At 39.9% G+C, this 144,179-nt stretch overlaps 7 protein-coding genes and 2 pseudogenes across 15 annotated transcripts in view; 3 read left to right on the top strand and 6 right to left on the bottom strand.

Moving 5' to 3' along the window:
- LOC108415300 (cytochrome P450 2J2-like) overlaps nt 1–3,245 on the bottom strand; it is a 16,033-nt gene extending 12,788 nt beyond the window's left edge. The window contains exons 1-3 of the mRNA XM_017688322.2: nt 2,992–3,245; nt 1,889–2,051; nt 275–424 (exon numbers count right to left, since the gene is read on the bottom strand). Of these exons, the coding sequence (XP_017543811.1) occupies nt 275–424; nt 1,889–2,051; nt 2,992–3,171 (493 nt within the window). The 5' untranslated portion in view covers nt 3,172–3,245. The remainder of the gene's footprint in view (nt 1–274; nt 425–1,888; nt 2,052–2,991) is intronic.
- Nucleotides 3,246–8,028: 4,783 nt separating this feature from the next.
- Nucleotides 8,029–16,517, bottom strand: LOC108414532 (annotated as a pseudogene).
- Nucleotides 16,518–22,766: 6,249 nt separating this feature from the next.
- LOC108415307 (cytochrome P450 2J2-like) lies at nt 22,767–36,062 on the bottom strand. 2 transcript variants are annotated; one of them, XM_017688335.2, is made up of 9 exons: nt 35,840–36,062; nt 34,884–35,046; nt 33,561–33,710; nt 26,229–26,386; nt 24,856–25,032; nt 24,605–24,746; nt 23,387–23,574; nt 23,155–23,296; nt 22,767–23,040 (listed from the first exon to the last, which is right to left on the bottom strand). In XM_017688335.2, exons 1-9 carry the CDS (start codon nt 36,017–36,019, stop codon nt 22,865–22,867), a joined length of 1,476 nt encoding a protein of 491 aa, XP_017543824.1. In that variant the 5' UTR covers nt 36,020–36,062; the 3' UTR covers nt 22,767–22,864. The 2 variants fall into 2 exon arrangements, 1 of the variants encoding a protein (XP_017543824.1); XR_001856992.2 differs by having other exon boundaries at nt 22,900–23,040; nt 23,155–23,258.
- Nucleotides 36,063–48,382: 12,320 nt separating this feature from the next.
- LOC108415276 (cytochrome P450 2J2-like) lies at nt 48,383–60,152 on the top strand. Of its 7 annotated transcripts, none has more exons than XM_037538081.1 (10): nt 48,383–48,676; nt 50,432–50,496; nt 50,775–50,937; nt 52,033–52,182; nt 55,073–55,230; nt 55,363–55,539; nt 55,687–55,828; nt 55,923–56,110; nt 58,136–58,277; nt 58,757–60,152. In XM_037538081.1, exons 3-10 carry the CDS (start codon nt 50,850–50,852, stop codon nt 58,930–58,932), a joined length of 1,221 nt encoding a protein of 406 aa, XP_037393978.1. In that variant the 5' UTR covers nt 48,383–48,676; nt 50,432–50,496; nt 50,775–50,849; the 3' UTR covers nt 58,933–60,152. The 7 variants fall into 7 exon arrangements, with proteins under 7 accessions (XP_037393978.1, XP_037393977.1, XP_037393979.1 ...); XM_037538080.1 differs by having other exon boundaries at nt 50,403–50,496; XM_037538082.1 differs by lacking the exon at nt 50,775–50,937 and having other exon boundaries at nt 50,403–50,496.
- Nucleotides 60,153–61,437: 1,285 nt separating this feature from the next.
- LOC108415347 lies at nt 61,438–71,594 on the bottom strand (annotated as a pseudogene).
- A 3,796-nt stretch (nt 71,595–75,390) lies between these two features.
- On the top strand, nt 75,391–83,025 carry LOC108415251 (cytochrome P450 2J2-like). The gene is made up of 9 exons (XM_017688268.1): nt 75,391–75,628; nt 75,849–76,011; nt 77,357–77,506; nt 78,246–78,406; nt 78,762–78,938; nt 79,074–79,215; nt 80,979–81,166; nt 82,010–82,151; nt 82,660–83,025. The coding sequence occupies exons 1-9, from the start codon at nt 75,422–75,424 to the stop codon at nt 82,857–82,859; spliced, it is 1,530 nt and encodes a 509-aa protein (XP_017543757.1). The 5' UTR covers nt 75,391–75,421; the 3' UTR covers nt 82,860–83,025.
- A 4,515-nt stretch (nt 83,026–87,540) lies between these two features.
- LOC108415355 (cytochrome P450 2J2-like) lies at nt 87,541–101,848 on the top strand. Its single transcript, XM_017688405.2, has 9 exons — nt 87,541–88,272; nt 89,702–89,864; nt 91,252–91,401; nt 92,974–93,134; nt 93,479–93,655; nt 96,500–96,641; nt 96,810–96,997; nt 98,975–99,116; nt 101,361–101,848. The coding sequence occupies exons 1-9, from the start codon at nt 88,072–88,074 to the stop codon at nt 101,534–101,536; spliced, it is 1,500 nt and encodes a 499-aa protein (XP_017543894.1). The 5' UTR covers nt 87,541–88,071; the 3' UTR covers nt 101,537–101,848.
- Nucleotides 101,849–120,748: 18,900 nt separating this feature from the next.
- LOC108415240 (tripartite motif-containing protein 16-like) lies at nt 120,749–133,941 on the bottom strand. Its single transcript, XM_017688256.2, has 6 exons — nt 133,314–133,941; nt 130,775–130,870; nt 125,404–125,637; nt 124,528–124,690; nt 124,346–124,402; nt 120,749–122,392 (listed from the first exon to the last, which is right to left on the bottom strand). Exons 1-6 carry the CDS (start codon nt 133,902–133,904, stop codon nt 121,827–121,829), a joined length of 1,707 nt encoding a protein of 568 aa, XP_017543745.1. The 5' UTR covers nt 133,905–133,941; the 3' UTR covers nt 120,749–121,826.
- A 3,325-nt stretch (nt 133,942–137,266) lies between these two features.
- On the bottom strand, nt 137,267–143,272 carry LOC108414714 (E3 ubiquitin/ISG15 ligase TRIM25-like). Of its 2 annotated transcripts, none has more exons than XM_017687613.2 (6): nt 142,638–143,272; nt 142,301–142,396; nt 141,013–141,246; nt 140,589–140,748; nt 139,263–139,322; nt 137,267–137,903 (listed from the first exon to the last, which is right to left on the bottom strand). In XM_017687613.2, the coding sequence occupies exons 1-6, from the start codon at nt 143,229–143,231 to the stop codon at nt 137,374–137,376; spliced, it is 1,674 nt and encodes a 557-aa protein (XP_017543102.1). In that variant the 5' UTR covers nt 143,232–143,272; the 3' UTR covers nt 137,267–137,373. The 2 variants fall into 2 exon arrangements, with proteins under 2 accessions (XP_017543102.1, XP_017543110.1); XM_017687621.2 differs by having other exon boundaries at nt 139,263–139,319.
- Between the last annotated feature and the right edge of the window lie 907 nt (nt 143,273–144,179).

The following is a 144,179-nucleotide window of genomic DNA, read 5'->3' as shown; positions in this document are numbered from 1 at the left end:
AACAATAATGCAGTGGGTCCACCAGACCATTGAGTAACAAAAACAAGGATACCACACAAAGGTTAAGATGAACTGAGATTATTTATTTTCTTTTGACTATTCTGCCACTTCCACGACCCTGAGGGAGAATCGGCTTAGAAAATGTGTGTGTGTGTGTGTGTGTGTGTGTATTCTGCCACTCTGCATGTACAGCCTGTAAGAAAGCTCTGACCTGTTAACATAAGCACAGAAAAGAAAAGCCACAGGTCTCATACATCTTGAACTGACCACTTGCCTTTTTCCTCTTTGAAAGCTTCACACAGAAAGACGCTCTCCTGCTGGATACTCCGCTCAAAATTCTTCTTAGCCTCACCAAAGTTACGTAAATATATATTGGTAAACTTTCTGTGCATCTTCCACAGGTACCCATTACTGAGGACAACACCTGCAGAACATTTCAAAGTGTCAGTGCATCCTCAGATGATGTGTGAGAGAAATTAGGCGAAATGCATGTGAAAAGTGAGATCCCACAGTGTAAAGCAATAATCATTAGTGTGCCAATAATACATAAAAAATCTAAAATAATAGGACAGATTGTCTAAAATATCAGTCTCCAAAGTAAGTAGTAGGTAGAGGTGGGTAGAGTAATCTACAATCATAAAACACAGCTCAGCATTTACTTTGACGATGAGAGCGAATAGTGTGGTGGAAACACATTTGATCACTCACAAACAATGATTACCTGAGTGCTTTGACCTCTGTGTGATGTGAGCCATGACGGCTCTATAACCACATTTAAATAAGGCAGTAACAATTCATGACAGAACACACTCCTACAAAAAGTAACCTGAACTGCTCTGGAGGTAAGAAGCTGATGTATATTAAATGGTTAATTTTCTAACATTTTTAAACATGTTTGGTCACCAATCCAACAATTGGCACAAACACACACTGAGCTGATTAAACAATATATTTAAAAGGTTTGAAAACACATTTTATCTTTTTGGACAGAACATCATAGTAAACCTTCTAACTGCTGTTGTAGGAGGACACACAGAGACAAAAGCTTCAGCAGGAATTAAGATCGTCAGATTTAACTGGGCCTGCACTTAAAACTGCCCTTTCTTCCTACATCAGATTCAATGTTTGGCGAATCCCCTCCTATGTGTGGAAAGTAATGTGACATGTTGAGATTCTAACTGTATGTTTGAATTCATTTTATTGCAATCAGTTTAGCTTTGAATCCTACTTATCAATTTACTATGGATTTGTTCATGTGCAGGGGTGGATGAAGTGCAATACACCAGTACTTGGGGTAAAATAGAAGTACTACATAAAAGTGCAAATATACTACCCTGTTTTCTATCTATATTTATACATGAGTAAACCATGTGGAAAGTAACTGGTAAACAGTTAAACCAGGCTGAGGTTTTTTTCAGCTACTTTTTCTTGGAGTAATTTTGCCCCTTGCATTGAAGTGGACATACAAGCAAGCACAGAGATAGTTTGTATGTTAATGCTTAATCACTGCCAAATAAAAGACGATAATTCAGTGCAGTTCATTAAAGTTGTGCTTGTAGTATACTGCTCTCTCTGATTTGGCCACAAATAATTTCATTAAGATCTGAGAGTTGTGGCCGCCTACCTTAGCCCTTTGCCTGTTATAAACAACCTATTTTGCCTGATGAATGAGAGTTGAGACTTTTTTCTTTGCTTTTACCATGTTTTTCCAGAGACATGACGTCTCTGATGTGGTAAAGTATATTAAAGTACATTTACAAGGAAGTTCTTATATACTTCCTTGTACTTTCACTCAACTAGTATTTTACCAAGAGTGCATCTACTTTTATTCAAGAATAGAACTATTGTACTTTATCCACCTCTGATCATATGTTATGCCTTTATGTACCAAGTCCTTTGAAGAATGGATGAAACAGAGGGATGATAGGACGGTCAGCAAAGCTGTCCAGCTGAGTGACGAGGGCCTCCTTCACCATTTTATACCCAGAGATAAACACCATTTTCTCACTGCCCCACCTCAGGCTGAAAATCTCCCCATACTCCTCAGCGAGCTGAAATCACAAAGTAATTCTCATTAAATAAAAATATCCACAAAAATGACCATTTTCTGTTGTACAGATGTCGAGGACAGTGAATGCAGTGAAACAACATGTATGATATACAGTGGCACACAAAAGTTTGAACACCCCTGGACAAATAACATGTTTTACTGATTTTCTAAGTGACATAAGTGAACACAACCGCTACAGAGAACAAACTGAAATATGACATTTCTGCAAGATTGAGTGCACATTTGCTATTTTTTTTATCAGTTTAACATATAAACTGCAGGAACAGGCCTCATTTTGTGTTTTATTTTATTTTATCAATATGCTATTTTCAGCAAATAAACAGTAATTTTATATTAAAATGTGCAGAAGTATGTTTTCATGTTTTAACTTATTTTCACTTAGAAAATCAAAGAAACATTGTTGACATTCACAAAACAAGCTCTTATTCCTACACATGAATTGCACAATGTAATTCCTACAAAATTTGATTCTACTTCTTAAATTAACATGTTTGAGGAAGTTTCAGCCTTTTGTTTTGCAGACTTACAAAACCAGCTGGTATTTTTCTGTCTAGCAGATTGGATACAAATAGTAATAACCAAAGTAATATTAAACATACAAGTAACCCCAAAAAGACATTTTCTTCTCTCGTTAATATGAAGGTTTTTAATGCAGTAAATGCTATGAATTATTCTGTAACTATTATAAAACTAATATGAAAGGTATGTAGTTATGGGGTTAAAGAATGAAAGTGTGGATCATATGATACATTTTTAGAGTTTAAATGTGGCCCTCACCAAGTGGGTGCACAACCCACTACTTTAATTTCAAGCACTCTAATGTAACACCCCTTAAACTTTCTAGTATATGTAGTTATGGGGTTAAAGAATGAAAGTGTGGATCATATGATGCATTTTTAGAGTTTAAAGGTTTAACCTACTTTGTCTATAGTTCTGAAGTCAAGCCCAGTGAAGATATTTCCCACAAACGGCAGAGGACGAGGTCCTGGTGGAAAATTAGATGGATTTTTATTCCTGATGATGTCGACCAGCAGCAGGAAAAGAAAAATTCCTATCAAACAGCTCATGAAATCAAGGGAAAATAAGCACTGTAAAATCATGACGGGGGTTTGGTGAAATCCTGTAAAGTCCTGTTTGTGAGTGTGTGGTGTGTTTGGTTCTACGTGAATGTTACATTCAGTTGGCCTGGCCAGAGTGAAGAGATTACGCAAACCTCTCTGGATTCTCAGAAAAAAAGGAACAGTATTTCCTCATTTACTTTTTACCTTATTTACTGTTTATTAGTCAAACTATCACAGTAGATAAGGAGCATTAATGTGCTACCTATTGCACTGTGGACTGAAAAGCTCTGGGTTTGAATAGTACATCTAGTGTGAAATTATATATTACTGACTGTGCATGTTTAGTAATACCATGTGTACTTCAGTGATACAAATGGCTCCTTTTATTTCAACTCTTCAATTGAACCCTTTAACTGCAGGTATATTATTTAGTCATTAATCTAATAGTTATTCTGTAATGACTATCAATTACTCAGTAACTACTATGACACTATGCTATGTAGGTTACATGGTTACAGTTGTGCCAAATTGAAGTGCTAGGGCACATATGAAGTTAAATCAGTATTATTATTTCATTATTTTCTTATTAAAATTTAAATGTTCAATACCATAATTCAAATTAAGGCCACTGATGATTCTCAGCTGATTCTTTGCTAAATATGAAAAAGTTATCTACCAAATTAAAACCTCTACAACATCTGTTTCAAATTTATGTCCAATTACCTTTAAAAAACACCCATGCAAATTAATCAGGTAATAAAATAACAGCAGTACTAGACATGATGAACACAAAGGCTCACAGCAAAGAGAAAACAGCAAAAAACAGTGAAAGCTGGCAATACACAGCTGTAAAATAAAGTTCAAATATCCATATATTAATTACAGGGGTCTGTTAGAGAAAATTTCCTCAAGCAAAGGTCTGGAAACACAGGGGTGCAACTACGTACTTTCTGAGGTGGATGCAAACATATTATCGGCGCCCCCGCTCCCCCAAAAAAACCCCGCCCCTCATGCTAAACCCCGCCCCCGCCGTCTATGTGTCCAGATCTCACTTATTCATGCACTTATAAAATACAAGACAAATATTGTACACTTTTATTGTGTTATTTCATCACATAGTATAGCAGATGATCATCTCAAATATCACAAACAAAAAACACACTAAAGTAAAAATATGTAACAGCAAATCTGAACAACAGCCTGGACTCTACATAAGATTTTTAACAAGAGTTTTAACTAAATCATTACCTTTCGTGCTTTTGCACTTGTCCATTTGTCAAGAATACTATCAAATGAAATAGACTGCGCCACATTGTTTTCAATTGAGATCACTGCTAACTGGGTCAAGCGATCATTGTTCATACTTGAACGAAGGTATGTTTTGATAAGCTTCAGCTTGCTAAAGGATCTCTTGGCAGATGCAACTGTCAGAGGCATGGTCAGGAATACTCTAAGGGCTACTGTCAAATTTGGAAACACCAAATCAAGATTCTCTTTTATGAGGAAATTTATCTTCTCTAGAGCATTGTAACCCTTCAGTAGACGGCTTGCTGGGTATATTTCTTGAATGATGTCTCTTGAAACATCACAGGTAGTCAGGGCATATCTGGTCACTGATTCCTCCAGCTCAGATATTAACTAGAGTGTTGACTAGCTAGGTTAGCTAGCTAAACAGGCTACTATAAAGAGCTATGGCTTGACTAATGTCACTCGTTTTGAAGTTAAACCGAGAAAATAACCAGTTCAGGGTTAATCAGGTCGTCGCTGGAGAACCAAGTTTAGCTTTACCGTTAGCTTGCTGCCTCACTGCTATCATTCATCTGGCTGGCTGGGTAATATTAATATGGCTAGCCTTAGCTAGCACAGTGACATACATCTTAAACTAAAAAGGCGATCTCTTCTGATTGTGTGAATCTATTGGGAACGCAGCAGTGAGGCAGCTTTGCTAGAACCCAGTGGTCCAACGCTACTTTCGTACCCTACAGTCTCGTTTTGGTAGACAAAGGTGACGTAGGTGAATAAAGCGTATAAACTGACCAACCTGCTGTCTTTCAACCACTTTGAGAAGCTTTTCTTCATCCCTACAACATCTTTTTCTCTCTCCCTCTTCCGTTTTCTGTTTTGTGCCCCGGAGAGCTTTTTTTTTCTGCCCCTCCATCCTGAACACCCTGCAGGTGCTTGCGCCACGACGAAAAAAAAAAAAAAAAAAAAAACCACACGCCTTGACGCGTTCCCTATGGGGCGCGTACTCAAGAGCCTGTGTTTGGGAGCAGTGGATGGGCGCCTGATTAGTGCTGTGCTGTTTTTTGATGTGTATTATCATACTTGAACAAACAGGTCTTACAGAAAATGCAGACTAGAAATAATTTTCCGGCATCGTTTTGGCGCCCCTCTAGTGCAGCGCCCATATGCGCCGCATACGCTGCATACCCCCTTTTTGCGCCACTGTGGAAACATAATAATGTCTAATTCCAAGACCAATTTCAGTGAAATTTCAACATTTATTGTCAGTTTATTCTTTTTAGATCATGCCATGTGAAATAACTTCCCTGACTCACTTTCTTCTCCGACTGCTGTCTTCTCTCGCCTCCTCATCGTAATGCACAGATCTGATTGGATGAGCAGAATCACGTGTGATGTGTACAACGTACGTGACTGGTCTGCAAGTTTCCCAGGCCCCTCACAGAGTAGGTACTATTTGGGTGGTGGATCATTCTGGTGTATCAGTCCACTCACTGGCCACTCTATTAGATAAGCCTACCTCGTTGGTCCACCTTGTAGATGTAAAGTCAGAGACAGCAGCTCATATGTGTCAAAACAGTTTATGTTGGTGATCCTCTAGTCCTTCATCAGTGGTCACAGGCCACTGCTGGCTGGATATTTTTGGTTGGTGGACTATTCTCAGTTCAGCAGTGACATTGAGGTGTTTAAAAACTCCAGCAGCACTGCTGTGTCTGATCCACTCAGACCAGCACAACACACACTAAAACACCACGTCAGTGTTACTGCAGTTGTTACTGCAGTGCTGAGAATGATCCATTACTCAAATAGTACCTTCTCTGTGAGAGCCCATGTGGGGTCCTGACCACAAAAGAACAGGGTAAAAGGAGGCGAACAAAATATCAGAGAAACAGATAGACTACAGTCTGTAACTGTAGAATTACAAAGTGCACCTGTATTGTAAGTGGAGGTGATAAAATGGAAAAGGAGCATAAAAACAAGGAGGTGGTCATAATGTTATGTCTGATCTGTGTATATAGTAACACGGTAGCTTAATTACTGTAAATAAATAGTAAATATTGCTTTATTGACTATCACCAATATGCATATAAACATGAAACAAAATGCTGTGTGTCTCAAAATAGCAAGAGACAAATGGTAAATCATGCTGAGAGTAAATAGTGCATTAAAAGTAACCAATGAAAAGTGGCTTCTCACAGCTACATGATACAGTGCATGTTGTAAGACATGGCTGGCTGAAGTAGCCGAGGTTTTCCCCTGGTGAACAGAAAGACGGTTCTCAGGACAGCAAAAGGTGAGTCATCTACAGTCCATAATATCTTCAAAAGATTCAGAGAATCTAGAGAAATCTCTGCAAGTAAGCGGCAAGGCAGAAAACCATTGAATTGGTTTTCTGCAAAGTGGAAGTGTCCTGTGGTCTGACGAGTCCACATTTCAAATTGATTTTGGAAATCATGGACGTCGTGTCCTCCAGGCCAAAGAGGAAAAGGACTGTCCGGATTGTTATCAGCGCAAAGCTCAAAAGCCAGCATCTCTGATGGTGTGGGGGTGTGTTAGTGCCCATGGCATGGGTAACTTGCACATCTGTGAAGGCACCATTAATGCTGAAAGGTACATACAGGTTTTGGAGCAACACATGCTGCCATCCAAGCAACGTCTTTTTCAGGGACATCTCTGCTTATTTCAGCAAGACAATGCCAAGCAACATTCTGCATGTGTTATAACAGCGTGGCTTCGTAGTAAAAGAATGCGGTTACTAGACTGGCCTGCCTGCAGTCCAGACCTGTCTCCCATTGAAAATGTGTGGTGCATTATGAAGCGCAAAATACAACAACAGAGACCCCAGACTGTTGAGCAACTGAAGTTATATATCAAGCAAGAATGGGAAAGAATTCCACCTACAAAGCTTCAACAATTAGTGTCCTTAGTTCCCAAACGCTTATTGAGTGTTGTTAAAAGGAAAGGTGATGTAACACAGTGGTAAACATGCCCCTGTCCCAACTTCTTTGGAACATGTTGCAGGCATCAAATTCAAAATGAATGAATATTTCCAAAAAACAATGAACTTTATCTGTTTGAACATTAAATATCTTGTCTTTTTAGTGTATTCAATTGAATATACGTTGAAAAGGATTTCCAAATCATTGTATTCTGTTTTTATTTGTTTTAGACAACGTCCCAACTTCATTGGAATTGGGGTTGTAACATGTTGAAGACTTTTCAAGAAAAAACAAAGCAAAACGACATTCTGTGAGAGAGAGAGATTCCACAGCTTGCTGTTAGACAGGCTTGACATCAAACAGAACACAGTCTTACTATGTTTATTTTGTATGGGATGATAGCAGCACAGAATACATATAAATTTAGTAATGTACACAGAATTGATCAAATAGATGATTTACACAGGCAGCTTACAAGACAGGTGAACAATGAGAAGATACTAAGAAAGAATTGCATATGCATCGTGGAAGGCATAAGCAAATAAACTACTATCATATATATATATTAAATATATTAAATAACCTTAAATGTATCCCTTTTGTCAGCATATCTTTATGTTTATTACCACTGCCTTCATGTTTATTATATCTGCCTAGCATTCAGGCAGCATTCTCTGAAATCTCGGGAATATCTCTTGTTTATATGTGTGAGAGTTCAGCGTGGAATCACACACATGAGGTAAGAGCTGGGGGCGTACGTGAAACCCATCTGGCCCTCTAGGCTCAGCTTCTCTCCTGGGCTTGGGGCGAATGTAAAGCATTGTAGAAGTGAGGTGAAGAACAAGAAGAGCTCCATACGTGCCAGCGGTTCCCCTACACACACACTCCTACCTGTAGAACAGTAGAACCAAAAGCAGATGGTGTAGCTGTTATCTAAAATGTCATTACTTTCTTTGCATTACACATTAGTATATTAGCAAATACAGAGCTGCATATTTGTTTCACCTGCTGAAAAGGGTAGAAAGGCCCCTCTCTTGCGGAATTGGCCTTGATCATCAAGGAAGTGTCCTGGGTTAAATGTGTTCGGTGTTTCCCACTCAGTCTTGTCGCTAAGCACAGATGACAGGTTTATTAGTGAGTGAAAGACATGAATCAGCATTGATGTATTTGTGTAGCATCTCATATAATGTTTGGGTTTTTACTACTTAATGTCAAACCTTTGGTATGAAGTATCCTCCCAGTGTTACATCTTTACTGGCACTTTTAGGGAAACCCAGAGGCACAGTGTTGCCTGCTCTTTGTATCTCATGGACGACCGCGTCAGTGTAGGGTTGTCAGCCATGCTGGGTTGACGTGACTGCCCAATCACTCTGCTTATCTCCTCTTGTACCTTCTCTTCTTATCTTATTAGGCATGTGCTATAACCTCCTTGGTAAACAGTCCTTGCTCTACATTTTCCTACATCACTAATGTGATTAAACTGTAAGTCGCTTTAGGTGGCCGTGTCTGCCAAATGCCAAAAATGTAAACATGAACAGCCTCATGTAAATGTAAACTATTGTTCTCATTATACTCCCTACTTGTGAGACTGAGAGTGGCACAGTAATTGAAGTGATTTCTGAAGTCATGCACAGATTTTATTATACACCTTACAGATGTCACAAAATCGGTCTGATTCCCAAATACAGCTGTCAGTTCTGTTCAGGGTATATACACGTTTCTACATACAGTGTTGAGGAAAAGTCTTTGCCCAATTTTGTATTTTGTCATTAAAAAGTTTCAGATCATCAAGCTAAAGTTAATATAAGATAAAGACAAACAAAGTAAACACAAAATGCAGCTTTTAAATGATGATTTCTTGAAGATAAAGATTTATTTAAAACACAAACTCATGTGAAAAAGTACATTCGGCAGCAACAATTGCAATCAGTTTTTTTGCGATAACTTGCAGTAAGTCTTTTTCACTGTGGAGGAGTTTTGTTACACTGTTCTTTGCAGAATTGGGGGTGGGGGTGCATGAAACTTTAGCAGGGCGGTGAATTTTCTTTAATTATTTTCACTCATAGTTCACTTAAAATGTTTTTAAACTTTCAGTTGCTTCCTCTATTTTGGTTCCTTTTATGTTACTAACAATTATAAACAAATAATCCTGTAATGTAAAATAAATCATTTTTACCATAGTTTATACTGTGGATGTACCCACTCTGTATTTCTGGGTATTTCATCATGAAGAAAAGACCCCACAGCATCATTGTGGATCATTCTGATCCTCCTTCAAACATGTCTTGTATAGCCACTACTAATGTCTCAATGTTAAAGCCAGCTTCGGGGTCACTGTTTTTCTACCAGATTTAAACAGAGAGGTGTTGTTTGTTGTGTATGACAGTAATAACATTATCTGTATATACATAAAAATATGGATTTTGCTAATATGACCCATCTTAAACAGACCTTCTCCATTTCTACCAGGTAAGCATCTATGAAGTCCTGTGGGTCTGAGGGACCAAAGTGTAGCCCTGGGCTAAAACACTGCTCTTATTTTGATATTTTCAAATATTTTTCTCTTCCAATTCAATGTGAATACGTGTAGTCTGTCTGAATTGGTGGAAATTAATGTGCACGCATGCGTAGATGAACGGCTATCTCATATAATATGCCGCGTTTGAGTGGAACGTACTGGAATTCCATGTGCTTGCACAACCTAGTAGGCAGAGCTCAGTAACGTTTATGTTTAAAACCTTCAGTTTTATCCTCATTTAGCGACAGTGAACTGTAACCCACCAAGTCTGCAGCATCATGTAAAGTCACCAGTTACAGTGCAGAATTACGTGAGTGATGTTTTGTGTGAATTACCACTGCTCAGAAGTGGGAGAATTAGCGTTAGCCGCTAGCTACTATGGTATGCTGCAGTGCTCGTATCCTGGACTGAGCCCGTTAGCTTTAGCCGCTAGCTTAAGCACTTTTACTGGTTCAGAGAGGAGTTTTGTGTGTACTGGACTGCGCAGTGGTGAAGACTTTATACGAGGAACATTTACGCTGCCCGATAGCACCTCGAGCTACAGGAGACGCTCAAGGTTCCACAGGTTAGCCATGGCTGGGAGCACCTGCCTGCATCACGAGATAGAGAGAGGAGAGCGAGAGAGAGAGACCTGTGGACGGCTGTGAGCACGGTTTGGTGACGTTGGTGAGAGTGGACACAGGACATTAAAACTGGAACTGTAAGCCGACTTTTCCCTTAAAAATACGGATCCACTTTATTATTTTGTTCTTTTGAGTTTGCTGGCTTGTGTAAGGGTATTATTATTATTATAATGAGTGACGTGTCATCTCAGTAATTGTGTTAAGTGGTTTAAAAAGAAAGTAATTGATCTGGCTCCATTCACTGGGTATATTGTTGCTGCTTATTACCCCAAGTTAGAGTTGGGTGGTTAAGTTTCCTTGGCCATACACTGAACTTAACAGGTGAGAACCATACCCACGAACTTGGAGTAAGTAATTATCAGCCCCCTCTACAGCAAAAGAGGGCTACAAAAGTCCTCATTGTGCTTTCTGATTTCATCAGTTAGGAAATCTATAATTTTATCATAGTTAGCAAAAATCTTCTGGTGAGGGCCAGGAACACATTCAAAGAGATTTGGGAAGGTGTTGTACAGCTACAGAGAAAGACATGACAAGATGAAGAAGTGATGAATCTTGGTTATGATTAACCCCTAGCTACCAACCAAAGTTTTATTACACACGTTCAGAACCTAAGATTAGTTCAATTAGTTTGCATTGAAGTCCCTGTAGTTACTGAATAATAATCCTTTGTATGAAATAAACCTGGATTGTTAAGGGGTTAATAGACTAACTTTCCATCAGAAACCAGATGCTTGCAGATAAAAAGGGCAAAAGGTGTTTTAACGGGGCTAGGCAGATGCATGGTCAAAAGGCAGGCGTGGGTCAATTCCAAAAGACAAACTGTTACGTGCCAGCATTGCATGCATGTTATTTTTTCTTTTTTTCTCTCTCTCCTTCCTTATACATATATGCATACACTGTAGTAGCTGGATTGTTTAGACACATTAGTTAAGGGGCGAGTGCCACCCGCTGTAATTTGGACAGGATTAGATTTATGGCTAGGCAGGTTAGATTTGTTTCCTTGGTTTATTTCTTTGGCACTGTCCATCGTCCACCCTTGTGGCTGGTTAGGCTTCATTAGTTAATGTTTTGTATATTGAACAGTCATTCTTTTTCTTTTCTTTTGATTTATATTTAGTTCTTGCTCACCGTATTGAATCGCCTCTCTACTTATAAATAACGCTCTTGTATCATACACTATTGCAAGTGGGAAGCAAAGTAAAAGACTTGAATGCAAACGCCGCTATTGTGTACTTGTGTCTTTCCCTTCCATTTCCCATTACATGCCATGTTATTTCCCCTCTCCCCCTAGCTACATCTGAGGGGAACGTATCACAAACCAAAAACAAAATGGTGATCATGTGACCAAGCAGACAAAGCCAAAAAGGGACAAGGCAAAAATGAAGTCAAAAACAGGCAAGGTTCCAAAACAACAAAAGGCAAAGTAAGAAACGAAACAAAGTAGCTCCCGAGTGGCGCAACCATCTAAGCTTTGGCCCTATCATCAGGAGATCGAGAGTTAGATTCCTGGTGATGCTACAGCCATCCATAGCCGGAAGTCCAAGAGAGCGCAATTGGCCTTGCTCTCTCTGGGTGGGTGGGATGTCTCCCTTCTCCTCCCATCACTCAACGCAATGCTAGTCAGCGCAGACATCTGTTAGCTGATGTAACAGATCTGGCGGTTGGCGCTTTCCTCTGAGTGCGTTCAGCTGTTCCATGATGTTATGTGAATGCCAGTTTGAAAAGAAGCTGTGGTTGGTTTCACAGGTCTCAGAGGAAGCCTGTGCTAGCCTTTACCCTCCTAGCGTTGGTAGCATCGTGTGATTGGGGGAGTCCTAACTAGCGGGTGGATTTGGAGATGACTAAATTGGAGATAAAATCTGGTAAAAAAAAAAAAAAATTTAAAAACCCAAACCTTGGTCAATAAACAAACAGCCAACAATGCTCAGTATGTTCAAGAAGAAGCAATACTTCGCAAGGATCTAAACTAAAGCCTGGGCTTATAAACTATCATTATCTGAGTCATATGACTACACATGTAAACACTTAGTACTTAGGAGAATGTGATCTCTGATAGGAGCGTGTGATCTCCTCAGAGGTCATGTGATTCCCCATAATGTTGAAGTCAGTTGGGATATCCGAGGGAAGTTGGAGTCGCAGGGAAGTTGCGTCATCACGTGATCTTCCTGATGATTCTGGGAAATAAGTCTTGTGACATGGATTGATGTAGTTTTTTGCAACTTCCCTCTGTGCGGCGGAAATCCCTTGTGGTCAGCCAGACTCGGTCACCTGGTTGGAATGTTGGGGTAGGACCTCTGTGGTGATCCGCTTGTTCCTTGTGGTGCTGGAGAATGTTTTCTATGCGTTGGTGGGTCTCCTCCCATATTTTTTGCTTCTACTCATCCAGTTGTCCACTGCAGGTACGTCCATGTCGGATCCTGTCCATGATGCTAATGGTGGTTGGTATCCTAGGACACACTGGAGTCAAACCTGTAGTAGAGCTATAGTAGAGCTAGAGCTGCGATTTCTGCCCATACTAAACATTTTGCCCAATCAGAGGGGTTGTCGTGACAATATATTTTCCTAAATCCTGGTTAACGTGTTCACATAGTATGTTGGTCTGTGGATGATGTAGAGATGACGGACTAATCGAAACACCAATGTTCTCAAAGAACGTAGCCCACACTTGAGACATAAACTGAGATAGATAGAATGATAGAGAGCCCGAATGGCATCACCAAGTATTCATAGTGCCCCCTGGTGGTCAAAAATGCTGTCTTCCACTCATCTCCTTCCCTCACCCGAACCAAGTTATAAGCACTACGCAAAAACGTAGCCCCTTTAAGTTGTTCTAGAGCCACGGGTACTAATGGCAGAGGATATGGATAGGCTTTAGAAATATGGTTAAGGGCCTGGTAGTCAATACATGGATGTAGTCCTCCATCTTTTTTTCTTTATGAAAAAAAAGCTAGATGCAATGGGTTACATCGAAGGCCAGATAAATCCTTGTTCTAAGGCTTATTGGATGTAAACATCTAAGGCCTTTTGTTCTTCCTGTGTAAGTGGGTATATTCTAGACTTGGGAAATATGGGGTTTTCTACTAAATCTATCGCACGATCATAGGGCTGAAGGGGTGGTAACTTGGTAGCATTTTTCTTACTGAAAACCTCTTTGAGGTCATTATATTCTATGGGTATATTCACAATGTTTGTGTCCATTTGAGGGCTTTCTACCGAGGTAGAAAATATGGACAGAACAGGAGGGGAAATGCAGGTCTTTACACAAAAATCAGACCATTTGGTAATGGTATGTTCAGGCCAGGAGATTGATTACAGGGTTGTGTTTCTCTGACCAAGGTAGTCGTAAACAGAGTTTCTTTGTGGAGTGCACTGGCCTGTAGCTCCACAGGTGTTGTGATCTTGGAGATATTCCCTAAACCAACCGGTCCCCCATCCAGAGCAGTGACTTTCAATGTGGTCTCAAGAGGTTCCACTGGGATTTGCAGGTGTTCCACCAGTCTTGCATGTATGAAGTTTTCTTCTGCTCCCATCTCGATCAATGCTGAAAGGACAAGAGAATGGGGGTGACGGTATAGAGTTACAGGTAACAACGCAGACATAGATGAAGCTTCATTCTGTGTTGTCTTTCTTCCTGAGGTAACCGTGAGGAGTCACACGGACTCGTGAACGGAGAAGCAGTAAATGATCTAATTTGATTGCTAAAATAATAAGCTGGTCAAGGGTTAAATCATCATCTTTACTGGCCAGTTCATTTAAAATTTCAGGATTGAGCCCTTGGCGAAACGAAAAGTGCAGCCTCATTCCAGCCACTACTGACAGCGAGTGTCCGAAACTCTAGTGAGTATTCCACCACTGAACGGGTTCCCTGCTGTAGTTTGCACAAGAGTTCACTGCTAACTCTCCCTGCATAGAGATGGTTGAACACCGTCTTGAATTGTTTGATAAACTGAGCATAATTCAGATGACTAATATCAGTCCAGCTGGCAGTAGCCCATTCAAGTGCTGCACCAGATAAGTGAGATACAACAAACGAGATACTTGCTTGATCAGAACTATGGGGGAGAATTCTCAAAAAAACACAAAGCATTGTAGCAAAAAACCCCAACATTTATCTTGATCCCCTTCGTATTTATTGGTTTTACTAACTAATTGGTTTTACTGAGTTTTCCACATTAACTAGAAGGAACTAGGCTTAGCGCAGTGTCAGTGAGTGTCATATTTTGTAGTTGTCCTGTCAGACTCTTTACACTGGCGACCAACTGAGCCAGTTGATCCTGTTGTTCAGCCTGCTGTTGAGCGAGTGAGTCCAAGGAAGGCACCAGCTAGAACTTGACGACCCAGAAGTTGTCCTTGTTCAGTGAGAGCCTTATGAAGAGCTTCTTAATCCACCCTCTGCATGATTGGCGAAGTATTCTGTAACATTCCGTCAGAAACCAGATGCTTGTGGATTAAAAGGGCAAAAGGACTTTAATAGGACTAGGCAGATGCATGGTCAAAAGGCAGGCGTGGGTCAATTCCGAAAGACAAACCAAAAACAAAGCGGTGATCAAGTCGCCGAGCAGACAAAGCCAAAAAGGGGCAAGACAAAAACGAAGTCAAAAACAGTCGCGGTTCTAAAACTAAAACTGATCAGACAACACAGGCAACGGTACAACAAGGGAAAAGGCAAAAGGCAAAGTAAAAAAATGAAACAAAGGTCAATAAGCAAACAGCCAACAACACTCAGAAAAAAATGCTCAGTATGTTCCAGAAGAAGCAATACTTATACTATCATATGACTGAAAAGACACGCAAATATACTACTCAGGAGAACATGATCTCTAAGAGCGCATGATCTCCTCAGAGGTCATGTGATTCCCCATAGTATTGTGGGTAATGAAGTCCTTTGGGTTATCCGTGTCAGAGGGAAGTTGCATCATCACGTGATCTTCCTGAGGATTGTGGGAAATGAAGTCTTGTGACATGGATCGATGCATGACAGACACTGATTGTCAGCACCGAGTTTTATATTACTTTTATAGTATACATTTATAGTATTTTATATACTATTTTTTTATAACTATTATTTCACTCTGCTATAATTGTTGAATTTTTACATTTAAATATTGATATTTAATTCACTTGATAAAATATTGAATGCATTTTTGGTTTTCATATGCTACTGCTTCGGACATGTGTTTAACTGAGCTATAGCTGAATAACATAATCAGCAAGGAAAATGATGATCATCTGATTATATGATAATGTAATAAAAAATTTGTGCACTGTGTTTTTCCCTTCATTGTAAATGCTGCAGCCGTAGTGTGGCATCCACAGCTACAGCTATCACATTTGTGCTTCTCTTGCCTTTTTGAAATAATTTCTTGAAGAATTCCATGTATTTATCTAATCCAGGGATGCTGTATAGTTGTAGATACATTCACTATACTGTAATTGTATAATTTGTTTTGATATTTAAATACCAATTACACACATCACATTCACTGATGAATTATTTTACAAAGGTTTAATTGTTTAACATACATGTAAATATTATCAACAGATACTATTATATGTAATGCCTCTATATATGTGCATATACTTTAGTATATAGACATATGCCTATATGTGAATATATTTAAATATTCATACCAGTTCAAAACGCTAACACACCACCACCATGTCAGTGTCACTACAGGGCTGACAATGATCACCACCCAAATAATACTTGCTCTGTGGTGGTCCTGTGGAGGTTCTGACCACTGAAGAACAGGGTTCATATGTACTATGTACTATTTTTCTTCCATTTGGGTTCTACACTGTGACGAGAACCCTTTAGTATAAAGATTACATTCCAAACTCTGAACAAAAATGGGCTGTAAGAACCAACAACACACTGTACCTACTGACCTGAGCCCGTGCAGAACCTGCCAATAGGATGGCTTCAGCATCCTGTCGCAAGACAGTAAGGAAACGCTCATCATGATATTCAAAGCGATGGCCAAATACTAGAGCAGAGATGATGTTTGAGACGGCGTTGTTCACGTAGAACTGAGGGTCAAAAGGATCTGTAAGAGGAAAAAGTTATAGAAATACAGTGGATATAAAAAGTCTGACACTCATTTGAAACCACTTTATTGTAACGCAAAGCCAGAATTTAAGGTGAATTGGGCAAAACACATCTTTTAGAGTTCAATTCAAGATGTAATTTATGTCATTTTGGATGTTTTATTGTATGTTTTAGAAAACTTTAGATGGACTTTTTTGATAGCCTTTTTTATGAATAATATCTTCAAATGTTCTGCAAATTTGTGCCAGAAATTCCAGCAGCTTTTTAATCTTGCTGTAGGCCTCTTGATGACCTCCCTCATACATTTTAATTTTGTTCTGTTATCAGATCCTGAGCTTGGCAAAGTCCCTGAGGTGCCACATTTTTACACCTACTGATGACAGTCTTCATAGTGCTCTAAAGCACAGCAAATGCTTTTCACACTCTTAATCTTGATCTGTGCCTAACAGTAAGACTGTAGATGTTTTGCCAGATCTGTATGGACCATAACTATCCCAGAATACTATAATACTGAAAATGTTAGGAACAGCTCATTTTGTTTGAGTTTAATCAGAATTACCTTCATTCATGGCAGATGGACATCATTTTGAACACAGTCTATTTATAAATCTTTGCTCGTTCCTGCAACCAGTGTGTAAGCCCCATCCACTAGGCCCACCAAACACTCCCTTAAATGGTCCCAAAATAGTTAAACATGAGCTACAACACCACCTAGAGGTTGTAGATAGTTAATCAATCCCATTAGTTCCCACTCAGGTTTGGTAAGAGAATTTGGTAGATTACCAGAGGTGAATTACAAAAATGATGACTATTGCACACAATGTTATTAGAAAAATCTCAAAACTCATAAAATTTACAACACACAGTAGAAGCAGGCCAAAACCAGAATTGACTGTTACAGCATGACACCTTTAAGGATCAATAGCCACATAACTGGAAAATATGGAAAATCAGCAGTACAACCATAGGGTTGTACAACAAAGGGTTAAGGGCAGGGGCGGCATGGTGGCGCAGTGGGTAGCACTGTTGCCTCACAGCAAGAAGGGCCTGGGTTCGATTCCCCGGCCAGGTGACCGGGGTCCTCTCTGTGTGGAGTTTGCATGTTCTCCCCGTGTCAGTGTGGGTTTCTTCTGGGTTCTCCGGTTTCCTCCCACAGTCCAAAGGTTCAGGTTGATTGGACATGCTAAATTGCCCCTAGGTGTGACTCTCTGTGTCTGTCTGTCTGTCTGTCTGTCTGTCTGTCTGCCTGCCCTGCGATGGACTGGCGACCTGTTCAGGGTGTATCCTGCCTTCCGCCGGATGACTGCTAGAATAGGCTCCAGCGCGACCCTGATGGAGAAGCGGCTTAGAAAATGGATGGATGGATGGATGGATGGATGGGTTAAGGGCTCAAATCAAACAAAACACTCTGAAACAAAGTACAAATAAAATAAATAAATCAGTACATAAATAAACACTACACTTCAAAAGAGAACCCTCAAAGCTTGTTCCTCAGCTGAATTTAATTACTATGGTAACAATAAACTACTGCTTTCCTAGTAGGCCTCCCAGGGTCAGAACTACTAATTAACAAAGAAATATAACACTAAAGGTTGGCACTCGACTCATTCAATTCTTAATAAAATCTTTAATAAATCTTACTTCTAAAAGAGACTAAAAGAAACAAATAAATAAATTAATGAAAAGGGAAGGAAAGAACAGTGATCAATTCTCACTGCCCAAGGATACCAATCCTGTATCCTCTAAAAAGTTCTGACACATCTGCCTTAACAAGGGCTCCACTCCCCCCTCGTTACTAAGGCTGCTGTCCACTACTGGATACTGCAACCCACTGTAATCAAGAAATGCATGCTTTCAAAACCAGGTAAGCAGGAATCCCGTTCAGTCCAGTTTTGCCACTGAAGAGATATGGTAGGCTCAGACTTCTTCTCCTCTCTATTTAAGTATTTATGAGTTTTGCTGTTGTACTTTCAGGCAATAATCAGTACGTTTAAGTAACATAGTGTGTACGTTTTAGTTTGGTATTGCTTCGTTTGTGTCATTAAAAAGGTTGCTAAGTACGAGCTGTAACTATTTTTCAACCACAGCTAGCTATGTTCGCTCTGTGCCCCATGTGGTCTGAATGCTATATTGAACTGATGTGATTTCTTTGGTGTCTTATAGCTGTTAGAGTGGAGAAGCACAATACTGACTGTATTTCCTCTGATTATACTCAAACAGGCTCCAGCAGATGTGATTCCATTAAAAGCTCAGAACCAATTTATTGTTGCACTTACCTTATTGAGAGACCAGAATAGTGGGGTTACACACAAACAAGTCCATCTATACTTTACTTTGTTTTGCTGAATATAATAATTAAGTTTAAACATTATTATGGTGATTTTTTTGGTGAAAGAGGTTGTACAGAGACCATATTGCCCTACCACATACACCACCACCTAGATTTAGCTTCAGTGCACAGTCTTAGCAGCGCAGCTCAGTTTCTCAGTGTTCTCAGTGTTTGCTCGGTACTCTGTGTGCAGCATGATAAAAATGTGGAAAAAGTGATGAAACTACACAGTGAGCAATGACAGGTTCTCAGCTCACCTCAGAACAGCTGTGGTTTGGCCCTAGACTTAACTGCCCGCTCTGTTCATCTCTGTATGAAACGTTACACAGCCCTGAGTGACAGGCTCACTTTGGCTTCTTGAGATGTTCAGATATGCAGTACATATGCTGTAAGGCTAATATATAGCATCGCTATGGTAAAATGTGTTTATTTGCATAATTTACATACCATGCTTGGAAAGTGCATTTATTTAATTGGAGCGCTCACAACGTTAATAGCTAATACAGCATGCTTTAGGCTAGATCCAGTCACTGCTCAGTTTAGGTTACAGGCTCCGTATGTTGCTAAATTAGTCATTTGATGAGAATTAAACCTGTATTTTATGTATTTACAACATACTACAACTGGCATTTGTTCACTGTTGACTAGATATGGATAGTATCATGTAGCAAATGGGTAGCATTTGGCTGTATCTTATCTCATTAGCTGTACAAATGACTACCTTTCTCAGTAGCTGGGGTTTAGCACAAACAGCCTTTTATAATGTACGTTTAATGTGAGCTTTTATAGTAATCAGAGATGAGAGAGAGATAAATGAAATAAAATCAATTTGAACCAACTGATTTAGTACGTTTCAACATTTATTTCCAGCTGAAAATAAACATATAACCACATTACAATTATTAGTCTAACACTTTGCAGACCAGTGGTTAATCAATGTAAATCAGTTAAATAATCAGTTAAAAATCAGTTAAAAAACCCAAATCTGTTCCCTCTGTTAAATACAGCTTGAAGACAATTAATATTACAGAATAATTCTAGAAGCAGATAATTCTGAACAGTATTTGTTTGGATAAAATATGTAGCCAAAATATGTATGCCTCTAGATTTTGTCCATAATTTAACATTGATCTACTTAGTTTCATAGTAACTGCGAGTACATCATATGATTATTATGAGTATATGTTTCATCCTCATGTAAAGTGTCTATTACTGAGCTTCTCTTAGAATGTGTTTCACAGGAGAAACATATCTACATATTTCTAATGAGAAAAAAATATTTCCCCTAAAAACTGTATTAACCACAGATCCAGTAATAGTGTGTTGGTGATAGTCAATAAAGCAATATTTACTATAAATGTAGTCATTTTATTTACAGTAATTAAGCTACCGTGTTACTATATACACAAATCAGGCATAACATTATGACCACCTCCTTGTTCTTATGCTCATTATCCATTTTATCAGCTCTGCTTACTGTATAGGTGCACTTTGTAGTTCTACAGTTACAGACTGTAGTCCATCTGTTTTTCTCCATACTTTTTTAGTCCCCTTTTAGCCTGTTCTTCAGTGGTCAGGACCCCCATGGACCCTCACAGAGCAGGTACTATTTGGGTGGTGGATCATTCTCAGCACTGCAGAAAAACTGATGTGGTGGTGGTGGTGTGTTAGTGTGTGTTGTGCTGGTGCGAGTGGATCAGACACAGCAGTGCTCCTGGGGATTTTAAACACTGTGTCCACTCACTGTCCACTCTATTAGATAACCCTACCTTGTTGGCCCACCTTATAGATGTAAAGTCAGACACAGCAGCTCATGTGTGTCAGCATAGTTTATGTTGGTCATCCTCTAGTCCTTCATCAGTGGTCACAGGCCACTGCTGGCTGGATATTTTTGGTTGGTGGACTATTCTCAGTCCAGCAGTGACATTGAGGTGTTCACAGACTCCAGCAGCACTGCTGTGTCTAATCAACACACACTAACAAATCGCCACCACGTCAGTGTTACTGCAGTGCTGAGAATGATCCACCACCCAAATAGTACCTGCTTTGTGAGGGTCCATGGTGGTCCTGACCACTGAAGAACATGGTAAAAGGGGACTAACAAATTATCAGAGAAACAGATGGACTTGTTCATAATGTTATGCCAAATCAGTGTATATATGCATAGAAACATGAAACAAAATGCTGTGTGTCTCAAAATAGCAAGAGACAAATGGTAAATCATGAGAGTAAATAGTGCATTAAAAGTAACCAATGAAAAGTGGCTTCTCACAGCTGCATGATACAGTACATGTTGTAAGACATGGCTGGCTGAAGTAGCCGAGGTTTTCCCCTGGTGAACAGAAAGACGGTTCTCAGGACAGCAAAAGGTGAATGTGTTATGTAATAGTGTTACATAACATGTTGAACACTTTTCAAGAAAAAACTAAGCAAAACGACATTCTGTGAGAGAGAGAGAGCTTCCACAGCTTGCTGTTAGACAGGCTTGACATCAAACAGAACATAGTCTTCTATCCAAACTACTATACTTATATAGGTGTATATATATATATATATATATATATATATATATATATATATATGAATCACATTCCTCAGCCTCACTGATAAGGTCTATGCAGGGGTACTGGAGAAGCTCAGATTCAGGAGGAGCAGTGCGGGTTCCACCTTGGTCGTAGAACACTGGACCAACTCTTTACCCTCTCCAGGATCCTGGAGGGTTCATGGGAGTTTGCCCAACCAGTCCACATGTGCTTTGTGGATTTGGAGAAGGCATTCGACTGTGTTCCCTGGGGTATTCTGTGGGAGGTCCTTCGGGAGTACGGGGTACATGGCTCTTTGCTACGAGCCATTCAGGCCCTGTACAAACAAAGCAGGAGTTTGGTTCGCATGGCCGGCAGTAAGTCAGACTTGTTCCCAGTGAGAGTTGGATTCCGTCAGGGCTGCCCTTTGTCACCGATTCTGTTCATAATTTTTATGGATAGAATTTCTAGGTGCAGTCAGGGGATGGAGGATGTCCGGTTTGGTGACCTCAGGGTCACATCACTGCTGTTTGCAGATGATGTGGTCCTATTGGGGACATCAGGTCGTGAACTTCAGCTTTCGCTGGATCGTTTGCAGCCGAGTGTGAAGTGGCTGGGATGAGGATCAGTACCTCCAAATCCGAGACCATGGTTCTCAGGCGGGAAAGGGTGGAGAGCCCTCTCTGAGTCGGGGATGAGCTCTTGCCTCAAGTGGAGGAGTTTAAGTATCTCGGGGTCTTGTTCATGAGTGATGGTACAAGGGAGCGGGAGATTGACAGGCGGATTGGTGCTGGGTCAGCAGTGATGCGGGCTCTTTACCAGTGTGTTGTGGTAAAGAAAGAGCTGAGCCATAAGGCAAGGCTCTCGATTTACTGGTCGATCTACGTTCCCACCCTCACCTATGGTCATGAGCTTTGGGTAATGACCGAAATAACGAGATTGCGAATACAAGCGGCCGAAATGAGTTTCCTCTGCAGGGTGTCCGGACTCTCCCTTAGAGATAGGGTGAGAAGTTCGGTCATACAGGAGGGACTCGGAGTAGAGCCGCTGTTTCTCCACGTCAAGAGGAGCCAGCTGAGGTGGTTCGGGCATCTGGTTAGGATGCCTCCTGGACACCTGCCTTGGCTGGTGTCACAGGCAAGTCCACCCGGGGAAGACCCAGGACACGCTGGCGTGACTATATCGCCCAGCAGGCCTGGGAACGCCTTGGAACCCCCCCCCCAGGGAGCTAGTGGAAGTGGCTGGGGAAAGGGAGGTCTGGGCCTCCTTGCTTAGGATGCTGCGCACTCGACCCGAACCCCGGAGAAGCGGAAGATGATGGATGGATGGATGGATGGATGGATGGATGGATATATATATCCATCCATCCATCCATCCATCCATCCATCCATCCATCCATCCATCCATCCATCATCTTCCGCTTCTCCGGGGTGTGTATATATATATATATATATATATAAACCTTAAATTTATCCTTTTTGTCAGTATATCTTTTTTTGTGTATGGGAGTTCAGCGTGGAATCACACACATGAGGTAAGGGCTGGGGGCGTATGTGAAACCCAGCAGGCCCTCCAGGCTCAGCTTCTCTCCTGGGCCTGGGGTGAATGTAAAGCGTTGTAGAAGTGAGGTGAAGAACAAGAAGAGCTCCATATGCGCCAGCGGTTCCCCTACACACACCCTCCTACCTGTAGAACAGTAGAACCAAAAGCAGATGGTGTAGTTGTTATCTAAAATGTCATTACTTTCTTTGCATTACACATTAGTATATTAGCAAATACAGAACTGCATATTTGTTTCACCTGCTGAAAAGGGTAGAAAGGCCTCTCTCTTGCGGAATTGGCCTTGATCATCAAGAAAGTGTCCTGGGTTAAATGTGTTCGGTGTTTCCCACTCGGTCTTGTCGCTAAGCACAGATGACAGGTTTGTAGTCACTGCAGTGCCCTATTAGTGAGTGACAGACATGAATCAGCACTGATGTATTTGTGTAGCATCTCATATAATGTTTGGGTTTTTTACTACTTAATGTCAAACCTTTGGTATGAAGTATCCTCCCAGTGTTACATCTTTACTGGCACTTTTAGGGAAACCCAGAGGCACAGTGTTGCCTGCTCTTTGTATCTCATGGATGACCGCGTCAGTGTAGGGCATGTTGGGTTTGTCAGTCATGCAGGGTTGACGTGACTGCCCGATCACTCTGTTTATCTCCTCTTGTACCTTCGCTGTGTCAACAGGAACAGGAAGTACTAATTTTTATATAGCACTTTTCATACACAGCGACAATTCAAAGTGCTTCACACAAACACAGGAAAAAGGCATTAAATAGTTTTAAATAATAAATCTTATTAGGCATGTGCAATAACCTCCTTGGGAAACAGTCCTTTTTATTTTATTGCACACCTTACAGATGTCACAAAATCGTTCTGATTCCCAATTACAGCTGTCAGTTATGTTCAGGGTATATACACGTTTCTACATACAGTGTTGAGAAAAAGTCTTTGCCCAAAAAGTATTTTGTCATTTAAAAGTTTCAGATCATCAAGCTAAAGTTAATATAAGATAAAGACAAACAAAGTAAACACAAAATGCTTTTAAATGATGATTTCTTGAAGATAACGATCTATTTAAAACACATCACTCATGTGAAAAAGTACCTTTGGCAGCAACAATTGCAATCAGTTTTTTGCGATAACTTGCAGTAAGTCTTTTTCACTGTGGAGGAGTTTTGTTCCACTGTTCTTTGCATAATTGGTTTAATTCAGCTACATTGGAGGGTTTAAGGTCTTGCCTCAATATCTCGTTGGGATTCAAGCCAGGACTTCGAATTGGCCTCTCCAAAACCTTAATTTAGTTTCTTTTGAGCCATTCAGAGGTGGAGTTGCTTGTGTGCTTTGGATCTTTGTGCTCCACAAGTTTTCTTCCCAAGAAATTTTGGAAGGTAGCAAACATTTTTTACAGCACTGTATATGTTGGGAATGTGAGTCTATTTCGGACCCCTCTAATGAAAGTGTTAAATCTTAATTATATCCTAAACCCTGTGTGTTGGCTGTGGTGCATGAAACCTTTGCAGGGCGGTGAGTCCCCAGCAATGTTTTTTTTAACTATTTTCACACATATTTCACAAAATGTTTTTAAACTTTCAGTTGGTTTCTCTATATTGGTTCCTTTTACATAACTAACAATTACAAACAAATAGTCATGTAATCTAAACTAAATCATTATTATCATAATTTATATTCTGAATGTACTCACTCTGTATCTCTGGGTATTTCATCATGAAGAAGAGACCCCACCGTATCGTTGTGGCCACGGTTTCTGTCCCTGCCTCAAACATGTCCAGTGTAGCCATTACTAATGTCTCAATGTTAAAGCCAGCTTCAGGGTCACTGTTTTTCTACCAAATTTAAACAGAGAGGTGTTGTCTGTTGTGTATGACAGTAATAACATTATATGTATATGCATAAAAATATGGATTTTGCTAATATGACCCATCTTAAACAGACCTTCTCCATTTCTACCAGGTAAGCATCTATGAAGTCCCGTGGGTCTGAGGGATCAAAGTCCTCCTTGTGCTTTCTGATTTCATCAGTTAGGAAATCTATAATTTTGCCATAGTTAGCAAAAATCTTCTGGTGAGGGCCAGGAACATATTCAAAGAGACGTGGAAAGGCGTTGTACAGCTACAGAGAGATATGACAAGATGAAGAAGCGATGAATCTTGGTGATGATTAACCCCTTAACTAGCCTTAGCTACCAACCAAAGTTTTATTACACACTTCCAGAACCTAAGAATAGTTCAATTAGTTTGCATTGAAGTCCCTGTAGTCTCTGAATAATAATCCTTTGTATGAAATAAACCTGGATTGTTAAGGGGTTAATAGACATTGATTGTAATTTTGTTATTACTATTATTTCACTCTGCTATAATTGTTGAACTTTTACATTTAAATATTGATATTTAATTCACTTGATAAAATATCGAATGCATTTTTGGTTTTCATATGCTACTGCTTCTGACGTGTTTAACTGAGCTATAGCTGAATAACATGATCATCATTTTCCTTGCTGATTATCTGATTATATGATAATGTAATAGAACATTTGTGCACTGTGTTTTTCCCTTCATTGTAAATGCTGCAGCCGTACTGTGGCATCCACAGCTACAGCTATCACATTTGTGCCTCTCTTGCCTTTTTGAAGTAATTTCTTGAAGAATTCCATGTATTTATCTAATCCAGGGATGCTGTATAGTTGTAGTTACATATGGTAATTTATTCTACAATTACATTCACTACACTGTAATTATATAATTTGTTTTGATATTTAAATGCCAATTACACACATCACAGTCACTGACCTTTCAAAATTGTTTCACAAAGGAAAAATATTTCCATATATGTTTAACACATATGTAAATATTATCAACAGATACTATTATATATAATGCCTCTATATATGTGCATATACTTTAGTATATAGACATATGCCTATATGTGAATATATTTAAATATTCATACCAGTTCAACACACACTAACACACCACCACCATGTCAGTGTCACTACAGGGCTGAGAATGATCACCACCCAAATAATACCTGCTCTGTGGTGGTCCGGTAGGGTCTGACCACTGAAGAACAGGGTGTATGCAGAGAAACAGATGGACTACAGTCTGTAATTGTAGAACTACAAACTGTACCTATATGGTAAGTGAAGCTCATAAATTAATTGATGAAGTGGCTGATTGGTGCATATGTACTTATATTTTTCTTCCATTTCGGTTCTACACTGTGACGAGAACCCTCTAGTATAAAGATTACGTTCCAAACTCTGAACAAAAATGGGCTGTAAGAACCAACAACACACTGTACTTACTGACCTGAGCCCGTGCAGAACCTGCCAATAGGATGGCTTCAGCATCCTGTCGCAAGACAGTAAGGAAACGCTCATCATGATATTCAAAGCGATGGCCAAATACTAGAGCAGAGATGATGTTTGAGACGGCGTTGTTCACGTAGAACTGAGGGTCAAAAGGATCTGTAAGAGGAAAAAGTTATAGAAATACAGTGGATATAAAAAGTCTGACACTCATTTGAAACCACTTTATTGTAACGCAAAGCCAGAATTTAAGGTGAATTGGGCAAAACACATCTTTTAGAGTTCAATTCAAGATGTAATTTATGTCATTTTGGATGTTTTATTGTATGTTTTAGAAAACTTTAGATGGACTTTTTTGATAGCCTTTTTTATGAATAATATCTTCAAATGTTCTGCAAATTTGTGCCAGAAATTCCAGCAGCTTTTTAATCTTGCTGTAGGCCTCTTGATGACCTCCCTCATACATTTTAATTTTGTTCTGTAATCAGATCCTGAGCTTGGCAAAGTCCCTGTGGTGCCACATTTTTACACCTACTGATGACAGTCTTCATAGTGCTCTAAAGCACAGCAAATGCTTTTCACACTCTTAATCTTGATCTGTGCCTAACAGTAAGACTGTAGATGTTTTGCCAGATCTGTATGGACCATAACTATCCCAGAATACTATAATACTGAAAATGTTAGGAACAGCTCATTTTGTTTGGGTTTAATCAGAATTACCTTCATTCATGGCAGATGGACATCATTTTGAATACAGTCTATTTATAAATTTTTGCTTGTACATGCAACCAGTGTATTTTGTTTATTTATTTATATGGTTTTTCTAATTATGTTTAATATATTACATAATATTACATTAAAGATTTAACATGATAACATGACAAAGTCTAACATCACGTCGCTTAATTTATGGCTTTACATAAAAACTGCAATTTCAACAATTGTCACATCTGCAGAGGAAACAAACTCCCAAAATCACCAGGGAAATCACATGACCATAACACTTCCTACTTCCTCCTAAGAAACACACATGGACTCAATCTCCCAGAATACATTGGGAGATCAGCTGACTCCGGATTTTCCCACAGGATCCTATCCCCGTTCTCAGTCACCTGATTATTGAGTTGTTACACCTATCTGTTTTGATCATGTGATGTTTTAGTTAGCACATAAACCTGGGCTTTAGATGTAGTCATTGTGAGTTATTGTTTTGCATGGCAACTACTCAGTGTTCTTCTGACTGTCTTTCCGTGTATGATCTGTGCTTTGTTTCATTTCGACTCTGATTTGGATTTCCTGTTTGACTTGACTGCTCTGGATATTCTTGCCTTTGTGTTCTGACCTTCTCGCCTATGTTATGACGATGACATTGGACTGCCTCTTTGGTTGGTTTGCTTCAGCTATTTGCTTTCTCTGTATTGGCCTGTTTGCCTGTTTTTAGATTATGATTTTGGATGTGGATTTCTACATTAAAACTGGTTCTTCTTTCAATGTCCACGAGCGTCTGAGTTCTGACATTGTTACAAGAAGAGTGTTTAGACTTTTTAGTCACTGTACATCAGAGACATTATTTGGATGAGTCTAAGTAAAACCTTCCTTGTATACTATACTGTTTAAACATTTGGCGAAAACTTCCGGTGTGATGCAGCATGGTGTAGACGTGTTTTTGGAGCTCTCTGGAGTTTTATTTTAATGTTTTGAGGCTCATTTGCACTTCTTGGTTGGTTTGTCATTGTGCTTAATTTCTTTGTGAACTTTATGGACTTTGGAGGTCACTATGCCTCCAAAAGCCGCTAAAGCTACCAAGGATCCCAGTCCCTCTCAGCTGCTTATACGGCCAGCTCTCCAACACACAGCCTCGCCGTCGAGAGCTTCTACTCATCCTGCGGCTGAGCACCTCACTCCGGTTGAGACGTTAGACTCCTCCACGCTGAAATCCGAGATCGCGCAGGCTGTGGCCGAAGAGCTGAGGGCAGTGATAAAGTCCGAGCTACATGACATGAAGGTTGAAATTATACACGATTTCACTGCTCTGAAAATTGAGGTCTCAACTCTGAAATCCACGGTGTCCGATATGGAGCACTCCCTGACCATGTACTCAGGGGATGTGTTAGCACTGCAGGCTAAAGTGGAGCTTTTAACGAAGGAAGTGAGCGCACTAGATGCTAAATGTGAAGACCTGGAGCCCAGGTCTCGCTGCCAGAACATCAGGATTGTCGGAGTCCCACAGGGGGAGATGTTCTCACTGCGACAGCCCTTTGACTTGGACAAAGCTCCTGAAGTTGACCGCACTCATCGCTCTCTAGCTCCAAAAAGAGGTGACATCCCAGAGCCAGGCAACGGCGGTGGATTACTATATCCGGTATGAGGTTCATGGTTTTCCCTGATTATACTGCCAAAGTTGCGAGGGCCCGTGCAGCATTCAACGACGATCGCAAGTTGCTGCTGGATGTGGAAGGGGTCCGCTACAGCCTCTTATTTCCCCGCCCGACTTCGGATCACCTATAACGGCACGCAGCACCTTTTCACTTCTCCAGACGAAAGCCAATGGCTTCATCTCCTCGTTAGCCAAGTAAAGTGTGGACCGGGTATGTTCGTTTCACCCTTTCCATAACACGATCTGTTGATCCTTATAAGTCACCCTTTTGGGTGTTAATTTTCTTATTATGTTTCGATGTACGGAGCAATGTTTCTGATCTGTGCTTTTTATGTTGGACTATTTTTCTTAAGCAAACTTGTAAATTGCACCTGTATTCAGATTTGTATCCCGTCACCAAGCTAATTTGGACTTTTTTCCTTTCTCTTTCTTTTCCTCTGGTTTTTGGACTTTTTACTGTGCCCTCACATGACATTTTGATGAACACCTTGGTTGAGCTGCATCAATCTGAGTTCATATGCATTTTTTTGTAAATATCCCTGTCATGGTGGTTCACTTTTGTTAGGTATCCAATGACCTTTGCTATTTTTATTATAGTCAATGGTATGTTTTAAGTTCACCCTTTACTCTACTCTAAGGTATTTCCTTTACATTGTTTGACTTTATATGTACTTCTCCATACAGTAGCATATGTGGGGGCACGTCTACAGGTATGGGTGTGCAAAGGCATAATCATCTGGAAGTGGAAGTAGTTTCACATGCACTTTTATAGTCACTGTTACTGTTCATCTGCTCTTACTTATTTTTCCCTTTCCTCTCCCTCTTTCCCTTTGGTCATCTGGTACATCTCTTTACTTTCATGTTACAACTTTACTCTGTAAATAAGCACTTTGTCTAACTCTAATCAAGATAGGACTAGAATGAGATTTCTGAGCTGGAATGTGAAGGGGTTAAACAATCCGGTCAAACGCTCTAGGGTACTAACCCACTTAAAACGTTTAAATTCAGATGTAATTTTCTTACAAGAAATACATCTCAGAAATAGTGACCACACTAAGCTAAAATGCCACTGGGTCGCGGATGTTTTTCATTCAACATTCAACTCCAAGACTAGAGGTGTAGCAGTTTTGATTAGGAGAGGGGTCCAATTTATCCCTGATAAAACTATTACAGATGGGAATGGCAGATACCTGATTGTTCACGGCACCTTATGTAATACCCCTTTTTTGTTGGTAAACATTTATGCTCCTAACTTTGATGATCCAAATTTTATGCAAAAGTTATTTAGCTCTATTCTTTAAACACTCTATTTTGCTCCTTCTTTAAACACTCATCTTTTAATTATGGGCAGAGACCTCAACTGCACAATTGACCCACTCTTAGACAGATCAGGCACTCGCATTTTGTCATGTTCTTTGACTTCCCAAGCAGTATTAGATTTCATGTTCAATAATAGGTTTGTCGACCCTTGGAGATTTTATAACCTGGGTGCCAAGGTATTTTCCTTTTACTCTCATCCTCACCAAGTGTATTCCCATATTGACTATTTTATTATTGACAGTTCTCTCATTGGTAACGTTGTTTCCTCTGATTATCACCCTATAGTTATTTCAGATCATGCTCCGTTGACAGTAAATATAACATTCTCAAATTATCATTGTTTCCAAACTCCTTGGAAGCTTAACTCGCTGTTGCTGTCTGACGATGCTTTTAATAATTATATCTCGTTTTCATTTGACGAGTTTATTGCTATTAACAAGAATGACTCCGTTACTTCTTCTGTTTTATGGGAATCTCTTAAAACCTACCTATGTGGACAAATCATATCATAAACAGCATATCAGAACAGATCACAAACTTAAATTGCAAAATTTGATGACAGAAATAACTGAGGTTGATAAACTCAATTCAACAAATCCAACACCCGCATTATTGAAACGGCGCCTTGAGTTACAAACTAAATTCATCTCGATCAATTTCCCAAATTAAAGATTCACTTGGTTCGTTATGCTCTGATTCACCATCTATAAATGCTGTCTTTAAGTCCTTTTATTCTACTCTCTACCAGTCTGAATCCCTCTCTGATGATACCGAGTTGCATTTTTCGACCGTCTGGAGTTTGCCTCTGAATACTACAGCTCTACAAATTCTTGATTTGCCCTTAGACTTAGAGATTTCTCTATCGCTATCCCCCTTGTTGTTTGCCCTCGCTATCGAACCCCTGTCGATCGGATTAAAATCTCTCATCTTTTTGTGGATTTTTTTCGTTCTGGTATTGAACTGAAATTAACTTGTATGCCGATGACTTGCTGTTGTTATATGTGACTGATCAAATCATTTCTTTTCCTCCTATTATGTCACTCTTGAAGAGGTTTGGATCAATCTCAGGCTATAAAGTAAATTCATAGTGTTACCCTGTAAACTCACTGGCTTTATCACTTAATCCACTATTCCCTTTAAATACGCACCTGCTGGGTTTAGGTATTTAGGGATCCATATTTCTTGACCTTTGCCCTCTCTTTTCCATAACAGTTTCTCTCCTTTGATTGATAAATTGAGAATTAACACTGTAAAAATGAATGTTATGCCTAAGTTTCTTTTTTGTTTCAAACTGTTCTGCTACTTCTCCCTTAATCTTTTTTTAAAACTTTGGATCAGCTCATCATTTCTTTTATATGGGATGGAAAGATTCCCAAAGTGAGGAAATCTTTCTTGCAGAGATTCAAATTTGATGGGGGGCTCGCCCTTCCTAATTTTCTATTCTATTACTGGGCAGCTCATATTCAAAAAGTCTTGTGTTTGCTCCATTCCCCAAATTCGCTGTGGGTTAAAATTGAAACTCACTCCCTTTTTTCATCTTCAGTATCTGCACTTCTAGCTTCCGGCTTACAGATTTTACCATCAACCCCATAGTCCTCTCTACCCTTTGGATTTGGATTCAATTTAGGCGCCACTTCAAACTTATGCCACCTTCATCATCTTTGCCTATACTGGATAACCATTTATTCCCACCCGCCCTAAATGACACTGCTTTTATTACCTGGCACAGCAGGGGTATTGAATCCCTTCATGATCTTTATAAAGATGGTATTTTTTGTAGCTTTGCTCAGTTATCAGCTGAATTCAACCTGCCCCCTTCCCACTTGTTTAGATACTTGCAAATTAGACACTGTGTCTCTTCTCTGTTTTTGGATTACATCCACCTACCTGTTGGATATCCCTTGGATGACTTTCTGTCTTTAGATCCCTTTCAAAAATTTTGTATATCCAACATTAATTCGAAGCTTGTTCACCTGGACCCATGTTCCACGAATAAAATTAAAAGATCTTGGGAATATGAACTGGGCATTGCCCTGACAGACCAATGGTGGGATAAGGCTATCGCCAAGGTGCAGGTAAGTGTACCTTTTGCAAGATTACAATTGATTCAATTTAAAGTATTGCGCATAGTTCACCGATCTAAATCTCAGCTATCTAAATTTTATCCAAACACCACCAACGACCAATATGATAAATTTCATACCTCACCATGTAATCTGAGCCATATGTATTTTTTCGGTCACGCTTTACGCAAGTTTTGGCTTGCTTACTTTAAAACTATGTCAAAAATTCTAGCCGTGGACATCGAAATGAACTGTTCTTTAGCAATATTTGGCCTTTCTACAGATTTACCCCCGTTCACCTGTGGACAATTGGACATTTTGGCTTTTATATCCTTATAAGCAAGGCGCTGCATTTTGTTGTTATGGAAATCTCCAAAACCCCCCTTAATTTCAAGGTGGCTTTGCGATGTCATGCACTTTCTTAGACTTGATAAGATAAGGTTTACTCTGAGAGGCAATACTGCTGCGTTTTACTCAAAGTGGAACCTCTTCCTTTCTTATTTCAACTCTCTTCAGACCATGCCAGATGACTGACGCCCCCCCCTTTTAATTATTTTTTATTATGTACTTTTTTTTGTATGTATTTATTTATTTTTATTTTTATTTTTTCTCCTCTCTATCCCAATTCTCTAATCATATATTCTCATATTCATTTATTGGGTTAATTGGGCTGTTTGTTTAATAATGTAAAAATTACTTTGGGGATTGGGGTTATTAGGTGGGTGCCACTAGGGGTAAGGGTAAGGTGAAAGGGAAAACTTAATGGAGGGAGGGTAGAGAGGGAGTGGAAGGGTGTGTGGGAGAGGGGAAGAGAAAAAGGGAAAAGAAGGGGAGGAGTTAGGAAAAAGGATAACATTATAATCCAAATTGGTCCTTTTATTCATTCATTTATTTGTGTTTTTATATTTGTGACCAAACACCAGATACTGTTTAGGCCTTTTTTTTTCCTTCATTGGATTTGTCCTGTTTCTTTGTTATCATGATGTCTTGACTCATTCCCTCAATTAAAAAAAAGAAAAACATTTGGCATATTTCCATCACGAAAGACTTACATAGGGTAAATTTAAAATAGTATGAACTACATACCAGTAGGTACTTTTATATGGTTCCTCATGTTGCTTTTGACATTATTGTAAAGTTATGCCTCTGCACACATTTGACACATTTGAATCATATACATTCAAAGCAACACTGTTTTAGTGCAGTTCCTCCACATGAAGACACATGAAGCCAGCCACCACATTTTTTTCACCTTGCCCCTCACTCAAAGTCATTGGACAGCTCAGAGCACATGGAAGAAAACAGCAACTTTCCAATTGTGTTGCGTGAACAAGGAGACGCTGCTAATTGGCTAGCATTGCACAGAAAGATAGAAGGTGAAAGACACAAGCTCATCCCTATTATACTGGGCTAGCAGGGCCTATTATGCTATTATGCTTCTGCTGCTCTGCTGGAAAGCTCTAACCTGTTAACATGAGCACTGAAATGAAAAGCAAGGCTTTCTGCAGCATTCCCGCCACGCAGAGGTAGTATTCTTGAAACAAGCCTAATACATCTTGAACTGACCACTTGCCTTTTTCCTCTTTGAAAGCTTCACACAGAAAGACACTCTCCTGCTGGATACTCAGCTCAAGATTCTTCTTTGCCTCACCAAAATGCCGCAGGTGTGTGTTGGCAAACTTTCTCTGCATCTTCCACAGGTACCCGTTACTGAGGGAGATACCTGCAGAACGTTCCAAAGTATCAGTGCATCCTCCCAGAATGTACGAGAGAAATATTAGTCACTAAATATTAATCTAAGTATTTAAACAAACACACACACAAATGTTATCACAACCACTTCCCCAGTATGGGTGAACATGTGTAGGCTAGCAAAATGTAGGAAAAAGTTGACATTTGCATAGACCAAGTCCATCTATGGAGAGTTTACTTTGTTTTGCTGAATGTAATAATTAAGTTTAAACATTATTATGCTGATGTTTTTTGGTGAAAGAGGTTATACATAGAGTAGACATGCTGGGTCATGTCATGCAGCACCAGATTTACCATAATGGTAAGAGCAAATAGCGTGGTGGAAACATTTGCTCATTCATGAATTATGTTTACCAGCGTGTTTCACACACACTCAGCTGATTAACCAATGTATTTAAAAGGCAGGTTTGAAAAAAAAAAATTCATCGTAGTAAACCTTTTAACTGTTGTAACAATCCAGGAGTAAGAATTTATAGTGAGAATTTATTTCTTGCTAGTCAAAAGCACTTTTTTACTAATTGATTTTTAATACTTAGTAGTGCATTAATATTCACATGTGCAAATGAAATTCTTAATATCAAGAGTTAAATATAATTTTCATTTTCAGACATAAACTGAAGTTCTGAGATCAAGACAAAATATGACTGAAAAGCTACAACAGCTTTCCACAGTAATTAGATGTCCATTAGTAATTAGCATGTCAATTTAATTATAATTAAATATACCAAATTTTAAACTTTAAATCAGTAAAAAAAAATGTTACTGCAAATTGAATGACATTCTGATAGGTTCTTGTCTAGGACAGGAGTGAAAATACAGCCGTGTTAAAAGACACTGGTGTGCTAATCACTGCCACATTGACTTAATGAATAGCTCTTATTTACTGAGTTGCACATTTTTTTAAACATAAGTTTAATAAATAATCTGGCCTATTCGTACATAACAATACTTGATACTTCAGAGTAGTTACTTTTACTCTTTGAACACAAGGAAGTACTTTTATACTTTTACTCAAGCAGAAATAAAGATAAAATACTTGTACTTTTACTAAACTATTATTTTACCAAGAGTGCTTCTACTTATACTCAATTACAGAACTATTGTACTTTTTCCACCTCTGATCATATTTTATACCTTTACGTACCAATTCCTTTGAAGACTTTATGAAACAGAGGGATGATAGGACGGTCAGTAAAGCTGTCTAGCTGAGTGACGAGGGCCTCCTTCACCATTTTGTATCCAGAGATAAACACCATTTTCTCACTGCCCCATCTCAGGCTGAAAATCTCCCCATACTCCTCAGCGAGCTGAAATCACAAAGTAATTCTCATAAAAATCCCCAAAAATTACAACGTTTTTGTTTTACAGAGGTTGAGGGCAGTAAATGCAGCAAAGCAACATGAATGATATACAGTGATGTGCAAAATTTGGTTAAATGACGTGTTTTGTCGAATTCCAACACTGTCCTCTCTGTGACATCTACTATCCTCATTTGCACATTAAATTCTCACACTACTTTCCACTTAAGCTAGATACACAGCTGTATTCACTGACCATAAAAGGAAAAATGCAGGTATAGTCATATATAAAAGACATACACATTTATATGTATACTCCTACTCTAATGATGTTTTGTAGACTTCATAAGTGAAGTAAGAGAACAAAATGAGCAAATTTTCTCACATTTATTTTTTTGGCTGTATTTAACATATAAAACATAAAATATAAAATCTAACAAATTCAGAAAACCTTTGTTGATTCAAATTTGGATTTTTTTCCCATAAAAGCTCACTTTCCTGCACATGCACTGCATGCAAAATGTAGTTCTATTGCTTGAACTAGCGTGGTTCACTAGCAGGTTCCAGCCTTTATGTGCACACAAGCTTTATTTTTTTCCAGCAGATTCAATACAATTAATCTAATAATAAACAAATACATTTTTTAATCTCGTGTTTGTACATATGACAGTTGTTTGTGCTGAAATTGCAATGAAATTCAGCAATTATTATGAAACGAATGTAATAGACGTGTAGTTGTGAGGTTACAGAGTAAAAGTGTGGCTCATCTGATACATTTTTAGAGTTAAAAGGGTTAACCTACTTTGTCTATGTTTTTGAAGTCAAGCCCAGTGAAGATATTCCCCACAAATGGCAGAGGACGAGGTCCTGGCGGAAAATTAGATGGATTTTTATTCTTGATGATGTCGACAAGCAGCAGGAAAAGAAAAATTCCTATCAACCAGCTCATAAAATCAAGCGTAAGTAAGTACTGTAAAAACATGGCTGAAGTTTGGAGAAGTCCGGCATGTGAGTGTGTGGTGTGTTTGTGCGAACTTGCCTGTTATGTGCAGTTGGGCTGGGGCAGAGTGAAGAGATTATGTAAGAATTCCAAGAAAAAAAAGAAAAAAAGGAAAACAGACACTGTGGCCCTATTTCCTTTACCATGCATACTGTAGTTAATCAATATGGCAGATAAGGAACATGAATGTATACCTTATTGCACTCTGGACTGTAAAGGTCAGGGTTATTTCATAAATAACATATCCAGGGTGCAATTTTATATTACTGACTATGTAATTCAATTGCCTCTTTGTATTTCAGCTCTTTCAATTTAACCCTTTAACTGCAGATTATTGGGTATTTAATCTTATAGTTATTCAGTACTGATTAGCACCTGAGCTTAGCCTAACTGCTGCACCAATTAAGGTGGAATGGAAAAAATTCGAACAAGAAGCCGAGGCATCATAAAGCAACTGCTATATAGTTTAAGGTGGAAAGGAAGAATCTGAAGAAGAAGCTAGTGAGACAGCTCTCAAAAGGCATAAAGTTGGGTTGGTGGGTTACGTTAACTTATTTTTGCTGTTTCGCAGAACCAATAGGTCAGTGTTGTTTTATCCCATTTGCTAATGTTTGTGATAGCAACTGGTTAGCTTCACAGCAGCAGTTCTAGCGACAGTTGAAGACTTGTACAAGTAACCCACATCCTAGCTAGGGCTGTAGGAGTTAAGATTCAAGCATTCCTATCAGCAGTTTTTTTGGAATGCCTGTGGCATTTATAAAACACTTTAAAGCTGCAATCGATTTTTTGAAAAAGAACTCTTTGAATAAACTGCCCTTATATCCTGAATGGCTATCAATAGCTATCTAATATGTTTCACTACTGCTAACCACTAATATGCTGTAACAAGTTAGAACAAATCAGATGCTGGCAGATAAAAAACGGTTTTGAGGTTTTAATGACAAAGGGAAATCCAAACTCATAGCGATTAAACAGGTGAAGGTCAAAACTTAGAAAGCGTACAAAAGCTAAAAGAGACATCCACTAAAAGGTCAAAAAACACAAGCAGAGTCAAAAATGCACAAATTACACAAATGTAATGTGCCTAAAATCATAACACAAAAAATTTCTGATTATTCATGTCTTCAATGAGAACAACTATAAAAACCTCATAGTGCTTGTGGATAAAGTATGTGAACCCTTGAGTTTATGATCTCAAAAAAGCTAATTGGAGTCAGGTGTTAGCATACCTGGAGTCTTGTTAAGAAAATGATTTTGGAGGTGTGGACTAGAGCTACTTTGACTGATAAAAACCACTCAAACTTTTTGAGTTTGCTCTGCACAAGAAGTGTGGTTGGTTAGTGTAGTGGTTAACACCTTTGCCTTCTACGCTGTAGACTGGGGTTCAGTCCCCCACCAGGGCAAGCACCCTACACTATACCAATAAGGGTCCTTGGGCAAGACTCCTAACACCACCTTGGCCTACCTGCGTAAAATTGATCAAATTGTAAGTCGCTCTGGATAAGAGCGTCAGCCAAATGCCATAAATGTAAAAAAGAAGGGTACGTGTATGTGAGCCGTGCCTTGCCAAAAAAAAACTTTCAGAGGATCTTCGATGAAAAATTGTTGATTTACATAAAGCTGGAAAGTGTTACAAAGTGGTTTCAAAGACGTTAGAAATTCACCAGGCTACAGTAAGGCAAACAATCTACAAATGAAGACCATTTGGGACTGTGGCTATGCTGCCAAGAAGTGGGCACCCAGTCAAAATGACCCCAAGAGCACAATGGAGACTCATCAATGAGCTAAAGAAACAACCCCAAGTGACAGACAAAGATTTGAAGGCATCATTGGTATAGGCTAACATCTGTGTTCATAAAACCTTGAACTAGCATGGTGTCTATGGTACGACACTACGAAGGAAGCCACTGCTTACTAAAAAGAATATTGCTGCACATGTGAAGTTGTGAAATGATGTGAAAGAGCACGTTGACACTCTACAATGGTACTGGCAAAATGTTTTGAAGACAGATTAAACTAAGATTGAACTATTTGGAAAGAACACGCAATGCTACATCTGGATAATGTGAGAGTGTCTGTATGTCAGCTGAAACTCTGTGGGTGATGCAACAGGACAATGTCAACCAGCTATTAGTTCCAAGGGAATGTTGAATGAGTGTGTGCAATAAAGATAAAGACCTACAAGATCATTTTTTGTGTTATTATTTTAGGCACATTATATTTGTACACACTTTTTATTACAAATTAATGCAGAAAACCATAAAATTCCAAAAGGTTCCCATACTTTTTCTTGCCACTGTATAGGGCTAGACACAGGAGGAGAATGAAAAATCAGGCAAAGCTGATCTAGGATAGGCTGGTGCCTGTGAGGTCTGAGCTGTGTGATCCTCCTCTGAATTCTGGGAATTGGAGTATGGAGTTGGAACATTACTAAACCAAGATGTTTTATATAAGATGCTCTGAACCTAGGAACACCCCTATACTGACATTGGAAATGTCTACCTTCATTATAACTGGCAGTGTGGAGTTTGGATGCTACAGGACCGGACTGGAGGTCAAGTGATGCTTAAGCTGTTCAAAAACTTTCTGGGCTTCCAGACTCCACCAAAACCACCCCATGCCTTACTTTGTGACGGCAATCAAAGGAGCGGCCACTGTGCTGAAATTTCAAATGAAAAAGAGGAAGAAATTAGCAAAGTCCAGAAAGCCAAGTGAGTCAAGTGAGAGAGGGGGTGGGGTGAGGCCATTTCACAATGGGCTGGATCCATGGTCAGTTGGTCATTTGACACAATGAACCTAAGAAGGTAAATGACTGAGTGCGGAAAATGGATTTCTCCAGCTTCACATACAGATGCTTCTTGAGCAGAACTACGTGTTCATCTACTGAGCAGCTGTAAATGAAAATGTCATCAAGGTAGACAAACACATAGTGATTCAGGGCTTCCTGCACAACCTCATCAATGAAGGGCTAGTAGACAGCTGGCATGTTCATTAACCCAAAGGGCTTTATGATGTACTTGTAGTGGCCCAAGCGAGTAATGAATGATGTCGTCCATTCTTCATCCTGGTGTACCCTAATAGGATTATAGGCACTGTGCAAGTCCAACTTATGTCCAGCTTATTGAAGACAGAGGTTTTCTGCTGTGCCTCAAAGGCTGATGTTATAAGGGACAAAAGGGCAATGGTCCTTGATGGTTAATTTGTTGAGATCCCAGTAAACAATGCAGCGACAAAGCTCACCATCCTTCTTCCCCACAAATAAAAACCCAATGCCAGTTGATTTGAAAGGCTGGATAAGGCCCAGTGTTAGTGCCTCCCTGATGTATTCATCCTTGGCTGTTTGTTCATGCCTTGCATTTGTTAAATACCTCTGATAAATCATGGTAGTCAGTCAGGACTTGAGACAGACACCCCTTCGCAGACTGGATGATTGAATGTAGAGTGCATAGCAGCCATAAACAGGTCCTAGGAGGAGCATGTGGAAGGCTCATTCTCCCAGACAGGAGGGGCCCAGGCCAGGGCTTGTCCTGTGAGTAATGAGATAATGTTGTTTGAGGAAAGCACATATCACAGCAGAAACCCCCTATCATGTCCTTACTAAAATAAATCTTAAAAATTTCTTAATTTATTTGTTTTAATTTCCCTTTCAGTTAGATTTAATGAATAAGCTCAAACTTTTTTATACTTACACTGCAAGGTTAAACTTAAACTGAGGGTCAAGGACATACAGCTTGAAGGAGGACAATTCCAGGTGTTACCGGCTTGGTCGAGAGCACTCTGATGTGGCAGCATGAAGTCAAGACTGATCACACAGCTGTTTGTGAGCTCTCCTTAAGTAGGATGCTTCATAGCTGACAACAGTCAGCCCTAATCAGTTAGAGGCAGCTCTCTTCCTCCCCCTAGCAGCCAAGGGTGGCCTAGCAGGAGGCCAGGTTGTTACACACACACATGTACACTACACCAACATTAAAACTTCCGTTCGACTCCCTGGAATTAACTCGTAACACTGGTGTCATAATGCATAGCAAAGAGAGAACAGCAGCACAAAAATCTCCAAAGCAGCAGACTAGGATGACTATTGCAAAATCCTAATTTTGTGGTCATGATGAATTTTTCTGTGAACCTAAATGCATGCTTTAATGTTCTGTTGAAATATCTATAGAACAGTTTCTGCTTCAGTTTCTGATTTAGTTTGTGCTTTTTGTGGCCACAATACCCTGCACTGGTTTTACTTACTTTCAAAGCTATGGCTATGCATGACTAAACAAACACTGCATTCAGAGGTAAATATATCACAAATCAATGCTGTGTTTTTGGTGTCTATAACAAGATGAAACTGCCCATTAATTTCATACCAGATAAGAAGTAATAAAACGGCTACAAATGAGCAGCAATAATCTCCTACAAAACAGAAGTTATATCCAAATATCCAAACAAAATGATAGGACCAAAAAATGGCCACAGCTTTTCATTAAGAAGAAGATGTGTGTCTGTGAAACTATGCCAATTTAATGGTAGAGCTGACAGTAGTCCAATAATTCTTCAACTGTCTGCGATAAGAAGCAGACATACAGTCCTGCTCACCATTATTGGCACCCATGATGTTTAAGTACATAATGTGGAATATCTCCTGGAAAAAATTATCAAGTGTAACAGCTTTTTTCTATAGAGAACTTCTGTTTGATACAAAAGAGCAAATGATAAACAACATTTAAAACTAAACACAACAGGAGAGAAAAAATAGAAAAACCTAAAGCTTGCTGTGGCATTGGTATTGGCACCCTTTACAGTAAATCAGTATGGAAACACATTTTGACTCACCTGTGCTAAATCACAAATGAGAATCACCTGTGATAAATTGTCAGTGCCCATATGACATTAATTACCCAATGAATGATGACTTGAGTGTTTTAAAAAGCCAATTGTTATTCCCTATTCCTTTGTCACAATGGTTAAAACAAAAGAGCTGTCTGAGGACATCAGAAGTGCTTTTATTAGCAAACACAAGATCTCCAAAGGGTATAAGGCCATCTCCAAAGACCTTGGTATACCTGTTTCAACAGTGCGCAATGCTATTAAGAAGTTTGCCAAGCATGGAACAGTCAAGAACCTACCTGGATGTGGAGGGAAGAGGAAAATCGATGAGAGATGTCTTCGAAGGTTGGTGCGAATGGTGGAAAAAACACCACGTCAAACATCGAAAGACCTGAAGGCCAACCTGGAACAGTCTGGGGTCATGGTTTCAGCAAGTACCATATGGCGCACATTAAACCAAGCAGAGCTTTATGGGTGAAGGCCAAGAAAGACACCCTTGCTGAAGAAAAGACATAAAAAGGAACGACTCAGCTTTGCCAAAGAGTAACTGGACAAACCACAATCCTTCTGGGAAAATGTTCTGTGGACCGATGAAACAAAAATAGAGCTTTTTGGTAATGCACACCAACAGTTTGTTTACAGACGGCGCAATGAAGCGTATAAGGAAAAGAACACCCTACCTACAGTTAAGCATGGTGGAGGATCCATAATGCTGTGGGGCTGTTTTGCAGCATCTGGTACTGGGGGCCTTGTCCGTATCACAGGAATCATGAAATTGGAGAATTACCAAGAGATTTTACAACAAAATGTCCTACCCAGTGTAAGAAAACTTCATTTGAGTTGAAGATCAAAGGCCCAAAGCACACATCCAAAAGCAGACAGGAATGGTTGAAAAGGAAGAAATGGACTGTTTTAAAAAGGCCAGCAATGAGTCCTGATCTCAATCCCATTGAAAATCTGTGGGGTGAGCTGAAATCTGCCATTGGGAAAAAGAACCCTGCAAACATTCAAGAGCTTGAACAAACTGCAAAGGAAGGGTGGGAGAAAATACCAGCTGAGAAGTGCAAGAAGCTTATAGCTACAAGAAACGTTTGGAGGCTGTCGTCACTGCCAAAGGGTGTGCTACCAAATATTAAGGAGGGGTGCCTTTATTAATGTGCATGCCGTTTTTTTCTGTTTCTTCTTTAAAATGACAGCATGTAAGCTGAAAAACAATGTTCTTCATTATATTACTTTGAACCTCCAATTAAAAAATCCTGATAATATAAATTTGGTACATTTCCATTTATTTCTGAAGATATTGTACAGGTTATGCAATAAATGAAGGGGTGCCAATAATGGTGAGCAGGACTGTACATGCATATTAGAGACTGACAGGTGAGATGCTAAACAAGGAATCATGGAGACTGAAAAAAGGTAATGGGAGACATTTGATTGGCCACTTTAATAGGCAACGTCTGCCTGATTAGCTTTATGACCATATAAATATTATGGAAAAAAATGTGAAAAAACTGAGAACGCCAACTGTAATGTGACACAATGACTCAGATGCTCACAGATAAAAGGTGAATGAGAGGCTTTACTAGCGCAAACAGAATCCATAATCATAGTCAGCTCACAGGCTATGGTCAAATCCAGAAAAGACAATAAACGCAAAAATGCAAACATAACCAGGCGAAAAGTCCAAAAGGGATCAGGGAAAAGGCAGGTCAAAAAACAAGGCAAAACCGGTCAGAACAGGAATGAACAGTCAGAAATAACACTCAGTAGCTCTGTGAAAAGAAGCAATACCTGGCAATGAGACTATCTACAAGCCCAGTCTTTATATTAATCAAAGAAGAACAGGTGTTATTGGTCAATTATCTGGGGAACTGGAGCACTGATTAGAGCATCAGAGTGAGTGAGAGTGAGGCTGGAGTCATGTGATCTCCCATAGGATTCTGGGAGACTGAGTCCAAAGAGAGTTCAGAGCCGAAGGGAGTCGTGAGAAGGGAGTCCAGCAACCTATGGATAATGAACACAGGTGCTCCGTCTATCTTCTCCAGATGGGGTGGTGTGATGTCCAGCGTAGCCTCATCCAAGGGCCCTGAAATAGCACGTTTTAGTAAAGAGACATGAAAAGAACATGAGACTCTGAACCTGGGGGCAGCTCCAATTTATAAAAGTCACTTCGTTAAGCTTTAAGTATTTTGAAAGCATCAATTAATTTATGGAGCAATTTTCTATTTCCCTCAGATTCTCTGAAATCCCTGGTAGACAGCCACACTATCTCTAGGCTGATAGATGAGGGATTCACCTCTATGGTGGTCAGCTTTATCCTTATTTTTTCTTAGTACTTCCTCAATCTGCTGGTGGATTCAATCCCCAGTGCTGACAGTCCATGACTGAGGTGTCCTTGAGCAAGACACCTAACCCCCACTTGCTCCTCGGGTGCCGTGCATAGGGCTGCCCACCACTCCAGGCAAGTGTGCTCACTGCCCCCTAGTGTGTGTGTATGTGTTGTTTCACTTCATGGATGGGTTAAATGCGGAGGTGGAATTTCCCTGTTTGTGGGATTAAAAAAGTATCACTTGCTTTTGCTTCTCTGCATCCAGGCATCAACAGCTGGGGCATTGGTGATGGCACCTGTCCATGGTGCCAGTGAAGGCTGGTAACCCAGGGCACACTGAAAAGGGGGAAGATCTGTAGCAGAACTTAATGAGTTTTTGTACTATATTCACCCAAAAAAGAAAAACGACTCTGAGGATTTATTTATGCAAAAGAGTCTGAGGAATTTCCCCAGTTCCTGGTTCATTTGCACACATTGTTCATTCGACTGCAGATGATACCTAGATGCCAGACTGATTGACACTCCCTCATGCTCAAAAAATGCAGATCAGGCTTGTGATGTGAACTGGGGACCTCTCTGAAAAAATATATTCTGGGATGCCAAAAAAAAAAACGGAAAACCTGATTAAATAGAGCCTCTGCTGTTTGGAAAGCCGTGGGGATATTAGCAAATGGGATAAATCAGACACTTCTTGAAAATCGATCTATGACTGAGGATAGTGGTCCTGTGACTCAGGTAAGTCCGTCACAATCTATGGCAATGTGGGACCACGGGCGAGCTGTGACTGGTAATGGTACCAATTTGCCTGCGGGCAAAATCTTGTATTGAGAACAAATGGTGCATGAAGCAACAAATGAATGAACATCATGATTCATGGTCTCCCATCAGTACCTATTGGCTAATCATTGCTGCATACAGGTCTTTCCTGGATGACCAGATGTAAGAGAAGAGTGGGCCCAGGTTATTAACCTATCATGAAACTGTGATGATACATAAAGTTTACCGGGGGGCAATGACTAGGGACTTGGAAGTTTACTAAGGCCTTTTCTATCTCTTCATCTATTTTCCATCGAATGGCAGATACAGTCACTGTAGGAGACAAGATTGGTTCAGGATCAGAAGGTGTGGAGCTAGGTGATTCGGACTGGTGCAGACGGGATAAAGCATCTGCTTTGGTGTTCTTTGAGCCTGGACGGTATGTAATGCTGAAATTGAAGCTAGCAAAGAACAGGGACCAATGAGCTTGACGGTCATTTAGTCACTTAACGTTTTATTGTCGGTAAGTACAAGGAACGTATGCTTAGCTCCCTCTAACCAATGGTGCCACTCCTCTAATCCAACAGTTCACAATCGCCAATACCATAGTTCCGTTCAGTCGGTGTCAACTTGTGAGAGTAGAAAGCTATCATATGGAGTTTAAGAGGGTTACCGAAACTTTGTGACACTGAGGCATCCACCCCCATGACAAAAGGCTCCGAGGAGTCAGGATGTTTGAGGATAGAGGCAGTAGAAAACGATTCTTTTAGTGTTTGAAAAGCCTGCTCAGCTGGTTCAGTCCATTGAAACTTTTTGAGATTGCCTTTGAGTAGAGCAGTTGGGGTGGCTGCAATTCTACTAAAGCCTCGAATGAAATGGCGATAGAAATTAGCAAAACCTAGTAATCGTTGGAGCTTTATAACTGATAATGGTGTGGGCCAATTCAACACTGCATCAACTTTATCATCTGTCATGACCCCGTTGGGGCTAATGATATAACCCAGGAATGAAATGGATTGTATGTGGAATTTGCACTTTTCTCTTTTTATATACAATTTGTTTGAGTTTCTGAAGGACTGCCCGAACATGATTGACATGGAACTCCAGGTCTGGTGAGTACACAAGAATGTCGTCTATGTAGGCTATCGCAAATTTACCCAACATCTCTCTGAGGACATCGTTGATAAATGCTTGGAAGACAGAGGGGGCGATAGAGAGCCCAAAAGGCATCACAAGATACTCAGTGCCCCCTGGTGGTCACAAAAGCTGTCTCCTCCTTGACATGAATGAGGTTGTAAGCACTTCTCAAGTCCAGTTTAGTTTAATATTTGGCTCCCTTTAATTGTTCTAGACTAATGGAAGTGGGTAAGGATATGTCTTAGTGATTTGACTCAGACCTCTGTAATCTTTGCAGGGACAAAGACCTCCATCCTTCTTTTTAACAAAGAAGAAGGCTGAGGCTACTGGGGACGTTGATGGTCAGATAAAACCCTGATCAAGAGCTTCTTGGACATAAGTATCCATGGCCAGTTCCTTCTCTTGAGTAAGGGGATAGACAATTGACTTAGATTGACTTAGACTTACAAGATGAATAGTGCTGTCATATGGTCTGTATAGGAGTAGTTTTGTGGCATTGCCTTTGCTAAACACCTTCTTGAGGTCCATGTATTCAGGAGGAATAGTTACATTAATGTCAGTCCTGGGGCTTTCTATGGATGTGGAACTGACAAACAATGTGGGTGGAGATGCAAAGTTCAGGTGGCAGAATATGGACCATTTCTGAATTTTTCATTCTGACCAAGAGATAGTGGGGTTATGTTTTTCTAACCAAGGTACACCTAGAATAAATTCAAACTCTGATTGTTCTATGACGAAAAGGGACAGGTTTTCTGAATGTAGAGCACTCCATGATCTCCCCAGGGAGTCTGAGGGATTGAATTCAAAGAGAGTTCAGGGGGCTAACAAAGTATACAGAGAAACATACAGAGTATACAGAGTCTGTAATTGTAGAACTGCAAAGTGCACCTATATGCTGTTTCATCATCTTTAGATACCAATCCCACTAATCTGTGAATTTGTTCAAGCTGACAGAATCAGAATCTGATATGCAGTCATGGGTATACAAGATGTATAACAGCAGAAAACACACATTTTAACAATCTGCTTTCTATTAGATCGCAAATCCTGGGGAGATCATGTGACTCCAGTCTCACTCTCATGCTCCAATCAGCACTCCACTTCCCCAGAGTATTGATCAGTAACACCTGTTCTTCCTTGATTAGTTTAGTTTAAAGCCCGGGCTTGTAGATAGTCTCGTTCTGAGGCATTGTTTCTTTTTATGGAGCAACTGAGTGGTATTTCTGACTGTTTATTCCTGTTCTGCCTTGTTTTTTGACCTGCCTTTTGGACTTTTTGCCTGGTTATGTTTGTGCACAAATGATGAACTGGTTAACACCAAGTTACACATGAATGTTTATTATAAATGGCTATTCAAATTTGACTCAGCTCTTTATTATCATATACATGTCATTGTTTCCTGATGTGTTAAGTACTAGTCTGTGCATTGATTGACTGTGACAAAACCATTAGATAAGTATTACTAGATGCTCATTTGTGGACCAGTTGTAAAGTATTACCAAAAAAGGCAAGCGTTCCAGATGTCAGTGAAAAGTATTTTGTTAGTAGTTTGCTAATAGGGGCTGGTTCTAGCAACAGAAGCTGAGGTTCAACTTTGAGATGTGCACTGTAGAAGAGTTTTTTGTTGTGAGTAAGTTTCAGTCTCAGGCACTCTGCCCATAGAAGTACACACACTGTGTAATGTAAACTGCATGCTAAAATGACCTAAAATAACTCTCAGAAACTGACTTTAAACTCCGAATTTAATCTGGCTCTGGTCCATGTGCTATCTTATGGAAAACAAATGATCATTTATCAAGCTAAATGCCATTAGCAAGCATCTCCTCACCAATAAGCCTTTCTGAGCGAGATATGGGCCTCATCACTGACCCGGGAAACATTCATGATATGCCACTTTAAAAAATTATTCCTAAATTGTGTTTGAAACAGTAAGTGGCAAGGAAACAACAAAACATTGTACATTTTCTGACTCAAACTGTATTCATTGTAGATGGTCTGAGATTTGCATGTCAGTCAAATGGCCCTTTCCTATTGCAGGTCTCAAAACCTACTCGGTTTGGCTTGCGAGCCTGTTTTCCATTGCAGAATTTCAGATGTGCAGATAACTCATGCCATGGCCACTAATGCACCTCCATACATAGACATAACAGGACGACTTTCAGTTTAGTCCCCTTATGGGGTGGTCAAGGTTGTGGAAAGTCCAGGACCCCCATCACTTGCGGTTTTCACTCAGATTTCACCAGATCCCCTTGATCATTTAATGACATTATGCACTGCACAAGATGCGGAAATAAGAATGCATTTTTCTTTCTTAACCCTGTACTGCACACATTATGAGAGTTTACAGTCAATTGTCAGGGGTATTGTAACAAAGTGGAAGAGGACTCTGGAGCAGTGGAGACGTGTTCTCTGGAGTGACGCTTCTCCTTCTGGCAATCCGTTGAATGCACTTGTGTAAAACGTTGCAACTGGACACTAGAGCAATGGAGACAAATTGTGAGTGGGACATGATTATATTCATCAGGATTTGATTGGATCATGAAAAGTGGGTATTCTGGAACAAGATTCATCTGTTTTGCACAAAATCCAAAGGAAAGTAATAAATAAAAATTCCCATATTTGTCCAAAAAGTCAAGTCAGCTTTTATTGTCAATTTTACAATATGTACAGTACATACAGTGTATTGAAATTGTGTTACTCTCAGACCCCATGGTGTAGCAGTTACATTAAATAGACGGTAAGCAGGAAAATTAATTATTTAATTTAAATAGACAATAAAAAAAACATTAATCATAAAGATAAACACTAATTGTAGAATATCAATATATAAATATGTATGGCAATATATTGTGTATTTTATGTTATTTCTGAAATAAAAATTGTTGAAAGCCTGATTTTAATGAGTAATTTCTTTATTTTTAACACAGACAAGATGAAGTGCTGGTTAGCATGCTAGCTCATTAGCATCCATGTTGCTCTTGTATTTCTTGCAATTTCACTGCAAAAGCAGAAAAGTCAGGCAACATATTTATGAAAAATATTGGATCAGACTCTTTCATTTAAAAAAAAGTTAAAATTTAAAAAGTAAAATTGTTGTCAAAAAGTAATTTAAGGTACTGGACAATGATTTTCAGCTAAAATGGGCTGCATGCGCGCACACACTCACACACTCACACACACTCTGTCAGCCCTGACGCTGTCAGTCTGCCTGCCTTGGACTCTGTTACCTCCATGGACTCCAATTCCCAGCATGCTCTGCCTATGGACTACAGTGACTCTGCTGAGCATGTGACGCTCCGGCGCTCCGGCTCGCCTTGCTTCTAATCAATGAGATTTTCAACACCTGTGAACCCGTGTGTTTAAGCCCTGTTGTTTCCTGTGTTTGGTGCTGAGTATTATCTAGCCTCTAGCTCTGTTACGACGCGTTTCCCTTGCTCTTATTCTTTGTTTATTCCGCCCTTTTCCTGTACTTCGTTTTCTCCTTTTTGCCTTGCCCATTGATTGCCTTACCGTTGCCGTTTTGTTTGTACCGTTAGCCTAGCCCCTTTACCTGGTTTTTGCTCTCCTGTGTACCAACCTATCTTCAGTCCGACCACCCTCTGGTATGTCTATGTTGCTGCTGTTATTGTTGTTTCTGACCCTGCCTGTCCTTTACTATTCTCTTGTATTGCCCTATTATATTAAAATTTGTAAGATCCATCAGCGAGTGTCTCACCTGTTACTGGCAGTCGTGACACACACACACACACACACACACACATGACAAAAACTGAGGGTGCAGAACAGGTTCATAGCTCTAGATACGTATCCATGCAAAATCAACACTGTTTAAATTATGCAGTAGCTGTGGCAGGAGGACAGGCAGAGAAGGAATAGAGAGAGAGAGAGAAGAGAAAAAGACAGGAAAAGGAAGGAAGATGTTAGTACAACCAGTGGGGAAAGTATCAGGATGTAGTTGACAGAGGGCAGACACTGAATGTTCACCTTTTTAACGGCCTGCAAGAAAGTGTATGATGATGATATCAGTTATCCAAAGGCCATGGAGGCCTGGGTGCGCTGTTGTAAGCACCTATGGGAATTGTAGAGAGGATAATGGCATCTGCACAGCGACACACACACAAAGACACCACCAATGTGCAGAAACACATACCCATACAATTTTAAATGTGTTTTTTAGTGAATAAATATGAACTCTTATAATTCCAAAACAATTATACTTTTCACATTTTCTAACCAATAAATATTTAAGAGAGCCATGCTGATTTATACAGGATGTCCCAAAAAAAACTGACATCATTTCACAGTTTAATAACAGCCAATTCTCCTTCAAATGATCTTTTTTCAGGTTGAAGAATGGCGTTCACTAGAAATGAAAAGGCATTTTGCGTGTTAGAATATGCTCGAACACAGTCAAGCAAGAGTGTGCAGCATGCTTTTTTGAGAAATTTAAATAAAAATGCACCAACTGATTTGGACGTGGCACAAACGCAGAGTGTTTGGCAGGAGCTGGACTATTGACTTGATGTGTGTCGTGTCCTAGGCAGTGTGCATACCAAACAGTTGTGAAGCTGTGAAATCGGTTTCTTGTTCAAATTTTGATAAATAAATCTTTTGTTCAACATGAAATTTTGTTCAACATTTAATTTCATTTGTCTCGGACATACGCAGATATTCACATCTCTAATGATGCCAGTTATTTTGGGACACCCTTTAAGAATATCATCAGATGTCATGCACAGATTGCTTGATATTCTTATACATCTTTCACCAAAAAGTGGCCCATTTGAGCTGACTCCACCCTACAGAGACTTTCCTGTTTGATAAACACAGATCGAGTCTTAGGGTGGTTTATTTGTCTTTGGTTTTGGCTTCAGTAAACACAGCATGTTCCATCCACTGAAAGAACCAGCAGAGGAAGCCTTTGCTTTACGATGATTACTAAAGTCCATTTGCTTGTGTTCTGATTACAGACACTCAGCTGTAGATTGTATAATAGTGACTAACAGCATTTTAAAAAAATAAAATGAAAAAATGTAAAAGTTTCAACCTCAAGCAGTTAAACTACTAAACAAGTCCTTAAAGAAGAATAGGTAAAAAGGCTGTTCATGAGGCCCCTCCCCTTTTTCTCCTTTGTCACAGATTCAGAGTGGATTACGTAATCCCTCGCCTCAGCTCACCTCTGCACCAGTCCAGGCACGGACATTAATAAAAGTGCTTGCATCTTCACCTGACGCCAGCCATGATCGTCCACTACTTATTTGATTACATTAATTTCACAGGCTGCCTAGTAATTATTTTCCTTTTTCTGTTGCTCATTGATGTCATCAGGAATAAAAATCCACCCCGTTTTCCTCCAGGACCTCGTCCTTTGCCCTTTGTGGGAAACGTCTTCACTGGGCTTGACTTCAGAACCATAAACAAGGTAAATGAGTAACATTTGTTTCATTTTTGTTTGCCTGATATTGTAAGAGAACCAAAATGAAATGGCAGTGTACATTTTTATGCTCCATTGCTTGCAGTGCTGGATGGATCAAAATGTTTCTTAGGTGGTTAGCCAGTCTGTTCATGCATGTGTTTGTGTACATTTCTTAAATACATCAGTGTTCCCTGCTCTCCATATGGCAGCTCTTACAATGAAATATTATCAACAATGTCGACTGCCATTAATTTATTATTATCTGAGGACTTCACTTGTTTCAGCTCGCTGAGGAATATGGGGAGATTTTCAGCCTGAGATGGGGCAGTGACAAAGTAGTGTTTATCTCTGGATACAAAATGGTGAAGGAGGCCCTCATTACTCAGCTGGACAGTTTTGCTGACCGTCCTGCCATTCCCATGTTTCAGAAAATCTTTCAGGGACTTGGTAAGAAACATAGCATGACCAGAAACCAATTCTGAAGTTAAGCATGCAATTATTACTTATTACTAATTGTACCACTTTTTTCCAATGAAAATAAATATATCTTAACAATGAATTTATAATTTTTGTATATTGTGGTCCTTTTGGGGGCCCTTAGCAGGATTTTTGGGTGGCTGCTTAGTTGCATACATTTATCACTGTTGATTAGAGGCTCACTTGGGGTCCTAATAAGTCACAAGTTAAATTACAGAGTGGCTTCACTGTTGCACTGTTGTGCATGCTTTGCTTTCTGCATTTGTAGGTAGCTTGATTATTTTCCCACTTTGGCAACACCTCATATTTTAGAAAATTGGTTGGTTATCATGCCTTGTGCTTGAGCATAAGGATTAATCACAACCTAAGTAGCTAACTCTGAATTAGACACCTGTTGTCACTTGTCACTTATTTGGTAGAGCCAGCACTTGTTGTACGATGCATTTCAGAGGCACTTTGTTTTGTGCAATGGATGCTAACTCTCCTCCTGGAGCTCTACCTTCAACATGATTATAGATTTTCTGCCCAAATCAGACCTGAGGAAACTTACCCACACCTTTATTTCTAGCAGGATTGAACACTGTAATGGTCTCCTAACTGGACTTTCAAAAAAGATGTTCAAACAACTTCAAATGATTCAAAATGCAGCTGCTAGAGTCTCAGGGGTAAAAGAAGAGAAAATGTCAAAAAGAAAATGTGCTTTAATTTAACACTGTTAGCTCTACTGTACTTCTCACCTGCAACAGCACTTTATTATGCTAATTTAATTTGTAATTTGATTTTTAATTTCTTCTTTTTATAAACTATTGTTTTAATGTTTGAATAACATTTTTGATTTGCCTACATATTTGAATTATCTTTGTACTGTCTCCTTTGCAAAGCACTTTGAATGACTGCACTGTATGAAATATGCTATGAACATAAACTTGCCTTCCTGTTTCCAGAGTTCAGCTCCAACCTAAAACTTCTGTTGCTAATTGGAGTTTGAGACCATTAACTTAATGCATCATATATACATAAAGCTAAAAAATAAAGTCTTTATGTTTCCTTTGTCATGCTATGTAGGTCTAATTGCAAGTAATGGTTACAAGTGGAAGATGCAGAGAAAGTTTGCCAGCTCACACCTGCGCTACTCTGGTGACAGGCAGAAGCCCTTTGAGCTGAGCATCCAGCAGGAGAGTGTCTTTCTGTGTGATGCTTTCAAAGATGAACGAGGTAAGTGACCTGTCTGTCTCTTAGGGAATTTGGGTAATTCAGTTATTGATTTAAATTCCACTGATTTCAAAATTTCTTAATAACTAACTGTTTAAGATGTAAACAAAGTCATCTAGCTTAATGCCTCTGAAAGCCACTTCACAGGAACATGAAGAAGTCAAGTACATGCTGCCTGATATCTGAGACATTGTTTTATAATAGTTTTGAGAAGCTTTTGGACTAAAACACATTTGCATGGCAGAGAGGTACATGCAGGATGTTGTAAAGCAAAATAGTCCCCGAAAAAACCTACTCTTTCATATTTACTACCATTTTACAATTATCAACATCACACAAAGCCTCAGAAGACATGCATGGGTTAAATGATTTTTTAAATAGTAAATAAAATGTCTGTATTTGCTGTGTAGAGATTATGACCTTTGGTTTCTATCATCAGCACTGTATCCACAATGAACCATATCATATTAAACTAATCTAAATGACTTTGTTTACATGTAATCAATTGAATGTGGTATTATTATCCTTTAACTAAAGCCTGGATTCAGTACTCTCAGGGACTTGGCATAATGAAAATGCACAGAGATGGAATCACTAGAGATTTATGAATGGGGGTCTAAGCTTTTACTAAGTGGTTATGAGGGCATGGTCCCCAGAATGTCTGTTTGAAATGATTGAAAGACTGTTATTTGGTCAAGTTGACACACAATATATCTGTTTCTTCACAATGCATTCAGTACAATTTGAATACTGTCCATCACACAGATCACAAACAGAAAATCAATCAAAGGTATTAAAGTATTAAAGTGTTAGATAAGCTGCAGCTCCTAAAACATACATACATGCAACCCCAATTCCAATGAAGTGGGGACGTTGTGTAAAAACAATACGATGATTTGCAAATATTCAATTGAATACACTACAAAGACAAGATATTTAATGTTCAAATGGATAAACTTTATTGTTTTTTGCAAATATTCACTCATTTTGAATTTGATGCCTGCAACACATTCCAAAGAAGTTGGGACAGGGGCATGTTTACCACTGTGTTACATCACCTTTCCTTTTAACAACACTCAATAAGCGTTTGGGAACTGAGGACACTAATTGTTGAAGCTTTGTAGGTGGAATTCTTTCCCATTCTTGCTTGATGTACAACTTCAGTTGCTCAACAGTCTGGGGTCTCCGTTGTCGTATTTTGCGCTTCATAATGCACCACACATTTTCAATGGGAGGCCGGTCTGGACTGCAGGCAGGCCAGTCTAGTACCCGCACTCTTTTACTATGAAGCCATGCTGTTGTAACACATGCAGAATGTGGCTTGGCATTGTCTTGCTGAAATAAGCAGGGACATCCCTGAAAAAGACGCTGCTTGGATGGCAGCATATGTTGCTCCAAAACCTGTATGTACCTTTCAGCATTAATGGTGCCTTCACAGACGTGTAAGTTACCCATGCCATGGGCACTAACACACCCCCACACCATCAGAGATGCTGGCTTTTGAACTTTGTGCTGATAACAATCCAGACAATCCTTTTCCTCTTTGGCCCGGAGGACACGACGTCCATGATTTCCAAAAACAATCTGAAATGTGGACTCCTCAGACCACAGGACACTTTCCCACGTCAGTCCATCTCAGATGAGCTCGGGCCCAGAGAAGCCGGCGGCGTTTCTGGGTGTTGTTGATATATGGCTTTCACTTTGCATGGCAGAGTTTTAACTTGCACTTGTAGATGGAGTGATGAACTGCGTTCACTGACAATGGTTTTCTGAAGTGTCCTGAGCCCATGTGGTAATATCTGTTACAGAATGATGCCGGTTTTTAATGCAGCGACACCTGAGGGATGGAAGGTCACGGGCATTCAATGTTGGTTTTCTGCCTTGCCGCTTACTTGCAGAGATTTCTCCAGATTCTCTGAATCTTTTGATGATATTATGGACTGTAGATGATGAAACCCCTAAATTCCTTGCAACTGCACATTGAGAAACATTGTTCTCAACAATGTTGTTCACAAAGTGGTGAACCTCGCCCCATCCTTGCTTCTGAACGACTAAGCCTTTCAGGGATGCTCCCTTTATACCCAATCATGACACTCACCTGTTTCCAATTAACCTGCTCACCTGTGGAATGTACCAAACAGGTGTTTTTTGAGCATTCCTCAACTTTCCCAGTCTTTTGTTGCCCCTGTCCCAACTTCTTTGAAACATGTTGCAGGCATCAAATTCAAAATGAGTGAATATTTGCAAAAAACAATAAAGTTTATCCGTTTGAACATTAAATATCTTGTCTTTGTAGTGTATTCAATTGAATATAGATTGAAAAGGATTTGTAAAGTCCCAAAAAAATCCCAAAGGTGTTCTATCGGGTTGAGGTCAGGACTCAACTGCAGGCCAGTCAAGTTCTTCTTGGTGGAGGGGGGGATTATGGTGTGGGGTTGTTTTTCATAAGTTGGGCTTGGCCCCTTAGTTCCAGTGAAAGGAACTCAGCAGTTTCAGCAGACCAAGAGATTTTAGACAATTTCATGCTCCCAACGTTGTGGGAACAGTTCAGGGATGGCCCCTTCCTGTTCCAACATGACTGGGCACCTGTAGAACATCTTTTGGGATGAATTGGAGCAGAGACTGGGAGCCAGGCCTTCTCATCCAACATCAGACCTCACAAATGCGCTTCCGGAAGAATGGTCAAAAATTCCCATAAACACACTCCTAACCCTTGTGGAAAGCCTTCCCAGAAGAGTTGAAGATATTATAGCTGCAAAGGGTGGGCTGACATATCACACCCTATGGATTAAGAATGGGATGTCACTCAAGTTCATATGCATGTGAAGGCAGCGAAAACTTTTGGTAATATAGTGTATGTGGGAAATAAACTGGCTTATTTTTTATCCTACAGGGCAGTTCGATCCCCACTTACTCCTGAGCAATGCTGTTGCAAACATCATCTCTTCTGTAGTTTTTGGGCATCGCTTTGACTACCATGATGGACACTTCCAGAACATTCTGCGCTTGGACACTGAAGCCATTGCCTTGTCAGGCTACACCCAGACTCGGGTCAATAGATATCAATCTACATGCTCTCTCACATTTTAATAGAACACTCTGACATTATAGTACTGAACTGACAATGCATTTGTATATTATTATTATTTCAATATTGTCTTGATTTTCTGCTTCTTTTTGCAGTTGTATGATGTCCTACCATGTCTTTTTGATTATATTCCTGGCCCTCACCAAAAAATGTTTGCAAACTACAAGATCATCTTAGATTTCTTAAATGATGAAATCAAAAAGCACAAGGAGAGCTTGGATCCCTCAGACCCACGGGACTACATAGACGCTTACCTAGTGGAAACAGAGAAGGTCTGTTTAAGATGGATTGTAAAGTCAATAAACTACATTAATTTTTTTTCAATGACTTATTACAGTTGATGTAGTGGGGTCTGCATATAAGACACTCAAATACAGACACACAATTGTACATAACAGATCTGTGTTTGAATACCTTAGAGAAACAGTGACCCTGAAGCTGGCTTTAACATGACAACATTAGTACTGGCTACATTGGACATGTTTGAGGCAGGGACAGAAACTACAGCTACAACAATTCGGTGGGGTCTGCTCTTCATGATGAAATACCCAGAGATACAAAGTGAGTAGTGGAAACCATGGAGATATGTTTTGTTCTTTCATGTGTATTTTGCAGCCATGTTTACTTGATAATAATGGTCTGTTTATTTACTCAGAAAAGGTGCAGGCAGAGATAGACATAGTAATTGGACAGTCACGTCAACCTCTCTTGGCTGACAGACCCAACATGCCGTACACTGATGCAGTCATCCATGAGACCCAGAGGATGGGCAATGTTGTACCTCTGGGTGCCCCTAAAAGCCCCAGTAAAGATACAACACTTGGAGGATACTTCATACCAAAGGTTTGTTATTGTTTGAAAAAAGAGTGGTCAAATTTTTATCCTATTCTGTACATAGGACATGTAGAAACTCAACTGAGTGGTTAGCTGACAAGTACACTCAATTGTTCAAGGATTCTTATGTTTAAAAAAAAAAAAAAAAAAAAAAGGCTATACACTGATGAGCCCAAACCAAATTTGACCGAATATACCTAATATGTTGTTGGTCCTTTGCATGCCATCAAAACAGCTCTGACTTTGTACATGGAATGTACAAAGACCTCTAAAAGATCTGAGGAATTTGGAGGCCACAGAAACACCTTGAACAATTCTGAACAAGGTGTCCAGTGTGGCAGGGCTGGAAAAGGCCACTGCCATTGAATTGATGAATACCTCCAGCATAAAGTGGTTTACCTGGTCCGCAACAATGTTTTAGGAAGGTGGCACATGTCAAATTGATGTCCACATATGTCTGGGCCCAGGGTTTTACAGCAGAACATTGCCCAGAGCATTACATTCCCTCCAGCAGCTCATATTCTCACAGTGCAACTTGGTGCCATCACTTCCCCAGATAAACAATGCATATGTACTCGGCCAGCTACATAACATAAAAGAAAACAGGACCCATTTTACATTGCTAGGTCCAGTTGCGATGCCTGCATGCCCACTTTGACAGTGGATAGGAATAGCATATGTGACTGCTAGTAAAGGAAAAACCCAACTACGTCACCTGGGGAGTTTCACCCCAGGAAATACCCCATCAACAAATTACTTAAGCACACAGGTAAACCTTACAGACATTCAGAGATGTGGGTTTGAGAGGAGACAAATTTATTAGTCAATAAAAACACTGGTTTATTAGTATTAATCTAAAATAAACAAGCAACCAAAGAAGGAAAAGAACAGATATACAAAATGGGAGCTCTAAAGAAGGGGAAATACTGGCTGTGAGGATCCAACTCCAAGTGGCCTAGCCTGGTCAAAAACCTAAAATCTCCACACACAAACAGAAATGCAGTGCACGTGAACACCACCACCAGTAAGGTGCCAAACCGCAGGAGCACCCCACCACCGGAAAGATACCACAAGCACTCAGGTGTCTTCTTAAAAAAAGGTAGCGATGGGTCAGCTGCTTCCAGGGCCTGCACGTTTAAATGGTCATATGCCACCTAGACCGGTCAATGGCGATACTCACATCAAACCTACATACAGGAAAGGGACAGCATTAGGGACTAGAGCTCTTGCTTCACAGGCCCAACTACCCACTTCAAGGAACTGTGAAAATACCTTTAACTGCAGCTATGCATAGGCTCACCACCTGTTAGCTGTTGCACCAGCCCACCATACACCTACATAGACACAGATGTTAGCCACTGTATACTAAATACACAATACCCACATAGCCCCCACTATGTACCTGCATACAGACACCGACCTGGAGAAATCAGAGTGCAGAAGTGTTATAATGTAGCAAAGCCACAACAAATGGCTATATTTCAATGTCGTTTCCAATAGCTTTTCGCTAATACACCAGAAGGGCTGGAGAAGTGGGGGATTGCATAAACTGGCACTGTGCTTATATGCTAAAGCTAATGGTTAATTGTAACCAGCAGCACAATGCCTCTCACTACAGTGGCTGGCGGGGCTCACAAGACACTCACAGCCAGCCAGAGGGTCTGCTGGTTACACATAGGCACTAGTTTGCAGCTAAGTAGCCTCATACATAGTGTTGTGATACATTCCTCTTATATGAGGTTTGGGGACCCTTCTGCTGGGTCATGGTTTGTCCTTCTTTGGATCTTCACCTCTGCTGTCCAGGAGCACCTCACCAGTCTTGAATTTTCAGAGTTGGTGCAACCTAGTCATCTGGCCCTTGTCAAAGTTGCTCAAGAAGATTTTTTAAAAGTAGTTTTACATGACACAAATGCTTTCCACTACTCTTACAAGTCATAGAACCCTTTTTGCTAAAGAATATTTTTAGCTGAAAATCTCAAGTGTAATACTATACAAATCTAACACATCTGATGAATCTGCTTTTGTAATTATTAGGGCACTGTAGTGACAACAAACCTGTCATCTGTGCTTTATGATAAAAACGAGTGGGAAACACCAGACACCTTTAACCCAGGACACTTTCTTGATGAACAAGGCCAATTCCACAAGAGAGATGCCTTTCTGCCCTTTTCAGCAGGTAACACAGATGCATCATTAATTCAGAATCTTGTTACATGTACATCTTTTACCCATAGTTGACGTATCTAACTGCATTTTTAATCTGTTGCATTTCAAGTATTATATCTTTATTAGAACTAGATTTATTATTGGCGGCACGGTGGCGTGGTGGGTAGCGCTGTCGCCTCACAGCAAGGAGTGCCTGGGTTCGATTCCCTGGCCGGGCGACCGGGGTCCTCTCTGTGTGGAGTTTGCATGTTCTCCCCGTGTCTGTGTGGGTTTCCTCCGGGTTCTCTGGTTTCCTCCCACAGTTCAAAGACATGCAGTCAGGCCAATTGTGTAAAATGATCAAATTGTAAGTCGCTCTGGATAAGAGCGTCAGCCAAATGCTGTAAATGTAATGTAACTGAGGTTTGTAGCATCTTGTGCGTATTCTAGCCTGGACAGTATGATGCTCTAGCATAGCTCTCCTGATGCACTTAAATCAATGCTCCATAGGTAAGAGGGTGTGTCTTGGGGAGCAGTTGGCACGTATGGAGCTCTTCTTGTTCTTCACTTCTCTGCTACAACGCTTTACATTCTCCGCTGGCCCTGGAGAAAAGCTGAGCCTGGAGGGTCAGCTGGGTTTCACTTACGCCCCCAGCCCTTACCGCATGTGTGTGACCCCACGCTGAGCTCCACACTCCAAAATCTGGAGAAGGATGTACCTGATTGGAAAATTAAACCAAACCATAGTAACATGCTGAATAAGTATGAATGTAAACTTGGTAACATTTCTCTAGGTAAAAATGTAGTAAATCATAGCATCATCATGGAACAATTTTTATGTGTTATTTTATCATTTCTGAGGCCATGTCAGTCAGTTTTTTTCCCACAGTGATGTCTTCAACACGTTCTGTACTCTATATGGGGTAAATTGTTCTAATGTAGGAAATTACAAAATGTGGGACACCTAAGATTTTTGGTGTAGGTCTTCCGTAAACAAATGGAATTCAACAAACTTATAGGTTAACACAAGTTTTTATGTCATGTGATCAAACTCACTTCACTTAATTGTCCAATCAAAGATTGAAAAGGAGTGATCATCAAACAGGAAGCACCCCATTTGAAGACCAATCAGTCAGTTGACAATGTTTAGAGAAAAATTGATGTTAGGGGTGTAAATTTCTTAGAAATAAAACAATCCTACTGTTGTTTATTCAATAGCGATGATGTGGAGATGATGAAGGAATCTCTACTGACACTGTCTTTCTTGTATTTATAGAATTTATTACAAGGAAATACAGCTTCTTATCAGACGCCATAGTTTGTCTAAAAGAGGTTTCGGAGCCAATATGAATCCTTCTGAATACAAGCTGTAACTGCCTGTCTTATATAGGGTAGATGTTTTTGTGACCTTTGGATCAGAGGCCCCTAACTTAAACATAAAGTCAGCTTTAAGTGGTTTTTGTGACCTTTAGAACAGGAGCCCTATTTACATGTTTTTGTAAAACTGAAGGAACCCTCTGACCCTTATGTAAACTGATCTTATCTGCAGGGTCGCAGGGTTAATGAAGTGATGCAGTTTTTTGTTTGTGTATATATATATATGTGTGTCACGATTGGCTCCTCCCACTCCATGTGCCTTTTTGTTTTGGTTTAAGTCCTGCCCCCTGTTTGGTTACTCCACCCCTGATTGTGTTCACCTGTCCCTCATGTGTTCACCTGTCCCTGGTCTTTGTATCGGTCATTGTCCTTGCGCTGTTGGACGTTTGCTATGTTTGAATATCTGTTGTTGTTTGTTTCTGGTTTGTCATGATTTCCCCACGATCTGTATGTATCGGCTCTTTGACCCTGGACCGTTATGACCCTGATTTTGGATTTGCCCTCAATAAAAGTTGCTTACCTCCGCAAATGCGTCTGCTACCTCGCTCCCCATCACAATGTGCGTGTGTGTGTATATATAAATATATATATATATATATATATATATGGGAACACTCAAATAACACATCCTAGATCTGAATGAATGAAATATTCTCATTGAATACTTTGTTCTGTACAAAGTTGATTGTGCTGACAACAAAATCACACAAAAATCATCAATGGAAATCAAATTTATTAACCAATGGAGGCCTGGATTTGGAGTCACACACAAAATTAAAGTGGAAAAACACACTACAGGCCGATCCAACTTTGATGTGATGTCCTTAAAACAAGTCAAAATGAGGCTCTGTATTGTGTGTGGCCTCCACGTGCTTGTATGACCTCCCTACAAAGCCTGGGCATGCTCCTGATGAGGTGGCGGATGGTCTCCTGAGGGATCTCCTCCCAGACCTGGACTAAAGCATCCGCCAACTCCTGGACAGTCTGTGGTGCAAGGTGGCATTGGTGGATGGAGCGAGACATGATGTCCCAGATGTGCTCAATCAGATTCAGGTCTGGGGAACGGGCGGGCCAGTCCATAGCTTCAATGCCTTCATCTTGCAGGAACTGCCGACACACTCCAGCCACATAATGCAGTGTAGATCGATTAAAATAATGTTTTGCAAGTCATGTGCAGCCGCAGTAGGAGAACAGTTGTCTGAGTTTGATTTATGAAGAAGGCAGCTCGTAGCTCACCGCATGGACGAAAACAATAGTGTTCTGTGCCCGAGCAAGAGTGCCTCAACACCTGTAGCCAGACCGTAACCACACAGAGACTGTAACAGCGTCCCATTGATTTTGAGACTGTGGTGAGTGTTGGTTATTTCATTGACCTGTACTGCCGAAGATTCTCAGTAAACAACTCGGCTAACTACCTTCTAGTGTCTGTCGCGGCTTGCTTCTACACCCACGCAAGTAAACTCCATAAACATAGAGACCATAAAAACACGACAATAAGGTCTAGAATTGTCCTGCATTAGGAGGAACCCAGCGCCAACCGCACCAGCATATGGTCTCACAAGGGGTCTGAGGATCTCATCTCGGTACCTAATGGCAGTCAGGCTACCTCTGGTGAGCACATGGAGGGCTGTGTGGCCCTCCAAAGAAATGCCACCTCTTCTTGTTTGATATAAAAAGCCACACTGTTATGCACACAAGGATTAATTACAGCCTGAGGTCGTTTTTTAGGACAGGACTGATGTACTAGGTAGGGCCAGCACTGTTCTTCCACTAGGGGAGGGTCCAAAAATCAACTTTACCAACTTTACCAAATGTTCTTTTGTCAGACAAATTTTTATTAGTGAGCATTTTACACAGTCTAAGCTTACAACACTGGCTCTAGCTTTGTAACAATATGATAAATAATAGCACATGTAATAATATGTCTTACCTTTTTTTAAACATGAGTGATGGTGTTCAAAGAAGAATCTCAGCTGTATATTTATAATACACTATACATGCATTAATGTTAATTTTTAGGCTTATTGCACAGCAAAATAAAAACATTTTAGTACAAAAAGATAAAGCATGAAACATTTAGAATTAAATTCATCATATTTTGAGGTTACAGATGTCATTATGTAAAATTTAATGTTTACATTCCCAGTAATCCACTGCAGGTATACTGTTATTACATAATGGAAGTTCAATTTTATTTAAATATATATTGTGAGAGTTACTCTGTTTAAATCTATTCAATCTAACATGCATCTCATCCTTTGCACTTTTAGAATATTAGTTCTTATCTAAAGGCAGGTTATACCACATTCTCAGGGCATTAACACCCTTCACTCACTGGGTCTCAGTGTGGGATCATGCATAAGCGGTAGGGCCTGGGTGTGTTGGTGAAGCCCACCTGGCCCTTCAGACTCAGCTCCTCTCCAGGACCAGGGGAGACTGTGAAGTGTTGAAGCAGAAAAGGGAGAAATAAGAAGAGCTCCATACGTGCCAACTGCTCCCCTAGACACACCCTCTTACCTGTGAAACAGTGATTTCAGTGCATCAGGATAGACATACATGGGACAATAATATATTTATCAATGATAAAATGCATGTAGCTCATGCTATAAGCATACAATATATGTTTAAAAGACAAAAAATAATTGATGAATTCAGCTGCTTTAAGGTGCATCTATTCCTGATACAGGTGTGGAGTCAGCTTGTATGATCTCCATAGAAAAACACTACCAATAGAGTGGAATGCTCTGGAGCAGCTGCACATATGCCCACCATCGATTAGAGGGGTGCAAAGACCGACAGCATTGCGCTGTGGAGCAGTGAAACCATGTTCCCTGGAGTGATGGAGCTCCACAGATTGCCTTTGGGATGAGCTGGAGTGGCGTTTGAGATCCAGAACTGTTCATCCAACATCAGTACCTGACCTCACTAATGCTGTTGAGGCTGAACACAATCAAATTCTCACAGCAATACACCAACGTCTAGTGTGAATCCTTTCCAAAAGAGTGGAGGCTGTTACTGCAGCAAGTGGGGGACAAACTTCCTCTTAATCAGAGTGAATACGAGCAGCAGCCTAATCAATGCATTGTTAGAAAACAGAAGCAGCTGCTCTATACCAGGCCTCTATACTGAGTCACTGTGAATCTGCTACAAGGTAAACATGGGTTAACATATCTGTAAAAAACTTCAAGTAAAAGATGGAGCATCTTTTAGAGTCATCAAATAACTGTTAGCCAAAAAATGTTTATAGCAGACTCCTAGAATCCCATAGGGGATAGCAGAAATGAGCATTATCGTACTTCGAATTCTCATGGTTCACCACTACTATTAAAAGAATTGATTCCACAGGACATGTTAGATGATCCGGTGTCTACAAAGCATTAGACATATAGTTTAGTTGTTGGACATATAGTAAAGTTGAATGGCAGTGGCATAAGCAAAGGTTTACATATAGCAATACTGGTTAATATATGTTAATATATGTAATATATATACTAGGGCAGTCATGGGCTGGACTGAAGTGCAGTTGAGCAAGGCACCTAACCCCTAACTGCTCCCCGGGTGCTGCGGAAAGGGCTGCCCACCACTCCAGGCAAGTGTGCTCATTGCCCCTTGAAGTGTGTGCATTCACTAGCATATTTGTGGTGTTTCACTGCACGGATGGGTTAAATGCAGAGGTGAATTTCCTCGTTGTGGGACTAATAATCTTAATCTTAATCTTAAAAATCACACATTTCCCAATATGTCTAAATATAAATCTAAAAAACAAGTTAACAAACTACAAGCTTTGTAAAAACATATAGGTTTATGATCTGCATGACAGTCTTTGTCTACACCAATACTACAATGAAGGTGGTGGTTAAGTCTTTTTGTTTTACCTGCTGAAAAGGGCAGAAAAGCGTCTCTCTTGCGGAATTGGCCTTTCACATCAAGAAAGTGTCCTGGGTTAAAGGTGTCTGGTGTTTCCCACTCATTTTTATCATAAAGCACAGATGACAGGTTTGTAATCATAGACGTGCCCTATTGATGAGAAACACTGTCATAAAACATGATTTGTGCAATACTGCAATAAGACACAAGATGCTTGGCGTTACTATGATTTACCACAGGTAAAGTTCTTAGGCATGAAGCAAAGTGGAGTGGTAAAAACACCGTCTCAATGCCCTATTGAACAAAGAATTATCTGCCTTATAACAATTTAGAGCAACACAAACCTTTGGTATGACATATCCTCCCAGTGTCGTATCTTTACAGGCTCTTCTAGGAAAACCTAAAGGGAGAATGTTGCTCATCCTCTGGGTCTCATGAATGACAGCATCAGTGTAGGGCATGTTGGGTCTGTCAGCCAAACTGGGTTGGCGTGACTGTCCAATCACTCTGTCTATCTCTGCCTGCACCTTTTCTGCATACATAGCACACATTACACTGTTAAAAAAGGTGCCAAAAGGGTCTTTGAAACAACACCAAGGGATAATCACCACAGATCAACACACACACACACACACACACACACACACACACACACACACTAAGCCACTTCTCCCTCAGGGTCACAGGGGTTGCTGGAGCCCATACCAGCTGCCATCGGGCAGAAGGCAAGATACACCCTGGACTGATCGCCAGCCCATCACAGGGCAGATAGACACACACACTTCTAATTAATTTTATTTAATATTTACTGTTTATTTGTTGGATTTAACATATTGGAAAAGTTAAAGAAACCTTTAGTTGAACTGAAATGTCCTTTATTCCACTCCTCCTTTTAATTACTGATGTACACTAAGTGTACATGGATCAGGCAGAAATGAGACAGAGTACAAGGTCAACATAATACACATTTTCCATGGTTCATGTTACTCACTCTGTATTTCTGGGTACTTCATCAAGAACAGCAGAGCCCAGCGTAGGGTAGAGGCTAAGGTTTCTGTTCCTGCTTCAAACATGTCCACCGAGGCTAAGACTAATGTATCAAGGTTGAATCCAGCGTCAGGATCATTCTTTTTCTGAAAGATTAATACAGAAAACGGTTGCATCAGGCTCTAATTGAATTTTTAACAAAATCTTAGGATCCACTGATCTTCCTGCATTTGAACTGAAAATCACCAGTTACACATAATATGATAAACAGACCTTCTCAATTTCTACCAGATAAGCGTCTATGTAGTCCCGCGGGTCTGAGGGATCCCAGTCCTCCTTGTGCTTTTTGACCTCATCCTTAAGGAACTCAATGATCTTTGCGTAGTTGGTAAACATCTTCTGGTGCGGTCCAGGAATGTAATCAAAGAGTCGAGGGAAAACATTATACAACTGCCAAATAATCACAAGTGACATACAAGTTAACTTTATGGCAGTGAGAACTTTATGGCTAATTAGAATGGATAGTTAAAATCTTTGACTAACATGAGCCTGGAATGAGCCTGCCAGTGTTACAGCTTCAGTGTCCAAGTGCAGGATATTAAGGAAGCGTTCATCATGGTAGTCAAAGCGATGCCCAAATATTAGAGCAGAGATGATGTTTGAAACAGCCGTGTTTAAGTAGAACTGGGGGTCAAAAGCACCTGTATGTTGTACAATTGAAACAAAACATTTTCAGAACCTTAGATAAACTGTCAGCAATTCACTATCTGGCCACTCTCCTGAGTACTAGCCCTGTTCCCAAAATCAAACCACCTGTACCTTACATCCTAAATTAATCACACCTTAAATACTCCTCCCATTCCGCCAGTCAGTGCAAAGTATTGCCAGTTCCTTTGTGTCTGACTACTGAGCGTTTTTTTAGTCTGTCTTGCTGGTATTTTGAACCTCTGCCTGATCTATTGGATGCTGCTTTTGCCTTTTGTCCCTTTTGCTCTGTCTGCCTGGTTTTTTTTTTGGGTGTGGGGTTAGGCTGATTTCTCCGTTACAACCTTTTTTGCTTTGCCCTTTGACTTCAAGTTTTGGTCTGTCCTGTTGTCAATATATCTGCATATGGATCCTTCTCAAGTTTCTGAGTCTGCTTTGTCACAAATAAGTTTGCACTAGATTTTTTCCACAAAAGATCAAGATACACTTAGACTTCATGGTGATGGCTGAAGTGTCAATATAGTGTTCTAATTGCCTTCAATGTATTCCACTTCAATACATACAGTACAAAGTCACCTATTCAGAATACAATTTTTACTTAATTCACATGGGTTCTTGCTGTTACTGGTTGGCAGTTTAAATGATTAATTATTTAATTATTTATTGGCAGTTTTAAAAATTTTATTGATCCTTCTTAAAGAAGAATTACTGTTCATAAATTTAAATCAATTATTAAATTGTAAATTATTTAATTCAGTCATTCAGTTCATTTCTCTGAAATAAAAAATGAGTGGGCTTATTAGGAACACAGGCTTCAGAGGAACAAGAGTTTTTCATAATTTCTGCAGCATATTATTTAAAAAGTAAAGCACTTTTCTGCAAACTGGGTCAGAAAAGTCAGTTCACAATTCCAGTCAAAACAAGCCAATGGTATTATTCGTTGACAAAGAACATCAGAGTGAGACGTGCAGGAAAAGGTGGGCGAAGTGTGATTACGAAGTATTCTGGCTGGTGCTTCTACTGATGACAGCACAAGAGACCCTGAAAAGGTGATGTTGATGTTCTTAAATGATGAAAAGGTATTGATAGACATATTTGGGCTACAGCACAGTAAAAAGTATATTGTGAGAAAGTACACTTATTTTAAGAAGTAAAAAATCATAACTACATATATCAGCTGAAATGTGCTTGTTTATACTTGAATAACAGTTTAAAATATCATTTTAAAATACAAAGATTTGTTCTGAACTTTGGAAAATTGGTTTGGGAAAGTGAACTTTTAGGTCGCTTGTATGACGGAGCAAGTTGGGTAAAAAGGTCAATGCTGAACCTGGCTAAGGACCTGAAAATGAAGGTAATTGTTGCCAACAAAGCAGGAGAAGGCTCTAAACAGATATCAAAGTGCTTCCAACTTACAATTTCCACTCTAAGAAATGTCCTTGGGAGACCAAGAAAACTCTCAGATAGAGCTGCTTGTATGCTGGTCAGAAAGGCAAAGCAAAACCTCACCTGCAACCTCATCACAAAAGCCAGAATCAGAAGTGTGCCTAGATAAGCCAAAGGCATTTAGTAACCAAGTGCCAAAGGTATGTTTAGAAAAAAAAGGGGAAGCATTTTATGAAAAGAACAACTTGCCACCAGTTAAGACTGAGTTGAATGTATTATGCTTTGGCATTGTGTGGCAGCCAGTGGCACAGGTAGATGGAAGAATGGTTTCCACTAAATATAAGCAAATTCTGAAAGCATATGTTCACAGTCAGTTAAGAAACTGAAGCTGAATAATGGCTGGTTTCTAACACAGGGCAGTGATCCAAAACATACTTCAAAATCCACTACTTTTCGAATGGCCCTCACAGTCTCCATACTTGAACATCACTGAATATCAGTGGGTAGATCTTAAACACGCTCTGCATGTAAGACAGCTCAAGAATATAAAAAAAAAAAATGGTACTGACTTAGTCGGGTGTCTAATATCTTACACATGCTAGAAATACTATCAAATTTTTTTTAAAAATATCGTCCATGCCCTATTTTTAAATTAATAATATGTAATTTAGCCAGGAAGGTTCAAACCTCTAAACACCGACTTTTCAAAATGATATTTGGACTGAATACATACACTTATTACTGCAATCTGTATATATTTATATATTGTTGCTGTCAGAAGAAAACCTTGTATCTACATTTTTGGCGTTTTTCAGTTTTTGACATAATTTGAAAGTATCTGTTACTCTTTACATTGGTTGTAAATTTTATGATGAATGGCCTAAAAGAAATTACCTAAAATGACATGGGAAAAATTCTGGTTCCATTGACTTACATTGAAAATAAAGTATATTTTTTCCTTCTCCTGTAAAGTTACCATTTTGGAGATACAAGGTGTTCTTCCGAAAGCAGTGATATATGTATATTCCAAAGACATGTGTTCTGTTTTACCCTGGATACAGGGCTCCCAAGTGATGCAACCAGGTAAAACGTATGTAAAAAGGCAGCGTTCTCATTCAATTTCACACTCTATAGTTCATTTGATGCTAGCCAGTCAAAAGTCTATTAAAAGTCCTCCAAGAAAATTCAACATCATAAGCAGCCTTATTCAAGGGAGGAATCAATTAGGTGTTAACTGTAATTTCATTGGGAGAAAGTGAGAAAACAAGACTTCCAAAATGTTGTCTCAATATGGTTAATTTACTTGAAAAGAGCCCTTTTGATTTAATTAGCTTTTAATGGCTCCATTTCCTTTAACTGTTTTTACACTGACCACTCACCCTTTTCCTCTTTGAAAGCTTCACACAGAAAGACACACTCCTGTTGGATACTCTGCTCAAGACCCTTCTTTGCTTCGCCAAAGTGCCACAGGTGGGTGATGAAAAACTTTCTCTGTGTCTTCCACAGGTACCCGTTACTCAAGGATACACCTTATCACCAGAACAGAAAAGGTGCAAAACGACACAAAAATGGAAATCAAAATTCCACCTGTAAGGTATGAATTAAACGCGCCAGACATTTGGTTCCTATGACTGCCACTTTGAATAATTCTGACTCTAAGTTTCTCTAGAACAGAGCATTTCACTTCAAACCACTCTGAATGACCTTAATTACATCTTAACTATTTAATCATGCAGAAACTTTAAAAATAGGTTGGCATACCCCTTTAACTGATTGCTCTATTCCTAGTAGAATCACACACAATTCATTGTGTTGATCACACTCCCACAAAGTTAGGGTTACAGTATCACTTGACTCTGATATTCTGATAGTCTTGATCAGCTGAACCAGATTTAGGTCTCTTTTTCTCTATCATCATCTAAGCCACTTATCCTCCTGGGACATGGAGGGTGTTAATTTGCATAATTTTAAGATTTTAGAATGTGCAATACCTTTTGCACAACCCACATTTTACATGTTGAATTCGGCAACTAAAGAGTAACTGTGCTTTAAAATGTGCAGAAATGTGCTCTCTGAAGAAGATGCAGAGTATTTTTACTTAGAAAATCATGTCATTTGTCAAGGGGCACAATTTTGCATATGACTGCATATACTGTATTTAGGGAACAGACAAATGTAACATTCATTATAAACAGAAAATTTTACATTACATCACATTTACATTTTACATTTAATTCCAAGGGAGAATTTTTTTATCTTTGGCTGGATCACAAAAGCCTCCCTACTCACTATAAAGTGCACGGTATAGGTGATAAACTATGGCTTCTACACATATATAGTGCTCTAAATGTTAGAGAGATGTGCATTAGCAACATATAAAGTGCTATTTGGGTGTGGAAGCCATCATTTCATTACTGACCTAGTGCACTATATTAGGAAACAAGGAGCCATTTAGGATTAGGCCTTTGAAACCCCTTTTAACTAGGAGAGGCATTCAGTTTGCTGGATAGAGAGAACAATACTTTTAGATAGTGAGGAGAATACTTTTCAAGTGTATTCTAACAAACATTTCCATCATCTGTGTATTAAAACTGTAATCTTAATTAAGCATCAGCAAAAATGTCTCTTTTTTATAGAGTCTGTCTTCTTCACTGTCATTTTCACTTTGATATATGTACAATATGGGATTTTTGCTTGTGATCTGACACAACTAATTGTATTAAAAGCACTAATACACTAATAATAACACAGACAGTGAGTGAATGTTTATGTTGTCTGATAATATATTTGTTTTCTCTGGACTTCGACAGGACTAGGATGATTTAAAGTACAACCCCAATTCCAATGAAGTTGGGACGTTGTGTAAAACATAAATAAAAACAGAATACGATGATTTGCAAATCCTTTTCAACCTATATTCAATTAAATACACTACAAAGACAAGATATTTAATGTTCAAACGGATAAACTTTATTGTTTTTTGCAAATATTCACTCATTTTGAATGACGCCTGCAACACGTTCCAAAGAAGTTGGGACAGGGGCATGTTTACCACTGTGTTACATCACCTTTCCTCTTAACAACACTCAATAAGCGTTTGGGAACTGAGGACACTAATTGTTGAAGCTTTGTAGGTGGAATTCTTTCCCATTCTTGCTTGATGTACAACTTCAGTTGCTCAACAGTCCGGGGTCTCCGTTGTTGTATTTTGCGCTTCATAATGTGCCACACATTTTCAATGGGAGACAGGTCTGGACTGCAGGCAGGCCAGTCTAGTACCTGCACTCTTTTACTACGAAGCCTACTACATTAAATATCTGTTGTAACATGTGCAGAATGTGGCTTGGCATTGTCCTGCTGAAATAAGCAGGACATCCCTGAAAAAGACGTTGCTTGGATGCAGCATATGTTGCTCCAAAACCTGTATGTACCTTTCAGCATTAATGGTGCCTTCACAGATGTGCAAGTTACCCATGCCATGGGCACTAACACACCCCCAGACCATCAGAGATGCTGGCTTTTGAACTTTGTGCTGATAACAATCTGGACAGTCCTTTTCCTCTTTGGCCCGGAGGACACGACGTCCATGATTTCCAAAAACAATCTGAAATGTGGACTCGTCAGACCACAGGACACTTTTTCACTTTGCGTCAGTCCACCTCAGATGAGCTCGGGCCCAGAGAAGCCGGCGGCGTTTCTGGGTGTTGTTGATATTTGGCTTTCGCTTTGCATGTCAGAGTCCTGAGCCCATGTGGTAATATCCATTACAGAATGATGTCGGTTTTTAGTGCAGTGCTGTCTGAGGGATCGAAGGTCACGGGCATTCAATGTTGGTTTTCTGCCTTGCCGCTTACTTGCAGAGATTTCTCCAGATTCTCTGAATCTTCTAATGATATTATGGACTGTAGATGATGATAATCCCTAAATTCCTTGCAATTGCACATTGAGAAACATTGTTCTTAAACTGTTGGACTATTTGCTCATGCAGTTGTTCAAATCGTTGTATCCTGTTTTTATTTATGTTTTACACAATGTCCCAACTTCATTGGAATTGGGGTTGTACACAATAACAATGTAAGTGTTATTTGTACTTACTACGTCCTTCATAGACCTTGTCAAACAGAGGGATAAGAGGGCGGTCAGAAAAGCTGTCCTGCTGAGTGACGAGAGCCTCCTTCACCATTTTATATCCACAAATGAACACAGTTTTCTGAACTCAGTTTTCTCAGGCTAAAAACATTCCCATACTTTTTGGAAAGCTGAAACACATTTGTACTTTCTGTTACATGATTGTATTTATATGATAAACAATGTAATCAAATCTAGACAATAGTGTATTTCCATTGAGGCTGGATTGTGGTGATTACAAACACACACACACACACATTTTCTAAGCTGCTTCTCCCTCAGGGTCGCGGTGGGTGCTGGAGCCTATCCCAGCGGTCAATGGGCAGAAGGCAGGATACACCCTGGACAGGTCACCAGTCCGTGGCAGGGCAGACAGACACACATAGACAGTCACTCACACCTAGGGGCAATGTAGCATGTCCAATTAGCCTAAGTGCACGTCTTTGGACTGTGGGAGGAAACCCACACAGACACGGGGAGAACATGCAAACTCCACACAGAAAGGACCCCGGTCACCCAGCCGGGGACTCGAACCCAGGCCCTTCTTGCTGTGAGGCAACAGCGCTACTCAACGTAGTAAACTTATTAAACTGTGAATTTCTAAGCAAATGATCCTATGCATGCTTTAAGAAATATTAATACTCTGAATTAATAACAAAACTGTAAAAAAGAAAAAAAAAACTATTCTCCTACCTTGTCAATAGTTTCATACTCAAGCCCAGTGAAGACATTTCCTACGTAAGGTACGCACCAGGGACCCGGTGGGAAATTTGGTGGGTTCTTGTTCTTGATTATGTCAATCAACAGAAAGAAAACAAAAAGGAATATCAGCCAGCTCTTTAAGTCAAAGTAATCCGATAAGTACTGCAAGATCATGGCTGAAGCTGCCCAGTGGAGTTTGTCCAAACTCCTCTTTGTTCGAATGTGCTTATATAACTCTGGTGTCAAATTACTTGCTTAACATACTCGCTCGCATCACTTTTTCTCAAAAACGCTTTTCTCCTTTACAGACGACATTTTTCTTGTCTGATGGCGGATAAAAGGATTCAAAGGACATTACCAAACATTTTTTATCATAATCATGATTTATTTACTCATTTATGCCTTAAAACTACAGAACAGTTTATAATAATTTTAATAGAGGAGGATTTGAACACTATCAAATTTTTATATAACAGGAAAATCAGTATAATAAACAAATTCACTACAAAAAGGAAGTCTGAGTAAAATTAAAACAGTTTTTGTAATGATCACTGAAGGAAAAGGTTATCCTACACCACCTGGCCTTGTTTTAAAAAGTATTTTCCCACATAGTTACTCAATGAAAAAGCCAAATTTAGTTGTGATTAAGATCAGTTAACGAGCACATACTTATGATTGATTTCTGTCAATCCCGTTGAATCTAAATATCACTTAAATAGTATCTTTCCAGCAATGTGAAGTAAGCTAAAAACGTCTCAAATAAGCAGCACACTATACTACAGTCTAAAGAAATTCTGGAAAATACAAAATTATTCAAATATATTCATTTGGAAAGGGTAACAAAGCCATGTTGTGTAAGGTCTTATGACTCCAGTAAACTACAGTGAGAGCCACTATTTCCAAATGGAGAAAACATGGAACAGTGGTAAATCTTCCCAGAAGTGGTCAGCCTACCAAAATTTGTCCAAGAACGCAGTCATGACTCTTCCAGGAAGTCGCAAAAGGACCCAGGCAAACATTTAAGGAACTGCAGACCTCGCCTAATTTAGATAAGATCAGCATTCATGATTCCACCAGAGACTTGGGCAAAACTCTACATGGGAGAGTTTCCAGGCAAAAACTGCTGCTATTCAAGAATAAACACAAGGGCTCATCTCACATTTGCCAAAATCACCTTGATGATGAAAATCCACCTTTTGGAAAAGTGTTCTGTGGTCTGATGAGTCAAAAGTGGAGCTTTTTGGAGAACAGGGGATTCCACAGTAAGAATATCATATCAATAGTCAAGCATGGTGGTGGTAGTGCTAATTAAATGTAATCTTAGATTATTTCCCTATACAGATTCTCTGGAATAATGACTTAAGTTCTTAACATTGACTTTTGTGAACTTTACTGGGATGCCCCCTCTCACACAAATCAATTTTTTTGTGTGTAAAAATTAAAATGAATACTCAAGAAATAAAGTTTAATGAATACTAAGGTAAAGAAAAAACAGCAAGTAACTTTATACACAAGGATTACAATATTTTTAATTGCTGTATAAAAAAATTAACATCATTTAGTCACAGCAGCAGCCTTTTACACCATATAAAATGTCATGATGAATGGGCCAATAGAAATTAGATTAGACTATAGACTCCCAGATTATTTGGAATAAAATTACACTAACTCACATTGAAAGAAAAGGACGTTTTTGACTTCTCCTTAAAGTTATTTAAGTTCTTTGGATAGCAATGTTTCCCGTGTCTGCCTGGGTTTCCTCCAGGTTCTCCCCACAGTCCAAAGACATGCAGTCAGGCAGATTGGACATGGTAAATTGCCCCTAGGTGTGAGTGAATGTGTATGTCTGTCTGTCTGTCTGTCTGCCCTGTGATGGACTGGCGATCTGTCCAGGGTGTATCCTGCCTTCCGCCTGATGACAGCTGGGATAGGCTCCAGCACCCCCCGCAACCCTGAGGGAGAAGCAGCTTAGGAGATGTGTGCTTTTGGGGCCCCCTGGTGGCATAATGGAGACTCAGCCAGCTCTTATCTACCCTTTCACTAAACAGAGTGCACCAAATTTAGAAAGTCCAAAAACTGGAGTTCAAAAGTTCTAAAAAATGTAACAGCTGTGTTGGAATATCTTGTGCTGTTCTGTGTTCAGAATATTAGTGTATTTTTCTCGCTTTTACAAAACATGATTTTGCACAAAAGCTCCAGAGCACCCCATTTATTTTTGGACCATTCATTTTCAGGATCCTGTAGCCTTCAAATTCAGAAAATAATATTGAGTGGCAATTCTCCAAACTATATATTCTTGTCATCGTCCTTATCACAGCTGGCATTGAACATGTGACCCCCAACAAATTTAGTTAGCTGACAATCAGAAAATATTAATTTTTTGATCTCACCCACTTATATAACTACTTATATTAAATTAAGTGATTATGGGTGTAACTGTAGGTCTTTTATGGCAAGTCATTTACTTCAGTGTTTAGTGCTGAAATATTAGTCTACTTTATTCATGCTGGTAATTGCAGCCACTGAAAACATATGGAGTGCAAATGTGCAATAACAGGCATAAATATTATGTATCTGTAAAATATATAACTATATGAACAATATATACACACAAATATATATATATATATATATGTATATACATCAAAGGGAATCTTATACAGTGTCATAGTAAGTCAGTATCACTGCTAGATGGTACTCAGTAATTGGGTACACTGCAGCAACCAAACTGTGCTTGTTTAATATCACTGTACATTCTTAAACTTGTTGAAAAGAACACATTCTGTTTTTAATTAGACACACTTGTGTATTCAGTAGAGTTGCTTTTAAACAAAAATGTGTTAAAGTATTTCTCTGTAATAATTATGACGCATATTTTGAAAAATATATGTAAATGTATTTCTATTGCATGTGGGTACTTCAGAGACATACGTGACCTAATACACAAATTTCCAATACCATGCCAAAAACCTAAGAACAGCATCCCCAGAGTGAATCCAGATTACAGAAAGAATTCCTAACCTTCCTATGTATGTCTCTTGTGGTTTATTTCAATAGAAATGCTGTGAAGGTGAAGGAAGAAGCTCTTTGGTGACACCAGTCTCTTGCATATAAAAGTTTATTTGCATTTAGAGATTGAAGTCAGAATCAAGCCTCACGAAATAGCTTGGAGAGAATTATTCTCTACACAAAGCTTTGCGTCCATGCTTTTATACCCCAGTTGTTTTTGACATAAGGTATAGCCCACATCTGGTTCCTATTAAAATAGCCTCAGCTTATTTTGAAACTAACAGGGAGAAAGCGAGGGGCCCATCTCTCTCTTGGGACCTAGAGCTTTAAACCTGGGCCCCCTTTAGACATTCCTCATAACATCAGTATCATATGAAGCTTTCAGATAGCACTCCGCTGGATGCATATGTGAGGCCCCCTTACTCAAGCTAAACATTGATTTCATATGAAGTGAAAAACTACACATAGAGTTTTTATATCAAGACTTAGATACTTCATTCTCTCTCTCTCTCTCTCTCTCTCTCTCTCTCTCTCTCTCACTGCACTGCTACAGCTCAAGGCTCACGCTTTTTTATGAGTCACTCATGCTCTGATCTCGGACATGCACTGTTTGGTTAGCTGAGATATGCGTATGTACTCTGAACGACCTAAACTGAATCACAGTGAGTCAGCAGATAATATTATCATGTGTTTACAATGAGTGTCACTTACAGTCACTCAGCTCATGAATCAACAGAAATATTTCACAATGTCTGAACAGCCACACACTCTATGGACTCTTTATGAACCATTTTTTCTCTCATTGAAAATGATGGGCTTAAACCTTAAAGATCATTGGCCCAATTAGTTTAACAATCTAATAACCTATCAGCTACTAGCTTCAGAGACACACCAACGTGATGGCCATTCAAATTTCAGTGGGGGAGGTACCACCCCGGCTGCCCTTAAATATGCTACTGATTGTTCACAGACATACACCAGAATCAGGATTGACAGTAAAAACACCTATGAAAGATGGCTTTAATTGATTTTCTCATGCTGTTTCCCACAACATGGACAGATACACAGATGTTGCTCCTGTTTTTTATTGTCTTTCTTCTGGTTTTTGGCCAAGTGAAGAACAGAAGGCCCAAGAATTTCCCTCCAGGTCCCACACCTTTACCCTTTCTCGGCAATTTCTTCAGTCTGGACCATAATCAGCTCCACATTCAGTTGACCAAGGTGAGCTGTACCTGATCTGCTAATCAAGGTATATTATTTAGTGTGATCAGAGAATCTGAGAGCTGTGATGCACACTGTTCAGAATTTCTAGGAATTTATCTAAGCACTACATTTTAAGCACTAAAAGACCCCAGAAATAAATAATGTGTCAGCATTGGATCTATTATGTATTTGAATGAGCATCATGAATACTTTGCATGTGATCTCCTGACCTCTACAGCTGTCCGATAAGTATGGTAACATCTACAGCTTGCAGCTGGGTGGAATACATTTTGTAGTGGTGAATTCCTATACAATGGTAAAGGAAGCGCTTGTTGATCAAGCAGAGACCTTCTCTGACCGTCCACCCAACGCCGTCTTCCAGAAAATCAACAAGTGTCAAGGTAAGGATTTATCATTTTTGATTATGTTCTCTTGATTATATTCACTGCAAGAGATGTGGTATTAGTTGATTTGTTTTTTTTTTTATTACTAGTACAACTCACCTGAAAAATATGTATAACATTATCAAAAAATAATGTTTCAGCAATGCCATCAGCACAAATGTTGCACTGACAAACCCTATTTGTTAAACTGCACTACAGGCTGGTGGGCTTGTCTATGTTTACACTGACCTTCTGTCAATCATTTTAAGTTAAGTAATACTTTTTTAATCCCACAAAGAGGGAAATTCTACCTCTACATTTAACCCATCCATGAAGTGAACCACACACACACACACACACACACACACACACACACACACACACACACGGGGGCAGTGAGCAGCCCTATTCACGGCGCATGGGGAGCAATTGGGGGTTAGGTGTCTTGCTCAAGGACACCTCAATCATGGACTGTCGGCACTTGGGATCGAACCAGCAACCTTCCGGTCACAGGGCCAATTCCCTAACCTCCAGCCCACGACTGCTCATTTTATAACTCTCTCCTCTACACCACATAACTCCGCCCCTCATCTCCATCTGCTCAGCTAAGAATGTCAGGTTCGAGTACAGAAGGGAGAAAAAAAAACTTCAGACAACAAGAAATGTGCAAAAACAGGGATCAACACTGGAAGCACTTTTCAACAGTTTCCACATGTCTTTGCTGTCCTGTTTGTCTTTGTAATGAACTCCCACGTTTTTCAGCGAACCATGACAACCAGGCAAATATTACCTCTACAGTAGCATTTAAGGTGGAATGGAAATGTTAAACACAAATTCAACCTCAGCTTTGTTACCTGCACGGTTTGGAGTTTGATGCAGTCAACTAGCACTAAAAATATCATCCAAAGCATTACTTTACCCAGATCTATGCACAATAGATTTAACTACTTGATTCATTATGTAATGCCAGCTGTTCAGAGAGTTTAACTCTTTATATGCATCAGATAACATTACATACCTGTGAGTGTGTGAAAAGGTAAAAGAGTAAAAAATGTTTGTGTTGTAGTTCTACGCAGAGCTACTGAGAGTTACTGCTTGTTTCAGATTTGACTCATGCACTTGTAATATATTCTGATGTATTTTCTGAGCATCAATCTAACACATTCTTTATTATTTGCTGATTTGCCACTGATTAGCTTTTCTTTTTTTTTTTTCGTTTTGGAATATTGTATTTCACTAATTTGCTAATTAGTTTTTTTTTTGTTTTTGTTTTTTTTTTTATTGATCATTTTCAATGTTACAGTAACATACTGATTAGCTTTTCTGCTGAACTCACTGCATTTTGTCAAACGCCGAATACCAGGTATAGCCTTTAATAATGGCTACAGCTGGAAGCAGCACAGACGTTTTACTCTCAGCACTCTCAGGAACTTTGGTTTGGGAAAAAGGAGCCTGGAGTCCAGCATCTCAGAGGAGTTCAACTTTCTGCGCCAGGCCATCGTCAACATGAACGGTAAAACTACAATTCCAGTGGCAAAGGTGGTCCTCGTTATGGTCACCATCACTTTCATATTCTTATCTGCAGAAGTGGGTGGAGTAGCCTGTACCCATTCTCAAGTAAATGTATCCTTTTTACATTTTATTGAAAGAATAACTCAAGTGGAAGTCTAAATACCTTTTGAAAAAACATTAAGAAGAAGAAAAAAAGTAAGCAGCTTTAAAACCTACTAACTTACAAAACTGCAATGGAACCTTTTAATACATACAGCATTTGTCAGGATAAGCACGGAAGATTGTTGGGCTCTGTTCTTCTCTTTTTGATGTACTCAGGATCTAAAACAAAATGATGCACCTCACGGTTAGCGGTCTGAACAGTTAGGAATGGCCAGTACTGATAAGTATTCAGTATCACAATTATGTTAGCAGATGATGTATAGGTTTGTATTAATAAAGTTAATGTATCCACACCAGACAGAAACCATAGTTTATTCTTATTTTAAAAAGTATTTCATGCCAATTAACAGTTTTAAAAGTTACCTTTTTCCTCAGTACTGCTTGCAAAGAAGTGTAAACCTATCAAAATGTCACTTGAGTACATGCATAGTGCCTTTTATCCTTACTGACCTTGAATTTGTTTTCCTTTGGTAGAAAGTTTGTTGAGAAGTTGTTAGCATTTCTGTGGCACATGAAGTGTTTGTTACCGAAACTTTAACCTTGTGCCTTAATTCTTGTCTTTTTCTTGTTTTCTTTAGGGGAACCTTTTGATCCTCATTATGTTATCAACAACGCTGTCTCAAACATCATCTGTTCTTTGGTGTTTGGCAGAAGGTTTGAGTATACAGACCGGAGGTTCCTGAGCATGCTCAATCTGATTTCAAAATCCCTTAAACTGGAAGGATCACAGTGGGCACAAGTAACGATGACATTCACACAAAATAATAAGCTTATATAAACAGTAATTGACCCAGACGTGTTGAAACCTGGGTTATTGAGTTCCTGTCGCAACTAACCATCACTCACATATAAGCCAGTATTCAGCATTAATTTCACATCACATTACAGATAGCTACTGTACAATCAACATACAGTAAATCTTAATTTATTCTCAATTGAAAGAGTGGATGTTTGTCACAAGGTCTCAAGGTTTTCAGCTTTAAGTTACGCTGTCAATGTAAATGAATGTGAAGGGAAATTATGAAACAGAAACATGAAAGCTGATTAATAACCACGCGAATCTAACTCTCTAACTGTTCATTCTTCCATCTCAGCTCTACAACTCATTCCCTCGCTTTATGGACCTTGTCCCCGGACCCCATAAAGAAATGTTCTCATATTTTCAAGAACTGCATGTTTTTCTGAGAGGAGAGATTGAAAAGCATCTTGCAGAATGGGACCCCTTGTCACCCAGGGATTTTATAGACTGCTACTTTAGTGAGATTGAGAAGGTACCTATGGTTTCTTAACATTGTGCATATTTTTAAAGGACCAGTTACATGGCTAGTGCAAACTTTGAAATCATGAGTGATTATGTACCTTTATAATCCTACAATAATAAAGTATTGTGTCTCCATGGCTTGAAGAGGAAAGATGATCAGGAGGCAGGATTTCATTCTGAGGGTTTGTGCCACACTGTTCTGGACCTGTTCATGGCAGGGACTGAAACCACCTCAACCACTCTACTGTGGGGCTTCATATATATGATGAAGTACCCTGAAGTCCAAGGTAGGAAACCTCTCAGTCTCCATGTTCGATAAAGCAGGAGTTAACAGCTGATGCAACACATTCTCTTGTGCTCAATAAAGAATCGGGTCAAAGAATTAATATCACTGAAAAATACAGCTGAAATTTTCATTTCGTCTCTTTAAATAAGTGTCACACTGTATTAGGACTGTTTGATTATTGACAAAAATCATGATCGTGATTATTTTTTGATAATATTGAAATCACAATTATTTGACAATTACTTAAGTTCAGAAACATTCATTTATTGAAGTGTGTAAAAAGCTTTTCTTTTTAACCGTCAATTTTCTTGATGGTTAAGTATCATTTAAATGAAAAGCAAATAAAAACAAAATAAATATAAAATACATCAAATGCATTTATTTATTTATTTATATTTAAATCATTCATCTAAAAATGCTAAAACAATAAAAGTAAATGTTTGTTTCCGTAGTGCACTTCCACAACCAACAGAAAACTACTAAATATATATAAAATAATAAAGATCAATTAGACCAGAATAAGATGAGTTTGGGCTTTTAGGTAGGGGCGACCTTCTAACATGAGATCAAACAAGAGCATCATTATAATATTGAATGCAGCACCATTTGTGTCATTTTATATTGATTACTTTGTTTTCATCATTTTTGAAAGCACCTGCTCGTCGAGCGTTCCTTCTGAAATCAAAGGTAAAATAATTTTTTACCCCTTTGTTGCAGTAACAGCCTCTACTATAAAAGCTTCACACTAGATGTTGGAACATTGCTGTGAGGATTTTATTGCATGATTTCAGGTAGTGGATGGTACAGGTGCAGGTGTTCTGCATCAGCAATGCCACTCCAACTCACCCATTGTGCTCTCCTGGACCCCTGGCCACAAATGGCTGTAGCATCACTGAACTGGCAATCTCCTGATGACACAGGAGCCCCAAGTACAAGTATTGTACTACTAGACTTAAGTTTTGACTAGAAACAAAAGTGTTAAATTCTTGAAAGGGAAAAATGTCCCAGCAGGATTTATTTCTCTCTGGTATCTAAATAGATACGGCTAACCGTGCTCTCTTAGTGGTTAGACCTTCAGGAACTGAACTGAAGGCGTAATGTGTCAGATTAGCTACTACTATACTAAGAGCTGACAGTGGAGTCAACCAGTCAAACATTAGTTTCCTTTTGTTGAGTCCAGTTTTACTCTAGGCCTTCTGTACATCATTAATTGTTAATACGAGAGAATTTAACCAGGATTCAGGTCAGCTAAGCAGCGTGCTCAAACAAAGGCTAAAAAACACTTTCTCTGTGATTATCAGAGGAAGATAGACTTTATGCTTCACTTGTTTGCTCTTTTGTATGGCTTGGAGCCATTTCTTGCTCAAGTCTTCGTTTGATTTTTAAGTAGTTTTAGAGCAATTTCTCTCTTTTGTTTGTCCAGCCCTTTTTCCTTTTCCCTTTCCTTTTGTTTGAATACCCACCCGGGCTAAGTACTGTACCGGTCAACCCTCTACAAAGGTGTGACAAAGGGCTGCTATTTGCCACAGACTTAAGTAGAGAAGTCCACAGGTGTGTCAGGTTGTGCCTAATCAGCCTGAAATTGGAGTTCCCTGAACTTATGGCACCTCGCTGGCAATTTCAAAAGGAGGTGCAACCTGGCTATTATGTCCATTTAATAGGGTGATAACAATTTAAAGTGGGTGTATAAATTGTGAAAACAGCTCACTCAATCTGGTCTTCATAACATGCCACATGTCAAAGTTAGTTATGTTGTCTTTTCAGAAAAGGTGCAGGCAGAGATAGACAGAGTGATTGGACACTCACGCCAACCCAGCATGGCAGACAGGCCCAACATGCCCTATACTGATGCGGTCATTCATGAGATCCAGAGGATGGGCAACATTGTGCCTCTGAATGTTCCAAGGATAACCAATAAACACACAACACTAGGGGGATATTACATACCAAAAGTAAGAAACAATCAGTACACCCTTTGTTTAATTTCTGTATTTCTATAATTCAAAGTACATCAAGTATTTTATTTATTTATTTTTTTTACAAATCATGAACATAAAATTTGTTTATGGTAAATATAGAAAATTATTTACACTGCAAAATCAGAGACCTCCCTTCATTTATTTAATTTCCGGTCAAAACAAACATTAGTTCTGAGTTACTTCATTTTGAGGGATATTTCTGAGGACATTAGATATAAGCTAATACAAGGTAAGCAAAGGAAAGATTATTGAAAAAAGTATGGAAAGATATAGCAAAAGTGGCTCTCTAGACCTCAACTTCAATGAAAGCAGATCATGAGAAGTACAAAATGCAACCAACGTCTTAGACTGAACTTTGCAGGTGAGAGAAGCTGAAAGAAAAGAACAAAATAGAATGGAAGCTATAACAAAGGTAAATTCTAGTTAGATGTTGGGGCTTTTGTGTAATTTTTTTGTTATACATATTTGGCTTTTTGTTTTTTCTGGTGAAACTGGTAGATGAATAACTTGTACTTAATGGCCATTTTTGACTGGAAATCAAATAAAGGGTGTTTTCTAATTTTTGCACAGTCCTGTGTGGATTCATGAGGGAAAACATGTAAAGTTCACTTTTTGCTTGAAATTCTGGCATCTCATACTGACACCAAGCGTACTCAGTTCTTGTCCTGGACGTCCAAAAACACACATGATTCAACACATCAGTTAATTACAGGGTTTAGTATGGGGGTTGGAGCAGTGAAACTACCAAATGGTGTTGGATGCCAGCCCTCCAAGACCAGTGCCCTTCTGATAAATACATTACTTATTCTTTAACAGGGTACGATTGTCATACCTAACCTGACCGCAGTGCTGTTTGATGAGACCCAGTGGAAGTCTCCTCATTCATTTGACCCTCAGAACTTTCTCAACACTCAGGGAGAGTTTGTTAAACCTGACGCTTTCCTTCCCTTCTCAGCTGGTAAGTGGATCACAGGTTCAGGTTTCAATATGATAATGCATGAGATATGCCATTCTGTGTTGCCTGAGAAGCACAGCATGGCACGCCTGAGAAAAAAAAAAAAAAACTACTGTAGGTACTAGGTATCTATAGGATACTAAAGGTACTAGGTACATATAACATACTAAGGGTACTAGGTCTACTTTATGGTTGGCAGGCTTTATTTGACTTGCAGTAAGATAAGTGTCATGTTGGAGATGGAGCTGCCGGGCAGAAGGAGAAGAGGTAGACCTCAGAGAAAGTTTATGGATGTAGTGAAGGTGGACATGGAGATGGTTGGTGTAAAAGTAGAGGAGGCAGTGGATAGGGCAAGATGGAGGCAGATGATCCGCTGTGGCGACCCCTAAAGGGAGCAGCCGAAAGAAAAAGAAGAAGTAAGATAAGAGTCAGTTGCTGAGCACTACCCTAACAGCCAGAAATGACATCAGATCAAATTTGTGAGTGTCTGAACATTATTTTCTTCTTACAGGGAAAAGAGTTTGCCCTGGTGAATCACTTGCTCGCATGGAGTTGTTTATTTTCTTCACTTCTCTCCTGCAAGCTTTCACTCTCACCTCTCCAGAGGGAACCAAACCTACTTTGGAGTTTGAATTTGGTGTGACACTCTGTCCAAAGCCTTTTAGAATCAATGCTAGTCCCCGGATACAGCCACTTTCTGAAAAGGACTAAAGACCCGCCGATTCAGTGAGTCAAAAAAAGGGAAGGGTCTCTTAAAATAGTTCCATTATATATGTTTCATTTCATCCTTGTATGTCAGTGTCTGTTGATGGTGGAATATGTTTACCTTTTATTGAATCTTCTCATTTCACTCAAGTAAAATAGACTGTTAATTTAAGCTGTCTGTCATGTTTTCCACACACAACATTCAGTTTTCTAGAATACACTGCAAAAAAGAGGGGTGAGTGAAATTATCTTAACGTTAGATGTAAGCAATTATCTACATTATTAACCATTTTCAAGTGAAGAAATTGTCTTAAACCTATATAAGAAGTGTATAGACCAGCAAAACAAGTAGTTGTATGCCAATATTATGAGAATTTCATTTGATAAAGTCACAAGAAAATGTCTAGAAACATGTTAAATAATAATTATAATAAGATTATAATGATCTATAATAAACAGTCTCAAAATATTAGAAATATTAGGTACATCAACTAGATTTAGGATAATTTCACTCTCCCCATTTTTTGCAGTGCAGTAAGTCAGCTCACAAAAATAATCTATGGATAATTTATTTGTCGTTGTTGATCTATGACTAAAGGAGCTTTGTGCTTTGCAGAGGATGTGCTGATACGGTAATTGGTGGCCAATACTGAGAATTTCCATGTACATGTCCACTAAAGCCAATATGTTGATACTTGATCCAATAGGGTTTAATATGATGTTGGCCCAACCTCTGCAGCTATAACATCTTCCACTGTTATAACAGAAGGCTTTCCACAACATTTAGGAGTGTGTTTATGGGAATTTTTGACCATTCTTCCAGAAGTGCATTTGTGAGGTCAGATACTGATGTTGGACGAGAAGGCCTGGCTTACAGTCTCTGCTCTAATTCATCCCAAAGGTGTTCTATCGAGTTGAGGTCAGGACTCTGTGCACAGGAAGGGGCCATCCCAAAACTGTTCCCACAAAGCTGGGAGCATGAAATTGTCCAAAATCTGAAGCATTAGGAGTTCCTTTCACTGGAACTAAGGGGCTCCTGAAAAACAACCCCACACCATAAAGCCCCCTCCACCAAACTTTACACTTGACACAATTCAGTCAGACAAGTCCCGTTCTCAAGTACCGTCATCCATCGGATTGCCAGATGGAGAAGCGTGATTTGTCACTCCAGAGAACACGTTTCCACTGCTCTAGAGTCCAGTGGAGGTGCTTTACACCACTGCATTCAACGCTTTGCACTGCGCTTGGTGATGTAAGGCTTGGATGCAGCTGTTCAGCCTTTGAAACCCATTCCATGAAGCTCTCTACGCTGTTCTTGAGCTAATCTGAAGGCCACATGAAGTTTGGAGGACTGTAGTGATTGACTCTAGAAAGTCGGCGACCTCTGCGCACTATGCACCTCAGCATCCACGGACCCCGCTCTGTCATTTTACGTGGACTACCACCTGGTGGCTGAGTTGCTGTCGTTCCCAATCGCTTCAACTTTGTTATAATACCACTGATAGTTGACTGTGGAATATTTAGTGTTGAGGAAATTTCACAACTGGACTTGCACAGGTGGCATCTTAACACGGTACCATGCTGGAATTCACTGAACTCCTGAGAGCGACCCATTCTCTATTGTTTGTAGGAGCAGTCTGCAGACCTAGGTGCTTGGTTTTATACACCTGTGGCCATGGAAGTGAGTGGAACACCTGAAGTCAATGATTTGGATGAGTGACTGAATACTTTTGGAAATACAGTGTATGTAGAAACTGGGCCTGGATTAGTATTACAGATGTCAATTATTTGTACAGAGTTACAAATGCAGTAAAACTAATAAGATGCAGAACCTTTAGCACAGTAGTGCAGCATCACCTGTACACTCTGCTGTTCTGGAGCTCTTTTTCAGGGATGAATGGATGCAAATTTGCACTTTAAATTTTTTTTTTATTATTTCTTGTAACACCCCTACCTCAGGTGAATCAGGTGTGGTGTGTGGAGTTCATGACAGATTTACCACCATCATTTTAGAAACACCATTGAAGATGTACCAACATCTGCTGCTACAGATATAATAGGTAATAGGCTGATCTACATTGCTCAAAAAAATAAAGGGAACACTCAAATAACACAATAGATCTGAATGAATGAAATGTTCTCACTGAAAACTTTGTTCTGTACAAAGTTGAATGTGCTGACAACAAAATCACACAAAATCCATGGAAATCAAATTTATTAACCAATGGAGGCCTGGATTTGGAGTCACACAAAATTAAAGTGGAAAAACACACTACAGGCTGATCCAACTTTGATGTAATGTCCTTAAAACAAGTCAAAATGAGGCTCAGTATTGTGTGTGGCCTCCACGTGCCTGTATGACCTCCCTACAACGCCTGGGCATACTCCTGATGAGGTGGCGGATGGTCTCCTGAGGGATCTCCTCCCAGACCTGGACTAAAGCATCCGCCAACTCCTGGACAGTCCGTGGTGCACTGTGCCGTTGGTGGATGGAGCGAGACATGATATCCCAGATGTGCTCAATCGGATTCAGGTCTGGGGAACGGGTGGGACAGGCCATAGCTTCAATACCTTCATCTTGCAGGAACTGCTGACACACTCCAGCCACATGAGGTCTAGCATTGTCCTGCATTAGGAGGAACCCAGGGCCAACCACACCAGCATATGGTCTCACAAGGGGTCTGAGGATCTCATCTCGGTACCTAATGGCAGTCAGGCTACCTCTGGCGAGCACATGGAGGGCTGTGCGGCCCTCCAAAGAAATGCCACCCTACACCATTACAGACCCACTGCCAAACCGGTTTGGTCATGCTGAAGGATGTTGCAGGCAGCAGATCGCTCTCCACGGTGTCTCCAGACTCTGTCACATGTGCTCAGTATGAACCTGCTTTCATCTGTGAAGAGCACAGTGCGCCAGTGGCAAATTTGCCAATCCTGGTGTTCTCTGGCAAATACCAAGAGTCCTGCATGGTGTTGGGCTGTGAGCACAACCCCCATCTGTGGACATCGGGCCCTCATACCATCCTCATGGAGTCGGTTTCTAACCGTTTGTGCAGACACATGCACATTTGTGGCCTGCTGGAGGTCATTTTGCAGGGCTCTGGCAGTGCTCCTCCTGTTCCTCCTTGCAAGGCAGAGGTAGCGGTCCTGCTGTTGCCCTCCTACGGCCTCCTCCACGTCTCCTGGTGTACTGGTCTGTCTCCTGGTAGCACCTCCAGCCTCTGGACACTACGCTGACAGACACAGCAAACCTTCTTGCCACAGCTCGCATTGATGTGCCATCCTGGATGAGCTGCACTACCTGAGCCACTTGTGTGGGTTGTAGAGTCCGTCTCATGCTACCACGAGTGTGAAAGTACCACCAACATTCAAAAGTGACCAAAACATCAGCCAGAAAGCAGAAAGGTACTGAGAAGTGGTCTGTGGTCCCCACCTGCAGAACCAGAACTTTATTGAGTGTGTCTTGCTAATTGCTAATAATTTCCACCTGTTGTCTATTCCATTTGCACAACAGCTGTGAAATTGATTGTCAATCAGTGTTGCTTCCTAAGTGGAGAGTTTGATTTCACAGAAGTTTGATTTACTTTAGTTATATAGTGTTGTTTAAGTGTTCCCTTTATTTTTTTGAGCAGTGTATATCTGTTAATCCCTATTCTGTAAAACAACCAAACACAACCTATGGCAGTTATTTACATTAAGTTTACATTGTGTTGTACTTTAATTTAAGATACTTTATGACATGAGAAATAACAAAATGCTATTCAAATAATATCATGGAAATGCTGTTGTGTACAACAATTCAGTGACGTCGCAGCTACACTATATGTCCAAAAGCCACCTTCTATTTAATAAATTCTGCTACTTTAAGGTGCTGCTGTTAACACATGAACACATGAAAAATCTTTTACTTTGACAAATATGCTCATGTCTATATGATTAATGGCCGAAAATGAAAAGCTACAAAAATAGAGATAAAGGACAAAAATGAATTGCCTGTGCGATGGGATTTATAGACTGAGAAGAGGTGGTACAGTGAATGTCTCATTATATATATATATATATATATATATATATATATATATATATATATATATATATATATATATAAATAAAAGTGTGTGTGTGTGTAAATAGCTGCCAACACAAGTGAGTACACCTCACATGTCCAAATTGTGCTCAAAGGGTCAATATTTTGTGTGACCACCATTACAATCTACCACTGCCAGAACCCTCTTGGGCATGGAATATTCACCAAAGCTGCACAGGTTGCTACTGGAATCCTCTTCCACTTCTCCATGATGACATCACGGAGCTGGTGGACGTGAGATACCTTGCCCTCCTCCTCCTTCCTCTTGACGATGCCCCACAGGTGCTCAATTGGGTTTAGGTCTGGAGACATACTTGGCCAGTCCATTATCTTTACCTTCAGCAAGGTAAAGTTTGGGGTCGTTAGCGAGTTGGGAAACTGCCATGCGGCGTTCTTCTTATAGCCTAGGCCGTCTTTGTGGAGAGCAGCAATTCTATTTCTCACATTTACATTTATGGCATTTGGCTGACGCTCTTATCCACAGCGACTTACAATTTGATTGTTTTACACAGGGAGGCCAAGGTGGTGTTAGGAGTCTTGCACAAGGACCCTAATTGGTATAGTGTAGGGAGCTTACCCAGGTGGGGGATTGAACCCCAGTCTACAGCATAGAAGGCAAAGGTGCTACCCACTCAGAGATGAGGTGCCATGTTGAATATCCAGTGGCCAGCATGAGTGAATTTTACCCCAAACACCAAATTTAACAGCCCTGCTCCCCATAAATATATAAAATATATGAGGTCTGCAAGCTTTTAGTGTGTATTCCTTTGGTGATGGCCTTGTGGAATCCCTCGGTTCATTTCTAGTCTTTTCATTTGAAAAAAGATCGTTCTCCCTCAAAAACTCATAAACAATGCAGGAAAAATTCTTAGTGCCATTTAAAAGGTGTTTGGCAATTTTCGTTCCCAGTTCCTCAGCACAGACAAGCACCCATACGTTTCTTTGGCACTTTTCCCACCTCTCTCCTCTGCTCATATGACAAGAGCTCTCATGTGCGCTGCCTTTCCACGATTAAACACGGTGATATCGTTCATATCTAAAGTCAGGTCATCTAAGGTCAGCCGCAGCTTCCGCGCACGCTGTGTTTACAAGCCTGAGCTTTGTTCCACTGACGGACACTGAAGGTCCATCATGGCGGTCACTCAGCTGTTAGACTTACTGCTGTGGATTGACACGGAGAGCCTGTTACTGTTCTCCTGCGTCTTTTTACTTGTCTTCGACTACGTGAGAAATAAAGCGCCGAAGAATTTTCCTCCCGGACCGCCGTGTTTTCCTTTCATAGGAAACATTCCTCAATTCGATTTCGAGAAGTTTCACGTTCAGCTCTCTGAGGTGGGTAAGTGCCTTCTATCGCCTGACGGCAATGTCAGCGAGTCCGAGTAACGCGGTGTGATTTAGCGCTCTCTTAGCTCAGATATCACGTCAGTTAGAGCAGTGCAGGGTGACGCTGATGCTGAGCTGCACTGACGTTTCCGTCCGTTCTGTTTTTAGACTGAAGCGACTGGAATACGAAGCTGAGTTTGGCTGAGTTTTCCGTTCCACCTTAAATGGCGCAGCAGTCCGTTTCGGGCGCAGCCGGCGAAGGCAACAGAACGTAACAGCTGCACCATTTAAGGAGGAAAGGGAAAATTCGAATTAAAAGCTGGCAAATAGGAAGCCAATGTCAGCGCTGTCACTGAAATACGATTAGTAAAACGTTTTTTCTGCGTGCCATTTTCGAATTGCACTTTTCTAAAAGTATGCTAGTTTTAGAGTGAGTTGTTTTCTATGCAGCGAGTGTTTGAGTTGGGGGTGGGGGGGGGGGGGTTGGGGGGTGCGCGCTGCCATAACGCGTTGGGGTCTCGGTTGCTGTATTGGCGCTGGAGCTCCACACACTCCTGTCTCCTTGTGTACCGATCATTTTGATCGTCATTCTCGTTGTCTGTGAAACTTCATGTCCTCTTTGAATGATGCGGAGATGTAGCCACTGATAGCCGTGTAGACGACCCTGCATGCGATTCTCCTTCGACAAAACAAAAACACAGTTTCCTCCAAGTCCGTCTGGCTCTTTATTCTAAAAAACACAGTTTCCTCTCCTCCACAGCCGTTTCAGCCGTATCTTATACTAAAGGGGTATAAGAGAGAGGGAGGCTGAGTATTTCTTTAGGGGTGAAATCGATATGAAAGTATAACTCCACCAAATCCTCACCACCCTCATTATATCGTGACCTTTCCTGGTATTAATGCCACTTTAACGTCATAATTGTACAACTTTTTTCTCAAAATAGTAAGACTTTATTTTCAAAGCATTGTGACATTTTTCTTGAAATATTACGACTTTTCCTCAATGTCTGCTATTTGTATTTTTAATAACAGTGTGCATGGTACAACACAACATCCTGGAGAAGAGAGAGTTTATAAAGACCTAGCTAAGAGAAGATTAAGTCTTTCAGAAGAGAGTATTACACACACATTGCAACCAAGAAATAAGTTTACAAGCAGAAGAATATTGTATCTTAATTTCTGAAACATTTCAGTGTCTTGTCTTTTCCCATAATTTCTCTGCATGTTGTATTATGTGTCCTGCTCTAATAGACCCAGTTTCCCTCAGGAAGGCCTCGTAACCTCCGTGTTAGACAAAATGTCAGTTGACATTCAAAATGGGCAGTTAACTTCACCTTTTTTGTGAAACAATGAGCATATAGGAAAAAGGTGCATGTGACCTTGAGAGAAATTCTCGATTTTATGGTGATTCATTTGTAATGTGTTCTCACCTTTTCAGTATGCCAAAAAATATGGGAGTGTTTTCAGTATTCAAATGTTTGGCCCGAGGCTTGTTGTGCTGAATGGATACGAGGTAGTGAAAAAGGTGTATGTTGATCAGGGGGAGTACTATGCTGATCGCCCAGATGTCCCTATGCTTCGTGATACTGTTGGAGATAAAGGTAAGACTAGTGAACTAAGTCAATCAATTGTAATCTGTCCTTTAATCACCCCATGCTGATACACTACAGCCCAGAGAAAAATTCCATTGCTCTAAAGTTGCTCTTCAATGGCTCAGGTGATGTAAAGGTAATTCTTCTAAAATTCCTTAGGAAAAATAGCATTAGACAACAAGGAGACATGAGACACAGGAGAGATAAGGATGAAATGACAGTTAAAGTTGCAGATAAACATAAATGTTATTATTGTTTTGGCAAATCTGAGCACAGTGCCTGACTTTACTGGAGTCTCAACTGAATCTCAAGAGGAGACGTAAGATTACTGGGCAGTTTTGCATTTAAAGTCTCCTTTGTCTTTCCATCTGATCTCATTGTGGTCTGGGAGAATCTACCAGTGGTGGACAGTACCAAAGTAAATGTAATTAGTTACTGTACTTAAGTAGTTTTTTTGTGTATTTCTACTTTACTGAAGTATTTCCATGACTTTTTATTTTCACTCCACTACATTTCAAAGTCAAATATCTGACTTTTTACTCCACTACATTTTGCGAAATCTGTAGTTCTTTAGGCTTATGTGTGCATAAAATTGTGACCTTTCTTTTTAAAGTCAAAACCAAAGAAGTGTGAAGCAAGCATACGGTTCTATGACGGCGTTTTATTGCCACTGTTAAAATAAAAATAGTAGACCTTGAGAATAATATAATAATATAATCATAATATTCACCTAAAATGAGTTGATGGAGCAAGAGTCTTGTTACAAAAATGATAAAAGGACATTAAAATCATATTTAATCTTTTAGTATTTTTACTTTCGATACTTAAGTACATTTGAAGGCAAATACTTTTTTACTTTTACTCAAGTGGAGGTCTAAAAGGAGAAACGTTTACTTTTACTGGAGTAATATTTTACCTTGGGTATCTCTACTTTAACTCAAGTACATGATTTTTGTTGTTTGTTCCACCACTAGAATCTACAGAGATATTAAGGTTTTCCTTTCATATGGGAGATTGTATATTATAAACGTGTTTGTTATTTACTGTTTTCCTTGTTGCATATGTTTTGTTGATTAAATGAGTCACCAAATCACTGCTGTCAGAACAAAACCTTGCATCTCCAAAATAGTTTACAGGAGGAGGAAAAAACAAACTTTATTTTTAATATAAGTCAAAAGAACCAGACTCTTTTCCAAGTAATTTTGGGCCATTTCTTTTAGTCCATTCATCATGAAATGTACACACATTTCAAAAAGAGTAAAGAGTAACAGACATTTCCAAGTTAAGTCAAGAGATACAAGAATTTGTTCCGGCAGCAGTGATATGCATTAGCATAGCATAACAAGAATAGAAATGGGAGGCAAGATCACTCTACTGAAAATTGTTTGACAAACAGGAGTTGTTGCTTCCAATGGATACCCATGGAAGCAGCAGAGGAGGTTTGCACTGTCAACACTTCGGAGTTTTGGACTGGGAAAGAAAAGCCTGGAGCCCTCCATCCATCTGGAATGCCGTTACCTGACTGAAGCTGTTTCAAATGAACAAGGTAACAACAGCTATTTTAATCTATTACAAATGTGAGTTATTTATGTACTGATAAACAATTCAGGGTTATTTTAAAGAGTGTGTTGTGTTGCACAGTCAACAACCACCTGGGTTTTTGATACTCAGTTGACTATAATACACACATTTTTATTCAGTAAAGGTAATCTGTTACCAGTGATTGCTGGTAATGAGGCTTTGCATTCGGAGTAAAGAACTTTCCAGGTCACATACAATTTAACATTGTACAAAAGTATTGTGACTGTCCATAATATTTTTTCCAATTTTTTATTGTTCTACATCACAAACATAGCTGTTCTTTATAGTATATGAAAATCCCAAGATGAAGGGACCAGTAGAAATGCTACAGAATTACATGAAATAAAATCTCTTTGCATTAACATACATTGTAACTTAAGAACATTTTTGCTTTCTCCTGTAGAATTACTTGAAAACAGTTTGTTTTTGTTTGTTTGTTTGTTGTTTTCTAACAGCAACAGTGTATTTTCACTTCTCTACATTTTACACATATGTAACCCAAAGATATTCCTTGCACTTACTTGCACCAAGACAAAACTGAGTCTGAAATTATTTTGTGTGTTTGCAGTGCTTGCATATGTAGTAAACAAGCCTATGCAGAGCCTGTGTGAATCAGTTGTGGGCTCAGGCCTCATGTGGATAGGCCTCATAGTGAGCTTGAACTGAAGTGTTGAGAGAGTGTCTACTTTAGTTTATGACATGTTTATTTTATGCAATTGAAAATAATATTTTCACAACAGAGAAGTGTCTTTGGTCTCTACCATCACACAGTATCTTGCAGATTCAAGTAACTCCGTTGTTTCTCAGCTAATCAGAAGCTCACTGAATAAACGAGAACCATGCTAAATCTTAAATAGATATTGTGTTAGGCATTCCAGGCAGAGCTTTCATGGGAACAGTGAACTTTGATGGGATTTGCAGGCTGCAGTACTGCATCTTAACCCACTATACTAAATCACTGATACTTTTCTTGTTGTTTAATGAATCTGTAATCACCATCTGTGTGTTTGCTCGTTTCAGTCTCAACCATGGCCATTGTGGGCAAGATGTTGTGGGCCTCTTGGTGTTCCCATGATCCAGACTAGTGAAATCTGGTACTTGGTTTCTGGTGTACTTGTTCACTTGGGCGAGCCCCAGTACAAAGGCTCACTCATGGTGGCCCACATAGAATAAACCCAGAGTGGACCCAGGTTGGGTTTCTCTAGGATAGGCTAAATGTGTTGCCAGGAGTAAACCGCAGTGGCCCAACTGAGAAAACTTGGCACATGGGCTAATGTGTTGTGTACTAGCTTAAATCAGAGTGCCCACTGAGTTCTGCAGAGGCCCACCTGGTCAGTGTGCTGTTAGCCAAATTTAGGGTGCCCACAGTGGGCCTCATCTGGGCTTGTTTGCTGGGTTTTCATAAATGTTCACATATATTAATCATGTCATACGAATTGACTGGAACTGTCATATTAACATGGCTGGTTAATTCTTAGAGGTCAATGAACTAGAAACAACATTACCAGCTTAACAATCAGTCCTGTTTCTTTTCCAGGACGGCCATTTAACCCTCGAGCTCTGTTGAACAGTGCTGTCTCCAATGTGATCTCTGTCCTTGTGTTTGGAGATCGGTTCGAATACAGTGATGACGAGTTTCAAGTCTTGCTGAAGACGATTAATGAAATCGTGCTCCTCGAAGGAGGCATTTGGGGTCAGGTATTTGCACTCCCATGGCAACCAAGTCCAAGAGTTCTAAAATAATGCTTTGATAAAAGAGGTAAAGAACTCTACAAAATGTGCATTTGTTTATGTTTTGCCTTAGTTTGTGCACCAAGCATTATTATCAGGTCATGCTAAAAAAAACTTTTCTTTCACTGTAGTGAAAATTTGTAAAATTAATATTCTTGCCATTGGACTGAGTAAATGCTTATTGTGTCCTGAGTACCTTAAAACAGTTGCCAAAAAATTGGTTCTATGAACCTTAAGGCATCAATGGGGCAGTGATTAAGCAGTAAGGAACGTGATTCACAAGGCCAACACTTGTTTCCTTTTGTTACCAGTTATATAACATGCTCCCATGGCTCATGCGCAGAGTTCCTGGACCCCACCAGAAAATATTCACTTTGTGGAAGAGGTTGTTTGACTTTGCCCGTCATAAAATAGACGAGCACAGAGTGAACTATGACCCCTCAAACCCGCGAGACTATATTGACTGCTTCCTCGTTGAGATGGAAAAAGTAAGTAGCATTCTAAGAACTGGTGCTGTTGCAATTTAAAAATATAAATAATAAAAAAAAAAGATTTGGGCTGGTATACTGCGACATTCTGCTCCTGAAACATCATCTTGGTTATTTTAGGAGCGAAACATTATCACATATCTAAGAAACTAATCCAAGATAAGTGTTCCTGCAATGAGCTGCTTTGTCGATATTAACCAAGTTAAAACAGTGCATAATATATACTAACTACCTAAATGAGTAAATAAATAAGTACATTTTAGAATTAGAACACATCCATAATATTGTGTCTCCATTTTAAAAGATTACTTAAATCTTAAAACCCTAGGCTTTTTACATACTAAAGCTTATAAATTAGTATATACAGGGACTTCAGTGCAGTCTGGCTGAGCTATTCTTGGGTTATTTCATTCCTAAAGCTAAAAACTTTTTGGATCTGGAAAACCACACTCATAGCTCAATAGCAAAACTATAAACCTGCAAAGGTCCAAAGTAAGTAAACTTCATCTGCATTATGGTACTTAGCACTAATTTTAATGTGATATCTAACAGTAAATATCATTACAGAAGAACATTAAGATCAGTTCGCAAGCTAACAGTTATCTTTTCATAACGTAGCTGTATATAGTTTGTTAAATAAACTGTTAGGATAACTACTTCATATTTTCTTCCACTTCACAAAGTTTGTCCATGTCATAGTGTTTAACAGGGTTTGCCTAGAGGGGGTTCCAAACACCCCATAAGAGTAAAGCATCTCCCCCTACACACACGTGTACAATGTACTTGTTCATTGTAATGAAAATAAAAACCTTTTTTTCAAAAACATGAAAACTAAATCAAAAGTATAATGTCCACTACTAAAAACTAATTACATGCTAAAACAGCAAAGAATTACTGAAAAATGTGTCAGTGTGTGAATGAAAGTTTGGCTGTCTTTAAGAACAGCTGGATCAAGCTCAGCCTACTGTTGTTTTAATTTTATTGCAGTCTTATCACATATCTAATATCCCAGTGTCTATCATAAATAAAAAATAAATACTAAAATCATATACTGAAAAATAAAACAAAACCTGAAACTGAATAAACACTAAAGAAAAACTTTCAAAACATAAAAATTAAGCTAAAACTATCAATGCACCTGTAAGACTTACTGAAAATAAACTGAAGTCAAAAATCAGAATGAAAAACTAAAGTATTTGGTGAAGTAAAATAAATAGTAATAGTAAATAAATAGAAATAGAAATAGTAAAATAAAATAATTGAAACTATAACAACTCTGCATCAAACAAATTAAGCATCTTCTTTTCTGAAATTTCATCATGTTCAACATCATTTCTCTCCTCTCTATAAACTGTAATGTCACCCAAATTCATAATGTAACCGTACAATCTAGTGCACTGAGCCTCATCGCTCCAGTTTATAACTGAAGAAGCTTCAAGCTCGGGTGTGTCTTGGACTGTCGGAAAACTTTAGATATCTTTATTTTAAGGCAGCAGAGGCCATAAACCCGGAAAAGAAAAGAGCATGTTTTACTTCTTATGGGACCCACCCAAACAGCCTGTGGGCGACCAACATTTAAAAAAAACAAACAAACAGATATTTAGTTATTTAACTGAGAAAAAGAGTCCTGCCAAGATCATGTTAATTTTTGAACCCTTTTCACATACATTTAATTAAATGAGACCTTTAACACGGTTTCTGAATGTGTTACGTTTAAGCAGTAGAACCCAAGACGGAGTATGTTATCACGAAGTAACATCACAGCTGTGATTTGGGCGCTTTCGATCATCACAGCCGTGATGATCTGCAGCATACACAACCTCAAGTGTTCTATTGCTTTTATACAACAGTATAAAGAACGCGGCATTTAATGTTTTAATATTAGCAGTTCCTTCTGCCAAATTCGTTCCTTAACAGGCAGCTTGTTGCTACGTTGGAGTAACAAACTCCGCCCACTTGCTGTACAGTCTCTTGTAAGCCTTGCCTTTTGAAGCACAGACTGAGCCGTACAACTGCGGCAATATCAAGCTCAGCTCAGTTTTGTCATTTTTTGCTGGATTAATATTAGCGTCGTTTTGTTCCAGCCAGTCTCTAAAGCCTCTTCCAGCCCATTTAGTTTGGCGAATGGTATTGGGTTCATTTCTGGCTGATTCCAGGTTGTTTAGCTGTTCTTCTGTCGCAGCTGCCAACTGAAAAGCTTCTCAGTGCTGAAGACAGTTTGGAAATTTAGTGTTGTCTCCTCTTCAGAGTGTGACCAAATCGGCTGTCACTCAAATATGATCTTGAGTGTCCATTTTCTGTTGGTGGCAAAGTAAGAAGTAAAAAACATTCAAATGACTTCAGCTGCCAAAGTTGTTGTGTAGCAATGGGATCTCAGAAGAGTGATACAGTGTTTGTGGGAAAAAAAATCAGCTTGCATGCCTGGAACTAGCTGCTGTATAATTGGTATTAGCTAACTAACTCTTCACAAACTGGTACAGTCAGTCAGGGGAAGAACAGATGATGTGGTGAACAGGAGTTCTGTTCAACTGGCAGCACAGGGCACACTGTACAAACTCAAGCAGAGCAGAAATAGATTAAAAATCCTCCTCAAGGTTAATACAGCATAATTAAATTTCCCAGACCCAGATCAAGCCAAATCAATTTCCAGACCCAGCTCAGGCCTATAATTCTTTCAAATCTAAAGAAAATTTCCAGTGGTGATTAATCATTGGCATTGCAATTTAGTCTAGGACTAGGCTTAATCCATGTCTGGAAACCAGCTCTATATGTCCAGAGGTTTGCACTGTACCTCATTCTAATTAGGTTCAATTCATTCACAGCTTTTTAACATGTTCTCTGCAGTGGAAAGATGATGAGGCGGCTGGTTTTGATAAGGAAAACTTGTGCTCTTGCACATTGGATCTCTTCATTGCTGGGACTGAGACCACAGCTACAACTTTGTCCTGGGGTCTGCTGTACATGACCAAATATCCTGAGATACAGGGTCAGGGCAAAATATCTTTTCTAGCCATCTACTCTAATATTCATTGTGTTCATATTTAGCTTCATATTTCAGTTCATATATAAGCTCTACTGGTTAGGAATGTTTATAGATAAAGTCTTTTTTGGGTCATGCACTGCTTTGCAAACAGCTTATATCTTCTAAATTTAGCCAAAGTTCAGGCTGAGATTGACCGGGTGGTGGGTACTGCACGGCAGCCATCTGTGATGGACAGAGAGAACCTCCCCTACACAAACGCTGTTATTCATGAGATCCAGAGGATGGGAAACATCCTTCCGCTCAACGTAGTCCGGGCTGCCACAAAAGACACCCAGATAGAAGAATACTCAATCCCAAAAGTGAGTTTGATCAGACGTTTATCTACATGCATACACATTAAGGCTTGACTGATAAGAATATTTTGTGGCCAGTACTGATACTGATTTAATGGGGCCAAAAATTCCTATAAACAATGATATCAGCTGATATTTTATATTCATGTTTTGTCATGTAACTTTGTACTTGAGTAGTTTTAGTTAAGCCATGCTGTACTGAGTGATATGATTGTCAGTTCTCAGCAGAATGGCAGAATCTCACAGTTTTAAATGATATAAATATTGTAGCCCTTGAGATGCTACAGTTCTTTGTTTTTGTTAGTGTTAATTACCTCTTATTTTTCAATACTTGTCTTCACTGAAAATGGCTTTCTCAGTGCCTAAAAGCCTAAAAACAATCACTGGCACAAGAACCCCAACCCCCAGGCTGTAAGAGACTTGACAGACTCAATAAGAGGGCCTGTCCTGAGCTGTCCTGGGAAGCCCCCTAGACCCAGTGCAGATGGTGGGAGACAGGAGGATGTTAGCCATTACTAGCATCCATGCTGGAGAACAGCTCCCACCCCATACATGAGACTCTGGCAGTGCTGGGCAGTTCCTTCAGTGACAGGCTGCTTCACCCCAAGTGTGTGAAGGAGCGCTTTCACAGGTCTTTCCTTCCTGCTGCTGTTAGACTCTACAACCAGCACTGCCCCATTAGAACCCTCCTCCACCCCCCTTTAGACCTCACTCACCTACAGAACATACTGTGAATTTATCACCTTTTCTTGTGTGCAATAGAATCAACACTCCATGTGCAATATTAAAAAAAATCTCTATAGTGTCTCTATTTTGCTTTCTGTTTATAATTGTTTATAGGTTTATAAGACAGTAGTGTGTCCTGCTATGATGTATGGTTTGGAGACTGTGGCTCTGTCTAAAAGACAGGAGGCAGAGCTGGAGGAGGCGGAGATGAAGATGCTGAGATTTCCGTTGGGAGTGACGAGGCTGGACAAGATTAGAAATGAGCAGATCAGAGGGACAGTGAAGGTGGAGCAGTTTGGAGATAAAGCCAGAGAGGCCAGGTTGAGATGGTTTGGACATGTGTTGAGGAGGAATAGTGGATATATTGGGCAAAGAATGTTGGAGATGGAGCTGCCGGGTAGAAGGAGAAGAGGTAGACCTCAGAGAAGGTTTATGGATGTAGTGAAGGTGGACATGGAGATGGTTGGTGTGAAAGTAGAGGAGGCAGTGGATAGGGCAAGATGGAGGCAGATGATCCGCTGTGGCGACCCCTAAAGGGAGCAGCCGAAAGAAGAAGTTTATAATTGTTTATATTGTTAACTCCTCATCATCCCATGTGTAGCATAAAACGGTACCTCATGTGCAAAGCTCCATGTGAATTTCAGGCAAATATCCTTACAGTGTAAATATCTTAGCTTTTTATTTATTTATAATTCTTTATATTGTCATTTTTTTTGTGGATAGTTTAAATTTGTATCTTATTTTTTACTTTTAGTATTATATATTGTCTATATAGTAACAAGTAACAAACTGGAAAAAACCTTAAGTACTTAACAAAGTTAATCACATGATTGTTAATTCTCTTCTTGTTACTACTTCTCTTTTCCTTGAGTGCCTTGTTCTCCCTTTACTGCTATAACACTGAGAAATCCCCACAATGGGGAAATATCTTATCTTTTTTTTTTTATTTGCATGGTAAAAGTTAGATTTTGATACATTTTACATGTTTGTTTTCTTTGAATCATAATGGTTTGAAATTCAAATGTACCTGTTCAGTCTGCGTTGTTGTCTTAAACTGAAACAGGAGTCATCATTCATTTTCGCTGATTCTGATATGGGCTGTCAATATCAGTTAATACAAATCATATAATATCAATCAATGTAGATCTATATCAACTGATATATCGGTCAGCCTCTGTCATTCATTCAGTTGTATTGTTTAACAAAGCTGTAATAATCTGTGTGACTGTCATCAGTGGTGGTATCTTTGTTCTGCAGGGCACAATGGTGGTTGGCAACTTGACATCTGTTCTGTTTGATGAAACGGAGTGGGAGACACCTCAGTCATTTAATCCAGGTCATTTCCTGGATGCTAATGGAAACTTTAGGAGGAGAGATGCCTTCATTCCTTTTTCTGCAGGTGCAGTAAATTTTCTTTTGTATTCATGCTCTTGGTGTATTCCTACAGTTTGAAATAAAAGAAAATTTGAGTTGTTTAGCCAAACACAATTAGGACGAAAGCCTTTCTTTATTTAACTAGTAGTGTTGTAGTACTTAAGACTGTTAATTATAGACTTCGGCCTTGTCTTGCTCTCTACATCATTTGGACTCGTGGACCCGACATTATTCTCAAGACTAAAAGTTCTGTTTACCTAGAGAGGAGAGAGTATGTGGTCACTGCAGGATGGGTGGAGTAGAGACAGAGGCAGACTTCCCACAACTGCCCTATTTCATTAACACTGGCACTTTCAGTATTGATCGTTCTTAAGGTTACATGCTAATTATCAGTCTTCAGATCACATTTCCTTCAAAACAATGGAATCTAGTTTCTCACCATACAGGGATGCCATCTTACTTCCTGCTCTAAAATGCAGGGGTGTGGCTCAAATAAGGCTCTGCCTATAAACTAAAACTGTGTTTCAGCAAGGACATGAAAACGTGGGATAACAGCACACACACACACACACACACCCATATACACACATATATATAATATACACACACACAGTATGTGTATATCAAAATTCACAAAAGTGAGTACACCCCTCACATTTCTGCAAATATTATATGTTTTCATGGGACGACACTATAGAAACTTAGATATAACTTAAAGTAGTCAGTGTACAGCTTGTATAACCGTATAGATTTATTGTCCTCTGAAAAGAATTCAACACACAGCCATTAATGTCTAAATGGCTGGCAACACAAGTGAGTACACCTCACAGTGAACAAATTGTGCTCAAGGTGTCAATATTTTGTGCGACCACCATTATTATCTACCACTGCCTGAACCCTCTTGGGCATGGAATTCACCAGAGCTGCACAGGTTGCTCCTGGAATTCTCGTCCACTCTTCCAGGATGACATCACGGAGCTGGTGGATGTTAGACACCTTGCGCTCCTCCACCATCTGCTTGAAGATGCCCCACAGGTGCTCAATTGAGTTTATGTCTGGAGACATACTTGGCCAGTATATCACCTTTACCTTCAGCAAGGCATCTTGGAGGTGTGTTTGGGGTCATTATCAAGTTGGAAACCTGCCATGCAGTGCAGTTTCCGAAGGGAGGGGATCATGCTCTGCTTCAGAACGTCACATGTACAGGGTGGAATTCACATTTCCCTCAGTGCCGGCAGCACTCATGCATTTATTTTTTGAAGCCAACCTCTGGATATGATGCTGAACACGTGGACTTTAGTTGAACCTGGCGAGGCCAGTTCAGAGTGGAACCTGTCCTGGAAAACTGCTGTATGACCTTGGCCACCATGCTATAGCTCAGTTTCAGGGTGTTAGCAATCTTCTTATAGCCAAGGCCATCTTTGTGGAGGGCAACAATTCTGTTTCTCACATCCTTAGAGAGTTCTTTGCCATGAGGTGCTATGTTGAATAACCAGTGGCCAGTATGAGCGAATTGTACCCAAAACACCAAATTTAACAGCCCTGCTCCCCATTCACACCTGGAACCTTGTAACACTTAACGAGTCACACGACACCCCGGAGGGACAACGACTCAATTGGTCACAGTTTGGACATGTTCACTGTGAGGTGTACTCACTTGTGCTGCCAGCTGTTTAGACATTAATGGCTGTGTGTTGAATTCTTTTCAGAGGACAGTGAATCTATACAGCTATACAAGCTGAACACTGACTACTTTAAGGTATATCTAAGTTTCATTTCTACAGTGTTGTCCCATGAAAAGATATAATAATATATTTGCAGAAATGTGAGGGGTGTGTTCACTTTTGTGAGATACTGTATATAAACATAAGTACCCTATAAATTATGGTTTTTCATATATTTACACCTTATTACCATGTTCTTGAATAGATCATAATGTAATTCTTATTAAATAACAATACTTAAATAGTTTTAAAACTATTTAAAAACAATTATTATTTGTTTTATTATGGCTGTGTTCTTAAATGATTATGAATAATAGGTTATACATGTTATATGAATACTTAAAGTTTGCCAACTTTGAATAAAGAGTTGTAAGTAAACTCTGTCAACTGCAGGCATAGACTGATGGTTTAGAAACATTTCACTGGAACCCAGAGGTTTATGGTAAATGTGTTAATGTGTTCCATCCATTGCATTATTATTTTTTGCTATAACATTATTTTTTGAAGTAGCTTTTGTTAATGATGTTATAAAACATTTTTACCAGGAAAGAGGGTGTGTCTCGGTGAGCAGCTGGCTCGTATGGAGCTCTTCCTGTTCTTCACCGCTCTGCTTCAGCGCTTCACTTTCAGACCACCAGAGGGTGTCGAGCCCCTTTTGGAGTACATATTAGGAGCCACACACAGCCCTAAACCCTACCAGCTCTGTGCCGTCCCACGATGAGATGTTGAACTTACATGCATATAACTGAAAAGAATATTTTTCTTGCTTTCTTTTCACAGGATTTAATTTTTTTTGTAGCATGCATGCATCGATCACTGCATCTCTGTAACTGTAGAAATGACAACATCCTTAGAGTTTCTGCATTTTAGTCACTGATAAATCTGTAGCTTAAAACATGAGACAGTTGTTTTCCTTGGAACCACTGGTGGCTCCAAAATGCACTTTGTCATATTCTTTATAACTTTCATATTTCATAAGCTACACTCAAAAGGGAGGTGTCATATGAGAGCTCTAACTCTTCTTTCCAGTCAAATAGATGGGTAATGTAGTTTTAAACCCTTATAATAAAAGAAGCTGAACTTTTTGTTTTCTACTGAAAGTCGAGCCATTTCTCCACAAATCTGAGCTATAAACTATAAACAGATGGCGTCTCTTCAGTGATCTGCTCTGTAAAAATTATTTTAATAAAATAATACAAAGAGCATGTGTATGATCATAAAACACAAGTTCTGTTCATTTTAGGGGATCTTTTACATAAAAAATTGCATTTATTTAATGCAGATACAGAATAATTTGCCTTACAATGTGGTCATGTATATTCAGATGGACAAACCAAAATATACCCTGGAGAATAAGAGGTTAAGTGAAAACAGGAATGGTAAATCATCCCTATCATATATAGATCTGTGGTTTTCCATGTCTGGGGTTTCATGTTGGACAGTATCATAACAGAGGCATCATGATATTTTGATAACCAACAGATGCTGATTCCATTTATTTACTTCTTCTTGAAATAAATTAGCACAATTTTTTAAAAGCCTTTTAAAATAATTTTAGGAGATCTGTGGGAGAAAGCCACAGATAAGCATTAATTTATGTATCACAATAAAAATAAAGAGTGGAAGTATTGCCTAAACATTGTGTTGAATTGTGTTGCACTGAAAATTGTAGACACTTAAAAAAAATCCACAAATTGTTCAAACGTTTTTATGTACGTTAATCAATGAGATGTACACAAAGCCCTTTAGAGTGGTTTGATATGAGATGGTTTATTGTAGAGAAACATACTGACTGATTTCCTTACAGTGGTGGTGATAGGAACCAAGGGTCACAATGTCTAAAATGTCTCAAATATAGCCATTTTATTTATTATACAAAATAATCAGTGGACCTGCATGTATGTTCTGAGGTTTTATGTGTAATGATTGTGAAATAGTGGTAAATGTTTTTGTTTTTTAAACAACCTGCATGTACCTCTACACCCTTTGTGTCAAACACAAGGCCAAGTCGGCCTGTGAAAATACTTAAATTTTCTATTCTTATTAGCCCATTTCACCCTGAGATGCACTATGGTCCCCAGCATGCACGGCAGCATAGTGTGCATTCTGATCCCCTTCCCCAAACAACAGTCTCCGGGTCAGTGGTTACAAAAAAGTGGTTGAGTTTGACACTCCTGCCCTACACCATGAACTGAATGTTAAAAATCTGCTCTAGGCGAAAAGCTTGTCTCAGAACTCCAATAAAGCAAAGGAACAGACTTGAGGCAGCGTTGTAACCTTTTGTGTGATAACTTTCTGTAATGTAGCTTTTAGAGGCTTTAAATTCTTTAGACATCTGGTTCCTATGACTAGCACTGTGAACAATTCTGTCTGGGTAAGTTTCTTACGAAAGGAACATTTTCACATTGAACCACTCTGTGTGAATGTTTTTACCACTTAGCAATTTAATGAGGTAGAAATTGTGAAAAATCAGTGGCGTTCCCCTTCAGTAATATCAATGTTCAAGTATGTGTCACTTCATAAATTGAGTAGAGTAAGGAGTATTTACGGTCGCGTGTTTTGGAGGACTGAATTATCTCCAGCTTTTCCATTAGCGTGTGCTTTTGTCAATTGGCACACTTAGAGCTGGTTTCCCAGACATGGACAAAGCTTGGTCTTAGACTAAATTACTGCACTAGCGGTGAATGGCCATTGGACATCTTGGTCTAAGCTTAGGCTTTATCTGGGATCTGCATCTTGGAAACTGTTATATGGCATCCTCTTAGTTCTCTGGGAACTTACTTCGCCTCAAGATTGAAATTTCTCTTGTTATTAGGTTATTAGGTAATTGTAAAAGATAAGATGCCTTTATTGTCATTGCACAGTGTGCAACGAAATTGAGCAGCAGTCCAACGGTACTTTCTACACACAAAATAATTAAACATAAGGCTTAAATATATAAAGTGCCGATTTATGAAAAATAGTATAAAAATCTTAAATATAAAGAAAAAGGACTATAAAACTATATATTCTAAACAGACAACAGGCAAGTGAGGTAGCAGTTATTGCACATTCCTGAATAGCTTATAGAGTTATAAGATATTGCACATTTTAAGAATTATTGCACAGAAAGAATATATATTGCACACTCCAGAACAAATAGTGCAGTGAATGATAAAGAGAGCAGAGGTGGAGTGGAACACTGGAACAGTGTACAGTGTCCTATGAAGTCAGTGCCAGTACAGAGTTGAAGTGGTGTTCAGTCACTTGTACTGAGCTCTATTGAAAGTCCTTATCAGTGTGTGTTTGGAAGTGTTGAGTTCCCGTACGGCTCTGGGGTGAAAGCCGTTTTTAAGTCTGTCCAGGATGGGATGGACCTAAAGCGTTTACCAGAGGGCAGCAGGTCGAACAGATGATGTCCCGGGTGAAATGTGTCATTCAGGATGTCGGCAGCGGGTGCTGAACAGTTCCTCCAAGCAGGGCAGTGGGCAGCCGATGATCTTCTGGGCCATGTTTATGACTGCCTGCAGTGCTCTCCTCTCTGCCACTGAGCAGCTGCTGTACCATGTTGAGATGCAGTATGTCAGCACACTCTCAATGGTGGAGCGGTAGTAGGACATCAGCAGCTTCTCCTGAAGGTTGTTTTTCCTGAGAATTCTCACGAAGTAGAGCCTCTGCTGCACATTCTTGACCACTGCAACTGGACTTCATCCCTGTAGGTGGTCTCGTCTCCTCCAGAGATAATTCCAACCACTGTTGTATCTTCTGCAAACCTTACTATGGTGTTGGAGGAGTGGGTGGGGACACAGTCATAAGTATTTAGAGCATAGAGAAGCAGGCTAAGCACGCACCCCTGTGGTGCTCCGGTGCTGAGTTTGAGGGTGGAGGAATGATGCAGACCCAATCTTACAGACTGGGTGCGGTCTGTCAGAAAGTCTTAGATCCAGAGGCAGGTGGGTTGTGAAAGTCCCAAATCTGTGAGTTTGGTCACCAGTCTGTGGGGGGTGACTGTGTTAAAAGCTCAGCTGCAGTCTACGAACAGCATCGTCACATGGCTCCCCTGGTGCTCCAGGTGTGTGAGTGCTGTGTGAAGAGCAGTGGTGATGGAATCTTCTGTGGATGTGTTTGCTTTGTAGGCAAACTGGTGTGGATCAAAGGTTGGTGGGAGGATGGCTCTGATGTGATGCAGAACCAGTCTCTTAAAACACTTCATGGAAGAGGAAGACTCATGAAAAAACTGGATGTGTATGAAAAATATCCAGTCAGAATTTCTAAAATGGTGACATACCAGGACCACACAGTTCAATTTAAATCAAAGGATTATAAACTTCAACAGAAAAGTACCAAGAGCCAAAAATTCTAAATAATGTAGGTACATAAAAAGGCAAACCAATGAGGAAAAGTACTAGATTTAAAGCCAGTAATGCTAAATACAGAAATATCCCAGTTAGCATTTGTTATTTGTTAGTTATTTTGTCTGACTCACTTGTGGGCCACATCCTTGGTTTGTTCTGGCCCAGTATATGGCTGGGTCCTCAGCCCAGATCTGGCCCACACACTGTAAAGGGAGTAGAACTATAGGATATGGCCCAAATCTGGTCCCAGTCTGACCCAATTACATAATTGGTCCACAATATTTACTAGAATTGTCCCATAAATGTAGACATGTAGATAAAGCTGTCCAAGATTTGGCCCTATTCTGGCCCACATGCCTAACATCTTCCTGGTAATCAATCAACACTCACATAGGAAAGCTAGAATCGGCCCAAAACTGTCTGCTATATGGGATAATATGCATAAACATACACTCTCACACCTGTTTACTTATTTTATGTTTTATCTTAATACAAAGAATACACCTTTCATTTCTTTCAGGGCTCAAAATACTTGGCAGACTTAATATTGAGCACTACAGATGTACACATGCACTTACCCACCAGAACTACCCAACACCCCTGGATGCTTTGCCCCATATGTTCTCCAAAGACTGACCTGGAGGAAGATCAGATGTAGAACTGGAGACCCAGAATAGCTATAACTGTTCTTTATCTTTGCTCGGAAACTGTTCTTGGTTTCTAAGGGTTTCACAGCAATATGGACCACTGTGTCTTATCTTGAGAAGGTCAGTGAAAGAGTGACTATAGGCCACTGCAGCTTTCGTAGCGGTGCGTTGTTCGTGTCTTAAACATGACAGACATTCAGCAGTTCACCGAGTGGATCGACGTCAAGAGTTTTTTGGTGTTTGCGAGTGTTTTTGTCCTTCTTTTCGAGTATGTGAGGAATAAAGCACCAAAGAACTTTCCTCCCGGACCGCTGGGTCTGCCTCAGGAAACCTGTACATCATCGACCCGACGAGGATCCACTTTCAGTTTGCAGAGGTAACACAGCCTGTAGAAGATTCTATACAGAGCCATATAAAGACATTCTCTATCAGTCTGGAGAACCATTTCACCCTACAAAAAGTGATCAAAGCATGAAATAGTTCTGTACGCACTCTTAAATTTGGTGGTTCTTAGATAGATAGCTAGAACTTTATTGATCCCACAGAGAAATTGCAGTGTTACAGTAGCAACACATTATTGCACATAAACTTATGTTTCAGCGAGAAATAAAAAAACCATGTTCTTTAGAAAAGAAAATGGTTCTATATAGAACCATGAACACTCAAAGAGCCCAAAAAATTGTTCTGTATAGCACCAAGAAGGCTTCTTCTATTGTGATGATGCCAAACTTTTAACAATAGAAAATCACTTTTTAGTGCTATAAAGAACCATTTTCAACAAGATTGTATATAGAACCATCTACAACAGATTCTCCATTAATCTGAAGAACTATTACACCATGCAAAGAATTCTTTAATCATGCAAAGGGTTCTTTGAGTGTTCATAGAACCATTTTCATTTTTGAAAAACCCTCAACTAACCATCTTTTTTGAGTGTGTAGAACTCATGGTTCTATGTAGAACCATTCCATTTATTAAAAATCCTAGAAGGACCATCTTTTTAAGTGTTTAGTACTTGTGGCTCTAAATAGAACAGTTCCTTTATGCTAAAGAACCCTTGAAGAACCGTCTTTTTTAAGTTCATTGGTAGAATTTCCAGTGGTGATTAACAGTGTTCCACACATACACATGTGCATGTAAAGGGAAAGGTGATTTAAATGTTTGGGAATGTATTGTGACACAGGGCTTGTTGCTTCCAATGGATATGCCTGGAAGCAACAGAGGAGGTTTGCACTCTCGACCCTTTGGAATTTTGGACTCAGAAAACAAAGCCTAGAGCCCTCCATTCACCCGGAATGCCACTACCTGAATGAAGCCATTTCACATGAACAAGGTAACACCGACCAGCAAAGTTAAGGCAGCTGAAAAGCAACTCTTTGGAACTTACTTTAAAGGGCACATATCGTTCAAAAGCAAAGTTTCCTGTCTTTTTTTAAACAGTTTAATGTAGCAAGTTAAGAAAGCTAATAAATATAACATTCCCTTCCCAGTCCATATAGTCCACTGAAACCAAGTCTGGTTCCATTGGCTTACATTAAAACTAGGTTATTTCCCTCTTCTGAAAAGTTGTCCAATTGGAGATACAGGTTTTCTTCAGACAACAGCGATATATAAAATATTTAAAAATATTTTTCTACTATTGATACTCTGAAAACATTAATGAGTTTGCAAATAGCCGGCGCACACATCAAATAGTTTAAATGCCTTTCCTTTTATTTTGAATTGCTTACATTGCTGCTTTCTCCTGGCATTTCTCAGAAGACACTAGATAGGGAGTCTTAAAATTACATGAAAGCTTTTGGTTCTTTGTACCAGTGGCAATAATAAAGTTGATCTTTGACTGGTTTTGAACATTTTTGCTGGAAACCATAGAAGCAGTCTTGCAAACCTGACTTAGTAAGGTGTGGGAATGAAATCATTAAGTCATGGCTCCTATGTAAATTGTGGCCACACCACTTGTGGCACAGCTAATTTGAGGGTGGGATGAATCTCACTCCTGTGGAAGGGCGAGATATAAGCATCCAAAACCTAAGCGAAGAACAATAACTAAGGTGTTTGCTTAGCTTCATTCATACGCTGCAGTAGGAGACGCCTGCATGCTAGGCGACATGAGCTCAGCATAAAAAGTACTTTGATTCCCCTGATTTGCACACAGAAGGAATAATGACCCAGATAACTTTAATATGCTGGTGATTTGTGGCATTTGTGCCTCCAGTGTTAATAAACTGATTGATTATTGTTCCACATGTAGATTCGATAACTGTAGTTACTGTTTACCTAATGCTATGTGGGTTGCTTGGCTACTTTGGTGCCCTTGGAAATTCTGTTTTATATGCTTCCAATCCTCTAATCCACATGATGGTCCTCCCTACATTTCCCTTCAAAATGCTGACAGCATTACTGCTCATGCAGGACTCCATAAATTCCTAGTTCTTGTACTAGAGGGATGAGTAATGAGGTTTAGAGCCTAGTAGCTGTAGCTGGCCGTCTGAGAACGAGTAGGTAGCTCAGGAGGAAGTGATGCTTAGCAAAAGCCTCAAATGTGTGATTAAAAAAAGGGATTTTGGTAGTTCATGTCAAAAATGTCATGTCACCTCTTCCAGCCACTCCCCTCATGTAGAAGATTCAGGGCCATCAAAGCCAGCACTACCAGACATGCAAATAGCTTTACCCCAGAACTGTAGCACTCATTGACAGGCACACATTGTGATTTACTGCATATTCTATAATATAATGGTAACTTTCCAGGGAGACCTTTTGATCCTTAGTTCCTGATATACAACGCTGTCTCCGGTGTCACCTGTGGCCTGGTGTTCAGTGATCAGTTTGACAGCAGTGACAGTGCTGAAAATGATAAACCAGGCTGTGTATCCAGAGGGAAGCATCTAGGGATACACAAGTAGTGTACATAAACCCAGGTACATAAACCCAGATCTGAATGAGTCAAATAATGTGTTTATGATCTCTGTTTCAATGCAAGACTTAGTTTTGATGTCTGGATATATTTTATCAAGGGTAATATTTTGTCTGGCCAAATTACTAGTGTGGTCATTTTGAGATTATTTTGTCCTGCTAGCTTCCTCTCAGCATGAAACTTCTAAAAAGCCCTTATGCTTTTTTGATCATACCATAGGGAATGACAACAAGAAGGGTCTCCTAGAAAATATCATCCCATTTGGCCATACTATAAGGAAATACAACAATAAAAGCCTCCTAAAACCCTCACCCCACCTTCCAGTGTGTCATGGGAAATTTAAACAAAATAAATTAAACTGCTTGAAAGTTAGAAGTGATTTTTTTTTCAATTTCAATTTTCAATCACAAGATCTGCACTTTTAGTTCTAGCCTATGTTATCAGTAACATTGCCTTAACAAGTTTGAAGCGGGGAAATTGAACTTAATAGCACACAGCTTTGGAACTGCCTGTAGATGAGTGAGACCAATCAGAAGCAACCAAACACCCATGTACTGTATACATGATGACACAACCTCAACTAACTGGCTGTCTGGCACACTATGTTCTGCGTTCAAGTGGATGTGCTGGTTATCTTGGGCAAAAAAACAGACCTAAATTTATTGAAAGTAATCGCAATTTAAATTGCAGCTTCATTATTGGTTGAACAAATGCAATTCTACATTTTCTTAAAATTGCTCATCCCTACTGGGATCAAGACTGGATGTCAGCATTCTGTGACAGGAGTATTCTAAAGGAAAGATTAGTATGTTGGTGAATTGTGCACTGTAAGGCCATCACTTGTCTTCTTCTGTTACTAGTTGTATAACATGTTTCCATGGATCATGCGCCGAGTGCCTGGACCACATCAGAAAATACTTTGTCTGTGGGGCAAGGTGACTGACTATGTCCAGGCCAAGATAGAAGAGCACAGAATGGACTGTGACCCCTCCATATCCACAAGACTGCATTGACTGCTTCCTTGGGGAGATGGAAAAGGTATTGATCTTTCTGTAGGGATGCTCTGGAACAGTATTTATGTAGCATCCTAGAGCAGACTTGTTGATGTGTTTTATTGTAAGAACAGGACAGCTAGAGAAAATTTATAATGACCTTCATTGCTAAATAGTTGCAGTTTGTAATGGGACTGTATCCTGCTGTATGCTGCTGTTCTTATTGGGCACCATCTTCTAGCTATTTCTTATTGACTAAGGCTGTGGACCAGCCAAGGTTTGACAGCTGGCACCATAGTTCTTCTTATTATTATTATTGCTTTATTGCTGTTGGCTGATAAAGAGCTAAGCTATGCTGGAAAACTCTGTCTTATGCCTGATGAAACAAAAAAGCTGCTGGCGTACTTAGCAATGAAATGGCCACTCCAGAGTCCAGACCTCAGTATCATTGAATGTGTTTAGGATAACTTGGATTGTGAGAAGCAGAAAGTGCAACCAACTTCTGAGACTGAATTTTGGAGGTCTGGAAAAGTATCCTTGTATTTTTCCTGATACTGAACAACGATTAATTTGTACTAAATGGACGTTTTGGAAAATTGTATACGGGGTGAGCCAAAAGAGAGGAACTACCCGAATTATGTGGAATCATGTATTACTCCAGTGGGTATATATATATATATATATATATATATATATATATATATATATATATATATATATATATATATACATATATATGTGTGTGTATTATATAATGTAATTACCCATTGATCTAATATATAATAGTAATATTGAGATAAATAAAGTTAAGGGATTTTCCTGTTTGTATTTGCAGTGGAAAAATGATGAGGCCACTGGCTTCAGTATGGAAAACTTCTTTGCACATTGAATCTGTTTGTTGCTGGGACTGAGACCACAGCCACTACCATGTACTGGAGCCTGCTGTTTAATTATGCTGAGGCACAGGGTTAGTGCATATTGACTTTCTGGCTGTTTGTTCTTGTACCGTTGCAGGATTTATTGCATTGCCGCCTGGGTACAAACTGTATCTCATGACTGGCTGATGTGCATTTATATTACTAATTGAATTTATACTGCTGTAAATCTCATTCTGCCTTATGAGATTTCGTTTTCACATGGAGCCTGGATCATGTGCTGATTATGAATTGAATGCAAGGTAATAGTGTACAGTGTACACTAAAATGATGGAGAATGGAATACTCTGAAAGTCAGATGAACAATTACTAGAGAATATTACACCTGAATGCAATTTATTTACTTAAAGACATGTTCAAAACACCTGGCCAGAAAACACCTGCTTTGTTATCAGCAAAGTCAAGGACATTGACAAGGCTTTCAATGATCATTTAAAAGATTTTTGTTAAAAAGGATATGATGTGCATTTTTGTATCTGCAATAATGTATTTACAGTTCTTATTTTTAAACAGGATCATTATTGGTGTAACCGTTAATAAACATCTTGATATTTTAACATTATTTACCACTAACAAGGTGTGTAACATTATTTGTAATTAGACACCCATATAAACCTTTATCCTTGAACTCAATTTTTTTCACACATTTAAAACAAATAAATAAAGATTATTTCTAATGACATGTTTTAATGGCTGTCCTGGGGTCATACCCGACTCCAGAATTACAGTTTTTGTACTTATAAAAGGGGGCTGACTTTGGCATTGCATGCAATATTCTGCGCACTCTTACTGAAGAGCATGTCTCAGTAAATGTTGTCGGTCATGCCACTTGAGGTTATCCGTTAATTGGACATTGGTTGTGAATTGGGTGAAAACATTTGAAGATTTGTATGATTTTAAAATCTGTCATGTCTCCTTCGACCTGGACTCTCTCAGGCTTTGCCCACTCTCCTTTTCACTTACACACTTGCAGCTCATTTCAAGAACATTAAGACTGCTGCTTATATACCCCTTAGTTTTCACTGAGTATTTGCAGCATTTCTGTCTTCCTAACCTGATTCTGAGCTTATTGAGTTTTGACCCCTGCTACTATTCGAGCATGGATCTGCCTCTTCTTTTGCGTACCAGTGTTTTGACCTCTGCCTGCTGTGACTATGAGTATTGGACAGCCCCTAATAAAGCTACCTCGTATTTGCAAGCTGCCTCAGTCCCTACATTACACTATCAAAACACAAAAAGGACTATTTCCTTTAGAAATTTATATTAAATTATAGCTGGACGGTCACACCATCTGGTATTTTAGACTTTGAAAGATATAAAGGCCTAAAATGAACTTTAATTTGATGTAAACTGTATTTAGAAAAAAAAAAGTGATATTGTAGAATAATAGCTCATGTGTTTATAAAGTTATTTACTATCCATCCATCCTTTTTCTAAGCCGCTTCTCCATCAGGGTCGCGGGGGGGTGCTGGAGCCTATCCCCCTATGTCCAATATATGTCAATATGTCAGTTGGCCTGACTGCATGTCTTTGGACTGTGGGAGGAAACCGGAGAACCCGGAGGAAACCCACGCAGAACGGAGAACATGCAAACAGAGAGGACCCTGGTCACCCGGCCCTTCTTGCTGTGAGGCGACAGCGCTATCCACCACGCCACCGTGCCGCCCCGAGTTATTTACTAAGGAAAATAAAAAAACTTTGGTTTTACTACTTACTACTGCTACTGGATGCACACACACACAGACACACACACACAATCTAAGTTGCTTATCCTCCTATGTGGAAGGCAGGAAACACCCTGGATGGGTTGCCAGTCCACGACAGGGCCACTAAATGGTACTAAATGGTATCAATGTTTACTGTGAAGTTCCCTGATCAAGAAAATGCCATAGAGTAAGAAACATATTAACACAGCATGTGTTAATATGAAGATCTTAAGGCAGCCAGGTTACTCATTTTAAGTTAAAACTTTAGAGCGCAGGTTGATTTTTTACATTCTTCTGCAGAATCCTGATTCTGGTGTTTACTGTTTTCACACTGAAAATTTCCATAATATTTTCAGTGTAGGGTACATGTAACACACTCAAACACACAAGCAGACACTCCTTCATACATTTCTCTGCCTCTGAAACTGTTTCTTTCTAACTGTTTCTATATTTAGCCAAAGTTCAAGCCAAGATTGATCGGGTGGCGGGGTCTTCACGACAGCAGTCTATGCAGGACAAACACAGTTATCCATGAGATCCAGAGGATGGGAAACATCATCCCTCTTGACTTGGATTGCTGGGAAGGAGAATAGGAGATCCAGATAGGAGAATATACTCCTCCTAGTTCCAAGGCTGGGCTCAATATGTACATACACATGTGGCACTGAGATGTAAGCCAGGTATTTAAAGCATCTCTCTGTTTGACAAATCAGCAAACCTCAGCATTGCGTTGTTTTCCTGGGGCCTCATCCATAAATCTCAGATGTGCTCTCACATTCTTTTATATGTACAAAGGAAGGGCTCACCACTTGTCTGAATTCAGAAAGTTTATTAGGGGAGTGCAGAGCACAATGTCTAACACATAACCCAAATTTTAGTGTACATAAACATGTTAAACTAGAATGTGCTTTCTGTCTGCATTTGGAGTCATTTGTAAATTCTGAAACTTTTTATCATAATAGAATAGAATAGAATAGAATTCAACTTTATTGTCATTGCGTATGTCGCAAGTACAAAGCAACGAAATGCAGTTTGCATCCATCCAGAAGTGCTTAGCAGAAATATAAATATCCATCCATCCATCCATTATCTTCCGCTTCTCCGGGGTTCGGGTCGCAGGGGCAGCATCCTAAGCAATGAAGCCCAGACCTCCCTTTCCCCAGCCACTTCCACCAGCTCTCCAAGGGGGATTCCGAGGCGCTCCCAGGCCAGCTGGGCGATATAGTCGCGCCAGCATGTCCTGGGTCTTCCCCGGGGTCTCCTCCCAGGTGGACTCGCCTGTGACACCTCCCGAGGGAGGCGTCCAGGAGGCATCCTAACCAGATGCCCGAACCACCTCAGCTGGCTCCTCGCGACGTGAAGAAGCAGCGGCTCTACTCCGAGTCCCTCCCGGATGACTGAACTTCTCACCCTATCTCTAAGGGAGAGTCCAGACACCCTGCGGAGGAAACTCATTTCGGCCGCTTGTATTCGCGATCTTATTCTTTCGGTCATTACCCAAAGCTCATGACCATAGGTGAGGGTGGGAACGTAGATCGACCGGTAAATCGAGAGCCTTGCCTTATGGCTCAGCTCTTTCTTTACCACAACAGACCGGTAAAGAGCCCGCATCACTGCTGACCCAGCACCAATCCGCCTGTCAATCTCCCGCTCCCTTGTACCATCACTCGTGAACAAGACCCCGAGATACTTGAACTCCTCCACTTGAGGCAAGAGCCTATCCCCGACCCAGAGAGGGCTCTCCACCCTTTTCCGCCTGAGAACCATGGTCTCGGATTTAGAGGTACTGATTCTCATCCCAGCCGCTTCACACTCGGCTGCAAACCGATCCAGCGAAAGCTGAAGTTCGCGGCCTGATGTCCCCAATAGGACCACATCATCTGCAAACAGCAGCGATGTGACCCTGAGGCCACCAAACCGGACACCCTCCAGTCTGAGTCTGACTTACTGCCGGCTATGCGAACCAAACTCCAGCTTTGTTTGTACAGGGCCTGAATGGCTCGTAGCAAAGAGCCATGTACCCCGTACTCCCGAAGCACCTCCCACAGAATACCCCGGGGAACACAGTCGAATGCCTTCTCCAGATCCACAAAGCACATGTGGACTGGTTGGGCAAACTCCCATGAACCCTCCAGAATCCTGGAGAGGGTGAAGAGTTGGTCCAGTGTTCCACGACCAGGGCGGAACCCGCACTGTTCCTCCTGGATCCGAGGTTCGACTATAAGCCGGACTCTCTACTAGTACCCCTGCATAGACCTTGCCAGGGAGGCTGAGGAGTGTGATTCCCCTGTAGTTGGAACACACCCTCCGGTCCCCTTTTTTAAAAAGAGGCACCACCACCCCAGTCTGCCAATCCAGTGGCACCGCCCCCGATGTCCACGCAATGTTGAAAAGGCGTGTCAGCCAAGACAGCCCCACAACATCCAGAGCCTTGAGGAACTCGGGACGGATCTCATCCACCCCTGGAGCCTTGCCACCAAGGAGCTTCTTAACTACCTTAGCGACTTCGGCCTCAGTAATGGACAAGCCTATTCCCATGTCCCCAGATTCAGCCTCCTCACTGGAGAACGTGTCGGTGGGATTGAGAAGGTCCTCAAAGTATTCCTTCCACCGCCCAATGACGTCTTCAGTTGAAGTCAGCAGCACACCATCTCCACTATATACAGTGCTAGTGGCACACTGCTTTCCCCTTCTGAGTCGCCTGACGGTTTGCCAGAATCTTTTCGGAGCCGACTTAAAGTCAATTTCCAAGGCCTCACCAAACTCCTCCCATACACGGGTTTTTGCCTTGGCGACAACTGAAGCCGCAGATTGCTTGGCCTGTCGATACCTGCCAGCTGCCTCTGGTGTCCCACAGGCCAACCATGCCCGGTAGGACTCCTTCTTCAGCTTGACGGCATCTCTCACCTGGGGTGTCCACCACCGGGTTCGAGGATTACTGCCCCGACAGGCACCAACTACCTTACGGCCACAGCTACAGTCAGCCGCTTCAGCAATGGAGGAATGGAACATGGCCCATTCTGAGTCAATGTCCCCCACCTCCCCCGATATCTGGTCAAAGTTCTGACGGAGGTGTGAGTTGAAGATCAATCTGACAGGTTCTTCTGCTAGACGTTCCCAGCAAACCCTCACTATACGTTTGGGCTTGCCTGGTCTGACCGGCATCTTCCCCCACCACCTGATCCACCTCACCACCAGGTGGTGATCAGTTGACAGCTCAGCTCCTCTCTTTACCCGAGTGTCCAAAACACATGGCCGCAAGTCCGATGACACGACTACAAAGTCAATCATTGAACTGCGGCCTAGGGTGTCCTGGTGCCATGTGCACTTATGGACATCCTTGTGTTCAAACATGGTGTTCGTGATGGACAAACTGTGGTTTGTGCAGAAGTCCAAAAACTGAACACCACTCAGGTTCAGATCAGAGAGGCCATTCCTCCCAATCACACCCCTCCAGGTCTCACTGTCATTGCCCACGTGAGCGTTGAAGTCCCCCAGTAGGACAATAGAGTCTCCAGGAGGAGCACTTTCAAGCACCCTTCCCAAGGACTCTAAGACGGCTGGGTACTCTGAACTGCTGTTCGGTGCATAAGCACAGACAACAGTGAGGACCCGTTCCCCAACCCAAAGGCGTAGGGAAGCTACCCTCTCGTCCACCGGAGAAAACCCCAACATACAGGCACCGAGTCGAGGGGCTATGAGAAAGCCCACACCTGCCCGCCGCCTCTCACCATGGGCAACTCCAGAAAAGAATAAAGTCCAGCCCCTCTCAAGGAGATTGGACCCAGAGCCCAAGCTGTGTGTTGAGGTGAGCCCGACTATATCTAGCCGGTATCTCTCAACCTCGCGCACCAACTCAGGCTCTTTCCCCGCCAGTGAGGTAATGTTCCAAGTTCCAAAAGCCAGTTTCAGCAACCGAGGATCAGAACGCCAAGGCCCACGCCTTCGGACACTGCCCGATCCACAACGCACCGAACCCCTACTACTGCCCCTCCCATTGTTGGTGGGTCGATGGGAGGGGGGACTCATGTAACTCCTTCGGGCTGCGCCCGGCCGGGCACCATGAGTAAATGCCCGGCCACCAGACGCTCGCTGGCGAGCCCCTCCCCCAGGCCTGGCTCCAGGGTGGGGCCCCGGTAACCCTGTTCCGGGCAGGGTACACAAGTCCTGCTTTTGTGTCTTCATAGGGGTTATTATGGATCACACTTTGTCTGACCTGTCACCTAGGACCAGTTTGCCATGGGAGACCCTACCAGGAGCTTTTGCTCTAGACAACATAGCTCCTAAGATCATTCAAGCACGCAAACCCCTCCACCACGATAAGGTGGTGATCCAAGGAGAGGAGAAATATAAATATGTATGTTACAAATGTACAGTAAGTATAGTATATACAGGTTATAATATGAGTGGTATAGACATGAAGGGGGTTATACAGGTTATAAACAAGAATGTACAGGTTATAAATATGAAGGGTTATAAAGTACTATGAACAGGTTATAAATATGAAGGGGAATAAGTATGTACTTATGAACAGGTAGAATGTTTACACAGTATATACAATAATGGGCAGTATATACAACAGATGTGAGTGCCGGTAAGTGGTGTTGAGTGGTGTTTAAGTCTGTGTGTTATTGGTGTGTGTTAGGGTACAGTCCATTGTTATTTGTTTAGATGTCAGGAGGCAGAGTTCAGGAGTGTGACAGCTGTTGGAAAGAAGCTGTTCTGGTACCTGGTGGTCTTAGTCCGGAGGATCTTGTAGCGCCTCCCAGAGGGCAGGAGGGTGAAGAGCCTGTGTGCTGGGTGACTGGGTTCTTTGATGATTTTCCCAGCCCTCTTCAGACACCGCTTCCTGTAGATGTCCTCTATGGCAGGAAGTGGTGCACCGATGATGCGCTGGGCAGCTTTCACCACCCTCTGCAGCGCCTTCCAGTCTGAGGCAGAGCAGCACCCATACCATACTGTGATGCAGTTGGTCAGGATGCTCTCAATGGTGCAGCGATAAAAGTTCACCAGGATGTCTGAGGACAGGTGGTTCATCCTCAGACTCCTCAGAAAGAAGAGGCCGTGGTGAGCCTTCTTTACCAGCTTGGAGTAGCTGGTCGTCCAGGTGAGATCCTCAGAGATGTGGACACCAAGGAACTTGAAGCTGTTCACACCCTCCACTGCTGTCCCCTTGATGTGGATGGGTGGATGTGGGTCAGCATTCCTTCTGAAGTCCACAATGAGCTCCTTAGTTTTCTCAGCGTTGAGCAGAAGGTTGTTTGTGTCACACCACTCAGCCAGACGATCCACCTCCTCCCTATAGGCTGTCTCATCGTTGTTTCTGATGAGGCCAATCACCGTGATGTCATCTGCAAACTTAATGATGGTATTGGAACCATCGACAGGCTTGCAGTCATGGGTGAAGAGGGAGTAGAGGAAGGGACTCATCACACAGCCTTGTGGTTTATGGTGATGGTGGATGAGCAGTGGTTGTCCAACTGGACATGTTGGGGTCGGTTGGTCAAGAAGTCCAGTAACCAGTTGCACATGAGGGAACTAATGCCCAAGTCTGCGAGTTTTGTGATGAGTGATGTGAGGACTGCGTTGAATGTTGAACTGAAGTCTACAAACAGTATCCTGACGGAGGTATTTTTATTGTCCAGGTGTGAGAGGACAGAGTGCAGTGCTATGGAGACTGCATCCTCTGTGCTCCTATTCTGGTGGTATGCAAATTGAAAACATTCCCCAAATATAAATTTGCATTTTTTTTTCAAATTCAAAACTTTATTCACAGATTCCTCAAAACATAAAAATGTCATGTTAACAAAATATATTTCAGTTTTGTAATTTTTCAATTTGATTTCATCAACAGGTCAGACTTGTGAACAAATATTACACCTAGGCCCTCATCCTGACCCAGTTAACCTTGCCTGCTTTCAGCATCATAACATCCATTTGCAGGGTACGATGGTCTTTGGCGACATGACGTCAGTGCTGTTTGATGAAGGAGAGTGGGAGACCCCTCTGTCTTTTAATCCAGGTCACTTCCTGGACAATGAGAGCAACTTCAGGAGGAGAGAGGCCTTCATGCTGTTTTCCGCAGGTGCACTTTGTCTTTCTTCCAGATTTTCTGATAGATGCCTTTAAGTGATAGACAACTGAAAATGGAGGGTATGTGCTTGGGTATCTAATTGAGGGTGGGAGGTGGGAGTGACAGTCACACTGGGGCCCATGGTGCAGAGATGCCCATAGCAACCAGGCCCTAAAGTCTTTACTGGGCCCCTCATATGGACAAATACAACTGTACATCTGTAAAGAAAGATCTAGTTTCTTAGCACACAGTCAGTATAATTCAGTAGAATACATCATCTTTTTATCTAATGTTTATTTTCTGTTTTTCACAGGAAAAAGGGTGTGTCTCGGTGAGCAGCTGGCTCCTATGGAGCTATTCCTGTTCTTTACTTCTCTGATGCAGCACTTCATTTTCAAACCACCAGAGGGCATTGAGTCCAGTCTGGAGTACAAATTAGGGGCCGCACACAACCCTAAACCATACCAGCTCTGTGCTGTCCCACGCTGACACACACACACACACACACACACACACAAACACACAAACACACACACACACACACATACGAGAAGTTCACATTTATTGAAGCTGTCTGCAGCAAAACTGTGGTTAGTATAGTGTAGTGAAGTGGCCAACACCTGTGCAAGCTACACTGTAGAAGGAGTTCAATCCCACGCCCGGGCAAACACCCTACGCTATACCAAGTAGATACCTTGGGCAAGACTCCTAACATTACCTTCGCCTACCCATGTAAAAAAAGATCAAATTGTAAGTCACTCTGGATGAGAGCGTCTGCCAAACACTGTAAATGTAAAACTGGTTTTATATTGTTGAAAATAGTGATTTCAGACTTTAAACAGTGATTGGATGGATATAAAATGGATATAAAACATCAACACATCCTTATTGAAATTGAAGGGTTTGTTGTGTAATGTAAAGCCAGAAATTAAGATAAATCATAAAAATACATGATTATTAGTAAAAAAGTAATTAAAATTAAAAAACAATTCCCTGCTTGCATTAGTATGCATACCCTTTTATAAAAGGGGCATTAGCTGTGTTTGGACTTAACAAATATCCACTGTACAATATATACAGACATACAGAGCTATGCAGGTATACAGAAACATACATGTTAAACATTATGTGTACAAAAATATAAAGAACGGGCAACATTGTACAGTCTAGTTCACTATGTAAAATTAAGAAATAGCAAAAATAAATACCATGAAAGAGATCAGTCTGAATATGCAGTGCAGTATATGCAGATCTACAGCAGCGCTCCAGTAACACTGTTTAGCAGAACACTGAAGAAAATACAGGAACGGTCAGTGATGCTGACATGCAGGGGTGGAATTTTATGGCTTTACTTCTTTTGGGTGTGTGTTTGTGTGAGGTGTGGAGCACACACCAGTGTGGTTCAGCTTCTCTAGACTCTCTCATTGTGACCTAGTGACTCTTCTTTTGTTTAACATAAAGACTTGAGACTGTAATTAACACAACCCTCTTATTATAGCCTTAGAAGTAACAATGTAGCCTGAATCCAGGCCTGATTTTAATACCAGAAAAACACACACATCTTCTAAGCTGCTTATCCTTGTGGGACGCAGGGGAGCAGTCATTTGGTGGAAAGCAGGATACACCCTGGACAGGTCACCAGTCCACTGCAGGATGGACATATACATTCACACACACTCACACCTAGGGGCAACTGAGCAATTAGCTTGACTGCATGTCTTTGAACTGTCAGAGGAAACCCACACAGACATGGGGAGAACATGCAGACTCCACACAGAAAGGACCCTGGTTGCCCAGCCGAGGAATGGAACCCAGGCGCTTCTTGCTGTTAGGCAACAGGGTTACTCACTCCGCCACCGTGCTGCCCCAGAAAGACACTTCTCTGTCAATAAAAGAACCCACATGGTATGACTTGTACTCATAGTCAGGGTTTGCTTGAACTTGGCATTATAAACACAGTAACCCATTCAGTTTCGCCTAACCATAGGGTTGCCAGTTGTCCAGCATATTCCTGAATCAGCCTGGATTTTGGTTGTCTGTCCAGGCACATAGAATGTCCAAGAATCAAAGGTATTTTCACACATTTCCTATGTATAAACTGCTTCTTTTGATCCAGTTAAACCATTTGTATACAAAGAATGGGTTTGATTAGTTCAGTATAGGTTCTTTAGCTGAACGGGCATCCACCTACCTTAGTATGCAGAGCTACGCATCCACTGAATTTAGTTCAGCTAATCCACTAACCAAAACCAATTACCTCTTTGTTCACATAACTATAACCACATTATAACAGTGATGAAATCAGTCCTTACAAAGTACCAAGAAGGCATTATGGTGTTTTAATCAACTTTTATTTATAGTTTCTCAATTGTATAAAGATAATGACAAAAAAAAGGCCTTCACATGTTAAAGAACTACTCTGGTAACTGGAGTTGTGTCATCATATGTTTCCACATTAAATCAAGGTAGGAAATAATACTCTTCTAACAGCGCTTTACACACCACTTACTAAATTCCAAGAAAGTCCCACCTCCCTTAGTTACGCCTGCTATGTCCATCAAACTTTCAGTACAGGCTACCTGGTATCACCCGTAACACTTGTTCTAACAGACAAACATTCAGGACTAAAAAGGAAAAGTGAAGAAACTAAAGAAATAGATGTGAAGCATTTTTCCAAAATAAACTGGCTTTCCAAGGTACAGATGTTCAGTGCAGACATAAAAGGATTCTTTTAATTAATATGTTTACATTAATCAAAGCAAGGAAATCATCACTCAACGTAAAGATGGTAGATTTTCCAGTCTAATAAGAAAGAGGTTTTAGCTACCACTTCGGATAAGCCAATGCTAAAGCTAGCACGAGAGCTAGTCAGAGCAACGTTACATGCTGAGGTCTTTAACATGATGTCTTTCTGCAAACTTCACTGAAACAAAAGAAAGAACGGCACGCGTACAAATTCATTAATATTTATCTTTTCAAAAAGTAAACATGAATGCTGGCACTAGGGATGCTGGTATTGGGTATGGGGCTGATACCGTGTTCATTTAGTCATACTCATAAAAATTCGCCACACCAACATCCAGTACCAGCTGATGAACAAATGACGCAAGCTGGCAGCGAAGGAGGCTCTGCTCCCACAGAGAAGCGTTACAGACTCTGGTGAGGTTCGACACAATAAGTGTGTTTACATGCATTTAAAAATCCAGTCATAATCAGATTCCTGCAGTTATCTTCAGACCCATGGGAACAAAATGCACAAGTTAAATGCTTAATCTTTCTCATGTGCTCAGTAAAACCTTATCTTTGCTTGGAGACTCTAAATTATGGTTCAAAAAGATTTGTGCAGATGATCACAGTCCTATAATGTTTCCAAATGCATCACCACCACTCATTTCAGCCAGGACAGTGTCTCATTTCTTCTTTGAAGTCTTACCAGTGGCACCACTTGTGCTATAAATGCAAATCTTTGCATATGATCCAGAACCTATGCCAAACCCAGCATACAGGGGCTGAGTGAACTTGACTGCGGCTTTATGAATGAGGGCCATTTCACTGGAAACACCATAGAAGGATAAAGTTCCTGCCTTTTCATCAAGATAGACACCAATTCTTTTGTATGTCGGGCCTGGGATTTCAATCTGTTTATCATTGTGCCAGAAGCTGTATTTCATTGGATAGCAGACTAATCTGCAGGACTCGCTATTATGCCCAAACCTGCTCTCCACTTCAGACCCCTTTCTTCTGATTGCTTTAGAAGTCACTGCAATGGAAACTCCATTTGCTCCGCCTACCTCAGCCTCCCAGTAACTGCGCAGAGACACGCTCTGCTTACAGAGCACCTGATGCCAATAGGCGAACCTCTCAGGGTGTTCATGGTAGAAATGACGCTCATTTTCACAAATCACCTTCGTGTTACACTCCAACAGCAGGAGATTACAGTTTACTGTGTTGGGATCCAGAGTCAGCTCACGGGCATCTGGAATCATTAAAAAGAACAATAAAAAGTGAGTTAGATGAAGCTTGGACATAATTCATAGAAAATATTACATTTATATTTCTATAAATGAACATTTAAACAATGAGGTTAAACTATGACTCTTTTACCCAACTGTTTTAGACAGAACACCAACAAGGTTTGGTTAAAAGTTCAAAGCTTTTAAGTCTCTTTAAGTCTCTCTGTGAATGTGGCTGCGTCCAAAACTAACATTCTTTTTGTAACTGTGAAACATAGTTGTGAGAAAAAGTTTGCTATTGAGCATTATTGAGATTTCTGTGTAAATAAGTATGTTTGCATTTACTTAATAATCTGATACCTGCAGAAGATCAGATTTTGTCAGTAATCTGATCAACATGTTTATATGCACTTTAGTAATCAGATATTGGGGGAAACTCCGGGTCTACACGAGTCAGACAGCAATCAGATTTCTGCTTTGCAACCGGTCAATAAACAGAAGAAGACGTGACGTAAACTTAGCGTAAAACTCAAACGTCATGCTGCAGCTTTTTTTAAAACACCGAGCCACTTTACATGAAAATATAAACATACACCATCTAGAAGATGAAGAATATTTATATCCTTCATTTCGTGTTTGGGTTCAGCATCGCTCTGAAAGTGTTTTACCGCATCTCATGGCAGCGCAGCTTGCTTATTTCTAGAACCGCCATCTGTTCTTGCGCATGGGGCAGACTGAGAAATCCAGAACAAATCCGAGTTTACATGCACTGAGAAATCTGATTACTGAGCTCAAATCCAGCTCTCTTTATCAGATTTCTTAATCAGATTTCTAGATCGGTTTGAAAAATCAGATAACTGCGGAAAGTGTATATTAAGTTCATGGAAATGCACTCAATGACTCTCAAAATGTAAATGTGATCTTCATCTAGGTCACAATAATAAATCAATCAAATTAACCAAAAAAAGGTCATTCAGAATGCTCTGGTGTGAAGGGTTCTGTTCCAGGAAAATAGGCACAGTCAAATGTTTCACATGAGTGGTAAAAGGAAAACCAGTCATGCAAGTATTTTCACAGAATAACAGAAAGTTATAACATGAAATGGTTACAATATGCCGTCTGATGCCTGACAGGTTTTGACCAATTTTTAAAACCATTCATGGCGGACAGGTACATGTGAGGTGTTGTTATGCAAAACAATCCACAAAGAATTGTTTTCAGAGTTTTCACTATTTTACTATCAACACTCCATAGAAAATCTTAGAAGACATGTAGGGTCATTGGACGTTTTGTATAGTAAATAAAATGTTTTTTTTATGCTGTACACATTATGACCCCTGGTTCTTATCAGCACTGTAAAGAAATCAGAGTCTGTAAGTTCTTTAACAACTTACCATTTCAAATCAAACCACTCTGAGTGTCTTTGGTTACATCTACATGATTGAATTGTGCAGACATTTTGAAAAATAAGTGGAATTCCCTTTTTTGAAGGCTGTGCTGGGGATGGGGAAGCCACATTTACAGCATATGATAGACACTTTATCCAAAGAAATCCTGTCTCAGAGGATAGTGTTTCATTTAGGCCAAAACCTGATCTCAAAACTAATGCAAAAAAATGCTTTGGGCATCAAGTGGAGTATTCGTAACCACATTATGTAGCAGCTTTCTGTAGCGTAGCTTTTAGAGGGATTGAACTTTTCAGACGTCTAGTTCCTACCACCACTGCTGAGAACAATTCTGACTCTATTCTGAATGACTTCGTTTACATGTTAATGATTTATTTGTAATCAGAAACTGTAATCAGTGAAATTCCCTTTAACATATTTTATGTTCACATATGTGTTCAGTGAACATATGGCACATTTTTGTTAAAGAGTTCATTTACATTAGCTCATGTTGGGGCCATATATGTGAAAATTATGACATGACAGTTATTCTGATGACGTCAGTAGTTTGACAAAACACATAGAACTCACATTTGAGGAAATCCTCTCTGGTTTCTGCCTCAGGTTCTGAAATGATCTGGTTGTTCACTATGGAAATTAAAATATGTTAGGCTCATTAAGTGAAATTATGCAAAAATCATTTTACAGTACATGTGTCTGTTTACAAAAGTATGATGATTTACACATTTCCATGTTCCATGTTGTATTCTCACCATTTTCAGAAATTTTCTTCCATTCTTCTGTGAAGAAGGTTTCCAGTTGCTTCTTCAGCTGCAATACAGATGTCTTGAAATTCTCAAATGCTGGCTGTTGATTAAGCGCTATATTTAAAGCATCATTGGCTTCTTCCAGGTCAGCACAGAGAATCTGAGATCTCTAACACAAAGGAAGAAAGACAGCACAGTTTAAGCATCGCTCAGGTATAGATGTGAATGCATAGTGCTGAATATAGCTGGGTGAACTGCAGGGTTACTCTATGGTATTTACTATGGTTCAGTCAACTTTAGGGTGGTTCACAACCCTTTCTGAGCTACATACATTTACAGTTACATACAGTGGGGTCCAAAAGTCAGAGACCTCTAGTGAGTGTTTCTATTTGTATTCTGTTCTAATTCAATACAAGGTGTTTCATTACAAAATATATGATCAGCACTATGAATTGCATGAAAACATGAACTTCAGAATTTTTTAGTGTTTGGTATTTCCCCCTTTTGCTTTAATGGCAATGAAATCCACAAGTTTCTGCAGAAGCATCTGATGAGCAGATCAAATCCACTGAAAAGTGGTCCAAAAATTAGCTTCAATAGATAAGGTTAAAAAAAATGACCTTAACACAGTTAGTGTCACAGATGTACTTACGTTTGAATAGTGAGCTAGAAACCTGCACAGAATTGTGAATATTTCTTCTTCATTTTATTTGTTGTAACTTTTCTTTGTTTTTATTTTTCAGAATTCTAAAACTTTCGGTGGTTTATTTTCAGGTTTAAATGAAAAATATCCCAGATTTTCAATGTGTTCTTAATGGCCAACAGTCAGACTGTTATTGGTTAAGTATGTTAATGATGTTACATGGAGGAAGTGATGTTAACCTGTACTAATTGGATGTAATCCTTTGTGACTGAAAGCTGCTGAAGATCAGTTCGTTTTCTGTTAAGTTCTGCAATCTCCTGCTCCAGCTGCTCCACAAATCCCATGGCGTTATCCAATTCAGCTTTTTCATGAGCTCTGATCAGCTCCGTTGCCTCAGATCGCTTTTTCTCCACGGACAGGATGAGCTCAGTGAAGATCCTCTCACTGTCCTCTACTGCTGCCTGTGCAGAGCTCTGTTATGACAGACAAAGGGTGTGTAATTATGAGGCCATTCGAGGGTCCAGGTCAATTTATGGTGTTGATGTGCATTTATATGGCAAATATAGTCATAACTAATTTTTAAATGACCTTTTTCCAACTTGTCAAGTCAAAGTTTATGTAGCGCTTTTTTAAAACAGCCATTGTCATAAAGCAGCATTACTGAAAATTACAGGTCCAAGCCCCCATGAGTGTTGCCTATGGCAACAGTGGCAAGGAAAAACTCCCAAAAAAAAGAAGAGGGACCAAGACTCAAAAGGGGAACCCATCTTCCTCTGGTCAACACCAGATAGCAAGCAGTAACACAAGAGCAATATAAACAGAGTATAAGGTTTTAACTTCTCTTTATCCTTGAGAATTAAACAAGTTGTTTTTGTTACTGTGCTTTTAAGACCAATATATATATATATATATAAATTCAAACATTTTCAGAACGACATGCCCCACTTCTCTCTGCATTACAGGAATCACTTGCCTCTCAGTCCCTCCCCAATTCCAAAGAGCAAACTGGCTTTTCAAGAGGGAGTACTATTTTTTAATATGTCTTTTAAATATGCTTTACAACCCATCTTTATCTATCACTCCAGATTCTACTATCAGCTGATGCTGAAAAAGCTTTTGACAGGGTAGAGTGGGTTTAGCTTACATTTGCAGCATTTGGCAGACGCGCTTATCCAGAGTGACTTACAATTTTACATTTTACATAAGTCATTGAAGGCAGTGTCAGGAGTCTTCGCAAAGGACTCTTATTGGTATAGTATAGGATGCTTGCCCAGGTGTGGGATTGAACCCCAGTCTGCAGCGGAGAAGGCAAAGGTGTTACCCACTATAATACACCAACCAACGTCTTTCATAATCTTGAAAAGTTTGGTTTTGGTCCAAAATTGAAACCCTATTTTAAGAATTCATCTTCTTCCCCAGTGGCTGCTGTGCATGCTAATAACAAACTATCTGCTAACTTTAAATTGCAGTTAGGTACAAGATGTCCAATGTCTCCCCTCCTGTTCACAGTTGCCACTAGATCACTACCACTAGCCCTATGGCAAGATATTGATATCAAAGGAATTGATAGTAGAGGCTGGGAGCATAAACTTCACACGGATGACTTACTCCTGTATATGTCAGACCCTATGGCAAGTATTCCTAGACTTAATAAGTAAATTCTGCAAACTATCTCGCTACAAAATAAACCTTTCTAACAGTAAGCTGATGCCGATCAATGAGACTACCAGGAATATTTCCTTAAGTTCAACTCTCTTCAAATTTAATAAAGAGAAATTCAAGTATTTGGGTATCTGGATCTTACATAATTACAAAGACCTTTACAAGACCAACTTTCTGCCCTTGATATCTTCTTGAAACAGGACATCAAACGATGGGATTTGCAATCCCTTTCTCTGCATGGAAGTATCAACACAGTTAAGAAGAATGTAGTACCTAGATTTTTATATTTGTTTCTCCCTTATCTCTCCTGCTTTGCTTCTCCAGTCTCGTCTAGTCTTCTGTCTTATACTTTTGAGAGTCTCTCTCCACGCTGCTCTTTGAACTAAGGAAAATGGATTTGATCAAATGGTCTCTCAACGCAATTGACACCATCTTCTTGATGAGAAGTCAGGGTTTGGGGGAAACAGCCTGTCTTGCCGGAACGTTTGCAGCTGGCTACACGATGGACGCTTGGGAGAAGTGGCGAGTCGTGTGCCTGGCGGCTCTTTCTGTGGAGGACGTTGAGGACGTCTACCTATTCGGAACCATGATTACAGGAGTTTTGCTGATTGGATTAGGCATTGGTTTAGGCCCTGGTTTATCGCGAGATTCGAGGAATGGGGATGGCTATCCAAGGCCCCTTAAAGCTGCCCGACATGATTGACATGGTGGACAGAGCTGTCAGCACTCAGACTGTGACCATAAACGGCAACATGGTTAACATCTTGGAGAAGCTCTCGGCTTTGCAAAGGAAAATGGATCAATTTGGAGACCAGAATGGACTAGGAGAGCAGTCGTACAAATTGGAATACGACTACTCGCTCCAAGCCCAAACAATCCCAGTTAAATCTGCTTTCGGCTACCCGAATCGGCACTGGCCTTGGCCAAGGCTGCTGCTGGAACAACAATTCCTCTGGAAGAACACTGCAGCGAGATGCTCTTGTATTCCTTCCCCCATTTCCCCTAGACACCTGCTGATTGTTGACTCTGCCTGGGCAACTATAATGTAACTGCTGCACCATTTAAGATGGGAAAATTCCAACAAGAAGCTGGTGAATATCTGACTTCAGCTTCATATCACCAGAGAATTAGGAGTGGGTGATAATAAATAATTGTCTTAAAGCCCCTCTTTGAAGGCATATGATACCCTAAATGTAACTAAAGCCGAGCAGCGAGGAGCTGAACTTTTCCCTTCTCTGCCATAACTGAAGATGGGTCAGGATAGAGCAGCGCTAGTAGCCTGATAATGAAGCAAGGTTTTGTTTTTTGTTTGCTTTTTTGTTGAGGGTCCCAATTCATAGGGCAAGATTTCAACCTCAGTAACTCAGTTCCAAGGGGTTAGGGTGACACTCAAAAATGAGGGGGTAGGGGTAAAAAGAACAAATGGGATTGGGCCTTACACTTAACAGTCCCTCGCTATCCACCCCAACAGCTAAAAATCACATGTTTAACCTTTAACATCACATGGAACATTTAATATCTGGTCTAAGAGTGAGATCTCATCATTACACAACCTCTATATAGAAAATGACTTTGAATCCTAAATTTAGTCTTCCTAGATCACATTTTTTCAGATATCTACAATCACAGCGCTTCTTAGCCTCACATTCTGATTGTTTTCCTCTTTACCCTCCAATGTCCTTGTTAGACTCTGTTTTTAAACGTGGGACAGACTTCAAGCAGTCTAATGGTAGGATATATGAGCTTCTCCTTTTACATATGACAGCTTTAGAGCATCCTAACAGGTGAAAGGAGGACTTAGATGAGCAAACTGCAGGTAAAATCTGCAAATTATTTGAAGAATGCACTCGTTCAAGGCAGTACACCAACTTCCTAGGTGTAAAGTCAGACCAAATCTAGATCCTACATACCTAAAAGGATGGTTCTTCAAGGGTTCTTTAGTAAATAAAATGGTTCTATATGAAAACATTAACACTCCAAGAACCTTTTGCATGATTATAGGGTTCTTTTCATCATGAAAAGGTTGTTCAGATGGTCAGAGAATTTGCTGCAGATGATTCTACATAGCAGCAAAAGGGCTCGTCTATTATAAGCTTGACATCATAACCATAGGAAAACCCATTTTGCTGCTATATAGAACCCTTTTATATCAATCTGAAGAACCTTTTTTTATCATGCAAAGAACCCTTTAATCATGCAAAGGACTCGCTGAGCGTCCATGGTTCCATGTAGAACCTTTTTCTTTACCAAAAAAAAACCTACGAAGAAACATCTTTTTTACTCTTTTTTACTCTTTTCACTTTGGTACTCTTGATACTTTTGATACTCACTCTAAAATTGGCTACTCTCCTTATATTGCATTATTTGGTGTTGCACCACCAGATGCCCAACTAAACAACTATAAATGCACCACCTTCCCCCTATTTATTCTTAAAGGATCAATAAGGTCATGCTCTATCTTAAGCAAGAGAAGCTAAGATATTCTCTCCAAAGATCTATTCAAAGATTCCATAGGATTTGGCAGTCCTTCTTGTCATTTGTGAAAATTATGGAAACTGAGAATGTAACCCCATAATATTTATTTGTTTTAAATTACTATGTACCTAGGCTTTTGTGAAATTTTGGAATATGTCTAGCTTTACCTCACTGATGTAGGTCTGGAGCGTTGGTGAGATGGGTGAGTTCAAAGCACTGTACAAAATCTTTAATGAAAAACCTTGATCAAAAATGAAATAAAATGTAAAAACAATTTTTAAAAAGCATAAAACTCCTGTCTAAACAATATGACACTGTGTGTCGGAGGGGGATTTTGCACTTACTGAATAAGCTTTTAATGGTTCATATGGGTGTTGCTTTCCCTCTCTCGTCTAAGCAGAGAATACCATAGTTTTAGGTTGTTATCTGTAGCCTCTGGTACAGAGAGATGCCAACTAAAAACTAAGGCCACATTCCACAACCAGAACAGAGACAACGGCCAGTTATCATACAAAATCTTCTAACTCAATACAAATGTTAATGCAGTCACATAAATTCTAAACAAGAACATGACAAACTGAAAGAAAGATACCACTCCAGACCCTCTCCTCACTTTTAGTTTTGCTTCTCAAACAGCTTTTGTACTTGCACTTTTGCTTTGTAAATGTAGCTTTGAAACATTAAGCCCAATGCCTAAGGGCGGCCTGGACAAATGACATGTTTACTTGATAAAAATAGGTTAACACATCTTCTACAGAGAACACACCACTGCACATTTCAATGCACAATTACTGTTTATGTGCTGAATTTGATATATTGTGCAAAAAAGAAAAACATGAAATGTGGTCTGTGCAAAAACTATGGCACATTTTCCAATATTTTAAACTCAGCTAAAAAATATAAAGTGCGTGAAACTTTGTAGAATAATGTTTGACATTTTTAAGTCTCTTCCCTGCAGAACAGAGTTCTCTGGGCCACAGCTCTGCAGAGATTAGTGCTTTCATTCTTCTAACTTTCTGAATCCAGCTCATGAAGTCCTTGCTAACTAGCTGATGAGTTGATTCAGGTGTGTTTAATGAGAAAGAACTCTAACCTCTGTGGCCTGGAAGGAACCCAGGCTGACACCACTGCTGTAAAACTTATTTTAATTTAAAAAATCAACAAAACATGACATATGACTATATTTTCTCAGCCAATTAAAGTCAACTTACCTCTCAAAGCTAAACAATTTGAAATAAAACTTGTTCATTAAGCATATGGAAGAAAAAGAATACTTCAAAATGCTGTGGAAAACACTTTATTAGCCATGCTAATGTGTTGAACATCCCTTTGTGGGGTAATATATTAGTACTGATATGTATTATTCAAGCTGGCTTGTTTTTTTTTTTTTTTCAAATCAGAAAGAGAAAGTGAGAGTGGGCCTAGTGAGATGTAGCTGCTTTGTGGTAAATGAAAGCAGTTTTATATGCTCACCTTAAATGACTCCATCAGTTCCTTCAGCTCTAGCAGGATTGTCTCTCTCTTTTCAAGTCTGTTCTGGTATTTCCTCTCTAAATCTTCAAACTGCTTCTGTTGATGGAATAAATGTGATCTTTAATGAGGGTTAAACTTGGATAGTGAAGTCAATATGATGATTCATGTCTGCAGAATTATAACAAAAACAATATAATTATGATCTTAATACAGCTACAACAGTTCAGTTCAGTTATTACAAGTATTACAGAGCATTTACATGTTCCTGATAATAATATAATTACCTATTGGATTAGCTTCTAATATTACATGAAAATTCATAATAATATCCATTTTCTGCACAGACCCCATGCAACACAGTTAAAATCTAGTGTTTTTCTGCATTTGTTTGGTTCATAAACAAAACTGTCAAACTGCCATATTCCATTAAATTTGCATATTCCCCAGCAGTTTTTAACAACATCTACATAATCTGTATAAAGTATGGCCAAAAGCATGTAAATGACCCTCATAAATATGGAATTTGGGTGTTTCGGCCGCACCAATTGATAATAGATATACAGGTGTACTATCAAGCTCCTAACAATGCCATTTCCAGTAGGATGGGTCATACCCAATAGCTTGGTGACTTGAAGCATGGTCCGGTCATATGATGTCTCTTTTGCCAAAAGGAGTCAGTAAGTGAAATTTCTGCCAAGCTAGTTCTGCAGAAATATACAAAGTGGGGCCACAAAGTGCTGAAGCACATAGCACATAAAAACTGCCTATCCTCTGTCGCATCACTCACTACAGAGTTCTAAAAACTACTGGAAGAACTGTGTCATTAGAAGCTTCATTAAATGGATTTCCATGGCTGAGCAGAAGCACACAAGCCTAAGATCACTCTGCACAATGCCAAGCTGCAGTGTCTGCTGCAGTGGTGTAATGCACCACCACTGTACTCTGGAGCAGTGGTAACATATTCTCTGAAGTGATGAATCACACTTCTCTATTTGGCAATCTGAAGAATGAATCTGGGTTTGGTGGATGCCAGTAGAACGCTATCTACCGGAATGCTTGGTGCCAACAGTAAAGTTTAGAAGAGGAGGGATAATAATCAGGGGCAGTTTTTCAGGGTCTGGCATCAGCCCCTTAGTCCCAGTGAAGGGTAATGTTAACGCTACAGCATATACAGACATTTTAGACAATGATGTGCTTCCAACTTGGGAAAACCCTTTCCTGCTCCAACATCACTGCTCATAAAGACTTTGTTCAATAAGTCTGATGTGGATAAACACTGATCTGCGCAGAACCATGATCTCAACCCCACTAAACACCTTTGGGATGAAGTGGAACAGTGATTGTGAGCCAGGCCTTCTCATCCAACATCAGTGCCTGACCTCACAAATGCTCTCTTTATTGAATGGGCACATATTCCAACAGACATACTCCAAAATCTTGTAAAGACTGTTACAGCCAAAGGGGGGCAACTCCATATTAATGCCCATGATTTTGGAATGGGATGACCAAAAAGCTCATATAGTAGTGACAGTCAGGTGTCCACATACTTTTGGCTATATAGTGTATATGTGCAGTTAATTAGCTGGTAATGTTTTTAGTCTATGGGCTAATTTCCTCCTTTATACTCATTTGAATAAACTATAGATTAAAACGATTAATACTAAATAGATTAATACAAAAGGAATGGTTAAATAAAGATGAAGCATTAGATACAAAACATGGGGCACATGAAAGAGAATGAAAGAACAATAATATACATAATAACAGTACTTTGTTTTTTATTAATTTATAGTTTACACATTTATTATTAATTATTTTGTTTTACCTTTTTTCTGTTATTGTTTTATTATTTATTATTATTTTGCTTTTATTACTGTTATTTCTATTCCCTTTTACCCTTTCGTTATTATTCATTATTTTATTGTCTCTTCGTTCCAATTTTTGTTATTTTACCATATTCTTGCTGCTGTCATGTTTCTGTATATATTTTTTATGCTTGTCTCTTTTTGGCTGTGAAGCGGTTTTGCGCTGCACTGTATGTATTAAAGGTGTTATACAAATAAAACATTATTATTACTACTTTACTACTACTATTATGTTGGGTTTTTTTTATTATTGTTGATTATTTTATTTTTACTTCTATTATTTCTTTTACCTTTTATTATTTTTGATTGTTTTACTGTTGCTTATTCTGTATTATATTACCTCATTCTTGCTGCTTTTATGTTTTGTATAATTTTATTGTTATATAATTTTTATTGTCTCTTTTTGTCTGTGAAGCACTTTGAGCTGCATTATATGTATTATAATGGTATTATTATTATTATTATTACTCGTATACATTTATTGCAATATTCAATAATATCAATCATCGACCCAAGGCTGGTGAGGGTGCAATGGACCAAGTGTGGTGATGGTATCACAGTCTGATCGGTCTGGACTTTGGACATTCTTCACTAATTTTGAATCCAAGAAGTCAGTATGAAGACTACACCCAATCACAGTTACATGTGGTACTGAATATTAAGCAAACACCAACCTTTTTCTCCATCCATTCCTCCTGTATAGAGACTGTGTTATGGCCTTTATGCTTGTCCAGCAAACACAGAGAGCAAATGACTTTCTTATCAGTGCGACAGAAAACCTCCAGCAGCTTGTCGTGCTGCCCGCAGGTCTTCTCCTGCAGGTTTCTGAAGGCTGACACAAGCTTGTGTTTCCTGAATGCAGCAGATTCATAGTGGGGCTGAAGGTGAGTGTCACAGTACGAGGCCAGGCAGGTTAGACAAGACTTCACGGCCTTCTTTTTCTCACCCACGCAGGAGTCGCACTCCACGTCCTGGGCTTCAGACGGAGAGAAGTCCACGCAGCCTGAGAGAGAGTCCTGAGATCTGCTCTCCTGCAGCGTCTTCACCACCTCAGCCAGGATGTTGTTCCTCCGCAGCATGGGTCTTGGGGTGAACGTCTCTCTGCACTGAGGGCAGCTGTAAACACTTTCACCGTCCCAGAAGTCATTGATACACACCATACAGAAGCTGTGTCCGCACGGAGTGGTCACCGGATCCCCCAGCAGCTGCAGACAGATGGAGCAGGTGAAATGTTCCTCATCTATTGAAATACTGGCTTCTGCCATCTTGCCTCACTCACACGCTGAGAGGGAGAGAGAGAGCGACGCGGCACTATCAGTTTCACTTTCTCTGAAACGAGTGGGGGAGGAGACCTGGTCACCAGAGTCACCCATAGAGGTCGCGCTGTCTGTTGTTCTCTATCTGAGGCGGTGCGGCTCCGCTTCCGCCATGTTGGAGCGGTCAAAATCCGCTCGCGAACACATTCACTTGTACTGAGAGACGACGAGTCTCCGGAGTTTTACATCGGCCACACCTCCTTTTTTCACCAAATCTGTTTCGTTATAATCCTCAGATATAGATTAATCCCTGTTGCATGGGCTGCTTTCTGTAGCTTTTATTTCTTTGATGGCTGATCGTGCTAATTAGCAGAAAAGCGTTCAGTCTGCACCTGACGTGAAAAACCGAGTTTAGCGCTCAGTTAGAACCAAAATCTCACACACATCAGCAAATCCATCACTGTGTGAATCACTTCTAATCTTAATACACATAAACATACAATAAACCCCCCACAACACAGTAAGAAATACGAAACTAGGGTTGGCTTCCCGTTGACGTTTTCCCGTTCCACCTTAAATGCTGCAGCAGTCACTTTCTGGTACCTGAAGCTGCACCATTTAAGGTGGAGTGGGAAAATTCGATCAAGATGGATTTAAACTGGATTTCTCTATGGCCTGAATAAATGGAGTTTTTTGTTTGTTTGTTTGTTTGTTGTTGTTTTTATCGCCTCTATCGCACCCTGCGGTAGATAAAAAAAAAGTTCAGAACCCTTATTTATTTATTTGTTTATTTGTTTGTTCATTTGTTTATTTCGCTGCTGCTTTAATTGAGTCAACACAATTTACAGTACAAAAAGGGGACATTTGTTAAAATACAACAAACGACATAAATCTACACACCTATTAATACAACAACAAAGAAAGGTCGCAAGGCAAGGCAATACAAAAACAGATAAAGAGCCGAATATGAATGAATATTATGAATATTGCATGCGCTTTAAGCTCGTTGTTGGTTGTAATATGTGAAGTAATTCTTATTATGAATATGCATGTGTGCCTGGATGTGAGGCCTTCCGTTGGCAGAGACCTTTAAAAACATGTAAACGTCTTTATCAGGACTAAATTCTACGTGTTAACGTGCACGTATAGTGTGGAAACGTGTTTTGAGCCCGAAGGCTTTCCATAAAATACCGACGTCTACAGGCGGCAGTTTGCCGGTCCACCCCAAAAAGCCGAAGTGACGGTGTGTCGCCTCTGGATGGCGATATTTTCTGATAGAAGCTTTGCCTTCGAGCCTTTCTGCACGAACTGGGAAAGTGATCCTGAACCAGAGGCTCTGGACTGAACTTTCCTTACATGTTTGTAAGTGGATAATAAGAGGAATCACTTATCAAAAGTTCTGCATTTGAAACATTTTTTAACAGTTTCCTCTTTTTTTGAAGAAAAAGCCCCACTTTTTAAAATTCTCATGGAAATTAAAACTGCTAGGACTTCTACCAATGGTGGAACTCATTCCTTCTACAGACTGTCTCTAGTTTAGCTGTCAAATAGTCAAACAGGCTTCACAAATTCACAGAGGTGTACAAAAATATATTCTTAAGAAAAATATTCTTTATTAAAAAGATTCTAATTTGAATAAGGGAGATCATCTACATCCCTTGACTGTGAACTATTAATACCTGTAAATTATTTCACAATGTTATTTCACATGTTCATTCTACCCATCATGAACATAGGCTATGGACTCTTATGTTGCTTAGATCCTTGCTATTTTACTATTATGTTGCTATTTGTAAAAAAAACTCTGTATTACACACCATCATCTGTTTAAATGTTGCCCCAAGGTCTTGGAAAAATTTCATTGAACTGCATGGCTGGAATAACAATAAAGTTCTGTTTCATCTGACCTGATATCCTACAAACTCAATTCCAAAAAAGTTTGGACAGTGTGTGAAATGCGCCTTCGGTCAGCTGGGACAGGCTCCAGCTCACCCCCCCACCCTGCAACCCAGAAGGAGTAGCGGCTTAGAAGAAGAAGTGTGTGAAATGCTAATAAAAGCAGTTATTAGTAATCCCAGGTTGACCTGTACTGAGTTGATAGCAATACAAATACACAATATACATACATATATTTATGTATATGTTTAAGATGTTTTTTTTAACCTTATACAAATTGCCTAGTTTTAAAATTGCCCTGTCCAACTTTTTGGAATGTGTTGCAGGCATCAATTTCAAAATGGATTCATGTTTTCTACAATCAATCAAGTTGATAAGATAAAATATTACACACCACGTCTACACTGAAGGTGTGTTTAATTGAGTGTTTTGCTTTCTGATATAATCTCACTCAGTTGGTCTGAATTTCATTGCCTATCTGAAAATGTGAATGCGTAGTTTGTTTAAGTTTCAATTGCGGTTTTGTTTTTATTTAACACTGTGATTTTCTATACTCAGAAATCGTAACAAGTATACAATAAAAGTGTTCATTTATGAAAAACAAATGAGTTATTTTAGATACAAGATTAATGAATAATGTTTTAGGCCTATTCTCCTTCTTTATTAAGCACAATACAGGGCAGCCAATCAAAATCACTAAAATATACACTATCAAAAACTGTCCTGACAGCCCTTTTAATGAATGAATTCAGCTACTATAAAGTGCACCCATTGCTGTTTATTGCGTACAATGGAGTTTGCATAAAAGCATTGACCAACAGAATGCTCTGGGGATAAGGTCACCATAGTCAATGCCAGGCATCAGTTAGAGGGGTATAAAGCCCCCCCAGCACTGCGCTGTGGAGCAGACACGGTGAGAAAAATAGCCTGTTTGATTCCAAGAGATAAAGAGAGGTAGGAAAAAGATCATGTAAAAGTGAATTATCATTGTTTTTGGCTGTGTATATAAAACCACACAAACATCATAAGTGGACCTTAAAATAATATGCAAGACAATTAAATTAATAAAGGTAATTAAATTAACATGACTGTAATATTGTAACATACCACACAAATAAATTGTTAGTATAAATACAGTCCAAATGAAATTATGAATTACACTAATAATTAATGTGCAAACAGCAATGAATACATATTATGTGACTATTACTTTAACATCAGCAATAATTATTCTAATTTAAATCCTGTATGGATTAAAATTAACTGTTACACTTCATGAAAGTCTTTGTTTTTGACACTTTTTTTTGATCCCACAACCGGGGAAATTCCACCTCCACATTTAACCCATCCGTGAAGTGAAACACCACATACACACTAGTGAACACACACACTAGGGGGCAGTGAGCACAGACTTGCCTGGAGCGGTGGGCAGCCCTATCCACGGCGCCCGGGGAGCAGGTGTCTTGCCTGGGGATCGAACCGACAACCTTCCGGTCACAGGGCCAGATCCCTAACCTCCAGTCCACGACTGCCCCTGTTTTTTGCTGCTGAATAACAGTACAAGTGCTGTATGTGGTCTGTGTCATTCTATAGAGTAACAAAGCTTAGCAGTTGCAAGTACATTGACCCAAAACCCAGGACACAGGGGCTGAGTGAATGTGGTATGGACTCTGTGTAGTAGAGTCATGGTGTCAGAGACACTGTAGAGAGACAGAGTTCCTGCACTGTGGTCTACATACACTCCTACTCTGGAGGACGATGGGCCTGGGATCTTGGTCTGAATGTTGTTGTGCCAGAAGGACAGAGTGGAACTGCATTCCAGACTCCACGACTGATTGTTGTGTCCAAACCAGCATTCATTTCCTTGTCCCTTCCTACTGATCCCTTTATATGAGACTGATATGTACACCCACCCGCCCCTGCTCCATTCCACCTCCCAGTAACAGCGTCCAGTCACACTCTCCTTACACAGAACCTGTCCGTATGCTTCGAATCTCTCCGGATGATTTGGGTACGGTGTTATTCTACCGCTGCGAGTCACCTTCCTGTTGTTCTCAGACAGCCACAGTGCTTCATTAGCTGTATTGGGGTCCAGGGTAAGATGACAAAAATCTAAACAAACAAACAACAAACATATTCTAAAAAGATTAATCATTTGTCTGTTTGTTGAAGGGAAAGTTGATATTTTGCTGATTTTCTGTGTCAATTTTTCTAATTCTGTTTGCAATTTGTTACAATCTATTTATAACCCCAATTCCAAAAAGTTGGGACAGTGTGTAAAATGCAGATAAATGTAAATGAAATCAGAATGCAATTTACAAATCTTGTAGATCCATATTTTATTCACAATAGAACAGAGAACACAAATCATATGCTGAAAGTGAGACATTTTACCATTTCATTAAGAAACAATTCATTTAGAACTTGATGGCAGCAACACATCTCAAAAAAGTTGGGACAGGGGTAACAAAAGGCTAGAAAAGTAAGTGGTACTAATAAAAATGAAATAAAAAATGATGATGACTGTACAACTACAGTACATAATATCATCAAAAGATCCAGAGAATCTGGAGAAATCCCTGTACGAAAGGGACAAGGCCGACGGTCAGTATTGGATGCTCATGATTTTCGGGCACTTGAGCGGCACTGCATTGAAAACAGGCATGATTCTGTACTGGAAATCACTGCATGGGCTCAAGAACACTTCCAGAAATCATCAAAGCAGTCCATAAATGCAAGTTAAAGCCCTATGTCAACATGATCCAGAAACACCACCATTTTCTCTTGGCCAAAGCTCATTTAAAATGGACTGAGGCAAAATAGAAAACTTTTCTGTGGTCAGATGAATCAACATTTACATTTTTTGGGCGGAAACCATGGGTGCCTTGCGGACTCAAGAGGAGAGGGACCATCCAGCTTGTTATCAGCTTACAGTTCAAAAGCTTGCATCTCTGATGGTCTGGGACTGCATTAGTGCCTATGGTATAGGTAGCTTACACATATGGAAAGACACCATCAATGCTGATAGTGCTTCTTCAGGCTTCAGGCTTTCCAGAACTTTCACCAATAGAAAACTTTTGGTGCATCATGAAATGAAAAATCTGACAAAGAAGACCCAGAACTGTTGCGCAGCTAGGATTCTACATCATACAAGAATGGAACAACAGTCCACTTCCAAAACTCCAGAAATTGGTCTCCTCACATCCAAGACATTTATAGACTTATAATGGTAGACATGGCCCTATCCCAACTTTTTTGAGATGTGCTGCTGCCATTAAGTACTAAATGAATTAATATTTTTTATGAAATGGTAAAATGTCTCACTTTCACCATCTGATATGTGCTCCATGTTCTATTGTGAATAAAATATGTGTCTGTGATACTTGCAAATTATTGCATTCTGTTTTTGTTTACATTTTATACAGCATCCTAACTTTTTTGGAATTGGGGTTGTAGTTTTTTCTTACTTACACTGTAGAAATTCCTCTCTGGTCTTTGGCTCAAAGGGTAAAAACATCTGGACGTTATCTACTGAGATATAAAAACAAAAAAGTTATATTACAACAGTTACATGAGGAATTACTAAAAAGTTAGACAAATATGTTCATTGTATATACACATTATGTACAAAAGTATCCAGACACTCCTTCTAATTAGTGAATTTGTTTAAAAGTGTACCCCCTGCTTCTCCACATAAAAACACTGAATGGAATGGGAAGCTCTGGAGCAGCCACACATGAGCCTAAGATCACATTGCTCAATGCCAAGTGCCTGCTAGAGGGGTATAAAGGCCCCCAGTGGAACTATGCTGAAGCACCATTAAATACAGTTGTAGTGTTATATTGTATTTGTAGAGTTTTCAGTTTTCAGGGTTTTATATTTTCAGTTTAACTCTGATTAGTGTGATGCCTCTAAATGAGACATAAGACATGTTTGGTGCATGTTGTGTTGGATAGCATAGTAACATAATACCACTTTTTCCTTTTTGAATGCCAATGATACCAAGCCAGTATTTTTTTCTTATAAACTAGTAAGTTTGAGTTTGGGTGCCCAAAAGATCATACTGTATATAGTCTCTCTCTCTCTCTTTCTCTCTCTCTCTGGGTGGAGGTTGTTAGTGGGTAGACCCTGCCTCTCACCATCACTTAGCACAATAATACACAATAATAACATGAGTGTCTATTAGCTGATGTGACAGAACTGGCAGTTAGTGTTTTCCTCCAGTTATGTTGAGCTGTCCAGTGACTGCATTAGCAGCAGATTGAAAAGGTGTGGTGTCGCTTCACATGTTTCGAAGGAAGCACATACAATCCTATTAGTCATTCATCATGACATTCACACACAATGTAAAGGGCAATAGGCATTTTCAAATGATACAAGGTTTTCTTCCAACAACAGCGATATAGTTGACTTACCTTACTTCACTTTATGATTTCTATCACTACAAGCAATTGTGGCAATTTTCAGGCTAGATTTGTGACCGAATATGATCAGCTTCATACTTTCTTCCATCTGATATCTGACAAAGCATTTTCTGCTGCTATTGGCCTAAAACCTATATCTGGTGTTGGGTAACTGTATTAGAAAACAATGCTCCCATTTATGAATGTTCCCCAAGAAAGTGGTCATGAACTTTTGTGATAAAAGATATTTGTCACCTGGTTAAACTATAAAATTTGTTGTAGTGGGACAAATACGGCATGACTGCAAGCCGAAGTTTATAAAGTTTCTAATAAAGTACAGATCTGTGAGTGGGTTGTTCACTAGAATGTTCTGATATTGTACAATTACACTTACCGTATGGATTGACTTTGTCAAATTCCTCCTTGCAGAATTCATGTAATCTGTCTTTAAACTCTGAGAGAGACTTCCTCACTCCTTCAAATGAGACATGTTGACTAATAGTCACCGTTGCAGAGTCCTTAGCTTTGGAAGCAGAGGAGAGAGACTGGAAGCTCTACAGGGACAAATATCAAGGCCAGAACATAAATCCTAAAATCAGCTGCTGTGAAAACAATTGGCATCTGAATATGACAAACAGGTGTGCATGATTAGGGTTGGAACATTGTGTGTTATGTGAGGGTTGGAGGCATTAAGGTTGGGTGTGCTACAGTAGGGCTGGGTTGCAGGCAACTCATATGTTTTGCAGTTTAAAGGAGACTGATTCCTCATAGAGGACTGTGTAAACATTTAGCCCTCACAAAGAGCCATTGACACATACCTGGAGGAAATGGATGTGATCCTCAGTGTCTGAAAGTTGCTCGAGATCAGAGTGTTTCCTCTTAAGGTCAGCAATCTCCTGCTCCAACTGCTCCAGCAGGCCTTCAGCTTGATCCTGCTTGGTTTTCTCCTGAGCTCTGATCAGCCCCTTCACCTCAGCACACTTTTGCTCAATAGAGAGGAAGAGCTCAGTGAAGATTCTCTCACTCTCCTCCACCGCTGCTTGTGCAGAACGCTGCAGGAACCGCAGAGTGAATGACTTCCAGTTACAGCTATGAGGCTAATGTAGCTAACAAGTAAGGGTAAGTAGCATCACGCAAGCTACGTACCACTTACAGTTGCTATAGTTTTCTAACCAGTAAGCCAATTAAGCTGTGGCCATGACTTAGTAAAGGGTGGAAACGAGTTAGTTGTGGCCACGACTTAGTAAGGTGTAGGAACGATATATTTGTATATTATACTTGTATTATATTATACTTGTATATTGAGTCTATACTAAGTTGTGGTAAGTTATTAAAGTGTGTGAATAAGATATTTAAGTTACTATAGTTAAACTGTGGCCGTGACTTAGTAAGGCAGTGGAACATGGCTTAATAAGGCAGTGGCTACACATTAGGATCACCGTGGTAAAGTGGTACCCATGCATTTAGAAAAAAAGACTTATTTATTTTTTAAAAAGTATCTCCAAAACTGAAACTTTACAGAAGAAGGCAAAAACATTATTAACTTTAAATGCAAGTTAACATAAAGAGATTTTATTCCAAGTTGTTTTGGAGCATTTCTATTGATCCTCTGACCACCATGATATTTTCACACAATTTAAAAGACAGCTGCTATGTTGAAATAATGCAGAAACATAAAAATGGAAAAAATAGAGACACTCTTTCTTGGGACAGCAATGGGAAGTGGTTTCTGACACTGTATGACATTAAATAGACAAAGTACATTGAATAGCTAAAAACAGTAATAGCATCTTGAAGCCCGAAACCGTATAAGCAGGTGATTACTTACCAACTCAACATGATGTGAGGCAACTGTATGAGGAATGCAGCTTGCATGACACTAACTAATCGAGTATACATGTCCATACTTTATAGCTATGTTAGCCTTGTAGTTCCGGTGAAAAACTAAGAAAAGCAAACTTCAGACACCAAACAGGTCTTAGCTGATCAACTCTATTTGGGGTAAGGCTAAAAGTGTGGATGTCAGATTTTCTGCTGTACTATCACTTTAATGTCACCTTACATTCCTTATAGTTCCAGCAGCTCTCATCAGAGATCAGTGCTCACCTTTAGGTTATACATAGCCTGTTTGAGGTCCTGCACTTTTTTCTCTTTCTCTTGGATTCGCTGCTGAAATTTCCTCTGCATGTGCCTCATCTGGCTCTGTGGAACAGCAACAACAACAACAACAAAAAGAATGACAAAATACAGAGAATGATGTAACTGACCAGAAACCACTTGCAACCACTTGATCACACAGCAAATAAGTAGGTCAAACTTGTATTACACAATGGCAGAATTAAGGGTGTTGACTAATATAAACTGATAACTGACCGGTATAGCATGTTAGTTTATTTATTAACATGTTTAACAAGTCTTGCATCAGATGCAATATGTCAAATACCTGTTTTTCAGTTCTTTCTTCTGCAAGGGATGCTGTGTCATGGCCTTTATGTCCAGCTAACATACACAAAGAGCAAATTAATTTTTGGTCTGTACGACAGTAGATCTCTATCAGCTTGTCGTGGCGAGAGCAGACTTTTTCCTGTAGTTGTCTGCAGGCCTGGACTAGCCTGTGCTTCTTAAAGGCTGGTGAATCATAGTGAGGTTTGAGATGCGTCTCACAAAAAGAAGCCAGACACACCAGACAGGACTTGATGGCTTTGCCTTTACTTTCAGAGCAGATGTCGCACTCTACGTCTCCTGACTCTGAGCTGTACTGAACAGGAGATGGACTTTTCAAGTCTTTTCTCTTGAGCTTGTCCACCACTTCAGCCATGACATTGTTCCTCCGCAGGACAGGTCTTGGCATGAAAGCCTCTCTGCACTGAGGGCAGCTGTAGACTCCGCTCTGAGTAGCATGGTCCCAAAAGTCATTAATACACACCATACAAAAACTGTGTCCACAGGGCGTGGTCACCGGATCCTTCAGTAGATCTAGGCAGATGGAACAGCTGAACTGAAGATGATCTACTGAAATGCTGCTGTCCTCTGCCATTCTGCTCACTCTGTCATGCACACAGAGCACAGTAAACTGAAGCGTTCCTTCCGAACTGAGCAGGGAGTCTTCCTGGTTCTCTGCTCATTACAGTGTAGGTGGGGCAAAACCGACATGCCATCATGATCACTATCATTACCTCATACAACACACACTACTCCACCTTCTACTCGCATTACACTGTGGAACTTTAAAGCGATAGTTCAGTGAAAAATTAAACTTGCACAAATGTTGCTTCTGAATATATTAGAACAGCAAAACAAATTCCTTTGTTTTTGCCACATACTGAAGACATTTAAGTTTTAGATCAAAAGATGAATATAAGGCAATTTTAACTTCTATTTTCCGATATTTAAATTTATTTACATTAACATCGCCCTGTGATGGACTGGTGACCTGTCCTGGGTGTATACTGCCTTCCGCTCAATGTCAGCTGGGATATGCTCCAGCAACCCACACAGCCCAGAAAGAGAAGCGGCTTAGAAGGTGTGTGTGTGTGTGTACATTTACATCTACATGTTAAAACCTTTAGTTTGAACCCACCTATTTTTCAAGTGAGCAAAAAAAAACCTGGAATCTGTGACTGACAGGTGTTTCTTGTTTCTTAGGTGCATCATGTCTGTTCTTGGGTTGAGCCCTGGGTTGGACCTGTAAATCTACATTTGTTGTTAAATCAGACAAACATGAAGACCAGAGTACTGTCTATGGGAGAAAAGCAAGCAGGGAAAAGAAGGAAATGAGGGAAAATCAGTGGGCATAGCCCCCACAAAGAAAACACTGGTGTACTAACAATCAAACAGGCCAGCTAGGGAAAACAGCAGTTGATGACAGGAACATTGTGAGAACTGTGGAAAAAAAAAAAAACAACAGTCAGTGACAATATTAACAACCTCCACAGTGCAGGGGCGAAGGTGTTGCAATCCACCATCTGAAAACGACTTTAAGTAT

This window comes from Pygocentrus nattereri, chromosome 4 (genome assembly GCF_015220715.1).
Source record: "Pygocentrus nattereri isolate fPygNat1 chromosome 4, fPygNat1.pri, whole genome shotgun sequence".
Lineage (NCBI taxonomy): Eukaryota > Metazoa > Chordata > Actinopteri > Characiformes > Serrasalmidae > Pygocentrus > Pygocentrus nattereri.
This window is presented reverse-complemented; position numbering and strand designations above follow the sequence as displayed.

Excerpts from the sequence above, each read along its gene's own strand:
- LOC108415355 (XM_017688405.2), top strand. The coding sequence starts at position 88,072 with ATGGCGGTCACTCAGCTGTTAGACTTACTGCTGTGGATTGACACGGAG. Across the intron at positions 91,402-92,973 it reads AGCTGTTTCAAATGAACAAG|GACGGCCATTTAACCCTCGA; the intron begins GTAACAACAGCT and ends TTTCTTTTCCAG. Across the intron at positions 93,656-96,499 it reads TCCTCGTTGAGATGGAAAAA|TGGAAAGATGATGAGGCGGC; the intron begins GTAAGTAGCATT and ends TGTTCTCTGCAG.
- LOC108415251 (XM_017688268.1), top strand. The coding sequence starts at position 75,422 with ATGGCTTTAATTGATTTTCTCATGCTGTTTCCCACAACATGGACAGAT. Across the intron at positions 78,407-78,761 it reads AAGGATCACAGTGGGCACAA|CTCTACAACTCATTCCCTCG; the intron begins GTAACGATGACA and ends CTTCCATCTCAG. Across the intron at positions 81,167-82,009 it reads GGGGATATTACATACCAAAA|GGTACGATTGTCATACCTAA; the intron begins GTAAGAAACAAT and ends ATTCTTTAACAG.
- LOC108415276 (XM_017688302.2), top strand. The coding sequence starts at position 50,314 with ATGATCGTCCACTACTTATTTGATTACATTAATTTCACAGGCTGCCTA. Across the intron at positions 50,497-50,774 it reads ACTTCAGAACCATAAACAAG|CTCGCTGAGGAATATGGGGA; the intron begins GTAAATGAGTAA and ends CACTTGTTTCAG. Across the intron at positions 56,111-58,135 it reads GAGGATACTTCATACCAAAG|GGCACTGTAGTGACAACAAA; the intron begins GTTTGTTATTGT and ends TGTAATTATTAG.
- LOC108414714 (XM_017687613.2), bottom strand. The coding sequence starts at position 143,231 with ATGGCAGAGGACAGCAGCATTTCAGTAGATCATCTTCAGTTCAGCTGT. Across the intron at positions 140,749-141,012 it reads ATCACATCCATTTCCTCCAG|AGCTTCCAGTCTCTCTCCTC; the intron begins GTATGTGTCAAT and ends TTGTCCCTGTAG. Across the intron at positions 139,323-140,588 it reads TGACAAAGTCAATCCATACG|TAGATAACGTCCAGATGTTT; the intron begins GTAAGTGTAATT and ends TTTATATCTCAG.
- LOC108415307 (XM_017688335.2), bottom strand. The coding sequence starts at position 36,019 with ATGTTTTTACAGTACTTACTTACGCTTGATTTTATGAGCTGGTTGATA. Across the intron at positions 35,047-35,839 it reads ACTTCAAAAACATAGACAAA|CTCGCTGAGGAGTATGGGGA; the intron begins GTAGGTTAACCC and ends TTGTGATTTCAG. Across the intron at positions 26,387-33,560 it reads AGCTTTCAAAGAGGAAAAAG|ATCCTTTTGACCCTCAGTTC; the intron begins GCAAGTGGTCAG and ends TTCCTCTTACAG.
- LOC108415240 (XM_017688256.2), bottom strand. The coding sequence starts at position 133,904 with ATGGCAGAAGCCAGTATTTCAATAGATGAGGAACATTTCACCTGCTCC. Across the intron at positions 130,871-133,313 it reads AGGAATGGATGGAGAAAAAG|AAGCAGTTTGAAGATTTAGA; the intron begins GTTGGTGTTTGC and ends TTCCATCAACAG. Across the intron at positions 122,393-124,345 it reads CAGAGAGGATTTCCTCAAAT|ATGCCCGTGAGCTGACTCTG; the intron begins GTGAGTTCTATG and ends TAATGATTCCAG.